The following is a 144,179-nucleotide window of genomic DNA, read 5'->3' on the forward strand; positions in this document are numbered from 1 at the left end:
GCTGGTAACCCCTTAATTGCTTTCTGTATCTGAGTCTCTGTTTTGCTACATACATTTGTGTTATTTTTCAGATTCTACATATAAGGAATATCATTCTTTTATGCCAAACTCACAGCTAACATCAAATGAAAAGCTGAAAGCCTTTCCTCTAAATTCAGGAACAAGACAAGGATGTCTGCTCTCACCATTTCTTTTCAACATAACATTGGAAGTCTTAGCCATAGAAATCAAACAAGGAAAAGAAATAAAAGGAATCCAAACTGGAAAGGAAGAGGTAAAACTATCACTATTTGCAAATGAAATGATACTTAATATATAGAAAATCCTAAAGTCCACCAAAAAACTATTAGAATTAATAAATAAATTCAGCAAAGTTGTGGTGTACAATATTAATATATAGTAAACTGCTACTTTTTTATACACTAATAATGAACTATCAAGGGCTTCTTTGGTGGCTCAGATGGTAAAGAATCTGCCTGCAGTGCAGGAGACCCGGGTTTGATCCCTGGGTCAGGAAGATCCCCTGGAGAAGGAAATGGCAGTCCACTCCAGTATTCTTGCCTGGAGAATTCCATGGACAGAGGAGTCTGGTGGGCTAAAGTCCATGGGGTCGCAGAGAGTTGGACATGACTGAGCAACTAACACTTTCACTTTCAATGAACTATGAGAAAGAGATGGGATAAAAGCAATCCTGTTTAAGATCACATCAAAAACAATAAAATACCTAGGAATTAATCTAACCAAGAAGGAGACAGACCTATACCCTGAAAGCTATAAAATGAAAGAAATTGAAGATACAAAGATATAGGAAGAAATCCAGTGCTCTTGGATTGGAAGAGTTAATATTGTTAATATGGTCATATTACCCAAAGCAATCTATAAGTTTTAATGCAATCCCTTCCAAAATACCCATGACAGTTTTCACAGAACTACAGCAAATAATCCTAAAATCATACAAAACCACAAAAGACCCTAAATTGCCAAAGCAATCTTGAGAAGAAAGAACAAGACCAGAGGTATCACCCTCCCAGACTTCACAATATAAAACAAAGCTACAGTAATCAAAACAGCAGCATGGTATGGGCACAAATGCTGACACTAGACCAACAGAACAGCATAGAGAGCCCATAAGTAAACCCACACACCTATCGTAAATTAATCTATGACAAAAGAGACAGGAATACACAATGCAGATTAGACAGTCTCTTTAATAAGGGTGCCAGGAAAATTGGACAGCTATATGTGAAAGAACGAGATTTTAACATGTCTTCACACCATATACAAATATAAAGACTAATGGACCCAAAGGTAAAACCTGAAACCATAAAACTCCTAGAAGAGAATACTCTTTGACATAAACAGTAGTAATATATTTTTGGGTCTGTCTCCTAAGGCAAAAGAAATAAAAGCAAAAACAAACAAGTGGAATCTAATTAAACTTAAAACCTTTTAGCACAGTAAAGGAAACCACCAACAAAATTAAAAGACAACTTACTGAATAGAAGAAACTATTCGCAAATATATGACCAACAATTGGTTAATATTGAAAACATATAAGTAGCTTATACAACACAATATCAAAAACAAACAAATCAATCAAAAAATGGTCAGAAGACCTGAATAGACATTTTTCCAATGGTATTGAGTTTCTAATTTCAGTTTCCACTTGTCATTGCTAGTATATAGGAAAGCAACTGAATTTTGTATGTTAATCTTATTTCCTACAACCTGACTAGAATCACTTTTTAATTCCATGTGTTTTTGGTCAATTATTTCAGAATTCTTTCAATTCTTTCTATATGGACAATCACATCATCTATGAACAAAGACAGGTTCATTTCCTTTGTCTCAATCAGTATATATTTTATTTTCTTTCTTTGTCTTATTGCATTAAGCTAGGACTTCGAATACAATGTTGAAAAAGGAACAGTGAGTGGGGACACGCTGCCTTCTTCCTGGTTTAGAGGGAAAGCTTTGAGTTTTCGATGATTAAGTATGAATTGTTTTGTAGATATTCTCTATCAAGTTGAAAAAATTCTCCTCTATTCATTGTTTACTGAGAGTTTTTACTATGAATAGATCACTTTTTATGTCACATTTTATTCAAGTGCTTTTCTGCACCTATTAATATTATCACATGATTTTTTTCCCTTTAGCCTGTTGATCTGATGGATCATATGAATTGATTTTTGAATGTCGAACCAGGTCTTCATACCTGAAATAAACCCTACTTGGTTGTGGTAAATAATTCTTTTTTACACATTGTTTGATTTGTTAACAATTTGTTAAGGACTTTTGCAACTACATTCATGAGAGATACTGGTGAGCAGTTTTCTTTTCTTTTTTTTTTTTTTTTAGCTTTTGTCCTCATTTATTCAATATCTTTGAAATAATCATTCACAAATTTAACCTATCTTTAAAAATAGGCACTACTTATTTCAGTATATTCCCATTTATGTGTAAAGCAAATCAACGGCAACCCACTCCAGTACTCTTGCCTGGGAAATCCCATGGATGGAGGAGCCTGGTAGGCTGCAGTCCATGGGGTTGTGAGGAGTCAGACATAACTGAGCGACTTCACTTTCACTTTACATACTCACACTTAGCTAAGTACACAGAAAAAAGCATGAAAGGATATATATTATTAAACATAAACACTGGTAACCTCTGGGAGGGTAAAATGAAGGAAAATCTTAACTCTTTATTCCATATATTTCTGTATGTTTTAAATTTCCACAACAAACATGTATTTATGGATTACTCACATAAATTAATTTTTAAAGACACAACAGGGCTTAGTTAAACCATATTTTCTATCCAGTCTGCATATTAATTAAAGCTTCTATTGTTTTAAGGTGCGCTAAAGGTTTGTTCAATCACTCTGATTGTTCTAAACTCTTTTCCTTACTTGCAGTATGAGTTAGTCCCAGTTCAGCACATTAGGCAGAGGTATAATTGAAAGTTATTTCACACTACAGGTATCTCACTGTTCAAGAAATTTGGATTTAAGCTTTTAGAACTCCAGCTACACACTATCCAAAACTCAGGGAGGGGAAAAAAAACAACAGTCAAACAGACTTAGATAATATCCTCTATACTCAAAACCTAAAAATGAATATAATTGGTACCAAGGGACACTTTGTATTAGTCAACAGTTTTCTTTCATCTGGTTTTAGTATCAGAGTAATGCTGGCCTCAGAATAACGTGGGAAGTATTAATATTTCTCTACTTTTGTCTTTTAAAAAAGATTGTAGAAAATTGGTATCATTTCTTCCTTCCGTGTTTGGTCGAATTCACCAGTGAAACCACCTAGGCCAAATACTTTCTGTTTGGGAAGGTTATTTATAATTTATTCAATTTATATAAAAGATACAGGCCTATTCAGATTATTTTTTCTTGTGTGCTTTTGGCAGATTGTGTCTTTCAAGGACACAATTTTCACCATTTTGTCTAGGCCATCAAGTTCGTAGGCATAAAGTTGCTCATAATATTCCCTTATTATCCTCTTAATTTCCATGGGATATAGTGATGCCCCTCTTTATTTCTGATATTAATAATTTCTGACCTCCTTTCTTTGTGGTTAGCTTAATTAGATGTTCATTGATTTTATTGATCTTATCAAGGAACCAGTTATTTTTTACTTTATTGATTTTCTTTTTCAATTGATTTCCTATTTTCAATTTCAATGATTTCTGTTCTAATTCTTTATTATCTCTTTTCTTCTTCTTACTTTGGATTTAATTTATTATTCTTTTTATAGTTTCCTAAGATGTTAACTTAGATGATTGGTTTTAGATCTGTCTTCTTTTCTAATGTATGCATTCGGTGCTATGTATTTCCTTCTAAATACTGCTTTCATGCTGCTGCTGCTAAGTCACATCAGTCGTGTCTGACTCTGTGCAGCCCCATAGACAGCAGCCCACCAGGCTCCCCTAGCCCTGGGATTCTCCAGGCAAGAACACTGGAGTGGGTTGCCATTTCCTTCTCCAATGCATGAAAGTGAAAAGTGAAAGTGAAGTTGCTCAGTCATGTCCAACTCTTCGCGACCCCATGGACTATAGCCTACCAGGCTCCTCCATCCATGGGATTTCCCAGGCAAGAGCACTGGAGTGGGTTGCTATTGCCTTCTCTGACTTCTTTCATAGCATCCCACAAATTTGATAAGTTGTATTTTTATTTAATTCAAAATATTTTTTTAATTATTCTTGAGATTTCTTCTTTGACCTATGTATTATTTAGAAGAGCATTTGCTGTCTAAGCTTCAAGTATTTAAGGATTTTCCAACTATCTTCTTGCTATTGATTTTTAGTTTACTGCCATTGTGTCTGAAAGCAGACATAAGCAGACACTGTATGATTTCTACTCTTCTAAATTTGTTAAGGTGTGTTTTATGGTCCAGAACGTGGTCTACTTTGTTGAATGTTCCAGCATGAGAGAAATTTGTATTCTGTTGTTATTGGTTGAAGTATTCTCAGATGTCAAGTATTTTTGTTGATGGATGGTACTGTTGCAGTCAGCTATATCCTTGCTGACTTCTGCCTCCTGGATCTGTCCATTTCTGATAGAGGACTACTGAAGTCTCCAGCTTTAACAGTGGATTCATCCATTTCTCCTTGCAGTTCTATCAGGTTCTGCCTCACATATTTTAATTCTGTTGTTAGTTCAGTTCATATACTTCAAGGATTGTTATGTCTTCTTGGGGAATTGACCCCTTTATCATTATGTAATGTCCCTTTTTACCCGTGGTAACTTTCTTCACTCTTTGAGTCTGGTCTGTCATGGATCTACTCTTTTTAAAAAAAGTATCATGGCCTGAGAAGCAAGACCTACTCTTGTCATTGTCACTTGAGTAGTGACATGCTGAGTCCCCTAATCATGAACAGGGACCAGGACTTGCACTGGCACATGTGCACACACACACACACATACACCTAGTATAACACAAAGAGTCAGCTTCAGTTTGTAAACCACAGCATGCGCCACATGATAAATACACAAAGACAGATCTGAGTATGTTAACTAATGTAGTCTATCCTCATCTGAGTGACTAGAGCAAGATTCTGTGTTCCTTCAACCCTTCTCCATCTTACTTTATGAAACAAGGCGGTCCCTCATGGCACAGTCCTTTAGCTCCTGCTAAGGACACAGGTGGAGTGGTTGATGTGCTTTGTCTAGGCACCAAGAATTCGGGATGCTGGACCCTTCCTTGGAGATGCTACATGAGTGAACAAATATGGACTCTGTTGTACCATGTTGTACAACTTTACACAAGCCTATGTTTTCTTATCCATAAAATGAGAGAGGACAGGAAATTAAGGAATACAAAAGCAAGCTTCACAGTTTGTAATGAGGATTAAACGCAACACATATTATAAAGTGTAATACCTAATACTTAGTAAATGCTTATAAAATGTCAGGAAAGTGTCTGAAATTGTTCACTAATTACAAAGAAGAAAATAGTAACTTAATGGAAAAACCTGAGAGATGCCACCTTAACCAAGTGATCAACGTTAGTATCACTGATAAGACAATCTGACACCAAGTGCCTCCTGATGTGATGCACTCTTATTAAATTCCTGCCAAAAATGCATAACAGTCTAATTATGAAGAAACATCAAATAAATCCAAACAGGGACATTCTACAAAATAACTGGCCTGTTCTCTTAAAAAATGTCAGTGCTTTAAAGGACAAAGGCTGAGGGACTGTCCCAGATTAAAGAACTAAAGAGACATGACAGCTAAATCCAAGGTGTGCTCCTGTGTTAAATCCTAGACCAGAGAAAACAATAGCTATAAAAGACATTATCGAACAGTTATGAAAAGTTGAATATGAGATGCAGTATATTGGATTATATATTACTGCAGGGTTAAATTTTCTGAATGTGGTTGCTATGCTGTGGTTATATAAAAGAATATCCTTGTCCTCAGGAAATCCATGCTGTATCACTCAGACGTAAAGGAGCATCATTTGCAGTTCACTATCTAGTGGATCAGGAAAAAATAATCATTTTATACAGGTGGGTAGACTGAAAAAGAGAGAAAGCCAATGTGGCAAAATGCTAACAACTGGTGAATCTGAGTGAAGCATATACACAGTTCTTTGTGCAATTTTCTGTTTTGTATATTGCAGCTTTTCTTTATGCCTGAAATTATTTCAAAACAAAAAGATATTAAATGGCAGTGAAGATAACTTTTCAGCGCTAATCGGAAAAAGAAGTCAAGGTGCACTGCCACACTATTGAAAAGGAAGAGGATCACTGAGGAAGAGCTCTCTAACCTCGGTGTAACCCTATTCACAGCATCTGAGCACTCCCACCCACAGCAACACTGAGATTTTTGCTGGTGAAGCACTTTCCTGAGGAGCAGTGGCCCTTCAGGCATGTGCACACATATACACATACAAACACCCACTAAGATACTCACACTCACAAATACACACACATAAACACAAACACACAGAGATAAATTGAATATAACTGGCAGTTGAAACTTAAGATCTCCCTCCTTCTTAAATTCCAGTTTATATGTTGCATCTCTAATGTGCAGCCTTATAATATCCTAACTGGGTTATCTTCATCTTTACCTCTTCCAATCTATTTTTTATACTATCTCCAGGGTACCAGTGAAACATAAACATGATCGCATCATTCACTTGTTAAAAAATAACCTACAATGTTCCCCAAATGCTGAATAAATCCCTTTTCCTTACTGTCATCAAGCTATCTTCAGCTCAAACATAAAGCAGTTGTATGTAAAAGAGTTCTCCTGAAAGACTGGAGGTAATTAGAGGGGCATTAAATTGCATCACAGCTAACCAAGTAAAATTAAAATCCATTATCAGTTATTTTTCTTGAAGCAGAATGATTCAGTTCTTTTCCCCATAACCAGAACTACCTTGGAGCTTCCTAATTCAGTGTTTCTGTCCCTTATGCAGTGATTGTCTCCCAGTTGTGCATATGAATGACCTGGGGGAGCTGGAACCACACCCCAAACCAGATTTGGAATCAGAATGTTGATGGATGGGGTCCCCTCCCACATCCCCACACCCAACTCCTATAAATGCAAGGAAAACAACATAAAAATACATCTTCATCCAGAGCAAGCACCCAAGGGTCATGGTGATTTTGTTTATTCCTCCTTTGGCCTACTAGCACCTGGAGAACCAGAGTTCTGTGATATCTGTCTTTGTTAGGAATCATGTTAGACTTTAGGAGACTTACAGCAAGACCTTGACAGGTAATATTAAGAGTTACTGTTTTTTAGAACAAAGCAGGAGGCATAACCCTCCTAGAGTTCAGATAATACTACAAAGCTACAGTAATCAAAACAGCATGGTATTGACACAAAAAACAAACATATGGATCAATGGAGCAGAATAAAGAGCCAAGAAATAAACCCACATACCTATGGTTAATTAAACTTCAACAAAGGAGGCAAGAATATACAATGGGGAAAAGACAGTCTCTTTACCAAGTAGTATTAGGAAAGTTGGACAACTGCATGTAAATCGATGAAATTAGAACACACCCTCACACCACACACAAAAATAAACTCAAAAGGGCTTACAGATCTAAATATAAGACAAGACATCATAAAACTCCTAGAATAGAACACAGGTAAAATATTCTCATTCTGAGACCAATATTTTCTTAGGTCAGTCTACCAAGGGCAATAGAAATGAAAACAAAAATAAGCAAATGGGACCTAATCAAACATATAAATTTTGCACAGCAAAAAAAATTAAAAAAAAAAAATTTTGCACAGCAAGGGGTATCATAAACAAAATGAAAAGACAAGTTACAGACTGGGAGAAAATGTTTGTAAATGATGCAACAAATAAGTGCTCAATTTCCAAAATTTACAAACAACTTACACAACTCAAAAATTACAAAAAAAAAAAAACTGAATAAAAAAATGGGCAGAAGACGTAAATAGACATTCCTTCAAAGAAGACACACAGATGAGCAACAAACACATGAAAAGATGCCCAGCATTGCTAATTATAAGAGAAATGCAAATCAAAACTATAATAAGGTACCACCTCACACCAGTTGGAATGGCCATCATTTAAAAGTTTACAAATAACAAATGCTGGAGAGGGTGTGGAGAAAAGGGAACCCTCTTACACTTGGTAGGAATGCAAATTGGTGCAGTTGCTATGGAAAACAGTATAGAGGTTCCTCAAAAAACTAAAAATAGAGTTGCCATTTGATCCAGTAATCCCACTCCGAGCATATACCCAGACAAAACTAGAATTTGAAAAGGTGCATGCACTCCTATGTTCATAGCAGCACTGTTTACAATAGCCAAGACATGGACACAACCTAAATGTCCATCAACAGATGAATGGATAAAGATGTGGTAAATATATATATTTCTGTATACAATGGAATATCAGTCATCAAAAAGAATGAAATAATGCCATTTGCTGCAACATGGATAGACCTAAAGATTATCATACTTAGGTAAATCAGAAAGGGAAAGACAAATACCATATGATATCACTTATACATGGAACCTAAAATATGACACAAATCAACATATCTATGAAACAAAAATAAACCCACCTATATATAGAGAAGAGACTTGTGATTGCCAAGAGGAAGGCAGGTTGAGGGAAGGAAGGATTGGGAGCTTTGGATTAGAGGCAAACTATTATATGTAGGACGGATAAACCACAGGTGCACAGGGAACTATATTCAATATTCTTTGACAAACCACAATAGAAAAGAATAAGAATAACTGAGTCACTGTTGTACAGGAGAAATTAACACAACATTGTAAATCAACAATACTTCAATAAAATTTTTTCAAAGAATTTTAAAGACTTTGTTTCAAGTACTACACATAGGCTAGACATTTTATGTTTTTTACCTTACTGCACAAATTATAACAATCCTTCAAGTTGTAAGTGACATGTGCCATGTTATAAGCTATTAAGTGGTGATGCCAACAGTTGAACTCAGATCCACTTAACTCCCAAATCTTTGCTACTTCTATTACCCTCTCCCATGATGTCTTATCTTTGTTTAGCAGACAGACTCAAAAAAGGCAAAACCTTTGATGCATCTTTTGTTATGTAGTTCCCAACCCTTTCAAGCAATGAACAAGTTCTGGTTGCCGTTTGCGTATTTCCTCAGAACTTTAACTCCAGAAACAATCCCTGTACTTGGACATTACTCTTTGTAACCCCAGTCACCAAGCCTGAGCATCCCAGGGCATCATCCCTGTCTAAACCTACATTTCATATGACTGAGTCAAAGACAGAGTCTGGGGCTGATTTCTTCTGAATGTCTAAATGAGTAGATTCCAAATAACTGGAGATGGCAAGTGTCCTAAAATGCCCAGTATCATATGGAAATTCATGAGATTTCACATAGAACTTATACGAGCTCCAAGTCTTACCTGTGAGCTGCAAAATAAGTAGGCCAAGTGATGGTGAAAGTAACCTGTTAACATTGGAAGCTGTGGTTTAAAAAAAAAAAATTCTTATTCTCGATGTGCTTCAGATGCTTATCTGTAAACATTTTATCACCTCAGAACTCAGGCAACACAAGGCCATGACTGATGCTCTGAAGGTTGCCGACTATCAGAATCTCATGAACACTAAATGTAAAACAGTAAAGCTGTCTAAAGATTAATTCACACCTGTGGCAAGGAATATCCTTGCACTAGGCAATAGCTTATGATTCTAAAAACACCAACATGGGGAGGAAAAATGGAACATTCCACTCCATTAAAGCCTCCCAACAACTGTTCTTCAATGAAGGTGAGCAAGTGTGCCCACATTAATGTTCTATTGCTGTGTGACAAATTACCCCAATATTTAGTGGTTCAAAAAAATAAAAACACACTTTTATTATATCGTAGTTTCTGTGAGTCAGGAATCCAGAAGAGGCTGAGCTGGGTCCCCTGGCTCAGGGTCTCACAGGCTGCAGTGATCTTGAGGCTCAGCTGGAGGAGGACTACTTCCAGGCTCACTCACATGGGTGCTGTCGGGATTTGGTTCCTTGAAGACTGTTGGACTGAGGGCCTTAGTTCCTGACTGACTGTTGACTGGAAGCTTCGTTACTTGCTTTGTGGGCCTCAGCAATGGGCAGCTCACAGCATGGCAGCTGGTTTCCCTGAGAGTGAACAAGCTAGAGAGCAAGAGACGGGGAGCGAGATGGAAGCCAGAGTCTTCTCGTAACCTGACCTCAGAAATGACAGATTTCTGTCTCTCTTGCTCAGCTATCATCATCTTATGAGTTAGAAGCAAGTCACTAAACCCAGCCCACACTCAAGGGGAGGAGATTACTGAAGGGCTTCAATGCCAGGAATTGGGGCTCATTGGGAGCCAATGTAGAAACTGCCTCACCCAATGTTACTGGACTTGGTACAACAGAAACATTCAGGTCAGGCGTTAGGATGAGCTACTTTTGCTCCACAGACAGTAGCTCCCACTCAGTCCTGGATGATGCATAGGTACTCTTGTGGACCTATTCCTGAGGAGATGGGCTTTTGTTTCTACTGGGTTAATTCCACTTTGTAATATTCCCCAATATTCTCTGCTTTATCCTAGTAGAGTAATTCTACAGAAAACATACATGCATTTGGAGCAAACAGACACACACACACACATGAGTTTTTTCTCAGTTTTTTTGTAGACTGAGGAACATCCCTAAAGAACGAACCTCGTGAAAGTAGTAAAAAATAAAAGACCCTTTAAACATCAGAAAAGAGATCTGAGTTTAAGTGTCACCTTCAACAGGAACTAATTGTATGATCTTTGACCCATTAGTTAACTTTCTCTTACCTACCAAAAAAAGGGGGAGGAGGGAATGATAATTCTAATCTAACTCCCTTCAAGGCCCGCATCCAGCTCCTTTCCAAGTAGAACTCTCACAACCCCTCCCCTAGGACCCAAGGCCAAAAGATGTCACGTGCCCTATTTTCACACTCTCCCAGGGCACCCTGGAACCCTGGTCAGCTGGTCACCTCTGTCAGTGCATTTAAATTCCCATAGTAGCCAAAGGATTTTTTCATTTACATGGATATAGTTTTAATTTTTTTTACAATGAAGCTGAAACACTGAGTGATTCAACACTTCATAGGACCATGCAGTAACAGAGGCCAGGCAACTGTAACCCCAAGAATTGTGCTATGAAGTGTCAAGCTTCTTGTAAAATGACAACATAATTGCAAATGTGAATATAGTGCAATCTCATTATCAATGAATACTCTGAAATGAAAGTTGTTTTCTAAAGAAGCTCCTTCTGTTTTCAAATTAATACATCATATATAATCAGCACCATACCATTTGGCTCATGTGTGACTTTGGATAAGATACTTAACTTTCCGAGGCTCAGTTTGTTCACAGTAAAATGTGGAAAAGAAATAACTCTCCGGCAATTTGTTGTGAATACTGAATCACATATGCTATCTAAAGTGCTCATCATAATACACAATTAAGACACTAAATCTATAATTATAATATGCTTTATAATTATAGTTTTATTATAGTTATTCATTCTCTTGACTGGCTCAAAAAAAACATCATGTAGTGTGTTTAAGGTGACGATATTAAAATTTGAGGGCATAATGAACAGGCTTTGAATATCTCTCTTCTCAAATGATCATCTAACTGTCCTTCTTTCAAGAATCAAAGAATTAATCTAGAAACACTTGAGGTTAGTTCCCAGGAGCTTCTAGGGCTAAGGAGCCTGAGACTTCATTAAGTACAGGAGCTCTTCAGAACCTGAATTGCCCTCCATTAGTATAGGTTACTTTCATAACCTTTATATTTCCAGTTCTTTACGTTCTTTCTTCATTCTTTTTGTTATCAAACTCCTAGGTACATACTTTATGTTTTCTCAGGCAGGTTGATAATTTCACTTAGCACTTAATAATTAATTTTTTTCTCATAATCTTTCTATGTAGTACCTTGGCAAAGTATCTCCAGGTCTTTCGTATTGTTTTTATTTTATGGCAAAGAATCTTCTGACAATGAATAAATGAAAGGTGCTTATATCAGTGACTGGCACAGTTTTCCATGAATGTTAGTGTTGCTGGACAAACAAGAGGTAGCTAATATTGAGAACTAACTCTATGCCAGGAACTGCTAGGCAATGACTTTGTTGTTGTTGCTGGGGCCAGATTATCCAGCATCAATGCCTTTACCAGGACATTTCTAAGCCACTTACTTGGTATTCAAACTGATTGTCTAGATTCTTTCTCACTCAAAAAAACAGATGCTGGCTGGTGCTCAGGATGCTAAGATGGTCCTGAGTGAGGGTGCACTTTGAAAAAGTTCTTGCGATCTCATCATTCCCAGCAGTCTCACACGTAAAATCCTTGATAGCTGACAATTTAACACACCCAACCAGAAACAAATCATTATCCTTAAGCATCACTGTCAGGTCATCTACTAAGCAGATTCATAAGGACTTCTGCTGTAATTACCTACAGAAGAGTTGCCAGCAGCTACTGCCCAGGGAAAAAACTCTAAACACACAAGTATTTTATATGATCTTCTATAATTCATCTGTGATCCGTGCCAGGAATCACAGGTACTTTAGCAGCAACATTAGCAATCTAACTATATGTAATAACCTCTTTGGTACCCTGAATTTCCAACCATCCTCTTCGTGATTACTCTTAAGTCCTAAAATTTCACTGCTCATCTTTGGCGGCAACTGTATTTCTGATTCATCAAAACTTGGAAGTGAATATTAAGTGGCCCCACCTCCCTGCCTCTATGGGTAGCACTCTCAGCAATTAAAAAACAAAAATAGAAATAAAATCCTTGCCCTTGTATTACCAGTGTATGTAGAATCCTTCATATCCATGCTGAAACCTTCAGTTCAGTTGCTCAGTCGTGTCTGACTCTTTGTGACCCCGTGGACATCGGCACACCAGGCTTCCCTGTCCATCACCAACTCCTGGAGCCTACTCAAACTCATGTCCATTGCATTGGTGATGCCATCCAACCATCTCATCCTCTGTAGTCCCCTTCTCCTCCTGCCCTCAATCTTTCCCAGCATCAGGGTCTTTTCCAATGAGTTGGTTCTTCACAAAAGTATTGGAGCTTCAGCTTCAGCATCAGTCCTTCCAATGAATATTCAGGACTGATTTCCTTTAGGATGGACTGGTTGGATCTCCTGGCAGTCCAAAGGACTCACAAGAATCTTCTCCAACAACACAGATCAAAAGCATGAATTCTTCAGTGCTCAGCTTTCTTTATAGTCCAACTCTCACATCCATACATGACCACTGGAAAAACCATAGGTTTGACTAGATGGACCTTTGTTGGCAAAGTAATGTCTCTGCTTTTTAATATGCTGTCTAGGTTGATCATAGTTTTTCTTCCAAGGAGTATGTGTCTTTTAATTTCATGGCTGCAGTCACCATTTGCAGTGATTTTGGAGCCCAAAAAAATAAAATCTCTCACTGTTTCCATTGTTTCCCCATCTATTTGCCATGAAGTGATGGGACCAGATGTCATGATCTTAGTTTTCTGAATGTTGAGCTTTAAGCCAACTTTTGCACTCTCTTCTTTCACTTTCATTAAGAGGCTCTTTAGTTCTTCACTTTCTGTCATAAGGGTGGTGTCATCTGCATATCTGAGGTTATTGATATTTCTCCTGGAAATCTTGATTCCAGCTTGTGCTTCTTCCAGCCCAGCATTTCTCGTGATGTACTCTGCATATAAGTTAAATAAGCAGGGTGACAATATACAGCATTGATGTACTCCCTTCCCAATTTGGAACCAGTCTGTTGTTCCATATCCAGTTCTAACTGTTGCTTCTTGACCTGTTTACAGATTTCTCAGGAGGCAGGTCAGGTGCTCTGGTATTCCCATCTCTTTCAGAATTTTCCACAGTTTGTTGTGATCCACACAGTCAAAGGCTTTGGTGTATTCAATAAAGCAAAAGTAGATGTCTTTCTGGAACTCTCTTGCTTTTTCGATGATCCAGCGGATGTTGGCAGTTTGATCTCTGGTTTCTCTGCCTTTTTTAAATCCAGCTTGGACATCTGGAAGTTCTTGGTTCATGTACTGTTGAAGCCTGGCTTGGAGAATTTTGAGCATTACTTTGCTAGCATGTGAGATGAGTGCAATTGTTTGGTAGTTTGAACATTCTTTGGCATTGCCTTTCTTTGGGATTGGAATGAAAACTGACCTTGTCTAGTCCTGTGGCCACTGCTGAGTTTTCCAGATTTGCTGGCATATTGAGTGCAGCACTTTCACAGCATCATCTTTTAGGATTTCAAATAGCTCAACTGGAATTCCATCACCTCCACTAGCTTTGTTCGTAATGATGCTTCCTAAGGCCCACTTGACTTCACATTCCAGGATGTCTGGCTCTAGGTGAGTGATCACACCATTGTGGTTATCTGGGTCATGAAGATCTTTTTTGTATAGTACTTCTGTGTATTCTTGCCACCACTTCTTAATATCTTCTGCTTCTGTTAGGTCCATATCATTTCTGTCCTTTATTGTGCTCATCTTTGCATAAAGTGTTCCCTTGGTATCTCTAATTTTCTTGAAGAGATCTCTAGTCTTTCCCATTGAAACCATGGAATGAGATAAATTACAGTAATATATCCAGTGGCAAGTAAACTCCTCTCAACACTGCCCACATTTCTCTCCCTCCCCTGACATGAACAGGGCCTCCTCTTTGCCCTAGTGACCCATAATTACTATCCTAGATTCAAATAAGAGTGTACATGTTCCTTTCAGACTCTTTTCAGCTCTATCCAGCTCTACTTTCCCGCTCTCTAGGCTGAATGAAGCCTTCTCTTTGTTCCCACCATATTCAAATCAGAAGAAGGGTTATTTGCATCCATCTGCCTCTCACCCTCACATCTTCTCCCCTTCCACTTCATCTCCTTAATTCAAAAGTACTTTTGTCCTTCACCACATCCTCTGAGGAAGACCACTGCTTTACCTTACTCAATCCAAGGACCCAGATGGAAGGATTCACATATTTCTCTTTCCTTAATCCATTTCCCCAGCTCTACTCATCTCCTCTTAAATCAGTTATTCCATCTTCTCCTCTTTCCCGTCACCATTGTGTTAATATACTGACCTTCAGAACTCTCCCCTGCTTCCTCGAGGACTTTCCAACCTTATTCTCATCCTCATGGCCAATATCCCCTTCCATCATCCTCAGAGACGGGAACACCACCCATGACCTTTAAACACCCATTGGCCTTCCCCCTCTCCTTCAAACATCTTCTTGCACTGTGTGGGCATGGACCTGTTTCACCTCCAAACATCACAGTTAGTGCTATTGCTCTGAAAGTCCCATCTGACTGCTACCTCTCCCCTATGGTCCCAGTCCCCTCTCTCACTAAGCCTGCTCTTTACCCTCACGTAAATATTCAGTCCTACTCTCTAATCAAATAATCCCCTCTTGTCTGGCTAACTCCAATCTCAACCACTAAACTCTGGTATCCCAGGATTCGGTTGTTCTTGAATTTCCAACTGTCTATCCACACACCTGGTGACCCCCCCCTTGGTAAGAGAATCTACACTGAAGTTTTGATGTTATCAGGCAACATTAGGCAAAAATCAGGTGGTCCAACCATAGCTGGGCCCTGACTAGGGGTGACATGTTGGGTTGCAGGGTTCTTCCCCACCCCTTTGCTGCACCCAATCAATTTCATTCTACTCATCGTTGGTCCCGCTCTCTTACTCTCAGAAGCTAATCTCAACTCCAATACCACTGAATAGAGCTACTTTTAAATTTTTTTTCAGTTTTATTGAGATATAACTGATATAACACCGGGCTAGTTTTAGGTGTACAATATGATGATTCAGTATATGCACAGTCAACATCCATCATTTCATACAGTTACAAAATTTTCTTATGAGAATTTTCAATATTTACTCTCTCAGCAACTTTAAAATACACAATACAGTATTATCAGCTAAGTCATCATGCTGTACATTACATCCCTAGAACTATTTACCTTATAACTGGAAGTTTGTACTTTTTGATCACCTTTACTCGTTTCCTCCAACCCCAAATCCCCGTCTCTGGCAACTACCAATCTGTTCTCTGTTTCTATGAGTTTTTTTTTTTTAGATTCTACACATAAGTGAAATCATGCAATATTTGTCTTTTTGTGACTATTTCGTTTAGCACGGTGCTCTTAATGTCCATGCATGTTGTCAAAAATGGCAAAATTTCCTTTTTCATAGTTGAATAATATTCCATTATATATGTGTGTGTGTGTGTGTGTGTGTGTGTATACATACATATATGGGGCTTCCCATGTAGTTCAGTGGTAAAGAATCCACCCACCAATACAGGAGCTGCAGACTTGGTCCCTGGGTAGGAAAGATTCCCTAAAGGAGGAAATGGCTGCAAAGAGTCGGACACAACTGAGTATGCTTGCATTCACACATCATGTATGTATACACACACACATACATGCATACACACCAAACTTCTTTATCCTTTCATTCATCAGTGGACACTTAGGTTGGTCCCGTGTACCATTGCAAGACATGGGATGTGAACAATGCTAATGTGAATAATGCTGTACGTGTATCTTTTCAAGTAATTTTATTTTCTTCATATACATATATATATACACACACCCACAGATGGGATTGCTGAATCTTATAGCAGTTCCATTTTTAGTTTTTTGAGGAACCACTATACCATTTTAGGCAATGCCAAAGAATGCTCAAATTACCACACAATTGCACTCATCTCACACACTAGTAAAGTAATGCTCAAAATTCTCCAAGCCAGCCTTCAGCAATATGTGAACCGTGAGCTTCCAGATGCTCAAGCTGGTTTTAGAAAAAGCAGAGGAACCGGAGATCAAATTGCCAACAACCACTGGATCATCGAAAAAGCAAAAGAGTTCCAGAAAAATATCTATTTCTGCTTTATTGACTATGCCAAAGCCTTTGACTGTGTGGATCACAACAAACTGTGGAAAATTCTGAAAGAGATGGGAATACCAGACCACCTGACCTGCCTCTTGAGAAACCTGTATGCAGGTCAGGAAGCAACAGTTAGAACTAGACATGGAACAATAGACTGGTTCCAAATAGGAAAAGGAGTATGTCAAGGCTGTATATTGCACCCTGTTTATTTAACTTATATGCAGAGTATGTCATGAGAAACGCTGGGCTGGACAAAGCACAAGCTGGAATCAAGATTGCCAGGAGAAATATAAATAACCTCAGATATGCAGATGATATCACCCTTATGGCAGAAAGTGAAGAACTAAAGAGCCTCTTGATGAAAGTGAAAGAGGAAAGTGCAAAAGTTGGCTTAAAGCTCAACATTCAGAAAACTAAGATCATGACATCCAGTCCCATCATTTCATGGCAAATAGATGGGGAAACAGTGGAAACAGTGAGAGACTTTATTTTGGGGGTCTCCCAAATCACTGCAGATGGTGATTGCAGCCATGAAATTAAAAGACATGTACTCCTTGGAAGAAAAGCTATGACCAACCTAGACAGCATATTAAAAAGCAGAGACATTACTTTGCCAACAAAGGTCTGTCTAGTCAAGGCTATGGTTTTTCCAGTGGTCATGTATGGATGTGAGGTTGGACTATAAAGAAAGCTGTGATGAGAGTTGGACTATAAAGAAAGCTGAGCACAGAAGAACTGATGCTTTTGAACTGTGGTGTTGGAGAAGACTCTTGAGAGTCCCTTGGACTGCAAGGAGATCCAACCAGTCCATCCTAAAGGAGATTAGTCCTGCGTGTTCATTGGAAGGATTGATGTTGAAGCTGAAACTCCAATACTTTAGCCACCTGATGTGAAGAACTGACTCACTGGAAAAGACCCTGATGCTGGGAAAGACTGAGGGCAGGAGGAGAAGGGGATGACAGAGGAGGAGATGGTTGGATGGCATCACCGACTCAATGGACATGAGTTTAGGTAAAGTCCGGGAGTTGGTGATGGACAGGGAGGCCTGGCCTTCTGCAGTTCATGGGGTCCCAAAGAGTTGGAAACAACTGAGCGACTGAACTGAACTGATACCATTTCCACAGTGGCTGCAAAACTTTTCCAACACTGCACAAGTATTCCCTTTTTTCCACATCCTTACCAACACTTGTTATTATTTATCTTTTTGACAATAGCCATTCTAGGTGTGAGGTAATATCGCACTGTGGTTTTGATTTGCACTTCCCTGGTGATCAGTGATGTTGAGCACCTTCTCATGCACCTGGTGGCCATCTGTATGTCTAAGCAAAGCTACTTTTAATTCCTCCTTCCATCCACCCCCATCTCCCTCCCTCCAACCACCACCTATGGAACTAGCTCCCCTACATGGTTTTTGCCCCAGACGACTGCACAGTTTGGACTTGGCCACTGCTTATGCACCTCCCCGACGCCAGCTGGTTGAGTTACCAAGGTCATTAGCAAGTGCCAAGGTCATTAGCGCAAAAGAAGGTGTCAGAGAGTGCAAGCTTCCAGGCAAAAAGTAAAGAGCCTCTCATACCCTTTTCATCTCTCCATACCCTTTCTCATCTCTCCATATGTGCCACTGATACTACACCAGGGTAGGTGTGTGCAGACCTACACACACCTTGGCAATTGGTGATAGATGTTTTTATGGTTGCTGGCCTTTCATTTGCCAGGGAGACATTCTGGGTTTACTATATAGCTTTTTAGCTTTTTTCTTTGTCACTGTTCTTGAGAATTTTGTTTGATTTGTGCTAGTTTAAATTGTCCTTCCCTTTACTCTTACTTTATTTTATATTATCTCTCCCTTTCAGTTTAAGCTTCTTTCTTTTCATTTCTTTTCAGAATATTTTTCTCTTAATCCTCTTTGTTAAAGTATTAGCACTTAAAGGAGCATTCTTAATTCCTTAATCTTGTACTTAAACTTCAAACCCATCTACTTCTATATTTTTAACTTTTTTTCCATAGGTTTTAGTCTGTTATCCTCTTAATCTTTTATCTCTTAAACTTTGATGTGTTTAACATTTTACCCTTTTTATTTGTGTTACTATATCTTTCACCTTAAATCTGATTTATTACCTTGAGACTACTTTTCAATTCTTAATTTTAATTTTCTTATTTTATTCATAGCTTGTTATTTTTATTTTTAACTCTAATCTGCTTTTCTCTTTATTTTTTTTAATTCCTCTCACTTTCTTTCAATGATTCCATTCTATTTCCTTTATCTTAAAGCCTTATTTATCCCTCATGATTACTTTAAGTCTTAACTTTTTATCTGTATTGGGCTTTTATCTTCCTATCGAAATATTTAGTCTACTCTTTTCCTTTCAACTTTCTCTTAGCAAGTCTCAATGCTTTCGTTTTAATGTTCTCTTAGCCTTCTACCCTGCTTTTATTATTTTACACTAAGTTTTCTCTCTTTCTTCTACTTTTCATCTACTTCATGACTTGGTTTAAAATCACCAGCAGCAACAGAAGAAAGTCCCACCTCCCTCAGGCAGAGATTGGTCATGTAACTCTCTCCAAGGCTAACATTCTTGGAGGGTTCAGGTGGGGCAGTGGCCACAATGGGTTTACTAAAAGTCATTGCTTCATAACATCTCATGTTATACCATGTATGTGGCTTTTAAAATCCATGTCTGCATTTGGGGCTGACCCAAGCCTCAGCCTACATGAAGCATTTTAAGAGAAACAGACCTATGGACTCAAATCCATGGGACCTCTGAAAATGAGGCTTTTTTTGAAGGTCTGTGATTGGGGCACTTTCCTGAGCTCAGCATTAGAAATTAAGAGTAGTGACACGGTTCCTCCTTCTCTCTCCCTCAAGTTGTGTTGGCTACTAGCCATCTTAATGCCAAACGTGTGACCAGCCCCAGACAAGTTCTCATCACTTCACCCTATGTTTCTCTCAGTTGCAATTCCCTAGCCTATTTATTTCATTCTGTTTTGTGGGGTTCTGTGTATTTTGAAGAATAATAAATCCTTTCAGAAACAAGGCCAGTTTGAGTTACTACCTGACTGACCTCAGGCAAGATAATTCACTGTTCTCTCCTACTTCCTGTTCCTCATCAGTGAGATGGAGCTGACAGAATCTACCCCCGGGTGACTGTGACCAGGTGTTCAACAAATTGTCACTAAAATCAAGAGAGGGGCCCTGAGAAAGAACTGAAGCCATCTAACAGGTGGAATAAAGAGCTGTGTGAGTGAGTTGCAAATGGCTGTTCTTTGCAAAGTTGGCAGTAATGATATTTTCTGTCCCAGCGGCTCTTCTGTGGTGTGAACTGGCTACTCCCCCACCACGAGGTGGAGCCTGTGTCCCCACCACCCTGAATCTGATCTGGCTATGCAATTGCTCAGACCAATAAACTTCAGCAGAGGCTACTGGGCCCTTCTAGGCATAGTCCTTAATGTTCCTGGCAGCTTCTGCTTCTCATCCTTAGGAGGCCAACCAACATTAAAAAGTAATATTACAGAGGAGAAATAGCATGTGGCATCCCTTGTGTGCAGGCTCTAAAAAGAAATGATACAGATGAACTTAAGAAATAGAAACAGACTCACAGACTTAAAGAATAAATTTATTGTTTCCAGGCTGGAGAGGGGCAGAATAGGGGGAACAGATAGTTAGGGAGTTTGGGATGTACATGTACAGACTGCTATGTTTAAAATGGAAAAACAACAATGATCTACTGTACAGCACATGGAACTCTGCTCAACGTTATATGGCAGCCTGGATAGGAGGAGAGTTTAGGGGAGAATTGATACATGCATACATATGGCTGAGTCCCTTTGCTATCCACCTGAAACTATCACAACACCATTAATCAGGTATGTGCGTGAGTGCTAAGTCATGTCTGACTCATGCGACCCCAATGACCATATGGACGGTAGCCTGCCAGGCTCCCTTGTCCATGGGATTCTCTAGGCTAGAATACTGGAGTGGGTTGCCATCTCCTTCTCTAGGGGATCTTCCCAACCCAGGGATCAAACCCTGGTCTCCTGCATTGCAGGCAGACTCTTTACCAACTGAGCTACAAGGGAAGCCCTAATCAGGTATACTGCAATACAAAACAAAAAGTTTTCTTTTTTTTTAATGCTGCTGCCTTGAGTCCAACACACTATGAGAATCCCAAGACATGCGGAGAGGCCTTGGAGGATGCAACCATGTGGAGAAAGAGAGACCACAGAGCCCCCGGGACACAGATATCTGAGTGAAGAAGCCATCTGGGGAATGGGTCCATCCAGAGCCAGTCACCCAGCTGACTCTCAGCCAAGTCCTCCCCCAAATTCCTGACCCACAGAATTGTGAGCAATATAAAATGGTTGTTTTAAGCCACTAAGTTTCGGGGTAATTTGTTATATGGCATTAGATAACTGAAATGGAAATTATAGTTTATTGCAAAATATATAAGCTCAATGGATCCTCAAACCAACTCTTAATAAGTCAGTAGAATCAAACAAACATATCATTTTGGCCATATCCCAAAAGTCAAGCTCCCCGCCAACAAAGACCACATCTGACACTGCTTTAAGCCACCTGGACAATTTCTAAATTCTTAGTAGGGCATTTTGTTATAAAGACTATATGTCCTGTTACTCAGGATATTTATTCATTCATTCAACAGATGTGTCCTGAATACTTACTATATGACCAACTCTGCTCCAAATGCCAGAGATATAGTGATGAATAGGTCAGATGAAGTCCCTGGCCTGGTGCAAATACCTCTCTGTGCTGCTTACTCTTTGTCCCACCCACCAGACCCATTCTCCTCCCCGCTCTGTATCCAGCAATTAACCTCTGTGGTCTGCATCACCTGAGCTCCTCAGCCTCTGGCTCCCTCAATAAACTGCAGTTGTTGTTGTTCAGTTGCCAAGTCATGTCTGACTCTTTGCAACCCCATGGACTGCAGCATGCAGTCCCTGTCCTTCACCATCTCCCAGAGTTTGCTCAAACTCATGTCCACTGAGTCAGTGATGCCACCCAACCATCTCATTCTCTGTCACCCCCTTCTCCTCTTGCCCTCAATCTTTCCCAGCATCAGGGTCTTTTCCAATGAGTTGGCTCTTCGCATCAGGTGGTCAAAGTACTAGAGCTTCAACCAGCCCTTCCAATGAATATTCAGGATTGATTTCCTTTAGAATTGACTGGTTTGATCTCCCTGTTGTACAAGGGACTCTCAAGAGTCTTCTCCAACACCACAATTCGAAAGCATCAATTCTTCAGCATTCAGCCTTCTTTATGGTTCAACTCTCACATCCATACATGACTACCGGAAAAACCATAGCTTTGACTACATGGACTTTTGTCAGCAAAGTGATGTCTCTGAGGCTCTCTAGGCTTGTCATGGCTTTTCTTCCCAGGAGTAAGCATCTTTTAATTTTATGGCTGCAGTCACCATCCACACCGATTTTGGAGCCCAAGAGAATAAAATTTGCAACTGTTTCCAATTTTTTCCCCATCTGTTTGCCATGAAGTGATGGGACTGGGTGTCATTATCTTAGTTTTTTGAATGTTGAGTTTCAAGTTGCAGAGTTAATTAAAGGGGCTATTCAGTAAACAGGGTTCGGTCACTAGAAGATGCCAAAAGATCAAGTGGCAGCAGTAAGGAAGGGTCAGGCTGTCTACTCCCCAGCCTCTTCCCTGCCTCATCTGCCTCAGTTGTGTCCCTCAGCCTAAGGCCACAGTTCCTACAGAGGGAGTCCCTCTTCCAGGTCCCCAGTTCTCCTCAGGATCCTGTAATTCTGTCCCTTCCACTGGCCCAGTCAGGCCAAGGAATGAGAAGAGCGTCTCCTTTTTGTTAGCTCCCGGATGCCTCACCATCCCTTTTTGGTTCCCCTGACCTGACCTGCCCTTTGTCAACAGCCCCTTCAGTAAATTCTCTGCTATTTCACCACCTTGGGGACACCATCTGTTATCAACCGGGCATTGCTGACATATTTTCATGGAACACATTTCTAATTTTAATTCTGAAAACTGTGGTCAGCATGGTCATTGTGGGCTTCCAGAAGTACTGACCACTCAGGTACCAACTTTACCACAGCTCTAAAACCCAACAGTGAGTCCCAATTGCTATTGATAACGCATAAAGACGATTAAAAAAAAAGAGGTTTAATTTCATGTGCTAACACCAATTAGTTAGAAGAGGTTGCCTAGAGCACTATATTGAGAATTGCAGAGCTATATCTGGGCTCTGTAGGAATGAGTTCTGTGATCAATTAGTAATGTCTGCAGTGAACACAGGACAGGAAGTGGCAACATATGAAACACACATACACCGTTTCAGGTCATGGTTTTAGTATCACTGCTGCATCACTATATGCCACTGGGGTCTTCCATAAATAACTTTTATAAACAAAAATTAATACATGAAAACCCACAGTAAGTAAATCCTGTACTTTGTATAATTCTATTTCCATGAGTCAGAGATATTTTTTTCTAGTCACTTAGAGAATTAAGGAACTGAGCTAAACTGAAGGCTATGACCTTGAACCCATCAATATAGAGCTCTGGCTGCATCAAACTAAACCTCAAATTGCAATGGCTTCATATACTCATAAAGCTGTATTTCTTTGACCATGGACCTAAAATTCCTTTAGCAATGGAATACTTCATTTAAATCAAATCTCACACAGAACCCTAGACAGATAAAAGCAGAGTTGCTCTGAATAAAGAGAGAAAAGCTAAAGGCTCCCTTGTCCTTGTCCTTGACCTTCACCTCAAAAAATTTTAGCAGATCTCTGAGACCAGGAGGGCACAGCTCGACCACCAAGAGGAAACCTCTTAGGTCCCAATAGTATAATATTTTCCGCAATAATATTAACCGCAATAGTATGATATTTTCATATATTAACCAATTCTTTCCATCTCTGTACTCCCAGTTACCTTGAGAGTTAACCCCATTCATGCATCCCGACACTGAGGCATCCACTGCCTCAAGGAGGGTTCATCCCATGGACCTGTAGAACCAAAGGGTCAGAAGCTTAGCTTTTGTTTTCAAAGGGCAAGGTCCAGGTCTGCCTAATTAACATTAGGCTACCCTACGGCACAAATTGAGCCAGAAATGTCAGCGACTTGGCAAAAGAAAACGTCCTTGGCTTGGGCCTTCTTCATCCATCTTTTAGCTGTGTCCTCTAGAACACATGACCTTGAAGGTAAGTGTAGCAGAGGAAGAAAGAGAAAGGAGAGCTCACATTCAGTTTTAAATTCCTCAGCCTGTATATTATTCTGCTCAGGTTGCCAAAACAAAATACCACAGACTGGGTGGCTCAAACAACAGAAATGAACTGCTCACAGTTTCTGGAGGCTAGGAGTCCAAAACCAAGGTGTCAGCAGGTTTGGTTTCTCCTGAGGCCTCTCTCTTAGGCTTGCCGATAGTCGCCTCCTATCCTCCTATGTCCTCACATGGCCTTTCCTCTGCATACACATCCCTGGTCTCTTCCTTCTCTCATAAGGACACATAATGGGTTAGGGCCCCACACTTTTGACCTAACCTTAATCACCTCTTTAAAGGCCCTCTCCTCAAATATAGTCACACTGGAGGCTGGGCTTCAACACATGAATTTGGGAAGACTGGAGGTGGGGAAGGGGACACAATCCACCTATAACGCCTGGAATCAAAAAATGCCACTTCCATTCACATTTTATTGACCAGAATAAGTCACATGGCCCATCTAATTACAAGAAAAACGAGAAAGTTTCATCTTCACATGTGCCCATGAAGAAAAGGAGAACCAGAGGTAGATGAGCACTAGCAATCTCTGCCTCACAAAGGCAACACGAAAAGATCTAGAAAAGTGTATGGTTGGGGCACAGTCTTCCCCACCCCTTGGGTGAGTGATGGCAAAGGAGGAGGAAAGGGTGATGAAAGAGACGTAATGGGGGATTCAACAAAGGGCCTCCCTTAGAGAGACCATGTGGACAGAAGCCCAGGGTGACCTCCACAGGTATGCCCCCGCTCCTGCTGTGGTCAAGCAACAGTCCCAGTACCTGGAAGACAAGTAGGAGCTGAGTCTGTGTTCACAGATGGCCCAGACTCCATTCCAAGTGAGTAAGCACTCTACACCCCGGAGCTGAGAAGCCATGCTAGTCATCATGCCCTCTGACATCTGGAGAGGGTCTTTTTGGCAACAGAAGCCAGCACATTGCCCAACAACCATCCAGAAAGACTGCTGCCCATGTGCCCCAGACTTAGCATCTGACTGCTCCATCACCTGACTGCTCCAGGGGACAACCCCCAACACACACACACACACACACACACACACACGCAACTTGCAGTTCTCAAAGATTCGGACGCTGAGGGCAGAGATGGTAATGGGTTGGTGGCACATGGGAGAGAACCTTCATCCACCATTCTCCTCACCTATGGGAATAAATGAAACAGCTCAAGATATTCCCAAGGGCCAGGGCAAAAGTGAATGAACTTCATACAGTAAGCGGCATCCAACTAATGTGTGTCAGATGGAGGAAAGCCATAGAGCCACCTACTGGTCACAAGTGAAAAGGGAAGTCATCTGAAAACAATCAACAGGGAAAAATAAAAATAATCAAATCCTACTCTAATAACTTCATTATAGAAATGTGATAGGACGTGTCATCTCATTCCCTTCAACGCAGGAAACTATAAGAGACACGGAAGTAAGATATGCCTTGAGTAAATGTATTTAGGGAATTAGAATTATAATGTAGTAGCAGGTCATCCAGCGCACAGCTCTAAGGTGCTTTTCAATTCTCTCAATTCTACATGCTCAGATTTTGTAAAAATAAGACGGGTTCCTTCTATGAAACCTGAAACCCCCACATTTAATTAGGGAATTTGTGATCCTGCGGCTTGGCTGACAAATGATACACTCCGCACCCTGCTATTAGGTGCTGTGCAGTGCACGGTCACAGCCGCCATAAGCCGGGAGATTGGCTCTCCTGAAACATCAGGACGGTTTTTATCAAAAAAAGAGAGAGAGAGAGAGAGCTCCAAAGATTCAGATTAGGGTGGGGGCAACAAAGGCCTCGGTCAAGTCGGTCCCACTTTAAAAGGCAATATCGAATTTAGAAATTGAGCTTTGTCAGCTAAAACGCACCAAGCAAACTTGCTGCTTAAAAGCCGATGAGTTATGGTCAACCCAACTCCCCCACCCTCACAGGCTCAGGATGTGACTCTAATGCAGTGTCTGCTTCCAAGCACAAAACCCAGAAAAGACTGCCCAGGCAGAGGCTGGGAAGAAACACCTCAGGGTCATTTTCACAGCCTGTGGGCATGATTCCAAAGCTCAGCCCAGGATGTGATCCAGGATACGGTGAAAGCTACATTTGAGCACAGAACGGCTGACCTTCCGTTTAGGGTCAGAAATTGGCTAATCTGTTTCTCAGACCTGCTCCCCAGAAACCGAGCAGATAGATCAAGTTTAACTAAAAGGATGCCAGACGCCATGCCTCCTCCAAACGGAAATCTTGGAAAGACGCTGAGCACCACGCGCCGAGTACACAGCGCCACCTACAGCACGACTGATGCAACTCATCACAGCCCTCTCCACAGGTGGCCTCGAAATGCAGAGCAGAAACAGTCTGGGAAGACCTTCAGGAATCTGTACAGGGCAGAAAAAATCCAACCCAGACGTCAAACTGGGCAAATATGATGTTTATTCGGGGATGGGGAAAATAGACATGTTCTATAACAGGGAGGAGGTTGGGCTGACTGGTTATAGGCTTGTCCATTTTCTTTCTGGCTGGCTTCAGGCTAACAGCGTTGAATTCTGACATGATTTTTTTTTCTAATATCTGTTGCAAGAGTTCACCAAGGAGGAAAATCAATCAAAAATAACCGTCAAGAGCAGCTGACATTGAAATCTGGTGTGAAACAGTTCAGTCAATCATATCTGCCGTCTCTCAAATTTAGAAAATAAAACTCAACAGAAGTCCTCAAATTTATAGAAGCTGGACTTGGATGTGATCAGAGCTGAGAGTTCTAAAAACGGATTGCTACCATCACCTTCCCACTAATTCCTGAAACGATGAGGACAGAGTGTACAGTGTCTCGAATGACAGGTAATAAGCTTGGGTTTTTTCCTGCTTCTTCAAAGTTGCCAGCTTGATCAAAAGATATGACAGCAGCCAAGCTAAAATTTTAGATTAATCTGGTGAATGTATAGGATGAATTTGAGGGGAAAGAAATTGGAGATTAAAGGAACAGTTACTTTAAAATAAACAATGATAGTGATGGTTACAATCATTGAATAAAATGGGAATATATAAGGCCTTAAAGATATAAATAAGTGAGCACAAGTATAAGATGAGCCTGGAACATCTTGTATCAGAAAGTAAGGAATCAATGCAATCCCTATCAAGATTGCAATGGCATTTTTTTTATAAAAGTAGAAAAAAACACTCCTAAATTTATATTTTAAATTTATATATATTTATATTTTAAATATTCCTAAATTTATATTTATATAAAAATTTATACTTAAATGGCTATTTAAATAGCCAGAGAAATCCTAAGAATGAAGAATAAACCAGGAGGAATCATACTTTCTGATTTCAAGTTACAGTATAAAGCTATTGTCATTAAAATTGGCATAAAACAGTTTATGGGATGGGCATAAAAACAGACAAATAGACCAATAGAACAGAATCAAAAGCCCAGAAATAAGCCCAAGCCAAATAAACCCAATAACCCAATACGGTTATCTAATATTTGTCAAGGGAGCCAAGAAAACTCAATGGAAAAAAATAGTCTCTTCAATAAATGGTTAATAATTGGGATAATTAGATGCTCACATGTAAAAGAATAAAACTAGACTTGTATCTTACACAATTCAAACATTAAGTCAAGCATATTAAAGACTTAAATATAAGACCTGAAACCCTAAAACTCCTAGAGTAAAATGCAGAAATAAAGCTCCTTGATATGGGCCTTGACAATGATTTTTTTTGGACATGACACCCAAAGCACAAGCAAGAAAATTGAAAATAAAATGGGACTCCATCAAATTAAGGCTCTGTACAGCTTTTGAAAACCATAACAAAATGAAAAACAACCTAAGCAATGGAAAAAAAATTTTCAAACCATATATCTGATAAGAGATTCATATTCAAAATATATTAAAAACTCATATAACTCAACAGCATAAAAGAACAAACAGCCCAGTAAAAAAATGGGCAAAGGACCCAAATAGAAATTTATCCAAAGAAGATACACAAAGGGCCTAAAGAGATGCTTAACATCACTAGTCACTGTTGTTGTTGTTAAGTAGCTAACTTATGTCTGATCACTAGTCATTAGGGAAATGAAAATTAAAACCACAATGAGATAACACTTCATGCCTGTTGGAAAAACCATCATCAAAAAGGCAAGACAGGGACTTCCCTGGTGATCCAGTGGTTAGCTCCGTGCTTCCACTGCAGGGCATGAGGATTCAATCCATGACCAGGAAACTAAGATCCCACATGCCTAACTGCTCAGCCAAGAAAAGGGTGGTGGTGGGGAAAGATAAGATATAACAAATGCTGACCTGGATGTGAAGAAAAAGGAATCCTAGTACACTACTGGTAGGAATGTAAGCTAATGAAGCCACTATGGAAAACAGTATAGAGTTTCCTCAAAAAAGTAAAAACAACTACCATAAGACCCAGCAGTCCACTCATGGGGATATATCCAAAGAAAGTAGAACAGTTATTCAAAAAGATATCTGCACCCCCATGCTCGTGGCAGCATTATTTACGATTAGCCAAGACATGGACACTTATCCATCAATGCTTGTATATTTCAATTAAATATTATTCAGCCATTTAAAAAAAAAAAAAAGGAAATTCTACCATTTGCAACAATATGCATAGACCTTGAAAGCACTATGCTAAGTTAGAGAGAGGAAGACAAATATTATATAATCTCACCTATATGCAGAATCTTTAAACACACACACACAGAAAGAGAGATCAGTCTTGTGGCTGTGAGAGGCAGAGGGTGAAGGGCAAGGGAACTGGAGGAAGATGGTCAAAAGGTGAAAACTACCAGATACAGGCATGCCTCGTTTTATTCCCCTTCACTTTACTGCACTTCACAGATACTATGTTTTTTATAAATTGAAGATTTGCGTCAACCCTGCAGCCAAACAAGTCTGTCATCATCATTTCTACAGCAGCATTTGCTCATGATATGTCTCAGTGTCACATTTTGATAATTCTCCAGGTATTTCAAACTTTTTCATTAGTATTTGTTACAGTGATCTGTGATGTGACTATCCTGTTTTCAGGCACCATGATTCTCCCCCACTTAAGATAACAAACTTAACTGATAAATGTGCATGCTGATTGTGGGTAAAATACTATCAAATATCATTGATATTGCATGCTAAAGAGAAATTGTTTCTGAAGGGAAGAGTCAATCAATGCAACAAACTTTATTATTGTCATATTTTAAGAAACTGCCACAGACAACCCAACCTCCAGCAACGACCACCCTGACCAGTCAGCAGCCATCAGCGTCCAGGCAGGACCTTCCACCAGCAAAAAAATGACAGTTCACTGAAGGCTCAGATGATGGTTAACGTTTTTCAGCAATGAAGTATTTTTTAACTAAGATATATACATTGTGCTTTTAGATGCAACACTATTGCACACTTAACTACAGTATAGTGTAAATAAAGCTTTTATATGAATAGGGAAACCAAAAACTTCCTCTGACTTGCTTTAGTTTATCATGGTGGTCTGGAACTCAATCTGCAATCTCTCTGAGGTTTGTCTGTATAAGATAAAGAGGTACTGGGGAAGTACAGCATTGATGTCTATAGCTAACATCGCAGGATGACACTGGGTTGGCCAAAAAGTTAGTTTGGATTTTCCTGTAACGTCTTATGGAAAAACTCAAATGAACTTTTTGGTCAATCCAGTATATAGGAAAGTTGTTAAGAATTCTCATCGCAAGGAGAAAAAAAAATTTTCCTTTTTCTTTTTTTTTCCTCTTTGTTACATCTATATGAGAAGATGGATGTTAGATGAAGCAGTTGTGGTGACTATTTCACAGTATAAAAATCACATCATCGTGCTATATACCTTAAATGTATGCAGTGATGTATGTCAATTATTTCTCAATAAAACTGGGTGGGGGAAAGAAACAGATTTGACCTTTAAAAAGAGTAAGACAGTGCTCAAAATTTAATGAAGACATGTCAAAAGAACTCAGAAATCAGCTTGAAGGGAGTTCCACGACCCAAACTTGGAAAATGTGAACTTTAAAGTAATAATGGGGTTTACAGTCCACTGAATAAAATGAAAATCCATGAAACCTCAAAGATGAAAGAAGAAAGAGAGAGAAAGAACAATGGAAACTCCCCCTTACAGTACATTGTCAATTAGTAAATGCAGCTGGCATGATGGAAATAGGAAATCACCATTTGGCAACCATCATGGAGGGTACAGGCTTCCCAGGTGGTGCAGTGGTAAAGAAACCAACTGCCAACGCAGGAGACGCAGGTTCAGCCCCAGGGCTGGGAAGACCCCCTGGAGGACGGCATGGCAACCCACTCCACTGTTCTTGCCTGCAGAATCCCATGGACAGAGGAGCCTGGTGGGTTACAGGCCATGGGGTCACAAAGAGACAGACACAATTAAGGCGACTTAGCACATACACACGCATGGTGGTTATCTAGGAAAGTGCTGTTTGGGGGAGAAAGATCCACTGTGCTATTTAGAGGCATCATATTCACTGCTTACTCTTAAGTAGTTCAGAAAAAAGAAGAAAAATCATGACTCTATACAAGGTTTTGTTTTCAGTTGCAATGAGATATGTGTAAAGCACCTGGTACATGGGAGATCCTTACTTCAAGTTAGTCGTCTCGCCTCAAGAAATTAGGAGGAAATACTAAGGCTGTTCTACACACTGTCTGAAATAAAAGACTGATATCACATAAACTCTCTTTAACATACAAGAGAAAGGCCCCCAGGAAGATGGCAGTGATAATAACTGGTATTTAGCAACATGCAGCATAATGATAGCTCTTCTTGGATTACAAAGCACTTTTGAGTTCATTATCTTATTTTATCCTCAGAGTACCCTGGAGAGATGGGCAATTATCCTTATTGTTGCTATTTTTTAGATTATTATTACAGTTTTTAGTATGAAGAAATGGCAGTTCAGAGGCCTCAGAGTGGGGCTAAATAAATAATATTTTCAATGATGGCTTCCCTTCTCAAGGAGAGAAGCCAGATTGTACTCATAACTTGTACACACACATACATAGCCACAAGCCTAATATTCCCTAGACTCTGCACCTCTCAGGACCCAAAAGAAAAGGTTATAATTGTGCACTCAGTAGGGAGCTGGCCCAACCCGACCTTATGTTCCTGAGAATGGGGTCAGTGACCCTCCATACCCAGCTGCATGTCTCTCTGGTTTCCCCCATGCCCTCCCTACACGGGCACCCTTCTCCAACACAGCACACTTGCTTTAGTTCTGGAGCTGAGGTTGGAAGAATGCATCAACAGAGACTAGAAGGGACACAGACAGAGGAATCAAGAAAACTAAGTCACAGACTATATAATATCACTTATACGTGGAACTCATAGAAACAGAGAATAGAATGGTGGTTAACAGGCACTGGTGGGTGGAGAAAAGACGGCATTGTCAAAGGGTAAAAACTTCCAATTAGAAGATGAATAAGTTCTGGAGATCTAATGTATGACATAATGACTATAGTCAATAACACACTATTACATAATTGAAAGTTGCTAACAGCGTAGATCTTAAATGTTCTCACCACAAAAAAAAAAAGTGGTAATTATGTGATGCAATAGGTTAGCTAACGCTCTGATGGTGATCATTTTGCAATGTATGAGTGTGTTAAATCAACACTTTGTACCACATTATATGTCAATGATATCTCAATAAAGCAGGAAATAGATGTCAATGTTACAAAAGACCAAAAAAGGCAATGGAAATGTTCCAGACTAATGAAAGCTAAAGAGACATGACAACTAAATGTATACCTGACACTAGGCTAGATTCTATATTAGAAGGTAGGAAGTGCTAGAAAAGATAGCTGGTAAAATTGGAATATGGACATGGATTAGATAAAATACTGTATCACTATAAATTTGTAAGGCTAATTGTATTGTGGTTACATAAGAGACTATTCCTATTGTAGTACACCCAAGTATTATATAGTTCAGTATTTAGTACACTGTGTTAATAGTATTTAGGGTAAAAAGCCATGATGCATGTAATTTACCTTTAAATTACTCAGGAAGAATATATACAATGAATATATACTATGTATACACATATGTATACACATATATAAATTTGTATATAAATATGTATGTACAAAGATTCCATATATTTAGAGAGCAAAAAGAAAGATAAAGACAGCGAATGATACAGTAAACAGGAGTAAAATGTTCCAACAGGTGAATCGGAGTAAAGGGTATACAGGTTCTATTTGCATTATTTTATGTTTGCAACCTTTTGTAAGTTTGAAATTATTTTCCAAAAAAATTGAAGGAAAGAAAAGGAGAGATATGGTAGTCCTGGCCCTCAGGGCAGGGTTTAAGAAGGTCTAATGATCAAGATATTTCCCAGGTGGTGCAGTGGTAAAAAATCCACCAGCCAATGCAGGAGACATGGGTTCAACCCCAGGGTCAGAAAGATCCCCTGGAGGAGGGCATGGCAATCCATTCCAGTATTCTTGCCTGGAAAATTCTATGGGCAGAGGAGACTGACAGGCTACAGTCCATGGGGTCACAAAGAGTCCAGAACCACTGAGAGACTGAGCTCACAGCACACACACAAACAAGCAAGAATTCAGGTCTATCTTTGGCCCTCACCAGATCCTTTACCCTAAACTTTTAACCTAAAGCCCCTTAGGCCAGTCCAACCTTTTATTTCACTCCCAGATGATGGGCATATGGTAGGCCCAGAGGATTCTGTGCTGATAGGCCAATTATCATACTCCCTTAATGGTAAAATGAGCTGTTTAGCTGAAACAGCTGAATGAGCTGAAAAGTTGTTTTGTAGGACCCCTTGTCAGTAAACAGGCACTCTTTGAACCCTCGGATGATACTATCAGAAGTACAGGAAAAGCCAATGAATATCTGGTAGGGTCAATTCCGAAAAAGATAAATCACTGTTCCGTACAGGGTGATAAAGGCCTGGGGGCATCAACTTGGCAACTAATGTCTGGCTGGACTTCTTAGAAGTGGTACCATATCAAGGGCTCATCTTTTGTCTCTGCCATTAACATATCGGGCATTCAGAAGTGACAAGAACTGGACCAGTTCTGGTAGGAGGGATCCCATGCAGAGCCTCCATCTCTGGTCCTCCATCCATCTGAGCACCGGGGCGACTGGAGCAGAGGCTGACAGACATCTACCAGACAAGTCCACCAGGAGTATCCTCTGCTGAGTGCTAATGGTCAACACAAAGATGTGCCCACTCCCGTAATTCAGTCACAGGCTTCTTCCCCAGACTCCTGCTCCACACACCTAACCAGATCATTCACCATTGCCCAAAAGTCCGTGGAAACAACCTCGGGCCACCTCTCCTTACAAGCAAAACAGACAAACAAGGGTACCACTGGCAGCTCTGCCCATTGGAAGTGTCCGCCTCACCACAGCCCTAAGGCAACGCTTGAATGGGGCAGCAGTGTGACAGCAGCCCATTTGAATCCCTGCTGGTAGACCCAAGCTCTTCTCCCAGTGCCGTAGGGAACCTCCACCCCACACCATGAAGCCATGATGAGAGATGGGGGAGACAGAGGTGCAGCAGAGGAGATGACATGGGGATGGGCACCACCCATTCATGTAACACAGATTTCCAGGCTTCAGCCCAAAGTGATCTAGACAGAATCCCCAGGCAGTCTTTAAAAAAAAAGAAGAAAGAAAAAAAAGCCACACACAGCTGATTGCAATGTACCACCAGGTTTGGGAACCACAGATACACAGTCACCTAACATCAAGACTCAACACAGTACACAGTAAGGCTTCATCGCATAAAGTAGATAGGTCTTTGCCCTCCAGAAGCCTAAAGTCTGGTTGGAGAAATCAGTGGATATAAACTTCCTTAATGAAGGGCTACAAATGATCACTTTAAATCGATTGACAATTAGACTAGAGTGGTTACTTGCAATCAGAAATGGCCTGGTGAAATGAGGCAATCAGAAATGGCCAGTACCAATATTCTCCCCTGTAAAGAATGAGTAATTTAGACATGTAGACCTCTCAATCAGACCGACAGTTAGGAGCAAGGAGAAACTGGGAGAGGGAAATAGAAAAAGAGGAAGACTGGTGCCTTTAGGTTATCTTACACAGAGAAGAACAGCTGCTCCAGCCTTTAATCCCAAGTGTCATCAATTATAACACTTGATGTATTATTGGTGTATGTCTTAGAGAATCCAGGACACGCCTGAGAGGGAGGTCCAGGTAAGTGTGTAGCTGGCACGCGTGGGCATGTGGTGTGGACTGCCAGCCGTAACTCACCAAGGCTTCTCGTGGCTTTACAGTTTCACCCCATATGTTATTGATAACATCCCAGACTGTACAAGACTCCTAAATTCAAAAATTCTGCCTCCTGTCACACCAGATGTAGCCTAATTCCCAATTTCAGAAATGTGTTCATCCTACCTACAGCCCCATATTCCCAGTGCTGTTCATTTCCTCAAATAAACACATACATACATGTATACATACGCACATATATGTGGTGTTTATGTGGGTTTTACATTTGTCAAAATACATGGGGTTTTTTTTTGGGGGGGTGGCCATTTCTTGTTTTTTTTTTAATTGGAGGATAATTGCTTTACAGGGTTGTGTTGGTTTCCGCCCTGTGTGCATGTATGCTTACTGTGTCCAGTTCTTCCAACCCATGAACTGCAGCCCACCATGGACAGAGATTAGTCTGGCAAGAATACTGGAGTGGGTTACCATTTCCTTCTCCAGGGAATCTTGCCAGACCAGGGATCGAAACCCCAGCTCCTGCGACTCTGGCATTAGCAGGAATCTTTACCGCTGAGCCACCTGGGAAGACCCTGGTTTCTACCTTACAATAATGCAAATATACATATACACACATACATGCATACATATATACGTATATAACCCCTTCCTCTCGCGCCGCTCCCCCCCCCCTCCTTCCCACCCCTCTAAGTCGTCACAGAGCACCAGGCTGAGCTCCCTGTATTATACAGCCGCTTCCCTCTAGCTATCTATTTCACACTTGGGAGTGTATATATGTCAGTCCTACTTTCTCAGATCCATGGGTTTTCCCCAAGGAAAAGGAAGACTCGTAGGACAATAAAGAAAAAGGAGGCGCGTCCTCTTGTGGCTCTGCCCTGACCTTGTTGCTTCCTAGTCACGTGCGCCGGGCAAGTTAGCGTCTCTAATTTAAGCCTCGGTCCTTCCTAAAACACAAGCAAAATGCCCTCCCTTATGGTAATCACGAAGATTAAGAAATTGGACGCAAAGCCCCTAGCCAGGTGTCTGCCTCAACATACTCAAATTACACCAATGAATAGTATTTTGGTTGTGACTGTAGTTACAATTGTGGCTGGGCCGACTCACCTCGCAGGAACGGCTAAGGAAAGGGAGCGCGGCGCCGTCGCCGCCGTCCCCGCGGTCTCTGTGCAGTGCGGGCCGCTGGGGAAAGTGGTTGGACAGGCGAGCAGACACTCCCAGAGACGCGGAGTTTTGGCTCCTCGACCCAGCGCTCACCGGGCCGCCAGCTAATCAGGTGCAGGTGGTAAGCGCACGCTGCTCGCCGTTACTTCAAACCTCGCGTTTCTAGGCCGCGTGCAGGTGCTGCAGGCGCTCCAGGTGCTCGGGGTCTCCGGGCGGGCGGCGCCCACAGCCGGGCTCTAGGACCTACCCAGGTGCGCGCTCCTCCTCCCCGCTCCCTCTCCAGGGGCCAGTGCTTCACTGGCTTCGTCTGTGCGCCCACTGCGAGATCCTGGGAAGCTTAAAGGACTCTAGTTGGCAGGTCTTGGCAGGAATCCCTCGTGTCAAAGGGCATCCTGGAGGAGATGCATTTCCCCTCTCTAGTTCGGAGGATGCTTCGCGAGTGCACAGAAGCACCTTCCTGAGAGCGCAGGCTCGGTTAGGGTCTAGGCTCCCCCGGGGGGCAAATGCATCTTACTCACCTGAAGACCCAGCAGTCGGCCAGAAAATGGGTGAACAAGTAGATTAATGTTGACAATGGAGAAGATAGGATGTGTCCACCTTCTTTTTCTTGTAGTAAAAAGAGGTTTTTAACCCCAGAATCTGTCTCATTGGAGAATCAACACCTCCACCCCCATTCTCAGCCCAAGTGGGTTCCTACAGGGCTGACCCAATCCTCTCCCCCCAAGAGTGGGCATGGTGATTGGTTCAATAAAAGTCACAAACTCAGCCTGGATCCTCAAATCCAAGATTTTTGCCATTTTAACAGTTAGAGGGTGTGTGGGCTCTACAGACCACATAAGCCTGCCCCTGCCCCACTTCGTCAGCCTATGAGGTGCTGTCCCTGAGGAAGAAACCAACACAAAGAAACACGGAGCCGGAACAAAACAAGAGAGGAAGAAATTGAGCCTCTGGATCCAGCCATGCCTGATCTCCTTCCCAGACTTCTAAGTACATAAGCCAATAAATTGCTGTTTTGCTACTTGGAAAATAAGAGAACTTGGACTAATACATTGCTCTTTTTTCTTTTACTCCTGAAAAGAAATACGACAGCACTGAACTAAGAGCAGCTTTTCAGAGTGACCCTAAGACACTGTGAGAACAGACCGAGATTCAAATTCCAGTTCTCTCTCGCATTTGCTATGTGGTCTTGAAAATCTTTCTGTGTTTTCTATAAACTATGAACACAGAGTTCCTAGTCACAAATAACAGCCCTTTCCTAGATTTCTAAATTGGATTCTAGGAGAGTTTCATTTTAACCACAACCATTCCAATTACTATGCTGTTTGTACAGTTATTGATGTTTAGGTACCTGCAGTATTGTATTTGCACATAAACCATAAGAAGGCATTCCTCATTTAGAAGACAACCAATCAGTAGTCAGATATGTGGTAGCTGAGATAAGGAAGAAATTTGCTGAGATAAGGAAGAAATAGGGTGGAAAGAGTTTCTTGCCACAGGCTTGTTAACTTTCAGGGGATGGTCCCCAGTCAACAATAGGGCATCTATTCTGTGAGGAGGAGCCCTGACTGACCACTGAGACAGTAAACATGTGGGGGCAGAGGTCAGCACTGTCCCCTTCTCCACATCCTCCCATTCCCCCTGTACAGCAATTAAGTGAGCTCTGCCCTTTTAATGGTGGTGCTAGTAGTAAAGAACCCACTTGCCAATGCAGGAGGAGTTCAATCCCTGGGTCAGGAAGATTCCCTGGAGGAGGGCAACCCATTCCAGTATTCTCGCCTGGAGAATCCCATAGACAGAGGAGCCTGGCAGGCTACAGTCCATAGGGTCACAGAGACATGACTGAAGTGACTTAGCATGCATGAATCAATATAGTTGGGAGATGGAAGAGAAGCTTAACCCTTTGGCAATGGCGGGCTTCTCGGTCTGTAGACACGAGACTTGCACAGGCTTGCAGGCACTCACCTGCATTGGTGGGACAAATGCTGAGATCAGCGGGGCCAATATCCCTGCAATTTCTGCAGTCCCTTGAAAACCAGAGTTCTTGTCCTTTATGCTTGTTTCCTCAGCTGCCCCTGGAGTTCTGCATGTACCAACTTCCCAATTTTCCAGGAGCTGGTAAACCTTTTCAGTAAAGAGCCAGCTAGTAAATATTTCAGACTTTGAGGCCCACATGCAGTCCCTGTCACAACTGCTCCCCTCTGCCACCATAGTGCAAAAGTAGCCCAAGACAATAGGGACGTGGAGGAGGATGGTTGTGTTCTAATAAAACTTTACTTATAAACATGGGCAGTGGGCTGAGTCTGGCTCACAGGTCATAGTTTGCAAATGTCTGCAATTTTTAATTCCTTTCTGCCTGCAGTATTTATATAGTGGTTTCTGTTCGCCTGACTGATACAGTCTCCCTAAATATTCATGAATTTTTCCCCTCCTGTCCTCCCTTGGTGCCTTAATTCAAGCCCTCACCATCCCTTGCTGAAGCTAGCTGGTCCTGGCCTTGGTCAGTCTGTCTGGAGTCTTCTCCTCAATCCATAGCTCACCCACGCTGCTACAGTCCCCTGTCATTCACATGTAAACTCCCTCAATAGCTCTGCATTCTTTTAGCTGATGTTGTGTCAGCTGTCTCAACAGGAAGCAGATGACAGGGCAAGTCAGGATAATTCACAATGAGCTTATGTACAAAGGTGAGCCAAGCCAGAGGAACTGCAGGCACAGTGCAGTCCCTCGGGATTCATAGCCAGGCAGCTGTTTCCACCCTTGTGCCTGCTGGGATGGGTACAGAGAGGGGGCATCAAACCCAAAAGGAAAGCGGGGCTTCTCCAGTCATCTGCTGAAACCAGATATGTGGGCTATGTTTTCATTTTGTTTGATTTTTTTAAAATCTAATTCTTCTCAGGCTAGTTCTTCTGTAAAATACAATAAAAGATTATTAGAAAAAAATAAAATTTGAAAACACATAAAATACAAGCCCCAATTTTTTATTATTAGATTCAACAGGTAACAGATATAAAATATCTCTGTCAAATTGCTATAAAAGTTTATAAACTCTCTCAATTTCTGTTCCTATCATAGGGCCGACACAGGCCCGCCAGGAGAGAGTCAGAGGAGTTAGTGCCCCGACCTCACTCCTTCTTCATCTCTCACTCCCACCACCTACCAACCCCCAATGGCCAAACTCAACCAGAAACCAGACAGCAGGGAAGCTCATTCACACTGCCTGCACTGGGCAGCCTCCCAGGGCAGAGAGCAGGATGCAGAATGCAAATGGTGGGCCGGAGGAACAAAAAGCAACATCAGAGATCCCAACCCAAGGTATCCCAGAATCCCATTTTCCACCCTGTCTTCTTCCTGCTGTCCAATATTCTTCCTGCCCAAACCAAATTACCCATATTCCCACAGCCCCCCACCCACATCCCTGTACTGTTCCCCATGCCTGGAAGTTTCTACTCCTCTGCTCCTGGCCACATCTTCCTCATGCCTCAGGACCTTAGAGGTGATCATGGACTACGGTACTCAGAACATTTGTCCGTCAGGCTCCTTCTTTAAGTAGCAAACCCCACTTCCCTACATATGAAGTAGGCACATGGCCAAAATTTAGTTGGTTCGTTCAGTTAACAAATACTTACTGAGAACTTAGTATGTGCTGTCCTGGGTCATAGTGTTCTAGGTACTGATAATACAGCACTGAACAAAAGAGCCCTCGTTCAGATAGGGAAACACTTGTTTACTGACTGGTGATCATAATTATGGGCTTCCCCAAAGGCTCAGCGGGTAAAGAATCCGCCTGCAATGCAGGAGCCACAGGATCAACCCCTAGGTGAGGAAGATCCCCTGGAGGGGGACATGGCAAACCACCCCAGTATTCTTGCCTGAAAAATCCCATGGACAGAGGAGCCTGGTGGGCTACAGTCCAAAGGATTGCAAAGAGTAGGACACGACTGAGCGACTAAGCACATAATCACAATCTGCCCCCAGAACTGGGCTATTGACATTTGCAAAGCCCTGTTCTTTGTTCCACTAGGGAGGCCAAGCCAGGAGGACATGCATGTCGCCCTCCTCCCTGGCCACAGTGAGAAAGCATATCGGTCACAGAGAGTGACTTGGAGGGGAAGAGAATTGAGATGAAAAGAGAGCACCTTGATTACCTTATGATGCCTAGATCTAGTCAAGCCTGAAGTCTACACCCGAGTTTCCCAGTTACATGAGCCAGTAAGTCCCCCTTTTTCTTTTAGGCCTATTTGACTTCGATTTGTGTCACTTGGAGCCGAATGAGACCTAGTTAATACAGGGACTCAACTCAAACTTTACCTTCTTCTCGGTACTTTTCCTGAATGCCTGGTGTAAGATGGCACAGTTTGAATGCTATGACCATATACAGATGGGACCTCTAGCTTGACGCTTCATGGAAAGAATCAAACAGAGCTCACACAGGATAAGGGCTTGGATTTCTGAATCCCCAGGGGCCTTGAGTGTATTAGATGTCCCCCAAATACTTGTGGAAGTAGCTGATAATAAATTCTTGCAGTCAGTGAAACCCTATAACAAATAGCATATATCTACCATATGTATTTATATACCTGGAGAGAGGAATTGACTGAGATTGAGATTGAAAACAGGGCGTTCTGTGATCCGAACTAACCAGGGGCCAAGAGCGTCTCTGTGACTTTCCCTGGGTCACACAGCCAATGGGAGGCAGATCAGGGATTCAAACCCAGATAGTCTTGGACCCAAAACACGTATTCTTACCCACTACCCCGCATGGGCTAGTCGATAATGCTGACAATTTCCCAACTCTGAAAGTCTGTCAAAACGAGGCACAGAGCTGTGGTGGTAACAAGTGACAGAATCCATCTTTCTTGTTAGAATAAGGATGTTGGAGAGCCCTGTCATGACCCCATTTCTCCGAGACAGGCAGGAATTTCTAGTCTAAGAGGAGGCTGTGTTTCTGAGCACTTCATTCAACTACTAGAGCCAATGACAACAATCATAGCTACAGTCTACGTGCCAAAAGCTATACCTCAACTCATTTAAAGCTTGCATTAGCTCTGTGAAGTAGGGATCACTAACCCACTCTACAGGTGACAAAGTGGTGATTAAAACATGCGAGAGGGATGCTATCAGCAGTCACTGGGAAAGCCAAGACCCAAATCCCAGTCTGTGGCTCCAAATCCTATGTTCCATCCAGCTGTGCCTCAAGAGATCTGAACCCAGTTTGTGCCAGAACAGCACCAGAGTTCCTGCCTGTCTGCACTTCTGGGGGCCTGGGTGTGGCCCCAAATGGTACCTGAGGGATGTAATTACAGGAGTTTTACTGCATGCAAACATGGAAAGTTTTAACTTCATTTAGGGTTGTTCACAGCATTCACTCCTCCAGGGAAGTCATTTTTCAAAAATCAATATTGGGGGAGAAAACTGTTCCATATGTCACCATCCATCTTTCTCAGCTGTGTCTTGCGACCTTTCTACCTGCTTCTTGCAAAGTATTGACCTTGACTTTCTCCAGCATAAAGACAAGCAATCTCCTTAACTACTTAGCAGTGAACCTACCCAGAGAGATCTGGTTTTCACTCATCTTTTCAGAAAGGCTTATCTCATCCAAACCATTGCTCTTGATCCTTCCCTCCCTGAAATGATCACAATGAGCTTATCTGAAATGAAAGCTTCATCTGTGGTCTTAGGACATAAAGGGGGACTTTTGCTTTAAAATCAGACTGGAGTTATCCTGTGCATGCAAACAATCAGAGGACCCACTCTTAAATGTTATATTACAAAGCCACCCTCCTCAAAAGAACAATATTCCATGTCTTTGATAATTCTACCTTCAGGATTGTTGGAGAATTATACATTTACATATATTTGTTACATTAATTAATTCTGTTTTCTCAGCCAGGATAAATGATCTGTGCACCTTGAGTAACTTACTCACCAATCTCCTCCTCCCTACAACCAACCACTGGGTCTTTAACACATATTAAGTGTAAAACACAGGTCACAAAACAGTACTTACAGTATGATCCTACTTGTTTTCAGGAACTTTATAAGTAACAGCAATTATTAGGACACTAGAGAAAAAGACACCAAGATGCTATTAGTTGTTACAACTGGGTCATGGATTTGAAGTGATTTCTATTCCTTTTATTGATCTCCATTCTCTGAATTCGTCTACAAAATTTAGAAATAAGAGGAAAAAACACTAAAAGTGTCTTTCAAACCAAAAAAAAGAATCTACCAAATCTGAAACCCTGTGTTCCCCCTGCTGACTTCAGTCTCACTTCCCTCCCTGGAGCTCAGCAGTCCCTAAGCTGCCATCCAGCTCTGTCTTCACTGTACCCTCAGCTCACCCAGGGGCTGACACCAGGGCAAAAATCGAAAGGGAAGAAGATCTGGGGCAAAGGGTGGCGGCAAGGGTGAGGGGCAACCCAAGAAGGGATTTCCCAGCCCTGTGTCACTTCTGGACTCTGGAGGCATCAGCAGGATGGGACCTGCAACCTCACCCACCCCAAGCACCACCTTTGGAGAAACCGCCAGCTACCCTGGTCTTACCCCTCCCCATTTACTGCTGCTGACTGGGAAAACTGAAGGCAGTCCCAGAGCAGGGCCTCTCCCTTGAGCAAGCCCACATTTGTGGTTAAGAAGATATGGTTTCAGAAGTCAAACTTTTCTGGAATTCACCACATTTCTGATCTTTCCCAAATCAGAGGAATGAAAGCTAGAGACCAATGTACTGGTCAGTAGTGGTTACTGCACTCCCCCAGCCTTGGCAGTCAATTCTGCCTAGCATAATGTGAACTGAAGCAACTTCCTGATGTTTGGAGGTTTATTCAGAATACACAATCATAAACAGACACAGGAGACTCCAGCTCACCCTGTGAGGGATTTCAAAGTGACTCACCCTGAAGCCTCAGCCATTCCCAGAAACACAGTTTCACTCTTTGAAAATGCATTTGTGTCCACATTTAGGGACGTTACTCCCAGGACTGTGTGGACCTTTCAGAGAAAGATCATTTTGGGTGAACAGCCCCCAGCTCTCCCTGACTCAGCTGCCCACCAGGAGCCAGGCTGCAGCCGGCTCAGGCAGGAGCTCTGTAAAGGCCCGGGGACTCAGAGCAGGACAGGAAACCCCCACCTCTGCCGTCCTCCAGCAGCACAGATGAGAAACAGCGCCTCCTACTGTAGCACTGCTCTCTTACTCTAGACCCCGGGTGAGGGTGGGAGGGTTGAGTGATCACTACAGTGGTCAATAAAATCTATTGTCCAAACGGGACATTTGGAAAGTGAATACTGGGGCAGGGGTGGGAGGAGCGGTGCTGGTAAAGCTATGCCAGAAAGAAAACCCCAGACAAACCAGAGTGTGGTCATCCAGAAAACATCTCCCACTTCTATTGCCAAATGAGAAGTCTGTTGCAAGGATAGTACTCCCTTTCCTCCTCAGAAACATGTGCTACTGAAGAAAATCTACTTTCCAAATCAAACCAAGGCCTTTTTGAGCAAGCTTCCCAGCATCCCAGGGAAAGGAGAGGCGACTGTCACAGGAACCACGAGGCTGTGGCAGGGCCCTTATCTGTCTGGATCACGACTGCATCTCCAGGGCCAAGGCAGTGTTTGGCAGCTCATAGGAGCTCAGTAAATCTTTGCTAAATTAATGAAAAAATGCCTGAGCAGAACTTCTAAAGCCATCCAGGAACTTCAGGAAACGAGAGAGACTTAGCAACCCTAAGTAACACTGTTCCTCAAACTGGGTAACAGTTTAGGTTTGAACTCTATTGCATAAACAGTTATGCACTGCCCTTTTGTGGAATTTATAAATAAATATGAAACATGCAAAGCTTTCAAATACCAGGTTGAACTGAAACCTGAAACTGTAAGCTTCCAAATAAACTAAATGGAGAAAAAATGATTTTGAAGCTGCTGCTGAACTTCAAGTCCACTGAAACTACTTCCTGCAGTGTTTCCAACATGATCTCATTCAAAATTTTCTTGGCCAAAACTGGTACTGAATCAACCCCACCCTCACTAAGTGTACATTCTCTGCAAAGCAGGGGCCATGAGAGAATTGGATTCCCAAGAGATTTAGTGGAGGAAATGTCTGTCAAGGCTAAAGGAGAAGGAACAGGAGAAGAAAAGGGAGGGCTTTCAGACCATGATGTGAGAGGGACACCTGTGAGAGGAAGGGAGAGGAAGAGGGGGAGGAAGGAAGGAGGGACGGGAAAGAGCCACCGCAGGCCTGATGCACTTCTAAGTCTGGCCTGATGCTCTGGCCAGACTGATGGGAAATTCTGGAGCCCAAGTTGCCGGTAGAGGACTTATGCGTCCTGTAGGAACAGGCCAACATGCGTGCTCCCTGCGTCAGTCACAGGCTGGGAGAACGTGGCCTCAGCATGAACAGAGCGGAGGAGCAGAGGGGCAGCGGCCAGTCCCCTGAGCCCCCACAGCACCAGCTCTAGCCACAGCCTTCACAGGCACTGTTTCAAATAACACTCTCCCTGGAAATAACTCTTGTTTCTATAAATCCAGACAGGCTCTGGTGAAATTATGCCAGCTTTCAGTCAAAAAGTCAAAGTAGGTAACAAGTGAACTATCCCGCCACCACCATCTTTTCCTCCCTACAGCTATAACTTTTCATACCACTAGTCAAGATCCAATTTTCTCATAGAATCTCAATCAGTGGGAGCTTTTATTTAAAAAATAGAAGTCTATTTTTTCATTTGAATGTTTCCAAATAATCTTGCCCTGAGCAGCCTGCATGGGAGCTGGCCGGAGGGACTGAGAAGGGAGGCATTTGGTCACTGTCATCCAGCAGTAAATTCTTTATGGGGTTGGGTTCTGAGTTCTTCATTCTGCTTTTGGTCAATCCATGGCTGTGATTCTGGTCCAGAAGCCGTCCAGGGAGAGCAAGGGCTGGGCCATCCTTAGCTCTTACCCAGATGGAACAACTTCCGCAGAAAGGCTGGTCCTCCCCAGTAGCCCCTGTAAGAAATGACACCGAATAGTTCTTTGCATCAGAAAAAAAGGGGGTGACTTCAGGCAGCAGGATGTTAAAAGGGAAGCCAGGCTGCTCACAGACAATGTTTCTCAGGGTATAAAGCAAGCTTGACAGCGAGGTAGAAAAAACCCAGGTCTAGGAGGGCACAACTGACTGTAACACTGACTTGCTCTGTGAGCCTGAACATACTGACTCAATTCAGCAAAGCTGTACGAAGCCTCTACTATGTGCAAACTGCAGTCCTCTCTACCTTGACCAGCTCATAAATTAAGTACAGGTCCGGGTTTCCAAACCTATTGGCATTTTGGACCATATACTTCTCAGGGGGCAGTCCTATTCAGCAGCATCCTTGGCCTCTGCTCACTAGATGCCCATAGCATCCCCTCCAGCTATGACAACAAAATATCTCCAGATATTGCCACATGTCCCCTGGGGAGCAGAATCATCCCTAGCTGAAAAACACTGGTGTCTACATTTTGACTTACTTTTCTCAAAGGGTTTGGGAGAGTCAAATGAGATTTTTTTTTTTTTTTTGCAACAAGGAAGAGGAATTATTAAGTTTGTCACTGTTTACTTATTGAATGCCTACAATGGATCTGTCTCTTTATGTATTGTCTCATTCATCCCATCCTGTGAGGAAGACAATGTTCCTTTCATTTTGCAAATAAGACACTTAAACACAGAGAGTTTAAGCAACTTGCCCTAGGATGCATAGCTGGTAGGTGGCAGACATGACTCAGACACAGGTCTCCAAAGCTTAGCTCTTAATTAGTATGCTTTCTTTTTCTTATAACAAAAACAAAATTAAGGTGGCAGATGATAAAGTACTTAACAGGTCAAAGTGATTCACTATGACTATGATGATGATGATTATTTATCCAGCATCAAGAGAGTACCAGAATATGAAAGACAGGAGAACTGGTCACTGCCGATTATAAAGAGAAGAGGCTGTGTCCCTGTGGGTGTGATAGCTCTGCTAGGGCTCCTTCTCTCACCCAGGGCAGCCTCTTGCCCATCATGTCTGGCTGAGACTTCAGAACCCTTCTCAGACTGCCATTACCAATCTGTGAGACATGACTTAGCAAGGTGGACCCCCTTCACCAGTCCTGCTCGGGGTCATATCTCCTGAAGCTGGAAGGCCTCCTTTAAACAACTCCCCTGTACCGGTTGTCGCAATCTGCTAACAGGTATGCCTCTCCCCCAGGTGATATACTTACCTCAGCATCAAATTCCAATACAGGAACGGCATCATGTCAGCCTTCATGAGGTACATGGAAAGTCTCTCTTTGCTCTGGTCAAAAGGGAAGGTCTCCAGGGGCTCAGAGTTGTAGTTAAACTCTGCGAGAATCACACGGTTGTAGCCAGTGACCAGCGGACACGACGTGTAGCCATCATACTGTGATGGAGACAGAGTTGAAAAGTGGCTTTTTTTCACGTGCTATCTAGACACCTTGGCTTCCCAGGTGGCTCAGACGGTAAAGAATCTGCCTGACAATGCAGGAGATTCAGGTTCAATCCCTGGGTGGGGAAGATCCCCTGGAGATGGAAATGGCAACCCACTCCAGTACTCTTGCCTGGGAAATCCCATGGACAGAGGAGCCTGACTGGCTACAGTCCATGGGGTTGCAAAGAGTCAGACACAACTTAGTGACCAAACAACCACCACCTAGACATCTTGGAACTTATTATTTACTCTGAGCAGTGGCAATGTTTTCCTTTTTTGTATATTCTACTCTTTTTACAATGAAAATATAGAAATTATATAACAAGGATATACTAAAAGCAAAGACTGAAGTTGCATAATAGAGAAACTAATTAATAAAGCAGCAAAATGGTGGGAAAACAGTTTTCATGCAGAATGGAAGATGGTAAGTTGAGACAGTGACTCTTACAAGGCATACAAACCTTCTTCACTGGTGTTTGATTCTTCATAATCAGGGAAATTGTTCTGTCAAGTACTCCTGACTGGGCAGCTATATAAGAAATGGAAAAGTCAGGGGAACAGAAGTATCTAGATTTTCCATGAAAACTAATTTGCAAATAATTTTAATGTGAAGAAGTTAAGAAGGCTCCGTATCCCATCCCTCTAGATTGTAACTAGAACACAACTCAACCCAGTGATGGACTCTAGCTTCACCAAGGACCGGACAAACTAACAGGACGGGCTCCTGAGGTGGCACAGTGGGAGGCACAAACGTACAACCCGGGTCTGATCATAGGAAACTACCAGACAATTCTAAATTGCAGTATTTTCTATGTAATAACCAACCAGCACTCTTCAAAAATGTCAATATCATGAAAGTAAAAAAAACAAATGTCAGAGGCTTGTTCTAGATTAAAGAAAACCAAAGAGACATAACAATCAGTGTACAGTGTGGCCCCTGACTGGCTCACAGATTTACAGGGAATTGCAGATGGTGGGGGAAAGAGTGGATAGGGAAAGCTAAAAAGGACATTTTTAGAAAAACTGAAGAAATTCACAATGGGTGGTATTAATGATTTCATAATGTAATGTTCAATTTCTTAGACATGAAAATGATCTTGTGGGTATAGGGGAGAAAGTCCTTTTTCTTAGGAGACAGAAGTTGAAGTATTTGAGGGTGAAGTATCATGATGTCAAAATTTACTTTCAGATGACTTTTAAAAAGGTACATAGCATGATCAAAGTATTCATTTATTGGTTAATTATTATATTGGTCACAAAATATGAATAATTGGTTAATACCTGAAAGGGTATATGGGTATTCATTGTACTTTCAAAGTTTTCATAGGTTCGAGATTTTTGAAATGAAAAGTTTGGGGAAAATGACTATAAATAATAAGAAGGACATTCAGTGTATTTCCTAGAAAGCCTTTCTTAGGTTGACATAGTCAACAAAAGTAACACATGTTCTGTGGGTATGCAATTCACATGAAACGCTCCCATACCCACCGGCAGGGAGGTTCGTGTTTTATAGCATCTAAAAAAGACAGTTCCTGTCTACAGAAAACAGAATCTAAAAGGCAATTCTCTCCATCACTGCTAGAGCAGAACATCAACGTGAAGAATTTAGTTGCCCAGGCTGAGGCCTTAATCGTGTACCAATCAGGGCACTCTCCACTGTATCTGTCTTAACACAGCAATTTTCTGCTCTGCAAGCTTTCATTGACTTGCATGTGTTTCCTGGGGAAACAAATGCTTCCCTAGTTTTACAGTGTTTCAGGCAGAAGAAAAACAGCCAACCTGCCTAGCATCAGGGATGTTCCAAAGAAGACCAGGGATGTGAGCATGATAGTATGAGAAGTTAACAGAATTCTAGAGAGCTGGAAAAGTGGTACCTCTCTCTCCAATGTCCCCCTCCCCTGAAAACCACCCTTCTGACCCAGAAAAGTCAGATGAGATCATGCTACTCTGGTACAAAGCATTCAACAGATACTTTCTTCTTTACACAACACTAGATTCATTGACAATTAAGTTCATTACACAACACTAGGTTCATTGGCAACACATCTGTTTTGGGAGGCCAAAGGCATTTTTAGGCACAAACATTTCTTCATTAATATAATTAGTATATAATGAAATGCCGCTGGTGTCCAACTTTTTTTTTATTATGATGATGCCTTAGCAGAAGGCACCCCTGCTTTGAGTGAGGAGGGAACACAGCTCAAGGCCTTACCTACGGCAGCAGCAGTCTTTGATGTCGGCAGGTTGGTACAGTCCCCGATCCCAAACACATTTGGGTACCGCTTGTGCTGCAGAGTGTCTCTGTCCACGTCCACCCAGCCGGCAGCATCAGCCACAGGACTCGTCTTGAGAACATCTGGTGGGCTCATGGGTGGTGTAACGTGAAGCATTTCATACTGAAAAAAGGAGAGCATCCAAATGTGTGTTTGTTCCATTATTCCCATAGCCCCACAGGCTCTGGCCCCAACTCCCTGACACACATGGACTGTGGCTGTACGGAGCATTGTACAGTTAGTGCTCGTACTGATCCACACGCTTGCCAAGATCATCCATGCTCCCATGCAAGGCAGTGATAAAATAACTGACGTGGTCTCCCCGTACAGAGTTCACGGGATCCCTCTGGCAGCTGGCATGGGGGAATGTGAAAGACTGGAGTGAACTTCACTAACATTTTGAAAGAACTCATTGATGCTTCTACTTATTACTGAAACGAAGCGGGTGATGTATCTCAGTTGCTGTCTTCCTGACCCTCATCTGATGACTTGTAAAGTCTGGTTACATCAGGTTTACTCTGCAAAGAGGTTCTCAGAGTGCCTAAAACTTGTAAAAACCCATGTTAGGAGCTAATAAGTGAGCACCATTCTCAAATATGAGTCAACTCTCAAAACACAAAAAGGCAACCATCAAAACACCAATTTAAGGTGAAATAATGGGAGTTGGTGATGGACAGGGAGACGGGGCGTGCTGCGATTCATGGGGTCGCAAAGAGTCGGACACAACTGAGGGACTGAACTGAACTGAACTGAAAGGCGGCAAGAATATTGACTAGCACTTTGAAGAAGGAGGGGTCTAATTCAGTCTTGGGTTTACTGAACTGTGTAGAAAGCAGGATGGATTTGTTTTCCCCATAAACCTTTATCAAGGCTACCCTTGGCAATTAGGCACTGACCCAACCTAATCAGTTTTGATGGCTCATGTAATTCTTTTGCTTATGTGATATGCTTTTTTGTTTGTTTACATAATATTTTGTAGTTTATTCTATTTACTTTTAACCAACTCCATCTAGCAATTTCAAATTAATTAAGTGTTCACAAAACAATTCATTACAGTGAAAACTTTAGCATCTTAGGACAATCCTAACCTTGTGATAGTCAACAGCCCCTGATTTTCATAACAAGTTCCGTATCATCACCAGGGCCTGGCAGTCATGATGGCGAGGGAGTTAGGGATGTGACTTGTATTTATTCCCACTCTCGGTTATGAGCTTAGTCAACCTTAAGGTGGAGGAAGTGGAGTGAATGTGCAGTGCTTTGCAAAGTACTCTAGTTGGCTCTTTAGTGGCCTGGGTCCCTGAGGCTGTGTCTGTTAATTTACATGCAAACTGAGCACATGTCTGCAGGACAGCAGATGGAATAATCAACAACCACCATCCACCAAATTATGAAGGCCATGTCTGTATTTCTAAAGGTAACCAGAACCGAGGGCCAAATCTTACTAGCATCATCTCTATCTATTAGAGCTAATATGTGCTTGAATTTCACAAATACACATGAATTTCATACATCTTTTCTAGAAGGGAAGTTAAATATTACTTGAGCAAAAGAACTACTAGGGTCATTTTATAGATTTGCTGGAAATTAATATTGGCATTAGGTTATAGATTGTTTTTTATCCATTATTTCCATAAATTGAATCTAGTAAATAACATGGTTCCCCTTCATTAACATAAATAACCTATTCAGAGTAGTGGTGTTCAAACTTTTATATTTATAAAGAAGATCTGTAGAAAATTCAGGTTCCTGGGCCCTACCACCCCAAGATCCCGATCCATTAGGTCTGGGAGAAGAACAGGAATGTGTACTTTAACAACCTCCACCCCAATGATTCTGAAACATGAAACCTGTAGATGACAGTATTAGAAACTCTGGCTTGAAGGAATAGGTTCATTTATAATGAAAAATGAAATGCTATTACTTAGTCACTTCACCTTTCCTTTCCTTTTCTATAAGGAAATGCACTGTACTAGATAATCTCCAAAATTTCTTCTAGTTCTAGGACGCCATGATGTAAAACAAGTTCAGATCTCCAAAAACTGGAGACTTGGGCCAGTTCACAAGCTCTCTATGAAGGATCAGAGACTAGAGGCTTTGGGTACATTTAATTCTTTACGGTAGCGGTGCTCAGTCCTGGTTACACATGAGAATCATTAGGGGAACTTTGGAAACTCCCAATCCTCAATCCAGACCCCAGACCAATTAATCAAAATCTCTGGGAGTTAGACTCAGGCATCAGCATGTTTTGAAAGTCCTCTGGGTGATTGAAATGTGCAGCCAGAGCTGAGAGTCACTGCTCTAAAGCCTTTTGGTAGATTTTTTGAAATTCATATTTTAAAGAGTAGAATTAGGTCTGAAGAGAAAATCTAATCTAAAAGCCTATACTTCAAAAGGGACACAAATAATCTTCTTTCTTTATAAACCCTTCAGAAGAACAATAACCCCAAGTCCCTATCTGCAAGCCTCAACTAGCCATGGCACAGCAGAGAACCAGAGTTAAAAGGACCTAATAACAAAATTAAGTTCGTGCACTCAAGCTCATACACTTTGCTCATAAAAATATGCTGTGGACCCTCACACACCACCCATTTGCTTTTACTTTACATAGAATTTAATGAGTTTGGCTATCTCATTTTCCAGCCAATAAAAAGATTAGAAGTAGCAGTTTTAAAATGCTGGATCTAGAAGGATCTCCCAGTCACAACTGCCTGACCGCCAGGAAGGAAGAAAACTAGAAAACTACAAAGAGGATGCACACAAAACCAAATAACAGAGTAGACTGAGGTCCTTTCATAAGAGGAAAATTAGCCCTAAACAGCCCAGTAGGCCCTAGATGCATAACTATATAAGAGTTACTCAAAATTATGACCCTGAACTGGGGCAAGGAGACAAGCCTGGGACATCCTGGGATACCAGAAAGCAAGGAAGTGCTGAAAAATGTAATGGGGACATGTCGCAAGGACATTAAGAGCCATTCTGAAAGGGTTCCTGCTGACCCAGTCTGGGACAACTTGAGCACCAAAGTACTTAAGGACAGAATGAATTATAAACTGTGAAATGAAAGATCTCCCGACATATCAATAAACAAGAAATGTCACAGCCATCAGCAATTTCTGGCCTCGAAATATGAATGAGGGCTCCCCAAACTGCAATCCAGCGGATGCTGCCACCCACCACGGTGATTGCCGAGGAGCTCGGGAAATGAAGCAGCAAGGTGAACAAGGAAACAGGATTGGCCCCAGATAGCTGAGGTGCTTATGAAAGGAATGAATTCAGTGAGCCCAGAGGCTTGCATCTTCCCATACATAGAATGCTGAATTCCTTAACTTGCTACCTGCTCTTTGATGTTCAGGCTGCCTGTTTCCTTTGTTGCAAACTTGTATACAGCCTGACTTCCCCTCCTGCATCCTTGGAGCAGTTTTCTCAGAGCTACTGAGATGCTGTCTGCCTGACTCAGAGTCCTAAATATTCCCATCAAATAAAATAACACTCTACTTTCAGGCTGTGACTATATTTTTCAGTTGACAAAACCAGTGGGGGGAAATACAGGCATTCGTAAGTTCATACCAATAATTAATTGGGAAGGGAGAGCTTTTGCTGACAGGATGCCAAGAATCTACCAGTACAGGTAGAGGGAATGCTGGACTGGACCATTTTGCAACCACCACAGTAAAGACTGGATTAGGCAAAAATCATCAATGGATGCTAAATCTATAGGGAAACTTTAATGAATAGTGAGTAGGGTGTTTGCATGGTTTTAAAGTGCCCCCCTCCTTACTAGTAGCAAAAAAGAAAAAGAATAATAATTCTCTACAGTGAAGAAATTGGACCATATCTGGACTTGTGATCAAAATGAACATCATCAAGGGGCAGATGAGCACTGTGCTTTCCAATGTGTTATCCTAGAAAGACTCATCACTTATGCCGTATTTCACACAAAATGCAGAGCCTGAAACTCATCACCAGGAAACACAAACTCAAAACGAGGAACACCCTATTAAAAAATACAAGTGGGGGAGGGAACTGTATTATTTCAAAATGCAGAGTCACAGAAGACAAAGAAAGGCTGTAGAAATGTTCCAGATTAAAGGAGGCTAAAAATACATGACAATTAAATGCAATACCTGCCTGTAGACCAACTTCTGGAGGACAGGGAGTACTATAATACTATTCACCAATCAACAAAACTTGAATACAAATCATAGATTAAAATATTGTATCCTTGCTAAATTTACTGAATTGATAACTGTACTGTGGTTATATAAGAGAATACTCCTAACTCTTAGGAAAATTATGGTGAAATATTTAGGGGTAAAGGGCCATGACCCATGACGTACATGAGCGTGTGCTAAGTTGCTTCAGTTGTGTCAAACTCTTTGCGACCCTATGAACTGTAGCCCACCAGCCTTCTCTGTCCATTGTATTTTCCAGGCAAGAAAACTGAAGAGGGTTCCTATGCCCTCCTCCAGGGAATCTTCCCAACCCAGGAATCAAACACTCATCTCTAGTGTCTCCTGCATTAGCAGGCAGGTTCTTTACCACTTTACCAGCCTGGTGGCTCAGATGGTAAAGAGTCGGCCTGCAGTGTGGGAGACCCGGGTTCAATCCCTGGGTCGGGAAGATCCCCTGGAGAAGCAAATGGCAACCCACTCCACTATTCTTGCCTGGAGAATCCCATGGATGGAGGAGCCTGTCAGAGTACAGTCTATGGGGTTGCAGGGAGTCAGACACCACTAAGCAACTTCACTTCTTTACCACTAGCGCCACCTGGGAAGCCTGTGATGTACATAACTCACCTTTAAATGCTTTAGGGAAAATATATTACATTACATACTATTTATATATGGAGAGAGAAACAGTGAAGCCAATGATAAAGCAAATGGGGTAAAACTCTGCAATAAATGAATCTAGGTAAAGGCTATATACAGCTTTCTTTGTACTATTTTTATTTTTGCAACTTCTCTAAGTTTATTTCCAAATGAAAGTTTTTTAAAATTATGACCTTGAGTCATTAACAGCATTTTAAATGATAGTCACTACATACCATTTAAGAATGGAAAGATGTATGCAATATATTTTAGAAAAAGCTCCCACTAAAAAGCTTAAACTGTGAAGTTCTGATGTTTAGAAAATTAATCTTTGGCTCACTTCAAAATTTCCATTTATGGAATCCTTCATTCCTCTAAAAAGGCTGAATGAATAAAATGTGACTGTGTACTGTTTCCTCATTGCTAACAGCTCTTGCCAAAATGATATAAACAAATGATGCTTCTCTGCATCTTCTCTGGATGCCTTTACATCTTGTTCTTAATGTACTATTCCCACTTCACAGAAGAAACAGATGCACAGAAGCCAAGCCCACATACAAAGACTAGATCTCTCCAAGCAGGATGTGGCTCTGCCAGATCTTTCAAGGATTTGTAAGCATTTCCTTTGATGCACAGGTATGAGATGTTTAAAGACACCCTCTTTCCCAGGTAAAAGATATCCATCATTCCTGAACTACCCACAAGCAGGCCTGGCTGTCACAAACCATAAATGGAGACAATCACTATATCCTGCATTTAAGAAGCCCTTCCTGAACTCTAGGCAACTAAAGTTGTGAAATGTTTCTGGCTGCCTCAAATGACTCAGTACCAAAAATACAGACACGAAACAGGATAAAAATTCACTCGGTACCAGTAGATGAGGGCTTCTCTGGTGATCCAGTGGTAAAGAATCTGCCTGCCAAGTAGGAGATGCGGGTTCAATCCCTGGGTCAGGAAGATCCACTGCAGAAGGAAATGACAACCCACTCCAGTATTCTTGCCCAGAAAATCCCATGGACTGAGGAGCCTGGTGAACTACAGTACATGGTGTCACAAACAGTCAGACATGACTAAGAGACTAAAGAGCAACAACAGTATATGAACCCTTCTCATCTCCCATGGACACAACCTCTTATCTCTTCCCTTCCCCATTTTGGTCCACATTCTCCCCATCACAACCCTAAGATGCTCATTGTAACCAGCCTCCCAAGCACACGACAACGATGGACAAAAAAGTGGGTCCCTCAGTGTTGCCTGCATCCATGGCACTGCTCAGCTGACAGTTTCGCCTCCACACTCACTGAAATCACTTGGGTCTCTCCAGGTTTGTCCAGATTCTCAAAAACAGCCTCTTGCTTATCAGCTCGGACTTCAGTGAGATTTTGCTTGTAGTTAACTGTAATGGTCCTCTCCTGGATAATCTTCTGTAGGGCATCTGCATACTTCTTGACCCCAAAAATGGCTCCAAGAGAAGTGTTGAAAATGATATTGGCCTTGGGTCGCTTTCCAGTCTGAAAAAAAGAAAAAAATAGAAACAATCAACATAAAAGCATTACTCCAGCCACCCTTTTTTTTTTTAACCTAGACAAGACTTAAAACCCTCCAAAGAGACCTCATCAGCTTTCTCCATCACTGTGCACTGGTGGGGTGAGGTGTGGATCACAGCCTCCTCCTTCTTTTATCTTCCGTCAGTAACACAACACCTCAGTCCAACTTGATTCAGGGGTTGAGGTAGACTCTGTTCAGTGAGATCCAGAGATGAAAGTCAGGTCCAAGGGAAGATAGACCTGAATTGTTTATTCATGTATTCATTTGTTGATTCACTCAGTAAACATTTAATGAGGTCCTAGAGTTGGCCAGGTACTGTTCTAAGTGCTCCACATTCACTGGATCATAGAAAAAACAAGAGAGTTCCAGAAAAACATCGACTTCTGCTTTACTGACTATGCCAAAGCCTTTGACTGTGTGGATCACAACAGACTGTGGAAAATTCTTCAAGAGATGGGAATACCGGACCACCTTACCTGCCTCCTGAGAAATCTGTATGCAGGTCAAAAAGCAACAGTTAGAACCAGACATGAAACAACGGACTGGTTCCAAATTGGGAAAGGAATACATCAAGGCTGTATATTGTCACCCTGCTTATTTAACTTATATGCAGAGTACATCAAGAGAAATGACGGCCTGGATGAAGCACAAGCTGGAATCAAGATTGCCGGGAGAAATATCAATAACCTCAGATATGCAGATGACACCACCCTTATAGAAGAAAGCAAAGAGGAACAGAAGAGCCTCTTGATGAAAGTGAAAGAGGAGAGTGAAAAAGCTGGCTTAAAACTCAACATTCAAAAAACTAAGATCATGGCACCCGATCCCATCACTTCATGGCAAATAGATGGGGAAACAGAGGAAACAGTGATAGACTTTATTTTCTTGGGCTCCAATCACTGCAGATGGTGACTGCAGTCATGAAATTAAAGGATGCTTGCTCCTTGGAAGAAAAACTATGACCAACCTAGACAGCATATTAAAAAGCAGAGACATTACTTTGCCAACAAAGGTCCATCTAGTCAAAGCTATGGTTTTCTAGTGGTCATGTATGGATATGAGAGGTGGACCATAAAGAAGGCTGAGTGTTGAAGAATTGATGCTTTTGAACTGTGGTGTTGGAGAAGACTCTTGAGAGTCCCTTGGACTGCAAGGAGATCTAACCAGTCAATCCTAAAGGAAATTAGTCCTGAATATTCATTGGTAGGACTGATGCTAAAGCTGAAGCTCCAATACTTTGGCCACCTGATGTGAAAAACTTGACTCATTGGAAAAGACCCTGATGCTGGGAAAAATTCAAGGCAGGAGGAGAAGGGGATGACAGAGGGTGAGTTGGTTGGATGGCATCACCGGCTCAGTGGATATGAGTTTGAGCAAGCTCCGGGAGTTGGTGATGGATAGGGAGGACTGGCATGCTGCAGGCCACGGGGAAGCAAAGAGTTGAACATGACTTAGCGACTGAACTGATAGTATGACTATACCATGTTAAAAAAATAGGGAAAACAATGGAAGTACATATCAAATTGATTAACAGTAGCTATACCAAAGCAATTGGATTATGAATGACATCTTTTTTCTATTTTGCAAACTTTCAGTTACATAATTTTGTACATGTGAAATAAAAAGTAAAAATTGATGCTTTTGAACTGTGGTGTTGGAGAAGACCTCTTGAGAGTCTCTTGGACAGCAGGGAGATCAAACCAGTCAATCTTAAAGGAAATCAACTCTGAAAATTCATTGGGAGGACCGAGGCTGACGCTGAAGCTCCAATACTTTGGAAAAGTGGGCAGCAGAGGGATAGATGGTCAGACAGCATCATCTACTCAATGGACATGAATCTGAGCAAACATCAGGAGACAGTGGAGGACAGGGAAGCCTGGTGTGCTGCAGTTCATGGGGTTGCAGAGTCGGACACAACTTAGGGACTGAACTACTAAATTTAGAAACAGAAACAATATTTTGACATGGATAAAAATGATATCCCTTCTGCCCTCCTTGCCCATCCCTGGAAAGGAAGCATACCTTCCTGAAATAGGCTTCTGATAAGTACATGATCTTCTGCGGGGCCCCAGCGCACTTCACCGGAGTGTTAGGGAAGGTAAAGATGGCGTTGCCTTCCTTGAAGTCCTGCAGAGCTTTCCATGTCTTCTCCACCGTCCTCACTGAGTAATTGGACCCTATTTTGGGATGGGCAAAACCTTCAGGGAGGCCTTTGATCTGCAACAAAGCACACAAAAAAATTATCATTTAACAAAAATGAAAATGGAATCTGTGTTTAGGATCCTTCTTCTCCATCATTTCTACCGCCTCGCATGTATTTCAGCACAATTTGGAGCCCCCTGGACTCACACACAGTGGAGCTAGCAGGTGAGTGAGGGCTCTGCTAAGCCCAGAGCTGTGGGGCTTGCAGTCATCTGCCAAAGTGGAGGACAGACGAGGCCGAGGGGAGACCCTGGGTCTCTGTGGCCAGGAGACCAGAATTTGGACCTCTCTTCCCACCATCAGAGTGAGGACAAGAAGCCAGCCTTACTTCCTTTTTGGAGAACAAGTTTTCTTATTGGGAAGGAGAAGAACAACAGGCAGAACCAAGAGCCACACTATCAGTAATAGCAAAATTAAATTACCCTGTAACAGGTTGGACCAGGCCAAGCACTTGATAAAAGCAGCAAAGGCAGGAAATGAAAAGCATGGACTTGAGAACCTACAGACTCCAGTTTGAGTCCTAGCTCTTCCACTTACAAGCATTGTGATCCCCAGTAAACGGCCCAATAAATCAGCTAGTGGGTCTCAAGTGTGGTCCCCAGAACAGCACCACCTGAGAACATGTTATAAATGCAGATTACCAGACCCTAGCTCAAGCTCACTGGATCAGAAACTCAGAGGCAAGCCCAGAAATCTGTTTTAACAGGCCCTCCAAGTAATTCTGATGCTCACTGAAACGCTTATGTTCATCATCTGTGAAATGCAGATAAAAGTAACTGCTCTGTAGGATTGCTGGCAGGAGTAAAGAGACCATGTTATAAGATGACTAGAAAGATGACACGTGTATGGTACAATGCTCTGTAAACGTCCATATATTCCTGTCAGGAAGATTAACTGGGTCCTTCTCTTAAATGTTAGAAGGCTCATATAACACAATGGAGATGGAAATGAGTGAGTTAAGAGACTCAAGGATGATCAGAGAACCATCAAAAACAGTCTCAAGATGAGCGGTCCTTCAAAACCTCTCCAGGCTGAAGGGCACCCACTCGTGACTCATGGAATCGCCCAACACCTATTCCTCAAGTCTCAAGGAAACAGAGTCCTCGGTCTCCTCCATCACATGTTAAGAGTGAGCATTCCTCTGATTGTTAACCATATCTTCTGCTACAGTTTAAGTAGCTGTAATATTAGCAGTCTCAACAACAGTTGAGACTTACTATTATAAAATCATTTACTATTATAAAATCACCCTGCATTTTAATGTTTCTGCCATCCTACATCTATGTTAATATTCACTCTACTCACTACACTCCCTCTGAGGGAGGGGGTGGAATATTACTGACCCACAGACAAAGATGAGGAAACTAAAGAGCAAGGTTGAGAGACCCACCTAGACTCTTACACAACTAGATACTGAGGCCCCTGCCCACTGCCTGCTGCCCTTACCACATGACCTCCATGCTTTCCAGTTCCCAAAGCAAAACTCAGGATCCAGGAGATAAATAAATAGCCAATGTGCCTTCATCATATTTCTCTAGTCTGAAGAAACTGTTATGGAAAACGGTGCCATAACGTAGTAACCAAGTTCTTTTTAAGGAGAGTTGTGCCTAAAGGGCAGTTTATGACACCACTGAATCCACGGTGCTTCCCTGGGAACCCGGAAGCAGAAGGAGCAGGAAAGTCTGAGAAAGAGATGAGAATCTGACCCCCACTCCGTGGGGAGCTGTGGACCATCCTACCACACTGAAAAGACCAGAGAGCAGGACAGGGCACTGCAGAGATTCACCAGGAGCTGGTGGGCGAAGAGCCAGAGGCAGCTGGGCAGAGAGAAGCTGCTCACGTTCATCAAAGCCCAGATCAGAGATCAGTCCTTCTAGAGGCCCAATGACATCCCACCCCCAAGATCCACACACTTTGGCATCCTCATCAAAGCCCAGATCAGAGATCAGTCCTTCTAGAGGCCCAGTGACATCCCACCCCCGAGATCCACACACTTTGGCATCCTCATCAAAGCCATCTCTCCTTTGTTTACACTAACCTGGGTAGTTTTCTAGTATCTCCAAGATTGCTAAGTAACACAGTAGCCCTGGAAACATTACTCACATCCTCTTAGCCTTGGTTTTCTCATCTATCAAGAGGAGACAAAAATATCTACCTCTCAAGCAGTCATGAAGAATCAGTATTAGATTCTTAGCATGGTCCCTGGCACATGGTAGAGACTCCATAGTAACAGCTACTTTTAAATATTATTGTTTCTTGTTTACTACAAGAGGGTGCAAGCACTCTCAGCACTGGTGTCTTCAGACAATTCTCCTCACGCGGCCTTAAGCCATCAGGGTGACATGACCATAGAGATAGGCTACCTTTGTTAAGTCAACTCTTGTGGGCCTTTTGAAGATGCATGGATTTCCCAGAAACTACCACTGGCACCTTTCTCGATAGAGTCCTCCATGGCTTATTAGTTATATGAGACTCATGACCCATGGCACCAAACTCATCGCTACCTCCACACTAATCCATGGCTTGTTTAAACCTTCACAGAACAGGTCCCAGGTCATTTCTTCTACCTCCTACATTGGGCATGTCACTATTCTGGTTTTTAACCCAGCTACACACATCAAACACCCAGCGGATGCAACTCAGATGAGGCCCTCGCCTAAACCACTTTCCTGAAATTTGTGACCTGGTTATCAAATGCCTTATGTGCTTCAACTACTTATTCATATTCCCCAAGAAGCTTCTGGAAATCATAATTACTAACTCACTCCATTATGCTTTAGGAAAATAAATTTGAATCTCACAAATTTTCAGAGGGCATCTGGCTCCCTAGCTCTCTGAAAAGGGAGGTCTAAGGAACTGCTGGGGCAGCATTTATATTGTGTCAGTCACTTTATACCAAAAACCCAGTCTCTATACAACAAAACTTAGACATCCCTTCAGTGCCTGATAAGCTAACTGCTGGTATTCTACCCTTAAAGTCTGCTTAAGAATTCACAATCTAAATCTTACTTTCAAAGGAAATACAACCAACTCGGTCCTACAGAGAAAGGTAGTTTTCTTGTAAGTGTGGGAAAGGCTGCTGTTTTGTAAGAATTACCATCAGGCCCTGGACATGCTGAGCTCTGATTAGAGCCTGAAGCTAGAACAAACGATGATCACTGACAGAATCTTAGAGAAGACTTTCTTAAAACCATAAAAAGGCTGCTGAGAAAACTGAAAGAGGATTTCTTAATACTCTTTCTTGGCAAAATGAGTATAAAACAACTAAATACAGTTTTGATCATAGCATAAGTAGGCCAGTATAACATACTTATGTATGCATGCTCAGTTGTGTCTGACTCTTTGTGACCCCCATGGACTGTAGCCCACCAGTTTCCTCTGTCCATATCATTTTCTGGGCAAGAATACTGGAGCTGGTTGCCATTTCCTACTCCAGGGGATCTTCCCAACCCAGGAATCAAACCCATATCTCATGCATCTTCTGCATTGGCAGTGGATTCTTTACCATTGAGCCACCTGGGAAGCCCATGACATAGTAATAGAAGTAGCTTAAAACAGTACCTTCTCAGACTTCCCTGGTGGCGCAGTAGAAGGGAATCCACCTGCCAACGCAGGAGACATGGTTCGATCCCTGGTTCGGGAAGATTCCACATGCCACAGAGCAACTATGCCCATGCACCACAACCATTGAGCCTGTGCTCTAGAGTCTGTGATCTACAACTACTGAAACCTATGCACCCTAGAACCCATGTTCCACAATAAGAGAAGCCACTGCAATGAGAGAGTAGCCTCTGCTTGCCACAACTAGAGAAAGCCTGTGCAAAAGCAACAAAGACCCAGGAGAGCCAAAAATAAATTTAAAAAAAAAATTTTTTTAGGTACCTTCTCATAGTCCAGCTGGATTCCAAGAGCAATGATAAGATACTTGTAGGAGATCTGAAACACAAAAAAATGACATTTTAGACCAAGACCCAAAAAGTGGCAGCCCCAGAACTGACTCAGACCCCAGACATGAGTAGCCCCACTGTGTCCCCATCTTGTAACACGACGACGTGGGGCTGCAGCTGGTGGGCAGGCCAGCAGGCAGGGATGAGCACTCCAGGGTGCCATCATGCCCACCTCTCTGCTGCCTCCCATGTCACTGCTTCACAAATATACAACAGGCCTGGCTTCTGGGAGCTTGAGATGCCTGCGCTTTTACACAGTGGAGCACAACAGAAAAGGGACCACAGTTATTTGGGTTAACACTGTTTCATGCTATCACTGACTCAATGGACATGAGTTTGACCAAGCTCTGGGAGTTGGTGATGGACAGGGAAGCCTGGAGTGCTACAGTCCATGGGGTCACAAAGAGTCAGACATGACTGAGCGACTGAACTGACTGTTTCATGTTGAAGGCTGGGAGGATGACTTTCTAATCTTAAAACAATCAACTTTCTTTAAAAGTTAACCTGTAAATCCCACCTACGGGGTAATGTGTGAATCTCAGGCTAATCTGTCCTGTCGTAGAGACTGGATCAACAGCGTAACTGAGAAACTGCTCTTTTGAGGGACACTGAAAAAGATGTGATAGAACCTACCTGATCCTACTGAACAAGCTGTTCGGAATTTAAAACTCCTCTATTTAAATATGGGCATTGTGCTCATCCATGCTGAGGGCAAAAGTATCCATACTTATTATGATGGAAATGTGGGTTCAGGATCAGGAGGAAGACAAGCTGAAGTACAAGAGCGTAAGCAAAAAGGATATAAAGTAAAGAGACTTGCCTACAAAACTGGAGAACGACAGCAGTGAACGTGGGGGCCCAGCCTGGCCACAGGTGGTGACTGCCTCAGCCTTGGAGAGAAGGCTGGATAGGTGGAGAGGTGGATGGTTGGTTTCAGGTGCTTGTGAAAAACACAAATAGAGAAGCAGAGCAGCCAGCTGGGCAGATCACAGTGGAAGAGAGGGGCCTCCGAGACCTGAAAGAGCTTGACTTGGGCTGGGGAGCCAAGGGGAGCAAGTCGCTGAAGAGGTCCTGACCTAGGAGACTCGGCTCCAAGGTCACCTCCACCGTGAGACCTGCCTATGACTCAGTCCCCTCCCTGCTGGTCCCTCCCAGCAGCTCCCTCAGCACAGTGGACTTAATGCTTTTTAGCACTTGTGTTATTCAGCAGCAATGTCCTCCTCACTACACTGAACACTCCTAGAGGATAAAGGTTATGTCTTATTCCTTATAGTCCTAGAATCTAACACAAGACACTAAACTGAGGACGTCTGCAACATTTGTTGGATGAATGGATAGGTAGATGGTTGATTTCGGCTGCTTGTGAAAAATACAATCTGTCAAAGTAGACAGATAAATAGATACACCTTCAACTGTATGATTTGCCTACCCATAGAGACTGAGTGCCCTTAAACTCCTTATTCTGTAGGAAAGTGTACCAGGATCGTTAAATGGCTGAGTGACTCTTCAGGATGTAAGATCAAAGATGGCATAGGATCTGGGGGTCCCGACCCACATATAAGACATATGAGCACTGTAAAGAAAAGCCTTTGGTTTGTGCATGCCTTGATGGTTCTATTAGAGCATAATATTGAATGTTTTTATGGACTAATAATATACAAGCTTAAGACTATGAAAAAAATAAGGGAGAATAAATCCTAAAGTAGCAAAGAACACAAGTACACTTCATGTCTTTTGAATGAGTTCAAGCTTCCAGGGCAGATGATCTAAACTCTAAGGAATTACAAAAACTTGTAGACAAAACTTCTGAACAGTTTCAGAGAACAGTGCAGACCTTGCCAAAAGGCTAAATATGGACAAGTATTTTGTAATTTTATATGGGGGGAGGGTGGGAGAGGTAAATTATGACTAACAATTTAGTAAACAAGATGTTTATCCATTTCAAAATTCCAGGCTCATCTAATAAAAAGATGTCTCATAATAATTTGGAAAAAGAAGGGCATCAGCAAGTGTTTGCACACTGCAAACCTGCTTCCCATCAGTCGGCAGTCAAGAACTCTCAGCAGAGTGGCTACTCAATAAATATTTCCTTTTCCTTCTTTTTCCCATATACTCTTTTTCCCTTCCTTTTTTTTTTTTTTTTACTTTTTGGTTGCACCACACAGCATGTGAGATCTTAGTTTCCTGATTAAAGATCAAACCCACACCCCCTACAGTGGATGCATAGAGTCTTAACCACTGGACCATCAGGGAAGTCCCTCATGTATTCTTTAAAAAGTAATAACAGCAACATTTCTTAAGCATTCACTTTGTTCAAGGCACTGTCCTGAATATTTTACATGTTTTAATTCATTTAATCCTCACAACAACCCAGTGAAGTCAGTTATTAGTACCATTTTATGGATGAAGAAATTGAGGCACAACTTGATCACAAAGATTGACTGAAAACCTTCTATGTGACAGATATTATGCTAAGTCCTGGAGATACAACACCAAACAAGAAAGACCCAGTTCCTACTCCTCCAGGAATTCAGTCTAGTGGGCAAGACAGACGTGAACAGAGAGCCACACAGACAATTACTAAACCACAGCGTGCTGGGATGGCAAGTCTAGGGGGAAACCTGACTACTCCGGTAGGTCAGGGAGGCCATGTCTCAGATAAAGATAAGCTAGGAGTTCGCGAGGGGAAGAGGTGGAAGCAGCCTGTGCACAGGTACCAGGGAAGGGGCGGCTGAGGTGTCTGAGGAGAGGAGAGGCCAGCATGCTGGAGCAGGAACAAGGAATAGAACCAGGTTAAGTCTGGAGAAGGAGCAAGGATCCATCTACACACTGGGCCTATGGAACACACTCCAAACAGACAGATCCCTCGGTCAGGGAAGAGTCACAGACACAGTGAGTCTGGACTTCAGCAGTGCCCTCACATTGTGGACAGGACAGGGAAGTGTAAACAAATGATGGAAACGATTATGTAAATTGTTTAATATTTTCAAAAGAATACTGATTGATTCATGTATGCTAGGAAGAAAGTTCTCTAGGGACAGGTTTAACCCGTCCTTGAATTAAAACCTTGAATTAAAACCTTGAACTTAAATGAACCCATCATGGATAAAGGCAAGGAAAAACTGCTAACTGGATGACAGAATCACAAATGTAAAAGATCCAGGCAAGCTGGGAGGATGAACCAAAAGCAAGATGAGACATGATATGCAGATTTCTGATACTTGGCTATGGAATAGAAAGTGAAAAGTGAAAGCTGCTCAGTCATGCCTGACTCTCTGCAACCCCATGGACTATACAGTCCATGAAATTCTCTAGGCCAGAATACTGGAGTGGGTAGTCTTTCCCTTCTCCAGGGGATTTTCCCAACCCAGGGACTGAACCCAGATCTCCCGCATTGCAGGCAGATTCTTTACCAGCTGAGCCACAAGGGAAGCCCTGGCTATGGAATACTTTTGCTTAAAAAATCCTGGACAAAAGTCTCACCAGTTTATATACCACCTTATTCCTTAGCCCTAACAAGGCACTACAATTCTCCCAAGGGTCTAGACCTTAGAGTCTAAGCAGGTTTCAGAAGTGAGGGTGCCTCCCAGTACCTCTCATTCTCAAGAGGTGAGACAAGTTTATGTTCCTTAAGACACACACAAAGCCAATCAGAAAGGTACTGAGCTACTCCTGCAGTGCAGAGGGTCTGACTAGGAGGCAGGCACTGCTGTACTGAAGGGTGACGTGTCTTCAAAGATACAGGTCTGCTGGTCCCTTAACTGGAAGCAGACTGGTGAGAAAAAGAAGCCCCAAAGCTCAATACGGTGAACTGAGAACAATCTTGTGTTTAATTCAGTCTGTTCTCCTGGAGATATTGGGGAAAATAAGGAAGTTTATCAACATGGGAAAAACAATATATAAAGAAGATATAAATTTTTAAATTTAATGTAAATAAATGTATATTTATTTGTGTAAACATATATATATATAAATATGTATATATTTTAGGATGGGGGATGCCTGACTCGACAGTAGATCATGTGAAAAAAAGGCCCATGGTTTGAACGGACATCTAGTCCAGCATGAATCAGCACTGTGAGAACTGTCATTGGCAAATGCTAGCTTGGACTCTAGCCAGTTGTGGGAGAGAATGGTCCCACACTATTCTGGGCTGTTCTGTAGCATTGGTTACTCTCCCAGACACCTACTGGGGCCATGGATCACGGGGTACTAACAAGCCAGATGATGTCCAGTGCAGGCTAAAGAGGGTAGGGAGGGGATTGGAGCCCATGAGATCTGAGGAAGTGGGGACAGGAGGAGAAGACGACAGATTCAAATAGCTGGACGGTTTCTCCACTGAAAAGAGAGAAGACCTTCTCTCCCACACTACAGGAAGAATAAGGAACAAGAAAAGTATTATGGCCACTAACACCTTAGAGGCCAAAGACAAAACAGAAAAGAGATTACAGGAAGGTGGGTTCTGACTCATTAAAGGAAGAACTTTCATATTACCTGTTTGCCTAAAAAAAATGAAGAGCGCTAACTTTCAGAGAAGTGCAACATGTAAATACTAACCCACTTTAAATTCAAGCCCCTAACCCCTGTGCCCAAGTCCAAGTAACTCGGCTCTATTTTTTAATTAACATTCATCAAAATTCTCCAAGCCAGGCTTCAGCAATACATGAACCGAGAACTTCCAGATGTTCAAGCTGGTTTTAGAAAAGGCAGAGGAACCAGAGATCAAATTGCCAATATCCGCTGGATCATCGAAAAAGCAAGAGAGTTCCAGAAAAACATCTATTTCTGCTTTATTGACTATGCCAAAGCCTTCAACTGTGCAGATCACAATAAACTGTAGAAAATTCTGAAAGAGATGGGAATACCAGACCACCTAACCTGCCTCTTGAGAAACCTGTATGCAGGTCAGGAAGCAACAGTTAGAACTGGACATGGAACAACACACTGGTTCCAAATAGGAAAAGGAGTACATCAAGGCTGTGTATTGTCACCCTGCTTATTTAACTTATATGCAGAGTACATCATGAGAAACGCTGGGCTGGAAGAAGCACAAGCTGGAATCAAGATTGCCGGGAGAAATATCAATAACCTCAGATATGCAGATGACCCACCCTTTATGGCAGAGAGTGAAGAGGAACTAAAAAGCCTCTTGATGAAAGTGAAAGAGGAGAGTGAAAAAGTTGGCTTAAAGCTCAACATTCAGAAAATTAAGATCATGGCATCTGGTCCCATCAGTTCATGGAAATAGATGGGGAAACAGTGGAAACAGTGTCAGACTTTATTTTTGGGGGCTCCAAAATCACTGCAGATGGTGACTGCAGCCATGAAATTAAAAGACGCTTACTCCTTGGAAGGAAAGTTAAGACCAACCTAGATAGCATATTAAAAAGCAGAGACATTACTTTGCCAACAAAGGTCCGTCTAGTCAAGGCTATGGTTTTCCAGTGGTCATGTATGGATGTGAGAGTTGGACTGTGAAGAAAGCTGAGCACCGAAAAATTGATGCTTTTGAACTGTGGTGTTGGAGAAGACTCTTGAGAGTCCCTTGGACTGCAAGGAGATCAACCAGTCCATCCTAAAGGAGATCAGTCCTGGGTGTTCATTGGAAGGACTGATGCTGAAGCTGAAACTCCAATACTTTGGCCACCTCATGCGAAGAGTGACTCATTGGAAAAGACCCTGATGCTGGGAGGGATTGGGGGCAGGAGGAGAAGAGGACGACAGACGATGAGATGGCTGGATGGCACCACCGACTCGATGGGCATGAGTTTGAGCAGGCTCCAGGAGTTGGTGATGGACAGGGAGGCCTGGCGTGCTGCGGTTCATGGGGTCGCAAAGAGTCGGACACGACTGAGCTACTGAACTGACTGAACTGACATCACCTTCTAACACACTATATAACTTACTTATTATGTTTATTGTTTATTGTATGTCCTCCTCCACTAGAATATAAAATCCTGAACAATAAAGATATTTGTCCTTTTTGGTTCACTCGTATATCCTTAAAACTGTATACACAGGTTATAATAATGCTTAATATAAATACTGAGGGAGGAAGGAAGGAAGAGCAGAAACTAGGCAGGTAATCTTGATCAGGGTTCAGGGAAAGGAGACAAAAAAATCTCTGTACTCCTTGAAATTAAATGCAAAATTAGGCACATATATGCATTCTGTAGAGCAGGCTAAGGTCCTGCTTAGAAAGATCCATGACCTAAGGAAAGGTTGAGAATGCCTGCAGCCAATGGTCCCTGCTTAGAGCAAGAGGTTAGAGCTGAAAGATTTCCACCAACTCTGATTCTACAGTTCTGTGAAAATGCTGGCGTGCCCAGTTTGGAGGGATATGGGTCAGGGTATAAGGCCAGTAACACCCTTAAGGCCCAAGAGCCACCAGACCCTGGGAGAGCATGGCAGCTGTCCCAGGCTCAGCAGCAGATGAGGGGACAGGATGGCTTCTGAGCCTGTCTTCTCACCATCCTGCCCTCATCCCCTCAGTCAAACCCAGGGGCTGCAGCTGCTGAAAAGTTGGGATCCAAGTGTGGTGGGGGTGGGAGGAGATGTCTGTGGTGCTGAGCAATTGTGACCTTCAAGCTGCAGCAGCAGCAATTCTTAGTCCTAACACCAACCACAGTCACACGGCAGAGCACCCACTAGGGTGAGAGATGGATACTTTCCAACGTCCCCTTCCTCTGCAGGGCCATCTGTCAAGTGGAGAGGCCCACTGCTTCAAAGGAAAAAGGAGGGAGGTACCTGGTATTTTAACACAGAGCAGTAGTGTCTGTTCAATAAGAATTCAGGTACATGATACTGTAGTAAGCAACAGGGCAAACAGTGGTTTTCAACAAATGCTTGTCTTCATTGTTCATTTATTAATTCAGCATCACTCAGTCCTTCCATCTATCCCGTCCTCCTTTTCCCACACCTGTCTCATCTCACACAGTATTCAGCACACACACATGCACACACACACACACAGATACCCCACCCTCTCACCACGAAGCTGTCCATTCTGATACAATGTGCATTCAGTATAAACCCTCAGGTGAACAAAAGCCAAAGGACCCCAGTGGTTACCTTCTTGTCATCATCTGTGTGGATGCAGTTCTTGTCTGGATCCAGATCAACCACCCTAGCTTTGATCCACTCCACACCAGATGGAATCACATTTGCTGTGGGACGGCCAGATGAGGATAATGGTTTGGCACCAGCACCCACCAGGGTCCAGATGGGCTGGTAGAAATGTGTCTAAAAAACAAAGTATTTGGAGATTCATTACAATGTGAGGCTGATCAAAAGAGTCATAGCTAAAGATACATGAGCTAGACTCTCCCAATTCCTCCCTCCCGACCCTTGAAGCATCACAGAGAAGTCTCCAAAAGGTTAGTCTTCCCCCACCAACTCCACTGCTATTTCCTACTATGTTAAATTCTGAAGGGCAGTTACCTTAAATCCACTTTAAGCAATAGATAACACAGTGGTCACTAAAGATAGTTTATGACTTTCTTTGCTGATCTTGGCTGAATTCTTTTGTAGGTAAGGTAGCTCAGATAGTAAAGAATCTGTCTGCAATGCAGACAGATTAGATCCCTGGGTCAGGAAGATCCCCTGAAGAAGGGAAAGGCAACCCACTCCAGTATTCTTACCTAGAGAATTCCATGGACAGACCATGGTGTCACAAAGAGTCGGACACGACTGAACGTCTAACACAAAGTAGATCTGGTGTTTAACATGTACATGCTATATTTGTTGTTGTGTTAGTCACTAAGTCACATCCAAATCTTTTGCAACCCCATGGACTGTAGCCCGCCAGGCTCCTCTATCCATGGAATTCTTCAGGCAAGAATACTGGAATGGGTTGCCATTTCCTTCTTCACTGGATCTTCCCAACCCAGGGATCAAAGCTGCGTCTTCTGCATTGGCAGGTGTATTCTTTACCGCTGAGCCACCTGGAAAGCCCACATGCTATATAAACAAGCATACATACATACACGGGCTTCCCAGGCGGCACTAGTGGTAAAGCACCTGCCTGCCAGTGCAGGAGACATAAGGGTTCGATCCCTGGGTTGGGACGATCGCCTGGAGGAGGGCGTGGCAACCCACTCCAGTATTCTTGCCTGGAGAATCCCATGGACAGAGGAGCATGGCAGGCTTCAGTCCATGGGGTCACACAGGGTCAGACTCAACTGAAGTGACTTAGCACATAGCACATACACACACATATTATCAGTCCATTTCATGTATACAGATATAAAGAAAAATTAAATCCAGAAGGCTAAATATGGTTACTCAGAAGTTTGTGAGGTGAGTCTGAAAAGTTTTCTGCCACTTTGGGGATGCTCAGAACTTCATTAACTTCCCCCTGTGTTTCCCAAGCCCCTGGGGAGGACAGCAGATATCCCCAGTCAGCCCTCAGAGGTCCTCTTCTCCTTTCTCAGAGGTTTTTACACCCAAAGCCAGGAGGCATCAGATCCTACCCCCTGATACCCAAACTTTCAGTATTTTCTGGAGTTCTCTTGCTTTAGATGGTCAACTCTTGATCTCAGTTAGTTGTGGAAGTCCTACACTCAGGGTCAAAGGGCAGATTGGTTTAATGGCCTCTGATAATTCCCACGTATCCATGGAGTAGACTGGAGGACCAAGAGATCTCAACATTATCAAAATGCCTCAAAGTGGCCAGACAGAATTGCCAACAGCCCCAGACAGTGAAGAGGACATAGGAACAACTTTGCAGTCTCCCTACAGCCATAATGCATGGGATCAAACGGGGGCAGAAGTCACCAGCTATGAGAGCTCAATGATGTCAAGTCCATCTTGAACAGAAAAGGGAATGAAAATACAAGCTCGGATCATTTTTTTAGAGTGCCAACAAGCATGCGCTCCAGCAATCCCTAAACCAGACACAGGAAGGAAAGTAGCAAACACCTGAGCCACTGGCAGCTCCTCCGAGAAGCCCTGTTATGCCTGTCCTCATGGAGCAAGGCAGACTCCATCCCGGCCTCCTGAATTGTGTCTAGTTCCTCAGAGGAGCCTGTTGCATTACAAAGAGTAGCCCCACGGGAGACCCTCTGTGGGATAACTACAATCCACCAGAGGCCAGCTAATACAGCTCTCAGACCACTGTCATTTAAAATGTTGTCCCTGAATTAAAGTCACTTTAAAAAGGAAATTGGGGCTTCCCTGGTGGCTCAGTGGTAAAGAATCCACCTGCCAATATAGGATACACAGGTTGGATCCCTAATCCAGGAAGATCCCACATGCCTCAGAGCAACTAAGCCTATGAGCCATAACTATTGAGTCCACGTGCCACAACTACTGAAGCCTGAGCTCCCTAGAGCCTGTGCTCTGCAATAAGAGAAGTCACGGCAGTGAGAAGACCTTGCAGTGCAACTAGAGAGTAGCCCCACTCACTGCAACTAGAGAAAGCCAGTGTGCAGCAACAAAGACCCAGCTCAGCCAAAAACAAATAAATAAAATTTTTTAAATAGTTTTTTTAAAAGGTGGGGAGAGCTAAACTTAAACTTAGCTCTTCTATTTAAAAAAGGGGGAAATTGACAGACAGCACCCTACCATCTCCCCGCAGATCACAGCATACCAATCAGAGAATATAGCAAAGCCCTGGGCAGCCTCATTTGGTTCAGGGAAGACTTGCTGAAAAGAAGTGTGCCTGTCTTGCCCTACCCTCTCCACTAAATAGGCATCAGGCCCATTTTGATTTTTCCTCCCAAAGATACAACTCCCCACTGGTGCATGTCTGGTTCCTTAGGAAATATTAGGCAAACTGTCAAAAATCTTGACTATTCTTCTGAAGCTCTGGACAACCTTAAAATGTTTTTCATGAAATAGTGCCTTATAAACACTTCCCAACTTCCCTTTTGGTGTCTGCTATCTTTTTCTGTTTCATAATCTGTTTATAATCCCTTGCATTTAAATTTCTCAAACTTACTGACACCTTTTCAGAGGCCTCCTCACCCATCAACTCTTCATCTTTTCTCCAGACTGGAACAGGGAAAGGAAAGTGCAATGACCACTGATTTTCCTCTAGACACGAGATTGAAGGTGGAGGGTAATGTGAGTTGAACTGTCTCTCTTCAAAATATATGCTGACGTCCAAACCCTGAGACCTGTGATCATGACCTTATTTGGAAATAGGGTCTTTACAGATGTAATCAATTTAAGATGAGGTCATACTGGATTAGGGCATGCCCAGGTGGCCCTAGTGGTAAAGAACCTGCCTGCCAGGAGATGTAAGAGATACAGGTTCAATCCCTGGATCCAGAAGATCCCCTGGAGGACAGCACAGCAACCCACTCCAGTATTCTTGCCTGGCAAGACCCATGGACAGAGGAGCCTGGTAGGCTACAGTCCATAGGGTCACAAAGAGTCAGACACGACTGAAATGACTTAGCACACATGCATACTGGATTAGAGTGTCCTCAACTCTCTAATGTTTATCCATTGGATTGTCTCTAAAATCTAATCCAATGACTGGTGTCCTTGTAGAAAGGTCTTGTGCCGACACTAGTGGCACACACAGAGAAGGCCTTGTGAAGACAGAGGCAGGGATTGGAGTGATGCACAACCAGCCAAGGAACACCAAGGGCTGTCCACAACCACAGAAGCTAGGAGAGAGGCGTGGGACAGCCTCCCCTTGCCCAGAACAGCCTTAGGGGAACCATGGCCCTGCTAACACCTTGGTTTTGCACTTTCAGCCTCCAGAACTGTGAGAGGATAAATTATCTGTTTTAAGCCATGCGGTTTATGGTCATTTGTTATGGTACTTCTAAGAAACTAACACAGAGGAGATCATAAGAAGCCAAGAGATTTGTCCTTGCTCTCTCCCTCCCCCCACCTCCTCCCAATCCTTTTGGATGACCAGCTTTTTATGCCCAGAAAGAGAAGCATGAACCTGGGGACATGGAGGCCCAGGGCATGACAGTCATCCCCACCTCAGCCCCTAACCCACACGTGCATGTGCACAACACACACAACACACACTCATAAGGGGAAGACTTACCTCGCTGGGCTCAACGATGGCCACGTTCTCTGCGCCCACTTTCCTCTTCATGCGGGCGGCCATGGTGATCCCACCACTGCCCCCACCCAGCACCAGCACCTCATAGTGGCTCTTGGCTGCGAGGCTGGCCCCCGTGTGCAGCTGCAGGGGGCTGGCCTGCTGAGAGCCCAGCCTGAGGAAGCAGGCGAAGAGCCGGGCACGGGAGCTAGACACCACAGAGGCCAGGGAGGTCATCTTCAGGCCGGATCAGGCTACAAAGGAACAGATAAGACTCCAAATAAGGAAAGAGCCACTATGGGACCAAAGCATTTTCTTTTAGGGCAGAAGGGGAGACTGGCATCTGGCCGGTTCCAGCTGGCCTATTTCAAGACCACCCTCCCACCTGGCCATGATCAAGAGCTTCTTGGGAATGCTCCACTGATGGCTAACAACTGGCTAAGCTTTCCATTTCTCCCTCTCCTTCTTCCTTTGGGACATCGCAGGCTTTGTGTGAACCAGGTAAACCTCACCTTTTAAGTTCTCTCTCATAACGTGCCTGTCCCCATCCTTGTCCATCCCTAAAGCGAGGGCATCATCTAGCATAACCCACTGTCACCCTCTTCTCCTCTCTGGCACATTCTTCAACTCTTTCTTTGGCTTTTCGGTCCATCAGAGATGTATGAGTCTACAATTCCTTGCCACCTGAGACCTTTCTTAAAACAGAGAGTTCCGCAAGAAACCCACCTTCTACAGCTCAGGGTTCAGGTCACAGAAATCAGAGCCTCGGTCCCACTCTGAAGTACCTGGATCTGCTGTCCCAGGGACATGCAATTTAATCAGATCACTGGCTACAGACACATGAGCAAAGGCCCTCCACACCTTTGGCAATTTCAACCAGATGATTAAAAAGCCATAAAAGGAGTCCTTCCCTAGCATCATAAAGCTATATTTTATGTAAAGAATCTGCATATCCTGCTGACAAGTCTTTTATTATATCCAATTCAGTAAATAATCTCCCCTTGATAGGTTTTCCAAGAGATGTACTTTACCTTTAAGAAAAGGTGTTTCTGCTCTAGCAGTTGGTGCTTTGACAGTGAGGAAATGAAGCCTACTCAGAAACTGGCCTTAACTTCATCCCATCCTCAGAACGGGCTTTATATCTTGGATGTGATCTATCATGTAAGTTGAGGGGCCCAGCCCAAAATATCTCCCTCCTTGTGTATTACAGAGCCCCAAATTTCATCATCTAGCACCATCCTGTGGGTTCCTATGCTCCAGGAACACTTTATAAAACGTACCCAGCTGGGGGATAACATTTCTAGCTTCTAAGATCACTAAGTTCTAAATGGGAACAATATAATTATATGACTTCCCACCGGTGGAGAAGAGGAAGGCTACACAAGGGAATTAGAGAAAGCTGGGATGGGGAAAGGCTATGAAAGGAAGAAGAAAGGGCCCTGGAGGAGTGAGCAGGAGGAGCCAGAGTGATGATTTTAATTAGGATTAACTCTGTTCCAGTGTTTTGGCACCCATGACAATTTCCTCAGTATTTCAGATCTGACAGGCAACCCGGATCTGGGGGAGGGTACATGGAGTTATAGAAACTGAGGCAGGCTCATTCACGGTTGCTGCAAGTTTAAGTCAGTATGATTCTTATCAAAAACATTTCTCCTCCTTTGACTCTGCTCTCCCATTTCTGGGACTCAGGTCTAAGGAAATAACCTCTAATACTTAAGAAGACAAGATTCTACAAAGATATATCTCACATATTCATTCATAATACAGTCAAATCTGAGTTAACTGGCTTATGGATTGGATCTGATTTCATCCTGGTTACCGAAAAAACAACTGCAGGCTCTAGACTGGAAGGGAAGGCTCAGGTTCCAGACTGTTCTAACCAAGGCTAATTTATGATTGCTTCTATTTAAAACGGGTAGGGGGAACAGAGATAACCATCCACATGTCAAACTTTGAGGAAAGGTTACATAAAATACTGTTACACAAGAAGACCTATGTAGTCTTTTCAAATTATGTTTACAAAGAGCATATAAAATGCTTATGTTGTGATCAGAATATAAATTGGAAATACAAGTTCAACTATGTAAGAGAAACATGCATTTTATTTATTTATTTATTTTTTGAAAACTGCATTTAAAAAAAATAAGAAGATTTTAACACGGGCAGTTTTCTCTGGGTTTTAGAATAATGGGTGATTTTGATTTCTTCTGCTCTTCTGTATCTTATAAAATCTCTACTATATGCATACATTAATATTATAATAATAAACTATTTTGATGACAATAACAAACATGTTCTAAGTCCTTTACACAAACATTTTACCTGTGAGCTGACTATCATCATCACTATTTTACAGATGATAAAATTGAGGCAGAGCTCACATGTGGATTATGATTTGAACCTGGACACTTAAGTGCCAGGGTGTTTGCTTTAAACCACTATATCTACTATGTCTATCAACAATAAACAGTGCTAACATGAAACTCTTGAATGAAAAAATCCAGATATTTTCCATACTTTCCACAACAGGGAAACCATTTTTTCATGGTATTGACACCTAAAATAGTAGCAATGTTTTGATATAGCTATAATTTACTTTTTCCCTTTTCTTTGCATGTGCTTTTCCCACATTTTCTTTAATAAGCTTTAAATTTTAAAAATCACTCAATTTGGTTTTGTTTGAGTTTTCTGTTTGTTTTTTGTTTCTTAATGATTGAGGAGTGGGGGAAATCACCAAGTAGAATGTTACTCTCTGGTTGGGAAGAAGATATTTTATGATGAATAGACAGTCCTCATATTCTGCCTTTCTATATGACAGCAAATCTCCTCACTCGACTTTTAGGAAAACCACTTTTTCATGGTCCTGACACAACATCTTGTTTTGGTTTTTTTTGGCCACATGACTTGTGGGATCTTAGTTCCCCGATCAAGGACTGAACAGTGGAAGTCTTAATCACTGGACCACCAGGCAATTCCCCTGACACAGAACCTTTACTCCATGGAGTTACAAAATAATGACCTGAAAGGAAGCCTGGCAAAGTTTCTGATTTCAAGCCACACAATCTGAGGCCCTTCAACCTCCTAATTCCCTTCCAGCCTAGTATCCCATGGTTCTCCTCTTGAAAGAGGAAAAGTTTATGCAAATACTTCCCTCATTCAGCCAAGAAGGCAAGTTCTATTTTACTTCAGCAGTTCCCCATAGCTTATTTCTGGATTCTGTAGTAATAAACACAAAGTCCTCTGAACTAATTCTATCAACTTCATTAATAATCGTCATCAAGCAGAATGTCCGGGCCTTTGCAGTCAAATTTCAACATAAACAAAAATTTCACAAACATAAAATAACATGTTAGAGGAAATGTTCCAAGTTTCAAAACACTTGAAAATCTCAGTAACACACTCATTCTAACAATATAATGTCATCCTAACTTTCAGATCAGAAAAACCAGAACTACAATCTAACACTATCAGTAGAGAAGGTAGTCAAAGTCAAAGTCAAAGACCAGAAAGAAGCCAGAACAATAATGCAAAATCATAATTTAGATCCCACTTTGGAATGTGGGAACATTGACCTAAGCCAAGACTGGAGAAACAATCAAAAAACCAGACAATTGAAGGAAGCAAGTCACATAATCTGAACCAGAATGAAAAAAAAAAAAAGCCAAAAAAAAAGACCAAACTTGACCCTGGAGTCAACAGCAAAGAAATTTTAAAAAAATCTGTCAACAAAATAACTAAGGAGCATAAATCTAAGTCTCTGAGTCTCCCTAGAAGGTAACCTGAAACACATGTACCTGAAGTTAAGAAATAAGAATTACCAACTAACAATGCAGGAAACACAGCCGCTTTCGCTCTACACTCTTACAAAGTGAAACACACACTCTTTTTGAAAGAATCAATAAGGCAAAGTTAACTTTCTTTTAACAAGTGCCACATTTATTTAACTGAAATAAATGTATTTCATTTATCAAATACATGTTCTAATTAAATAATGTCATACTTTTAAGTTAGATAAAAATTCCTCAATTAATCCTAAATCAATCGAGTGCTTCCTTCAAAGAATCAAAATAAATGCTCTACTATATCTGTAGTCTGACTGAAGAAGTAAAACCCCTGCTAACTGAAAGATAAGATGGCCTCCTACTTACATTGCTGGCTGCTGATCTGGGGTCCTGGTCCAGACAAATCTTTGGAATTCCACACCTTTCTACAGCCAGCCCTTCAGGGAAAATCAGTGCAGATTGCCAGAGCCGAGAGCTCCCTAATCCCGGGCCGTGTGACATGCCACTCACTGGGTGTCAGCTAGGACACTTGACTGAGTTCAAACAGAGCTGAACTCTGAACAAGGATTATTCAGAGCATCTTAACGAAAGATCCATCAGGCCAATAGGACTTACAGTCAATCTTTCAGTTATTTTTGCTCTTGAGGAAACTGAGGGTTCTTTGTATGGGTCACTATTATTTTATCTCAAGCCCACACCAGGCTGGGCCCTCTTTGCTTTGGGTTTCAATAACCACAAGGCCATCTTTTTAACATATCACCTTCATATAAACTTTCAAAACCAACGAGAAAAACAGACAACAGGCAGCCTCCAGCTTTTGTCACCTTCCCCGTTTCTCCTACCTGCCCTCTGGGCCTCCAGCTTCCCTATCAAGCTTACACAGAGCTGTGAAGTCCTGAAGTTCTGGATCTCTTTGGGCCCCAGTGTCTGAGACACAAGTGAACCTCATCTACACACAACATGAGTTGGGCTTACACCTAGTGCGCAGGTGGCAAAATGCCTAGAAGGCGCCTCCTCCTTCATTAGCTCCTCCCCCTTGGGCTTTCTGGGCCTTTTAACTAAGGCCATCATCGGTTATTTATCTCTCTCCACCAAATTACTTCCAGAAGACAGGATTCAATAAGAAAAAGCAGGGAGAGACTGTCATAACAGGAACAGCTAACACTTACCGAGTGTTTTAGTTGTACTTACGCTATCTCAGAGACAGACTCCTTACAATAACTTTGTAAAGAATGTGTTAGTATCCCCATTTTACAGACAAGAAAATTGAAGTTTAGTGTAAAGTGGAGTACCTGCTTAAGGTCACATCACTAATTGAAGAGGAGAGTTTAATTCAAACTGACTCCTCGGTTGAGGAGTCTCACAGCATTAGACTTAAGAGATAACTCAAGGAAAATGCCTACCAGCTGAATATTATTTACATTCAGATATAACGTAGATTACGCCCCATGGAGTGAGATGGGAGGGAAAATATGATATTAAATTTTATCTTACTAAGCAAATTGGAAGAAAAAATGTTAAGTTTTGGGGGGAGTGAGTCAGGTAGAATAATAGTATTGATATTAATATAATTTTAAGGGCTCTTAAAATTTAAAAACACATACTGATATTCTTACAGTTGAAATCATTTGGATTTGCTTGACAATATTACAAGTGACAAGTAGGTAGGAGTGTAGATGACACAAGATTGGCCATGAGTTGATATTTTTTAAATTTTAACTTTTTATTGAAGTATAATTGATTTACATTTCAAGTATATAGCAAAGTGATTCAGATATATATGTATGTGTGTATGTATGTGTACATACTTTTTTAGATTATTTTCCATTATAGGTTATTATAAGATATTGAATATAGTTCCCTGTGCTATACAGTCGTAGGTCCTTGCTGTTTATCTATTTTATATGGATCTGTATCTGTTAATCCCAAATTCCAGATTTATCCCTGCCCCTCCTTTCCCCTTTGGTAGCCATAGTTTGTTTTCTATGTGAGTCTATTTCTGTTTTTTAAATAAATTCATTTGTACCATTTTTTCAGATTCTACATATAAGTGACATCACATGATATTTGTCTCTGTCTGACTTACTTCACTTAGTATAATAATCTGTAGGTCCATCCATGTTGCTACAAATGGCATTATTTCAGAGTTGATAATAATTTGAAGCCAATTTATGGATTTATATGGGCATTCCTTGTGGCAATCTGTGATTTTTTTTGTATATTCTGGAAAGTTTCCACAATAAAAAAAAATTAGAATGAAACAGCAAAAAACAGTGTGCCAGGATGGACATTAGCTTTGCTCTTTAGTCACTGAAATGCTACGGCTATGCATATTCCAAGTAATAGCAAGATGATAGAAATACAAGTAGCAACACAATTATAATCATACTTCCCTCCCATGTGCCTAGAACTTTACAATTCACAAGGCCCATACCTGAGCCTACACTGGAGGTATTGATAGCACTTTACAAATAGGAAAACTGAGGCTCAGACACCCAAGGTGATCTCCCAAAGGCCACTTGAATCTGCAGCGAGACCAGAGCCACAATGAGTTCTTTCTGTATAAAGCAATTTTTCCTGAATGCCCTTAGGAGCAGCAATGCAGGCATTAGAAGGAGCCAGCAATTCAGAGGTGGTAAGCTCCCAGTCTGGACCTCCTCCAGCTCTAGATCTCAGGACGACCTCTTTGCTGGGCTCTCACATGCCATGCCCCAGAAGGGCAGCCTCATAAGCAGATCCAAGTTTTATGGGTAGGGAAGCCTATACAACTTGGGGACCAAACTTATAGATACAAAATTAGATAATATTGAATGAGAAAATAAGTCACAATAAATGTCTGGATCCTTGGTGATTCAGGATTCTTCTGAGATCTCTGTTACTCGTCGGAGTGTCAGCATTTTTGTTCTATTCAGACCTTCAGCTAATTGTATGACACCACCCACAGTGGGGAGGGCAACCTTCTTTACCCTGTCTACTGATTCCTCCAGAAACACTCTCATAGACACACCCAGAAAAATGTTTAACCAAATGTCTGGGCACCCTATGGCCCAGTCAAGTTGATACATAACAGTAGCCATCACACCCTCTGACTTAAACTTTCAAAGGGAAATTGTCGCCATGACTGGATTGCCACGAAAGTGACACACACTGCCCCTCAAAATGCTGTGGTTCCTTAATGTGATCACATCTCAATCTGAAGCACATGCAAGTCAAGTCTGTAGGCATATCTGCAGCATTTATCAGTGGCACTGGATAAGACACTTCCTGAAACCTTCCTGGAGATATTCTGAATCCTACTGTATTAATCACATTTTTAATTTCTGTATTTTATGATTGTTTGACATCTGGGGGTTTTGTTAGTCTTAAAGAAACATTGTTTCTAGGACTAGCCAACTTCTAAAAATGTAAACACCTCAGCCTGGAAGCACACCTTTGGTAATTATACCAGCCAAACCAGAGCCCAAACTTGAACCACTTCCTCTGTCTGGCTTTTACATTCCAGAAGGCAATATTACTCGCCCCTAATCATCCCCGGGCCAGACATCAAGACAACAAGGGCAGCCCCTACAGTCCAGAGCCCACTAAAATTATTCAAATTAGCCAGCAGAAAACCTGGTCAGTCTGCTCCCCCTGCCTCATGAAAATCAGACCATAGGTTTTGCCCACGAAAAGTGAAAGTGTTAGTCACTCAGTCATGGCCAAGTCTTTGCAACCCCATAGACCATAGCCCGCCAGGCTCCTCTGTCCATGGGATTCTCCAGGTAGGAACACTGGAGTGGGTAGCCATTCCCATCTGCAGGGGATCTTCCCAACCCAGGGATCAAACCCAGGTCTTGATTCTTTACCATCTGAGCCACCAGGGAAACCCAGGTTTTGTCCATGCTTTCCCCTTAATTTGCCTGCCTCCTGACCAATCTGGGGGCTCCCCCATGTGACCCAACGTGGTGGAGCAGGCCTCCTGTTCCTAGGGAACTGGGAGTCAAAGTTTCGTCTTTCATGGCAGTCATCTCCTGATGGGCTGGTCTCACCATGCCTGTTTGAAACCAAATCTCAGGTACATTTTAATATACTTACACCAAAATGCATTCACTACGATTCAGTCAGATGAAAGATTTTACATGTTTAACAAATTTTGCTCTGCTCCTCCTTGCAAATCCGCTCAACTGTCAGGTGGCATTTAGAAAGCAATTTAATTATGTGTTACTGTTGAATGCTATAATTATGTGAATGAGTGGGCCAAATTTTACAATTAAATAACACAGTTATGGTATGATTTTTTTAATGCAATAATTACTCCTGAAGATTACAGCATGGGGCCTTCCTTTCTTTTGTCACACTCTTTCACCTGCGGTATCGAAACAAGATATCTTCCCCACCAAGGAAAGTTCTCACGTCTTTTTTACCCATTTAACCTTGATAAAAAGGGAAGTGTCATCAATCAGAAGTGCTCAAAAAACATTGTCTAAGCTATATTTTTATTTACAGATTTGTCTCCTACACAAAAGGTATTCAGATTAAATTACATTTAGCAACACTAAATGTGCAAGTATATCTTTATGAAAAGAACGAGTCACATGAAATTTGCATCATCACAATTCTGCTATAGCTAAGAGTGTTTCCACAAGTATGCGTTACATACTTACTACACACAAGGACCTGTGCTGACACATAGCAATTTCCCTATCCGCCCTGGTCCCACTCCCAGCCTAGTAGCTTTAAATGCTAATGCAAGAACAGCAGAGCTTGCCAGCTGCTGATAATGCAGGCCAAGAACAAGGTGAGCCAAATTTCAGGGGAAAGTTTTGTTTTTTTAATGTTAGAAAGTCGAATTTAAATATTGGAAAATTAAAGGTAATGAGATGTGTGCACATCTTTTTTTTTTTTCTAGCTTGAAAGTGTTTATGTTTTCCTCTACACCCAATACAGTTTTTCTGAATCAAGTTCTGCTTTCATTCATCATGTATACCTCTGACATGTAAAGGTAGTAAATAAATCCAGCCATCTGTTAATTCACTCTATGGCCCGAACATTTGTGTCCCAAAAAAAGTCCAGATGTTGAAATGTTAACTCCCAAAGGTTATGGTGTTAATCAGGAGGTGGGGCCTCTGGGGTTGATTAGGTCCTGAGGGTGGAGCCCTCATGAATAGTATTAGTGCCCTTATAAAAGAGGGTACAGAAAGATTCCTCACCCCTTTTACTATGTGAGGACACAAAGAAACGACATCGGCCCTGACCCAATCATGCCAGTACCTTGATCTTGGACTTGGCTCTAGAATTACAAGAACTAAATTTCTGTTGTATATAAGCCAGCTAGTCTTTGGTAGAGGTTTCCTAGGTGGCTCAATGGTAGAATCCACCTGCCAATGCAGGAGACACCAGTTTGATCCGTGGGTCTGAAAGATGCCCTGGAGAAGGAAATGGCAGCCCACTCCAGTACTCTTGCCTGAGAGGAACCTGGCAAGCTATAGCCCATGGGGTCGCAAAAGAGTCAGAGATGACTTAGCAACTAAACAGCAGCATATGTCTGTGGTACCACAGTCCCCTTATTCACAGTTTTGCTTTCCATGGTTTCAGTTATCTACAGTGAATGGTAGTCCACAAATATTAAATGGAACATTTCAGAAATAAACAATTCACAAAGTCTAACCTGCACGCTACTCTGAGTGATGAAATTTCACACCATCCTGCTGCATCCCACCTGGGACATGACATCCCTTCGTCCAGCTTTTTCCGCCAGTCAGTCACCTAGTGGCCACCTCAGCTATCAGATCAACTGTATTGCAGTGCTTGTGTTCAAGTTACCCTTCTTCTACTTAATAAAGGTCCCAAAACACAAGAGTAATGATTCTGACAATTTGAATAAGGCCAAAAAAAAAGCTGTAAAGTACTTCCTTTAAATTAGAAGGTGAAAGTTTTCAATAAAGGAAAAAAAAAAACCTTATGCTGAGATTGGTAAGTGGTATGGTAAGAACAAACCTATCATGAGACTGTGAAGAAGAAAAAGAAATTCATGCTAGTTTGCTGTCGTACCTCAGACTGTAAAAGTTACAACCCCAGAGTGATACGTGCTTAGCTGGGATGGAAAATTAAATTCATATTAAATTCATAAATAAGATATTTTGAGAGATGATATTCACACAACTTTCATTATACTACACTGTTCTAATTGTTCTAGTTTATTCTTATTGTTAATCTCTTATGGTACCTAATTTATAAGTTAAACATTTTCACAGATGTGTAGGTAGAAGGAAAAACAGTATATACAGGGTTCGGTACTATGCATGCTTTCAGGCATTCACTGAAGGGGTCTTGGGACATATTCCCCCACCAATAAGAGGGGGCTACTATATTTGTTATAGGGGCCCAAGAGGACTAAGGCAGTGACTGAGATCTTATCCCTCATTATGACAGAAGCTGTACTGGATGCTGGGAATAGAACAGCAAACACGTCACACCAGGTCCTTGTGCTGACAGAGCTTGCATTCTAGGGGAATGGAGAACATATTAGTCGCTCACCCTCCACTATAACACCTTCCTGAAATGCTCCCTCCTGCCGTTTCTTCATCTTAGCCATGGCCCAAAGTCCAGCCCAAGTCCCAGCTTCTGTAGTGCCTCCAGCCAGGCTGGTCTACAAACGGTAGTACCTATCCTGCTCTTCTTAGAACTTTCTTGTGGTCATCGTTTATTTGTTGGCATTTTGACGCATCTGTTTTCCCAGAGAGTCTGAAATTGCCTGATGGTTTGAGACTCTGGTTCAATGGTTCAAGACTCTGGTCCCATCTATCTTCACAACACTTACGGAGTATCTGAGTTCTTGTCATCCCTTGGGTCCAGACAGTTGGGGGCAGCAGGCAGAAAACCTCTGTACCCTACCAAGAGTGTAGCACTCTCTAACCACCTTCTCAAGAACAGCTGCCAAAAAATGAGGCTCCTGTATTTTTCACCACCTACATCATCTCCGGATCGGGGTGGGGAGGAAAGTTGGGGTTGGCTTCCAAAACTCTGGGTTTATATCCCAGTTCTTAGACTTAACTTGAAGGAGCAAAATGCAATGTAATCAGTAGGAGCTAAACACCCCTGGTGTTTTGAGGAGAGAAGAAACAACCAATGAAAGTTTGGTGAAACAGACATGATCTGAGCAAGAGATAAAAGACTGGCAGTATTTGGACAAGTGGAGATGCTATGCAAGGGTACGTCAATGGGATGGAACAGCATAAGTAAGTAAAAGAGTGGGCTACCACCCTCTAGGCCTCCCCCCAGCCTTCTCTGCTCTCTCCAAGCCCTGAGAGCTGACCTGTGAGATGGGCATCAGTTGGCCTCCCTGGTCCTCGGGCTTCCAGTTGGATTCAGCCAATGGGTGGCACCAGTAGATTAGAGGATGGGAAAAGAATGAAATTATGATATTTGTTGTCCAGACCTTCCCAACCAAGCTTTCGCTCAGCAAAACTGGATTCCTCCAGCCAAAAGCCTTGGCTCTTGTGGGGTGGCCCTCTCCTCAGCTACAGCTTTTTCTCAAGGTGCCAGTAATCACTCCCTCTGCTTGCTTCTTCAGGCCCCAAATCAAATACATTTGCTTCACTACCCTTGCTGGTTCCCTCTAACCCTGCCCACACCTTTGTAAACAGTTGTTTCATTAAACCCTCTTAACAGCCTTGAGCATGCCAAGTGTTTCCCAAGACCGTGACTAATAAGCTGGGAAGGCCAACCAGAATTGACCGACATTGAGAGGAGTAGATAATAAAGAAACATCACAGTCCAATTATAAAGGGCCATGCTAGGGAATTGAGGCTTTATACTGAAAAACAAAAAAAGTTTTAAGAAGTGATAGAACAGAGGAGGCAGCTTTGAGAAAATGAATCTAGTGTCAGGGAGAAATTAAATCGAAGGAGAGGCAAAACCAGTTCTGGAAATCAGGAGACTAGTGCAGAGGTCCAGGTGTAATGATAAGGGCCTGATACAGTGTTAGCATTAGAAATACAAATAAAAATTTAGATAGGAAAGAGAATGATTGAATGAGAGGTAGGAAGGGCCCCTGCAGGAGAACAAAACAAAACAAAAGCCAAGTTGACATCTAGGCAACTGAAGAGAGAGGAATTGTTTGGGCAGAAACAGGGAAGTCTAGGCAAGGGCCTGTCTGGGCTAGTCTGGGACAGTTAAGAGATTTAGGAAACAGAATCACCTAGAATGAGCATGGCACAACTGTGGGCAAGGAGGAAGGGAGTCTAAGCCAGAGTCCACTGGGAAGAGGGAGAAAGAAGACTGGGTGGGCATACGTAAGTAAAGCTTGGGGTTGGAAGCTTAATCCTAGACAATAGTCATCTAATCTAAGGGTCACAAAGAAGCAACCTGCAGGCCCAATGCAGACCAGAGCTGTGTTTGACTCACAAATTCTGCCTAAATTCTGAATTAGTACCAACATTAAAAATTTTGAATATGCCAGGTGGCGCTACTGGTAAAGAACCCACCTGCCAATGCAGGAGACATAAAAGACACAGGTTCAGTCCCTGTGTTGGGAAGATCCCCTGGAAGAGGGCATGGCAACCCACTCCAGTATTCCTGCCTGGAGAATCCCATGGACAGAGGAGCCTGGAGGGCTACAGTCCATGGGGCTGCAAAGAGTCAGACGGGACTGAAGGGAGCGCACACACACCTTCAACATTCCAGGTCGTTGGCTTCTCTGACAACCCTAAGGTCACATTCTCCCCTGCTAGCTCTCGGCTGGAACTGCCCGTCTACACCCTGGACAAAGTTAAAGCTCACCCAGCCCCACAGAGCCAAGATTCGTATTTGTTACCGCTCAGCCCTGGCTGCGTGTGAGCTGTGGTCCCTGCTAAAGGCAATGAGAGCCCTTGGAAGCTCTTAAGGAAACTGAAGAAGACCCCCGTGGGGGAGTTGAGAGGATGACTTAGAGGAATTCAGTTGAATTCAGCATTTTTGAGTGTTTACTATGTGCCAGGCACTGTGCTAAGCACTGAGGAGCCCGGGATGAGGAAGAAGACCAGGGATGTCAAGGTCATTCAGTGGCTGATTCAGAAATTTAGGAACCAGCAAGGGTTTGGAATAGACATGAGAACAGAGATGAAGGTGTGAATGCAAAACCGATGTTGAAGCAATTTTTGTGACAAATTAGCCACAGGGGCTAAAGAAGGAAGGATGTGAAATGGGACCTTGCTCTGGGTGGCTATATGGAAGAGAGGGTATAAGTCACGGGGTTGGATTACTCAAAGTGCAGCAAAGGTCCAAAGCACCAGGGGAGAGAAGGAAACCACACCCTCTGGGAACCCTGAGAACCAAAGGAGTGGAGCCCACCGAGGGATTACACAGGCAGCAACCTTCCTCTTGGCTCACCTCCCCTTGAGTAATGGCCTCGCCTGTGTATTCAGGAACTGTTAACAAATTAAGAAAATGGAGCAACCTTCATTTAGGCCTGCAGGGCCATGTCAGAACTCTACCTCTAGAGCTGTTGCAATGCCAAATGTTTGTTTAAATATTAAGCTGTGAGACTAGTGCTCTAGGAGTGGACCAGGAGCAAATAGATCCAGGAAACAATTCCACACAGCTCCTTGATGATTCAGGGCTTAGAGTCACATTGGGGTTCTTTAGTTCCCTAACTCTTTGGGAGGAAACTGTAGGAATTTTCTTTAAAGAATTGCTGATTAAAGGTTACTAATGAGGATGCAGCAATGAAACACTGGCTCCCTTTGCTGCTGAGAAATTTCCGACAAGTTTTCCTAGCCTATATACATTTCGGAGTCAGAAAGCCTCATAATAGGGAAGGACTGATGATTTCATTACATACATTAACCATACATTAACTAAGCAGAAAACCGAAACTCTGTTCATGGAAGGGAAATTAGCTCACATTACAGCTCCAGAAAAGGGGAAAATGTCAGTCAATTGGATTATTGCAACTGAAAAATTTCAGGTTTTGACTGAATTATATGGGGGGAAGTGCCTTGTTTCCTCGCTTGCTTTAGCCAATGAGAGCTCGACCGCTCATGTTCTAGTGCATAAAACATCACAATTTAGCTCCCCTTTTACCCCACCATTCACTGTTGGCCTTCAGGTCAAGTAAGTATACTGAAGGTTTCAACATTTGCATAAGCCTGTGCATGTCCATCCTGAGACTGTAGAACAAGGCACACAGGGGAGGGGGAGCCTAACATAGAATTAATTTGCTTCCAGTCACACAGAAAGGACCCAGCTTTGCCTTGGTCTCCTGAACCCACTCAATGATCACAATAAAAGCATGCATCAGCCTCAGGAGCACTGTGATTCCCACTCAGAGTTTCACATACAAGAAGACTCTGAGGAATGGAGTTTCATTATAAACAGGGACTGGCCAATTTGTCAGGCACATTGTTGCCTGGAATCCAGCGTGTGAGGTCTTAACACAATGAGAAGAGACTCTTTAATTATAAGTTATACAAGTGTTCTTTGAATGTGATTGAAGAGATGCCGAATTCAATCCTTTAATGGTTAGGACAGAATGAGGGGGTACCAGGTAACGGGTGTGCCAGGTTCCTAAAACTCATGTCTTTCCTACATCTAGATAAATGGCACAGTTCCCCATTACTGCATAAACCTCGTATGAGGATATGTCAGCAGTCAGAGACCCAAATCCATATTCCAGGTAGTGCCAGGCAGGGCTTGTCCTTAACTATTCTGAGTCATGTTTTCTTCAACAATGGAATAAAGGATTGAATTGCATAGGTTCAAAGGTCCCATCCTTCTCTAAACATTGTGATCCTCTAAATGAGGGGGAAAGGGAAACAGGTTCACAAGCAGATACTCAAATGGGAATACTTGTTCTACCAGCTCTTTAAATTGATTGGGCTCTGAGTTATTGCAGCAAAGAATGACAAGGGTTTGTAACCAGGCCTTGAACATAATCAGAATGGAAACCATATCTCCCTTTCTGTTCCCCCAAGTCTGACCATGATCCACTGGGAGCCGCTGTGCACTATCCCAGATACAAGAAAAACACCAGAAAAATAAATCACTGAGGGTTTTCTATGTGACAGCACAGGCTATGTTCTTCACATAATTTCTCACAACAACCTGAGAGGTTGGTATTATTATCCCTGTTTTATAAGTAATAAAACAGACATTGTGGAGCCATGGGCAAGTCACAACCACTTTGAGTCCATTTCCAGAAGTGTAAAATAAGTCACTTCGTCCAGCTGATTTTAAGGGCCCCTCCTTCTCTGTGACTCAAAACAAGCTTAGATTTGACTACCTAGACCTTGAAAGACTCATGATTACCGTGCAAACCCAGTTGGCCAGAAAATAGAATATCTAGTCCCCCACCTCAGGCACCATTCACAGGCTCACAGAAACACAAAACCACATCTACTAAACCCAGAACCTCCTTGGGATGCCGTCACATTCTGTACTGTAAGCAAGGTGATTATTAAAACCCATTATTTTCCTACGAAGACATCATGGGCTGCCTTAAAGCAAACTGCCAAAGAAAAAAAGCATGTAGGGTGAAATCACCATTGGCCCCAGAAGTCAGAGACTGGTCCCAGGATAAAGACAGAGGTATCTCCTCTCTATCACTGTAGATAGGGCTGGAGCTGCTGCATGGAATGAAAGCTCCCTGAGGACCAAGCTAGGGTCAAAACTTGGAAAATCATTATGATTAGAAAGGAATTACCCCTTGGTCCTTAAGAATCACTACCAGCACCATCAACCCATCACCCACCATGCAATTATAAAGCATCTGCTCTGTCCATGGCTCAGCAGCTAGGCTGGTCATTTGCTTAAGATGTCAAGTTCTGTTTTTTCCTAAAAAACAGATCACAAAGGGGAAGAAGGCCTTAACAACCTCAGACAGGATCCAAGGGACAATACAGAGTATCTCTAGAAAGAGCATATGAGATTCTCTTAGGTAGGTAAGGGAGAGGGGTCCTAAGAGAAAGTGAAGGACCTGCTGGGATCACGACTTAGAATAGAGTGCCCAGATCTATTTACTTGCTGCTACTGCTGCTAAGTCGCTTCAGTCGTGTCCAACCCTGTGCGACCCCATAGACGACAGTCTACCAGGCTCCCCTGTCCCTGGGATTCTCCAGGCAAGAATACTGGACTGGGTTGCCATTTACTTGCTAGGCTGCGCTTAAAAACAAAACCAAACAAGGGAAAAAAAAAAAAAAAAACAGGCTAAACGACAGAAATTTATGTTCTAACAGTTCTGGAGGCTGGAAGTTCAAGATCAGGGGCCCTTGAGGCCCTGTGTAATGACAGCAGTATAATATTGCTATATTAACCAACTCTTTTCACTTTGATATTCCTAGTTACCCTGGGAGTCAACCCCACTCAGGCAACCAGACAATTGGCATGGAGGGTTCATCCCACGGATCTGCAAAACCAAAGGGTCAGATGCTTAAGCTTTTGTTTTCAAAGGGCAAAGTCCAGATTTAATTAGTCTGCCTCATTAACACAAGGCTACCCTACAGCAAAAATTGAACCAGTAATGTCAGTGGCTCCGCAAAAAAAAAAAAAAACTTATTTGAGTTGAGCCTTCCTCCTCCATCTTTTAGCAGCATCATTTGGAACACATAGTCTTGAAGGTCAGTGTAACAAAGGAAGAAAGAGAATGAAGAGCTCACATTCCATCTAACATTCCTCAGCCTGTATAGTATTCTGCTCAGGCTTTCATAACAAGATACCACAAACTGGATTGCTCAAACAGCAGAGATTTATTTCTCACTATTCTAGAGGCTGGAAGTCCAAAATCGAGGTGTCAGCATGTATAGTTTCTCCTGAGGCCTCTCTCCTAGGCCTGGGCCTCTTTACATCCTCCTGTGGTCTTGTCTCTACTTGCACCCCTGGTATCTTTTCCTTTTTTTGATAAAGACACTAGTCATAATGGATTAGGGTCCTACCCTTATGATCTCATTTAACTTTAATTCCCTTTTTAAAGGCCCTCTCTCTGAACAGTCAGATTCTAAGGTATGGGGATTAGGATTTCAACATACGAATTTTTGAGGGGATGCAATTCAGTCTGTAATACCAGTATTTGCCCCTTCCAAAGCTGCGGCCATAGCCCCAGTGTGCTCTAAATTTACTGTTCTTTACAAAGCTCTCTCCCCATCTTCCCACCCCAACTTAGCAATTTTACAAAGTAAATCACAGGGGTCACTGGCTGAGTCTGACTTTCTTCTTCCTATTAACATCCACATTTATTGGATTACATAGACTTTTAAGGCTGGGCATTAAGAAGCAGCTAGCTGGCTTTAGATCTAATCTGGCCAGCCTGTAGCAACTTCTATCTACTGCTCCTATTTACCAAATCTTCAAGGGTAATGTGCAATGGGGCAGGGGAAGGTGAAAAGAAAAGAGGAAAGAGAAATGTGCCACTGGGCGCAGAAATGCCTCATCATGGATCAGTCTCCACTCCCTAAAAGACAACTTCCTGTGTTACATCACATCAAATTAACGAGCCTAGATACGGGTAAAATGGAGGAGAAACTGTTCTCCAAAGGAGTTCTAGTTTCCTATCAACACGAAATTTCATTTTCTCTGGCAGAACACTAGTCACAAAGACCCACACACATAGACCCAAGGGCCCTGGCTGACATTTCAAGCATTCCAGCTCCAGATGTGTTCAGCCACCAGGAAAAAGAAACCCAAATTATTTTAAGCAGAGTCATTTCACAAACCACCAGCTGTCCCCTAGATAAATTCTGAGTTTTTTAGTTGTAGTTACAAGCAATAATTTCCAATGTACTTATTCATTCAAAAAATATTTATTGACTAATTTCTGGAGAAGGAAATGGCTACCGACTCCAGTAATCTTGCCTGGGAAACCCCATGGACAGAAGAGCATGGAGGGCTACATTCCATAGGATGGCAAGAGTTGGACTCGACTCAGCGACTGAACCACCACCACATTCTATGTACCAGGATTGGGGACATAATGGCAATGGCTTGGGGTCCAGAGAGGGCCACAAGTTCTAATAACCAGTACTTATTTCACTCCTTTGTGCCAGGTATAGACTGGACACCTTAAACCCAGGGGAAAGTATGATTGTCTCCACGGTACAATGAAGAAGTCAAGGTGAAAAGAAGTCCCAAAGACAAGCTCATGCTGCTAGTCAGTGGAAGCATCAAGATCAGAAGTCATGTGACCTGACTTCCTGGGCAGTACCTTCCACTTAACCAGGAACTTGGGTAGAAAATAAACATTTATATCTTCATTTTCACTCATTACTAACTGAAATTTAGCACTTCCTTCAATTTTATATAGTGGCTCAGATGGTAAAGAATCTACCTGCAATGCAGAAGACCGGGGTTCAATCCCTGGGTGGGGATGATCCCCTGGAGAAGGGAATAGCTACCTACTCCATCATTCTTGCCTGGAGAATCCCATGGACAGAGGAGCCTGGCAGGCTACAGTCCATGGGGTCCCAAAGAATCTAACACAGCTGAGTAACAAACACTTCATTCATCTCAGGCAACAAACCCCAGCAGATACAAGCAGTACCTATGACTTTATCACCAATAGAAATCACAGATATTTTCTTATATTACAGGCATTACCCAAATCTGGAAAATTATTTATGTTCATTACTATCTCAAAATTATTATAGCTATTAGATCCTGCTAGATGATGTTACTTAACACATTATTTTTAAAAGGCATATATACTACTATATCATCAATTCTCTTAATATTTGGACAAGTGATTTGGAATAGGATCCCTTTAAAACACTCTGCTTTTTATTTACACCTTCAAAAGCACTGAACCTAAAAGTGGTGCTTAGTCTCCCCAAAACTGCCAAACTGGTATATGGCACAAAAATGGGTCAGAACCCTACACCACAGCAATGGGCAGCCCAGGCAAATCCAAAGCTCGGCTCCCTGTGTCTCTGAGTAAGAGGCTAGGTTGGGATTTTTATTTTTAAACGAGAGAAACGAAGAGAAAGGAAAGCACCCCAATTTCACCAGAGGACCCTTTCCACCAGTTCCTGTTTAGCACGGGCCCTAACTGCTCTCCAAGGCTGGTTCCGGCCATAGCTGAAGGATACTTCTTGAGCCCCCTCCCCTCCGTCCCACAGGCTGTGTGGATAAACGCGCCCCACTGTGGGCAGACCAGCAGACGTCACCTCCTACCCCCGGGGGCTGAGAACCCTTTGGGCGCTGGGACCACGCTGGGGTTACACGGTCAACAAGTGGAAGATGCCAGAAATTCCTACACACCAGGGCACCAAGAAATTCCCATACACAAGACCACGGATACATTGGTTTTTAACCTCCCCTCGCAGGGCAGCAGCTCCACGACCCCAGGGCTTCGCAAAACCCGGGTTCCTGCAGGGGCTGCAAGAGCTGTGGATGCCGCCGGTGGAGAAGAAAAGTGTGAAGCGGAATGGAACGCGATGCACAGGGGCCGCGCTGTCCCAGATGCGGGACAGAGCTGGGTTAACCATCGGCCTTAGGGGTAACCTCTCCCTCCGCCGGGTCCCTTTTCCCTGGCCAAGTGCCTGATATCGGCCGCGGGATGCCTCTTACCCAGAGGTGCGCGGAGCCTCCGGCCACAGCGTTGGCGCAGCAAAAGCTGCCGCTCCCTGCGAGGGCTCGCCGCCTCTGCTGGGGCCCGTCCGGCCCCCGGGCGGAGGCTGGAGGCGGGGAGAGCGAGCCTCCCCCCGACGAAAGTTCCGGAAAGGTCCCGCCGCTGCCCTGCCCGGCGCCACAGCCCGGGGAGCCAAGGCCAAGTGCAGGCTACACCCGGGCTTCCAGCGCGCCCGGGGGACAGCCTGGGGCGCGGGGCAAGCGGGTCAGGGGCACCGCCGGCAGGGCAGACTCGCCGCTACCCGCCAGCGCACCGTGCGTGCAGCCGGGACCCCTGGGTGCCTCCCAGGAGGGCACGGAGGCCACCTGTCGCGCCCCCCCACCCCCCATCCCGTGTGCCCGCACTGTTGCGTAACTGGGAGGGACAAAGGTGAAGGCGGGTCTGTGGGTAGAGGCCCTGGCGGTTTGTGTCGGTCCTCCAGTGAGCCCTGTGCTTCTCATCTGGTCCCCATGTCTGTCTGTCCCGCGCTTCTTTCACACGTAAAAGGCAACCGCGGCTGAGAGAAGCCTCCAAACTTGCAGCGCTCTCAACCCCAGGATGGAGGTCACGGTGAGCAGGTTTCCAGACACTAATCTCCACGCCACGTTGGGTCCAACTTTCATGAATTTTCAACTGGCTGTTCTTTCTAAGTAGGTGTGAAGCGCAGGTTAGTAGTTCTCCACTACGTCAGATCTAGAACGCCTTCTTATAACATATATAGGATGTCCAGAAGTCTTACTGCAATTTTAAGCTTTAATAATTTCAGATGTGAGTTAACAAACTTTCCTTTAAAAAGGGCCTTGAAAGTTTATTTCTTTTACATTTATTTCATTCTGTGAATTTTGAATAATCTTTTTTTGAATTTTTTGTTTCAGTCAACTTTTTAAGGTGAAATCCTCGCAAACCAAAAATTGAGGCAATCACAGAGAAGTAGGAGCCTAATAAAGGTGAACTTCTGAGCTCCTCCCTCTGGTTTTGTCTTGTTGGGTTTATCTATCGAGGTAAGGCTGGTTTATATTATGTGTTTCAGTTCTATCTCTGTATACCCTACAGCACCCTTACCACCAAAAATTGTTTCCATCTGTCTAACTTTTTAATCCATCCTACATTCTGTGTCTTTCAATGTGTGAGTTCAATCCATTTACATTTAGGATGATTATTGATAAATGAGGACTTAATATTGCCATTTTATCCTTTATTTGCTCTGTATCGCCATTGTTCCTTTTCCTTTTGTTTCTGTCTGCTATTTTAGTTTGGTGGTTTTCTGTGATATTTTTGTCAATTTCCTCTTTTCTTTCTTTTTTTTTTTTTTAATGTTTCATGTCTCTGCTCTAGATTTTTGTTTTGTGGTCACCATGAGGTTTGTATAAAATGTCTCATAGGTAAAATAATCCTTCTGCTGGTAGTATCTTATCTTCATTTACCTATATAGGCTTCTTCCTTTTCCTTTCCCCTCTTTTTGTTTCCGTTGTCTCACATTATCTCTTTACATTGTTACAAAGTTGAAGTATACACTAGTTTGTTTTCTTTTCTGCTCTCCTCCTTAACCTTTATGCTATAATAGTATTTAAAATCTAATCTTATTGAGAGTTGCAATTTTCTGGTTCTATGTATCACCTCGCTCAAAGTTTTATGTATTTTGCCTTTCTGTTTTCTGGTAGAAGAGCCCCTTACAAGACTTCTTATAAGGAAGTATAGTAGTGATGAGCTCCCTCAGTTTTTGTTTGCCTGGGAAAGTGTTTATTTCTCCTTTATATATGAATGATAATTTTGCTGGATAGAGTATTCTTGGGCAACAGTTTTTAATCTCTCAATATTTTAAGAATGTCATTCCACTTCCTTCTGGCCTGCAGGGTTTCTGCTGAGAAATCTGCTGAAAGCCTAATGGGGGTTCCTTTGTATGTTACCATCCTTTTTTCCCTAGTTGCCTTTAAAATTCATTCTTTTTTAAAAATAATTTTATTTATTTTTGGCTGTGCTGGGTCTTCGTTGCTGCCACTGTGCTTTCTCTAGTTGCAGGGGCTACTCTCCACCGTGGTGCATGGGCTTCTCATCGCAGTTGTGTTTTTTTGTTTTTTTGTTTTTTAGTTGTTTTTTTGTGGTGGAACACAGGCTCTGGACCACCAGGCTTTAGTAGTTGTAGTGCACAGGATTTGTTGATCCATGTGGGATCTTCCTGGACCAGGGATCAAACCTGTGTCTCCTGCATTGGCAGGTGGATTCTTTATCAGTGAGCCACCAGGGAAACCTCTAAAATTCATTCTTTGTCATTGACTTTTGACAGTCTTAATGTGTCTTGAAGAAGGTCTTTTGGCATGTGTCTGGGATGCTCTCTTAGCTTCACAGACTTGTATATCCAGTTCCTTCCCCAGGTTTGGGAAATTCTCAGGTATTTAAATTCTCTGCTCCCTTCTCAAGCTTTTCTTTCTGAGACAGTCATTACCCTAATGTCACACTTCCTAAAAGAGTCAAATAACGCTCACGGAATTTCCTCATTTTTAAATATCTCATTTCTCTTTCCTCTTCTAGTTGTATCCTTTCTAGATTTCTGTCCTCAAGCTCACTAATTCTCTTTCATATAGTCTGCTCTATTTCCAATGCTTGCTCTAATACATTCTTTATCTCATTTATTGAGTTATTCAGCTCCAGAATTTGATTGGTTCTTTTTTTTAAAGCTTCAATATCTATGGTGAAATACTCCTTCTGTTCATTAATTTTATTAGTAAGCTCGTTGAACTGCCTAAGTTTTCTTTTAGCTCACTGAGTTTCTTCACAAGAGCTACTTTGAATTCTCTACCAGTGTGATTGCAATATTCTATGATGTTAAGTTTGGTTTCTGGAGAACTGTCATTTTCAATTTGTAATATGTTGTTACTGTGGTTCTTCATGGTGCTTGATGCATAGTTCTTCTGCCAGTGCATTTGAAGTAGCCCAGTGGTCCCCAACCTTTTTGGCATCAGGGACCAGTTCCATAGGTCATTTTCCATTGACCAGGGGTCGGGGAATGGTTTCAGGATGATTCAAGCACATTATATTTACTGTGCACTTTGTGTGTGTGCTCAGTCATGTCCAGCTCCACAACCCTGTGGGCTGTAGCCTGCTGGGCTCCACTGTCTGTGTAATCTTCCAGGCAAGAATACTGGAGTGGGATTCCATTTCCTACTCCGAGGGATCTTCCTGACCCAGAGGTCAAACCCGAATCTCTTGCATTGGCAGGCAGACTCTTTATACCACTTTGCCACCTTTTATTTCTATTATTACATTGTGATGTATAATGAAATAATTATACAGCTCACCATAATGCAGAATCGGTGAACTTGTTTTCCTGCAGCTGTAAATACAGATGAAGCCTTACTCACTTGCCCACTGCTCACATCCACTGCTCACCTCCTAAGAGGCTATGGACCAGTACTGGAGGTTGGGAATTCCTGAAGTAGCCAACATTTCTGCCCCATTCTAATTCAAAAATTTAGAAAGATGGTAACGATAACCCTATATGCAAAACAGAAAAAGAGACACAGAAGTACAGAACAGACTTTTGAATTCTGTGGGAGAAGGTGAGGGTGGGATGTTGCGAAAGAACAGCATGTATATTATCTATGGTGAAACAGATCACCAGCCCAGGTGGGATGCATGAGACAAGTGCTCGGGCCTGGTGCACTGGGAAGACCCAGAGGAATCGGGTGGAGAGGGAGGTGGGAGGGGGGATCGGGATGGGGAATATGTGTAAATCTATGGCTGATTCATATCAATGTATGACAAAACCCACTGAAATGTTGTTGAAGTAATTAGCCTCCAACTAATAAAAAATAAAAAATAAAATAAATAAAATAAAATAAAAATGCATCCATATATACAAAAGAAAAAACAAAAAAAACAAAAGATTAGAAATTAAAGGCCTTTCTTTTGTTTTCCTGTAGGTGGCACTGCAGCACAAGTTTTTGGTTTCTCTTCCATGCACTGCTTCTGATAAATTATATTCAAGAATCAGTACTTTGCACTCTTTACCACGACTGTCAGAGATGTGACCCTATGCCCTCCTTATCACATCTGTTCCTCTGGGGTCAGTGTTGCAGGTGTGGCTGCCTTATGCACCGGGATGCTTTCATCCCTGTTTCATCCAGGATCCCCTGAATCTCAGGCTGCATCAACACTGAGAGGCGGACAGTGGGAGCAGGCTGGGGATGGGCGGGTGCGTCTGCCATGTGGTGTTGTCAGGTTCGCAGGTGGTAGACCAGGGGGCTGGAGCCACAGGCATCTCAGCAGCTAGTGGGCCAGCGTCCCATGTACAACTGCCACTGCAGCCCAGCTTCTTGTGCTGCGGGCACTGCCGTGGCCAAGGAAGCCCAAGTCATGTGTCTGCCTCCACTGCCACTAGTGGGTTCTCTGGGGCTGCAGTCTTAGCTGCCATGGTTGGAAGGCCAGGATTACAGGCACCAACTCCACTGGTACCTCGGTTCTGCCTTTTCTCTGTGTTACACTCAAACCACTTTTTTTTCCTTTTCCATACTTAATGTTAGGGCAAGAGGGAACACCAGAAATCATGCAGGACAATTAACTGTGTGTGGAACTATCCACATAGCACAGGAGACTGGCATTCCTGGCTCCTACTCTCTAAATGCCAATAGATTATTTCCCAGTCATCTTGACAAAAAATGTCCTTGAGTGTTTCCAAAATGCCCTACCTCACCTCCTAGTCTCACCATTTGAATGACATTAGAACATTCTCTAACACCATACACAAAAATAAACTCAAAATGGATTAAAGACCTCAGTGTAAGGCCAGATAACTATAAAGCTCTTAAGAGAAAAACATAAGCAGAACACTCTGACATAAATTGCAGTAGTATCTTTTTGGATCCACCTTCTAACGAAAATAAAAACAGAAATAAGCAAATGAGACTTAATTAAACTTAAAAGCTTTTGCACAGTAAAGGAAACCATAAACAACAACCCACAGAATGGGAGAAAATATTTGCAAATGATACAACTGACAAAGGATCAATCACTAAAAATACAAACAGCTCATGCAGCTCTTCTAAAAACACAGTATTTTTAAAAAATGTACAGAAGATCTAAGTAGATGTTTCTCCAAAGAAGATATACAGATGGCCAACAGGAACATAAAAAGATGCTCAACACTGCCAATTATTAGAGAAATGCAAATCAAAACTACAGTGAGGTTATCACCTCACACTGGTCAGAATGGCTGTCATTAAAAAATCTAGAAACAATAAATGCTGGAGAGGGTGTGGAAAAGGAAACCCTCTGATAGTGTTGGTGAGAATGTAAATTGGTATAACCACTATGCAGAACAGTATGGAGACTCCTTAAAAAACTAAAAATGGAACTGCCATAAGATCCAGCAATCCCAGTCCTGGACATATATCCAGGGAAGACTATAATTCAAAGAGATACTTGCACCCCAGTGTTCACTGCAGCACTATTTATAACAGGCAGGACATGGAAGCAATCTAAATGTCCATCAACAGAGGAATGGATAAAGAAGATGTGGTACATATATATTAAACGGAATATTACTCAGCCATAAAAAGCATGAAATAATGCCATTTGCAGCAACATTGATGGACCTGGAGATTATCATACTAAGAGAAGTCAGAGAAAGAAACATATCATATGATATCATATGTGGAATCTAAAAAATAAATGATACAGATGAACTTACTTACAAAACAGACTTACAGACTATGGAAACAAATTTATGACTACCAAAGTAGAAACATGGGAAGGAGGGATAAATCAGGAGTTTGGAATTGGTAAACAGACACTAATATGTATAAGCTAGTCAACACAGACCTATGGTATAGCGCAGGGAACGCTACTCGGTATTCTGAGTTTCAGAAAGGAATCTGGGGGAAAAGAGGGGGTATATGTATGACTAAATCACTCAGCTGTTGTCTGAAACGAACACAACATTGTAATTCAGCTATGTGCATGTTCAGTCCCTCAGTTATGTCAACTCTTTGTGACCCAATGGACTGTAGCCTGCCAGGCTCCTCTGTCTGTGCAATTTTCCAGGCCAGAATACTGAAGTGGGTTACCATTTCCTACTCCAGAAATCAACTATATTCCAATATAAAATTTAAAAATTAAATTTTAAAAAGAAAAGGAGCAGCAGCCCTGGTTTGAACCATAAAAAAGCAGACTTGGTTTAGATGGGAAGGATGCAGATGAGAAAGAACCACAAGAGATGTGCTGTTTGTGCATGGTTTGAGGTTGCTGGGTGTGGAGTCAAATTCAGACTTTAAAAAGGGGTCCTGAGCAGATCCCACATGCTGGAGACTTCTACCTATATTTATCCTATTATCTTGCCCAAGACCTCTCTTTATCCTTTGAAGAGCCAGGACTAGAACACCAGACAGCCAGGAAGGGGGCTGAGACTTCACTCACTCACTCAGTTATTCTTTGACTGGATGAACGATACCACAAGCAAGCCCTGCGCCTGCTGCCTGGCCACACACTGTTGAGAAACTGAGACTCGGTTCCTACCCCTGTGGGACTTGGGAAGTAGTGAGAGTGCACGTTGGAAGCTGGGAAACTAGGAGACACACTGTGGGAGGGCGGGAAGAGGAAGTGATGGGCGGCGACAGCTGGGGCTGGCACTAAGAGGGACACACCCCAATTCAAGAACATCCAGGAGGAGGAGTAAGCTGACGGGGCTCTGGGAAGACACACAGGCTCTTGAGCAGGAAGGGCCGCCAACAGGAATGGATGGGCGGGCAAGGGGAATAGAACAGAGACGTGCACTCCCTGGAGAACAGGAAAGGGAAGGCTCAGGAGGAAAAGCATTGTGAAGGGGCTGTTTCTGCAGGCATGCAGCTTAAAATAGTACCCTCTGCTTTGCTGGATCCACAAGCCCCATCTCAGCCCTTCCGGGTAGCAAATTCTCCCCTTGGCGAGTAGCTAGAGAAGCAGCTTCAGGCCTTGTGCCCAGCAAACCCTCCCTAGCTCCCTAGCTGAGAGAGCAGCCCAGCTGACAGGGAACAGTCATGTGGGAATGGGAGCTGGGGGTGAGTTCCTAGAGTAGGGACCCAGAGTGTTCATCCTGCCAGACCACTGCATTCCCAGAACTGGAGCGGGGTGGGCAGACACAGAGCGTGATGACTGTGTACCATACCCGGCTTTTCTTTTTTAAGGCAGACCAACTCCTCCCAAATGTACCATTGTCCTCACAGCCATGCTGCATGTCAAATAAGAACTAAAACTGTTATCCGGCTACAGGGTGACTAGAGTTTCCTTATCTGTTACAGAGAAGATGAAGTTGTTTTTCAGACTAGACGCACTAGTGCACATGGAGGTGCTTGCCAAGCTACAAAGGACTCTTCATCAGCACTCTTGGCTGTAGGCAAGAAACAGCTCTGGGTAACTTATGCAGAAAGGGGATGTATAAAGGCTCTCAGGGGTTCACAGAACTATCAAAATGACAAAGTAATGGTGGCAGGAAATGTGCACAGGAATCACTGAAGCTCTACAAAATCAAAAAGCAGAAAACAATGCCATCTTTCATCAGGAACAGCCTGGCTGCCCCTTGAATACTCACTCCCACTCCCACTGCCTTCACAAATCACTCTAGAGCCAGTGACACAAATATAAAGGGAATGAGAATTCAAGTCCTCATGGGAGTGTCCACTGACCAAATTTATATCATAGGCCAGCTGTCAGAGGAAGGAAAGAGCATATGTGGCCCTTCTGACTTCCATCTGGACTCTTATGATGAGTATCTCCCCCAGACTGGAAAAGGGACTGAAAACTAGGTGGCCAAAAGGAAAAAAGGAAGATGTCAACTCTAGGCCCTGTAAATATTAGATCTCATTACAAATGGTTTTCTACTTACATAAGCAAGGTGGTGTGATAGTAAAAACACTCTGCCCTAGAGCAACAAAGACTTCTGCCAAATACCCGCACATTAGAGTGCTAGAGAAGGAAGGCGCGGCTTGGGCAGGCTCAGACTCTCCATCCAAAGGGGTCTCTGAGGACAGAAGAGAAAGACTGGACCTGGGAATCAAGCCTTTCTCAGAAACTTAGCCTCAAACTCAGTTACGGAAAATTCCTTTTCCCTGAATTTCCTCATCTATATGATAGGAATAAATCTGTCCTCCTACCTCAGGGATATGCTGGCGGAATAAACATTATGTCTTTTGGGCCACAAAACCCTCAGAGTATGTGGAACTATGAAGACCAGAGGTTATCTTTGGGTTCATACACCATCACTCTCAGAATGAGTTGGTGTGCCTGTATCAGTAAAATGGGTTTTTTTATGAGTACCTACCTCATAGTATCCTTATGAAAATTGAGTTAATATATAGAAAGTGATTGGTACCATACCTGGCATAGAATAAGTATTCAGTAAGGAAATCAACCCTGAATATTCACTGGAAGGACTGATGCTGAAGCTTCAATACTTTGACTCCCTGATGCAAAGAGCCGACTCACTGCAAAAAAACCTGATGCTGGGAAAGACTGAGGGTAAGAGGAGGAGGAGGCAACAGAGGGTGAGATGGTTGGATAGTATCATCCACTCAATGGACATGAGTTTGAGCAAACTCCAGGAGAGAGTGAAGGACAGGGAAGCCTAGTGTACTGCAGTCCATGGGGTCGCAAAGAATTGGACATGACTTAGCAACTAAACAACAACAAATGGTAGTCACCAAAATAACTAAAGCTTTATAGGTATTACTGTTATCCAGAGTTCAGATAGGCATCATATGAGGAGCCGAAGAGAAAGTAGTTCAACAGGCCTGCTCTAAGACAAACGAAATAGTATGAGTACTGGGCCTAGTATAAGAATAGTAGTAGTAATAGTGTTAGTCACTCAATTGTGTCCAACTCTTTGCGACCCCACGGACTGTAGCCCACCAGGTTCCTCTGCCCATGGGATTTCCCAGGCAAGAAAACTGGAGTGGGTTGCCATTTCCTTCTCCACTGGATCTTCCTGACCCAGAAGTTGAACCTGGGTCTCCTGCATTGCAGGCAAATTCTTTACCATCTGAGCTATAGGGAAGTCCTTTAGTATCAGGATAGTAGACGTCATTTCTCAAAGATGAGAATGATCAGAGATGTAGAAAAGCTATTTACAGTATAGTTACTGTAACTAGTAACTATAGTTACTATAGTAACTGCAAAGTGCCCCTTAGACATAAAATTGAATCTGAGAGTGCAATTGATATTCCCAAGTGATGAAGCAGAGTGGAGGAGGTCTCAATCTATCATCCAGGGCAAATAAATGCTTATGGGAGTTCCTTCTGCCTCAAAATCAAGAGTCCCTCCTACTCACCTTCCACTGGCTCCGTCAGTGACCGTTCCTTCAGGACATCCCTTCCCAAAGCTGCCTTCACGGCAGCAATGAGCCCCATGGCTCCCGGTTCTGTTCCTTTGGTACTTGGTGTCACGGTTAATTATCACCCTCTTTAGCAGAGTTATGCGTAGTGACACACTGTGTCTCTCCAGGAAAAACATGAAGCCCCTGAGGGCAGGAACTGCGTCTGCGACATCCGTTTGTCCCCAGGACTTAGCAGTGTCTTCTTCCCAACAAAAGTGTGTTGGGTTCCACGGAATGGTTCCCAGGTAAGAGTCCAAGTGCCAAAAGAAGCCAAAACAAGCTGCCTCAAAGGACTCTCAGAAATCTAGTAAACTTCCAGCTCACATTTGATAAGCACCTGGAAAATAGTATTCAGTGAAAAACTCAGGTGTCGCAGAGACAGTGAGGATCTGAGGCCTTCCTGACCCCAGGAGCAGGTAGCAACTCTTCCACCACTTCATCTGTGTCTTTTCTCTGCATGTTTGAACAGGACAGGAGAGTTCATCTAATGAGGGAGCACTGGGAGACCATGAAGTTGCACAGTGAGGTTCTGGGCAGCTAGCACTTCCCTGGAGGGGCTGGGAAATAGGTCTCCTGTCCAGCAGTCACCCTGTGTCATATAGACATATAGACATATAGTCATATAGACATATAGACATAGTCACCCTGTCCTCACAGGTGCGGGGAGCAACTCCCCATGGACCTGTGGGCTTTCCTTCCTTGAGGGGTAACTATTTGGATAAATTACTGTCCTCTGAGAGGACAGAGTTGATCCCAAGGCCACATTTCTCTCACCATCTCCCCTTCCTGCCCTCCACTATCCACTCTACAACCCCCTTCACCCTCAGCGCTCATCTTGGCAGGTCCTGGTGTCTTACCTGGTGGTGTGACCCAAACCTTTACTCCTGAGGGGTCTGAACACTTGATAATCAAACCCTCCTCAGGCTGGGTGGCTGCACATGTCTATTCACACAGTTAAACTGGGGCAAGTTCAGGAGGTGCCCACCTGAACCCTAGTCTCACACACATTCCTCCTCACTCCCCTTGTGTGAAAGCAGCCTTCCTCCTCCTGATGACCAGGGTCCGTCAGGCCTGCCGGCACGGCAACTCCTCTCTTACCTGTTACTCCCTGGACACAGGAATTTCCAAGTGTCCTGTCAGTAGCTTTACCATATAGATTACTGGGACGTTTATGGTGCCCCTGGCAAGTCTGTTCTCTTTGAGGACCAGAAACTACAATTATTTAGAGCCGAGTTGCAGGGGAAAGCAGCACAAAACTCCACAGTGGGTCCTTCGGAATGACAGTAACCAAGCCCGTCCCTGCTTCCACCTCTTGGTTTCCAGACCCTTGATTTCTTCCTGTTGAGGACACAGCACCACACGGAGGTCTCCGATTTAATACACTAAAGAACAGCACTCCATCCTCTCAGAGTGCTTTCTCAGAGCTGGCACTTCAGTTGAGAAGGCCCTCTCTCAAAATCCACAGGGCCAGTTTCCTCTGGGTGGTGCAGTACGTGACACAACCAGAGGGCCCCTGGTTCCACACCAGCTGCATCTGAAGTACAGCCCCTGCTTGGATGCTCTGCTGTATAGCATTCCGTTCCTATGGATCAGACATTTGGTAAGCCTCCAGATAGAAGGGCTGGTGGAGGATCTGTAGGCAGGATAAAGACAATATTCACTGACAGCCTGCCTCAGGGTTATGCTAACTCTCCCACCTTCTTTCACACCATAGACTGAGAACTGAGTGCTGACATCCAAGAGAATATCACACCGATCCATTACACCAATGACCTCCCTGTCGGGACAGGACAAGGGGAGGAAGCTAGAATGCTCCAGGTCTTAGTAAGATACTAGTGCTTCAGATGGGAAATAAACCTTATGGACAGACAGAAACAGGCCACTTCAATGATGTTTTTAGAAGTCTAGTGGTCAAGGGTATTCCGGGACAGCCCCTTTTAAAGCAGAAGACAAATCACTGCATCTGACAGTCATGTCTCAAAGAAGGAAGTACCCTGCCTCTTTGTGTTCCCCAGGGATATTTCTCTGGCCCACATACTGAGTGACACAGAGGCTGCCAGCACTGAGTGGGGTTGCAGCAGGAAATGGTGTTGCAACAGGTCCAATGGACCCAGTGTAGGTAGGCCTGTTAGCTGACCCCGATGGTGTTGGAGGGGTCAGTGGTGGGAGAAGATAGGGTAACCACTGCATGAATCTGTAGATGTGGGCCCACTCTTAAGCTGGACTTTATACAGGACCTCATTCCTCACCTAGTCCTCAAAGGCCCCCCAATCCAACAGGATGGCCAGGATGCACCTTTTGGGTCTGTAGGTACTGGCATCAACTCCAAACCTTTGTCCAATAGTACTAGTGTATAGTCATGTAACTAAATGGCCATGAGTAGATTATTTTGAGGAAAGTCTGGAAGAATTGCCACAGTATATACTTGCAATAGTGTTGCAGCGCCCCTCCTCCTGCTACTTCCATAGTCAATGGGTTTCAGATCTGAAAACTGACTCAAGTCTGGGAACTGAGCATGAGATCATGATTTTTTATTAAAGTGACTGCTCTCAGCCTCTTAATCCAATTTTAGTTTTAGGTTTTTTCTTAATAGGTAAAAAGATTAGCAAATACAGCTCTACTGGCTAAATCCAGACAACCACTTGTTCTTGTAAATAAAGTTTTATTGAAAGACAGCTTTACAATTGTTTTACATATTAAGGCTGCTTTTGTGCTACAACAGCTGAGTTGAGCAGCTGTGACAGAGCAGGTGACCGGCAAAGCCTAAAATACTACCTGGACCTTTAAAGTTTGCTCATTCCATTAAGAGATGCTAAGCAGCATCCCTGTCAACCATGCTGCCTCTAGGTGCAAATCTTCACTGCACCCCATTAACCTTCTCCATAACCCTCTGCAGATAAAGCCCACTGACTGCCCTCCGACCTTACCTTTTGAAGAGTGAGGTAATTATGGCCTCCTGGCTTCTGGCAGGTGCGTGCCACCTCCTGGCCTGTATCACTCCTGCAGATGCTAACAAGCCCAGTTTGTAACCATTTCTCCTTCCTTCATCCCCAGCCTGCACAACTTCTTAGTGATGCTGCTGTCCCTCTCATCAGTGCATTTCAGTGGTCTGGGGACTGGTATATCCTTTTGTGGGATGTGTTCTCTAGTTGGTCTTTTGGCTTACATAAATAGAGCCGTTCCAGCATGTCCACTTTCCTCAACCACTTTATTCATTCCTGGACTGTCTTCTGAAGTGAAGGAGAGAAGGTTGGGGGAAGCATCCTAAACTACTGAGCTTCACCCAAGCCAATGTGGAGTCCCTGAGCCAAAGGTGACATCAGAGATGCCCCATGTCTCCCAGGAGTGGACACTGGCTGGAAGCAGCCTGTAGGAAACATGCCTCAGTACAAATGTCGGTGGGCCTCAGAACACTGTGGCTGGAGCCCTTGGTCAGCTACGGTCCCCCTAGTTAGAGGTGTGTGAGATGTAGTCTCATGGTCACGACAGGGGCCCAGAATGAAGGTTACGGTGCGTGTGACAAAACCCACTTTAAATGCCAGTCTGCATCTTTAGTAAGAGGTCTGACTTTTAAGGGGGCACAAGCTGTCAACCAGAATGACACCTCTCTTAGAAGAGGAGACTGATCAACAGAGTAAGTGGCTCCAGGACAGACTGTAAAGGCAGGGTGACTCACATGTGTCTCTCCTCCTCTCCCCTCGCCATTATTCTTGCAATCCAGACAGAAAAGGATCCTCTGCCTTCATTCAGAAGTGATCTCGTCCCAGCTCCCTCATTGTGCGAGGTAACAGACCTTAGGATTCTTCTGAGCCCAGGCTGAGGTAGTTAAAGGCTACAAACGTCTCATCCGAGATGAATGCTTTTCCCTGATGCTGCCACTGCACCAAGCAGATGGACCGATACCATCATCAAGTGAAAACAACAGCCCACAAGCCTACGTTCACTGACTGCCATGGGATACAAGGTGTCTCATGATGTGAACGCTGGAAGAGTGAGGGATCCTATCTGCATGTTTACCCCTGACAGGAAATGAACTGCTTGGAAGCTTCCAGTGAGAGAACCTGGCTTCTCATCCTGTGTTCTTTCCCCAAAGACAAAGATGCACAAAGAAATGAAACTGGGCAATAGGTTGAAGACCCAGCAATGCAGGCCCAGCAAGGCAACATCCATGATAGCTTTCCCAAGGTGGTGGTGGTAGTGAAATGCTCACTCCTCCCAGCAGCTCTGCCTTTCTTCTGTTGACTCCAGCAGCACCAGCATCTGAAAGGAAGGTTCCTGAGCCACATCTCAGCCAGGTCCAGTCTCACTGTTGCTCGCTTATTGAGTAAATGTGGAGCTTTACAGTCAGTGTAGAATTAAAACAGCCTTGCAGGAAAACCAAAGAAGAGTTCCGTGCATTCTTCCCACTAGGCTCTCTCCTCACAAGGAAACCCGTGCCTCCTCCATTTCTTCCAATATTATCAGACTGGATTAAACAAATTAGCAGATGAAATGGTGGGTCCACATGATTCCCTATCATGGGAATAGTTTTATCAGAAGGTTTAAAGTAAAACTCCTAAGCCTATTTCTATCTCTGTTCCTAGGGTCTCTGGCCCAGGAAAACTCCCCAGCAATGTGATAGCTTTGGCTTTTTCCCAGAATCAAATCTAACTCCACCAACTGTGGTTGTGTGATCTGGGCAGTCACTCAGATTCAGTGTGTCTCAGCTGTCCTCAACTGCAAAATGTCCTCATTGATAAAACGCTGGTAAACATATGGTGCTGGAGGTTGCTATTACAAGATGACGTGTATAAAGCACCTGGCATGTGACAGATGCTCAACAGATCTGGGGCTCTGAACTTCAGGATTGGGAATGAGCTGGAAGCAACTGTGGGATTATGGATCTAGCCAGAGATGAGAATTCTCTAAGAAATTGGACAAAACAAGAAAAAAACGCTAGCAAGCAATGAGAACAAGTATGGGCTAGTGGCAGGACTCATCTGGGTGCTGGTCAGTGTTGCCTTCTGCCTTGAATGCCTGGATTAGCAGGCATGAAAACACATAATCTCCTAAATAGCATCCTTGTTTTTAAATTAGATCATGCGTGTGTGTGCTCAGTCATGTCCAACTCTTTGCAACCCCGTGGACTGTAGCCCGTCAGGTTCCTATATCCATGGAATTTTCCAGGCAAGAATACTGGAGTGGGTTGCCATTTCCTTCTCCAGGGATTCTTCCTGACCCAGGGATCGAACCCAAATCTCTTGCGTCTCCTGCATTGGCAGGTGGATTCTTTACCACTGCGCCACCTGGGAAGCCAGAGTTCCTTATTAAACTAGACAATGTATATTAAAACATTTTGAAAAATAGAATATGCTATAGCAACCCAGGAGACAATGACAATGTTAGATGCTTAAAGTTGTAATAAACAGAGAACTGTTAAGGTTGTCTCATAAATAAGCGAAGTAGGAAACGGAAGGGTGGTACTGTAAAATATCTGTGGAAAATAGCAATCTTAGTCCAGTAATCAAAGCCCATAGGAAGCTAAGAAAAACCGAGAACCCAGGTTGCACAAAGCCTTTACAGGAAAACAGCTCTCAGGATCCAAGACATTTTGAGGGGCCTAGGACCTTGTCCCATTTCAGAAGCAGAAATTCATGGATCCCTACTCCTCCCCCCACCCCCGTAACACTCAGCTGTTCTGTTTCCATGTGTCTTCTCATTTCTCCTTCAAGTACTGTGAGTGAGTACTCTTATCTACATACTCCCAAGACAGTAACTGACTAAGCCAAAGAGATTACCTATGTCCCCATCTAGGCAGAGCTTTTACTGCCAGACTAATTTTTCCACTACTGAGCCCATGGGTTGGTTGCCCTTGGGCCAGGTGCTCACCCCTGATCCTATCAACAAAGGGCCAAGGGGAAGAGTCAGGTGAATCAAAGCACAGAACTCTTGGGACCTTTGCCCACAACCAGATCTATTTTTGGCCTAGAATGCTTTTCTTAGAACAGGATTCCAAGCATGGTGGATGATGACAGATTATATGATTGGAGAAGGAAAAAAAAAAAAGAAAGAAACTTCAAGCCTAACATCAAACTAAAAGATTCAAAAAGTTAGAAAAATTTAATTTTAAACCTTATGAAATATTTCATAGATCACTTTCAAACATCTCACTGCTTAAACAAAAGTTCAGATCATACAGAAAATCTTGCCTTACAAAAAAACTAGAGTTGAAAATGCTTAGGCCAAACGTCATCAAACTAGTTGAAACAATACAGAATTCGTAGACTAGAGGAGCAGAGTACCACAAGATGGCAGCATCGTCCCTTCTGTGTTTCATCAGGTTTTAAGTCTACGGTGTTCATCTGTTGAGTCTTTTCTAAGAAAACTATTCACCTCTTCCTTGAAGCCATTTTTAAGAAAACTGAACAGAGCCCTAGTTAATACAGAAGGAATAAAGCTACAATAGATGTGGCATCTATTCTTCTACAGTCCAGTACACACATTATCTCTGAGCTCATTTTATTCCCAAGATCTTGGGACTGCCTATCTTTTTAAATCTAATTGAGTATGTAATCAGGAATAGAAGCAATGGCTTGGATTATCCAAGGATTACCGGCTCCTAAGCCATGTTACAATTTCAGGAACTTAATCTTTTTAATATTCCCTATTTGGCATTTATGTAATACAGGTTTTTATTATAGCCATTTTAAATATCTGTTTATCTCTATTAGATTCAATTCAGTCGCAACTGTGATGGCTAATTTTACATGGTAAGTTGGCTCAATCATGTCTGACTCTTTGCAACCCCATGGACTGTAGCGTACCAGGCTCCTCTGTCCACAGGATTTTCCAGGCAAGGGTACTACAGTGGGTTGCCATTTCCTTCTCCAGGGGATCTTCCCAACCCAGGGATCGAACCCAGGTCTCTCACATTGCAGGCAGATGCTTTACCGTCTGAGCCACCAGGAAAGCCCGGGTAACTTGGCTAGATCATGTTATATAGTTATTTGGACAAATACCAGTCTAGATGTTGCTGTGAAGGTATTTTCTAGATGAGACTAAAATATAAATCAGCAGATTTTAAGATTTTATTTTTACTCCCTTGTACCTAGTTCAATATGCCTTTTGACTCTCCTTTTCAAAGTCCTAATAAAAGTCAAACCTGGAATGGAAGTGAGCAGCACCTATGCACACTTACCCAGATTTGAGCCTTGCAGGCCTCCTGAAGCACTTTGGGAATATGCATGATCTACACCAGAATGAACAGCTAGCTACAACCTTTTCTTCAGTTTAAGATGAAGGGATAGGAGGGGGAGATGTTAACCTAAAACAGGTGAGTATTATTATTATTCTTCACATGCCTATAAGCCTCCCTTATTTCAGGGTACACAAAATATACATCACTGTTCCCTTCTATTTCAGTCTTAGCCTTTCTTTCTCTCTTACTCAACTACCATACTCAACCCACTCCAAATTTTACTTCTCTTTGACTGCCCTGCCTTCACACTGTATTTCTTTGGAATTTTTGCTTTAAGTGCTTTTTAAACTAGTCATTAGAACCGTCTCCCTTGACTGCTCCCTTAAACTCTCTTAGTGGCTCTGAAAACAAACCTACTGAATAGTTTCACTCAAATGTTGACCTGAAGACTAGATGGGACCTGGCCTCATACATACTAGCAGAGCTAAACTAGAACAAATCTTGAATGTCTAAGTCACCTGTACAAGCATAATTTCTGAACAAATATATAAAACAGGAACCATCTTCCTTCAAAAGGAAAGCCTAGAGACTAACTTTTAAAAATATGTGCACAGTGAGGTCTGGATGTTAATGATTAAAAATCACTGCTTTAGAGGAAACTATATATATACGTGTGTGTATATATATAATTTATTTATAAAAGAATCTAATGAAATCTGTAGACTCAATCCTGAGAAACTCTTATATACAAATCTCTTTGAGAAATTTATAAGCGTTCATGTCTCTTTCAAAAGTCCCTCCTCCAGAGACCCAAGGACTACCAGCTTAAAAAAATAAAAAACTTGACCTAAAATATTCTATTATAGTTGGAGTTTCCATAGGCTATGTATGGTCCTCATGAAGCACTTTTTACCAAACCACTGAAAGTATAACTATTATTCTCAAATAGTGAAGAATTTTATAAAGTTGGGTTATTTCAGCTAGAATCTTTTCATAACACTTGCCATCACCTTTTCGAAAAGGATCTCATGAGCAGACCAGTCATTCTGTGACACACCTACAGAAAACACTAAGAGGAAGATGACAGGAGAGGAAAGCAAAGGAATAGAATGTCTGAATAAAGTACATAAAGGAAAGTGTAAAGTGCTGTGTGCACACCAATGCTTGATAGATGATACTGGATAATTCACAGACCTTTTTTTTCTTTATTAAATGTGTAAAAACGAGTTCTCATTTTTACAAGCTCAAAATCAGACAAGTATATGAGGGTATATAATTGGCATGTATAAACTGTACCCACCAAAAAGCTCACTGCGGACACAATCCATACTACATTCAACGTCTGCATATTTACATGATATTTCCTGCAAAGTAAATACAAAATTAATTCCCATCACTTTAGTACGTATGTGGTATACATACTGAAACATACACAAACATAATCAAAACAAAGGCAGTTTTTTCAAACAAAATACCAAAGGCAATTTTTTTCAACTCAAGTACCAATTCATTATTTTGTACAAAAAACAGCAAGACTAATTTAAGGGTTCTGCTCAGTTTTAGTCAGCAAGATATGTGTGTATGCTACTGAAATACAGCTAAAGTTTTAGATTTTAATTACCAAGGTAACAGTACTTCTATTTTACAAATGACCTAAAAATAGTGGTGTGTGCTCAGTCGCTCCGTAGTGTCAGACTCTTTAAAACCCCATGGACTGGGACTCACCGGGTTCCTCTGTCCATGGAATTTTCCAAGCAAGAATACCAGAGTGGGTTGCCATTTCCTTTTCCAGGGAATCTTCCCAAACCAGGAATCAAACCCAAGTCTCTTACAGAAGTCTCCTGCACTGGCAGGCAGATTCTTTACTGCTGCATCACCTGGGAAGCCTCAAAAATAGTGGATGCCAATACGTATTCTCGACATTTTAAGAAATCTTCAAAATGTAAATACATTTCTAAAAATACATGTACCTTGCCATTCATTCAATAAACATGATCTGTTTTAAAATAGATCACAAAAATTCAATTTACCAGAATTCTATACCTATTTCCTGACTATTTATTTCAGTCTTAAATCTGACTTTGTATCAAAAGCAGTAGTTTAAGAATTTATTCATAAGATTAATCCCAAGAGTTACTGGGTAGCTTTCACATTATTTTATTCCTTATAAATCTAAATCACTACAAAGTCTCAACCAGTGACTTGAATCAGTCCTTAAATCAGACTTATATCTAGGAGGGTCCTTAAAATGTGCATGGGCCCTATCTAAGAACTAATGAGTAAAAATCTTTCAGAAACATTTTTTTTTAGTTTCCAGGTGATAATATGCAGCCTAGAGTGGAAGACTCTGACCTGGATCACCAGACCAGTGGTTCTCAACTTACAAAGTACATCTGAGTCACTTGACAAAACTTTTTTAAAAAAACAGGAAAAAAAAAAGAAAAACAGATTTGCTTCAGTAGTTTGAGAGTGGTGTCCAAGAACCAGCATTTCAAATAATCTTTGCAGTTGGACCACAAACCACTCTTAAGAAACAATGCACAGATTTTGTCAGGCTGTGAATGAGTACATTCAGCAGTTTAGGTGACGCTGTCCTGCCAGTACTCATGATCCTGCCACCCCTCGTGATCCTACCACCCCAGTAGTTTTAACTAATGTTTTGAGGGTAACACACAGCCTTTAAAAATAAAATATATTTCTACTCTTACACATAAGGTCAAAGTCAAGTGAACTGTGAGATCATAATTCACTCACTAAAGAAGGAAAAAGCTCAAACAAATTTTAAAAATCTTTAAACAGACTTGTTCTAAGCACTCAACGTAAATCTAAATGCCTTCCCCAGCCTGGGATGTGATCAGAGGTAGTGCTTCCAGCTCACCAAATGTGATGTAGTTTATGAGAGACAAACATTCTAATCATAATCTGTAACCTAACCTACTCTGTAGAGCCTCTGTGTAACAGAGATTGGACATCAGCTGGATATTAAATAATACTAAAACAGTGAATAATACACTCTTAATTTAAAATAATGAAACTTCATAATATTTCCCTCACATAATAAATTTCTACATTTAATACTGGGGGGGCGGGGAACCTAGAAAACACCAAGGGTATCATGCTACCTCCTTTGTGAAGAAGCTATTTACTAGTTTTCTACCATTTTTGTCATTATCTGTAAAATGGATAGTTGCCATGTATAACTCTACTTCAAGAATTTTTTTTAAAAGCACAGAAAAGTAACCACACGTAAGGCCACACAGCAAATCAGAGGCTAGCTGGAAATAGCAACACTTTCCACTTGGGAAGTCAAGTTCATTATCTTATCAACTTCACAACTGTTTCTCACAGAGTGTGATGACTAAAAATTATGAATATTTAAGTGCATTTGTGTGCAAGCTACACCACCCTCACCCAACTTTAGGAATAGATATAATCTACTTTGAACCCAAGAACTGCGTAAGAACTAAACAGCAGCAACAAAGCTAGGAAGCAGCTAAAAGTCTATGGTCAGGGGAACCTCTATGGCATCTTGTTCACCCATCCTATATCTAAGATGCTAATATTTCCCGTGTACATACTTCTCTATCACATTCTTCACAAAGGCTTATACCACCTCTTTTCCAGGGGCATATGTGATTAAACAGTTGGCATTTCTTAACCAAACAATGAAAAGGCAACTGCCAAAACCTAGTATTGTATTGTCAGAAAGGCAAATCATTTCATAAAATAAGAAACTGAAACTTTCAAATCCACAGTTTTTAAGAAGCTAAACAATGCATAATGAATTTTAACCACTTAAAGAGTCTAGACTATTAAAACAATCAAACCATTTTTCAGTTTATAAATGACCTAAGGTCAAAATAATGAATTTAAAAATTAAGCAAAACAAAGTTGAAAAATTATACAAATATCCAAACCAAGTGACATGTCTTCTACTTAGAAAAAAAAGCTTCTTGAATGGCTGAAATGAAGAGAGAGAGACAGCACTCCTGGAAAAGGATTTCGAAACAGAACACAGTGGCATAAGGCACTACCTTAACATTAAGTCTACACTGGATCATCTTAAATCCAGAACATGAACAGGAAAAGGAAGGATACAAACATCTGACTTCTCACGTCCTTTTAGCTGGTTTGGCAGTTAACTGCTTTTCTCTTTCAAGTTCCTTCTCTCGTTGCTGCTCCCTTTCCAACTCTTCTTTTTGTCTCTTCTGCTGCAGTTTAAGTGCTCTTTTCTAAGTCAAAAAAAAAAAATTAAAAGCCAAGAGAACAAAAGGCTTATAGGTTATGGCCTAGTTTAAAAGCAGTAGTGCTAGTGGTTATGGGGAGATGCAACTGGGAGGTACAAACTACTGGGTGTAAGACAGGCTCAAAGATGTGCTATACAACAGGGGGAATATAGCCAATATTTAGTAATAACTGTAAATGGAAAATAACCTTTACAAATTAAAAAAATAATTTAAGTAATGGTGCTTTTACATAGTAATAAATTTCATATTTAACTTTTAAATTTGTCCTGGGCAATTTTTTTACTGACGAATAGTTGCTGTACAATGTAAATTATAGGTATAAAATATAGTTATTCACAATTTTTAATGTTCTGGGTAATTTAAAGTCTCCTTAATACAAAAAGTTTGTTACTCAAAACTCCTATTAAATGACAATTACAGTGACATATTCAGAGACTGTGAGCCCACTAGCCCAGTTATTAGTAGAAAAGCCCAGTGGGGTTCATAAGAATGTGTATTAAAAGAAACTAATGTACCATGAATTAAGTATGTGATTGTATATGAATATATAAAAAGTCAGAAAATGAATTCTGAAGAAAAAGAGACAATCCTCTACTTCTGTAAAGATCGTAAAAGAATTTTCAACTCACTTTCAACTTTGATGTCTTTTCATGAAGCATCAACATCTCTTTTCTTATATTCACCAACTTGGCATGATAGTGTTTAGCTTCAGTGAACTTAAGATGGAAAAGTAAAATGAAAAGTCAGCTTAGACTGAAATATGAAAATGGATAAATAAACCAATATCTAAGTGATAGTTCATTCTTCCTAAATTAGTCAAAACTTTTGAAGCTTTAATTAACTCCACATTTTAATTCCAAAAGTTCAAATTTAATTTAAACCACTAGTAGGGCTTTTGAGAATACTGAATTCAGTTCAGATTGATTAAAAAAGTTACTAAACATAGACATTTATATTCTGTACAAATAACATTTTGCCTTAAAAACATGCAGTATAATCCTGAAATTTTAGTAAAACTATCCAACAATGGTACCAGTTTCATTCAAGAAAAGTAAAGCACTCTGTACTGCCTCTACAAGGGAGAGGCCGAGCAGGGTACACAGGACAGTTGAGTCTGCCCATCTGGAAAAACCAAGCTGTGGCCAGGGAGCCCTAAGAAGGCTGTGGACAAGTTTGGTGATGTTCTTTGGGCTTCTGAAGTCAGACCAAGGAGAACAATCTCTGTAAGGAGCTTTTCTTCCCAATGAATGTTAAGTACAGACTTTCCATTTCAGCCAGAGATAGGAGAGAAGGAAAAAAGCACTTCTTTCTCAGGAAGCAAGGTTAACAGAGAGAGAAGATGAGGTAACAAAAATGAAAGGTGTCAGTAGTGAGCTCAGCAGCCTTAATGTAGCTACAAGTAAAGTCAGAGTCTGATGAGCTCGCGAGCTTACAGACCCTCTTTCTCTGGCCTTCTATTGATCAATTCTTACATGACAATCAAAACCACTCTTGGGCTGAGAGAAGGAAAAAGAGGAAGACTTAGCTTCTACCCCTTCAGATGGAAGCAAGAGTATTACATCTGCTTGGTTCTTTCATTTATCCTTAATTCATTCAACAAATATATGCTCTGCTGCTATATGAACTCAGTGGGAAAGACAAAAGTTGGTGGGTTTTGCCCACTTCCTTCACAAATCAAGGACTACTGACTAGAAGACTTTGTATTTACGACCTAACACTAGAGAAGGTGGACTTGGTTTCTGATTGTTATAAAAGGAAAACATTAACCCACAACATTTTCCAATGAAAAGTCCATTTTTTGACATATGTATGAAATCCCACAAAATCATGCAAACTACACTATTTCTAATGTTCAGGGTAAAGAGAAAGGTAGCCACAAGTTCCTTATTTCTGTTAATTCTCCATTTCTTAAAATAAAGTGTATCAGTTCCTCTCATCAAAAACCAAAAAACCAAGAAAAAAAAAAAAGCTAAAAACCTTCTGGTGAAATTCAACTGTTGTCACTTACATTGAAAGATATAAAGAGTCTGTCAAGGACCATCAAACAGTCTCTTTCAGCATTAATTTGTTACGGCGTTACAAAAATGCCATACAATGAAATAAATGCTAATTTTAAAAACCATGTACTTGATAAACAGAGATGGTCTTCCTTAAGGGGAAAAACAGCACCCCAAAAATTCCTTACATTTACTTTTATTAGTTTTTACTTATGAGAAGATCTATTCCAGATTTTCATATACAAGTTCAATTTCCTATCACAAGTTTAACATTTGAAAGTTAACAATTCAAAACAATAGAAGATCTATTAAAGTAAATCAAGGTTTTCTGTTAGACAACACATTCTAAATTTTAAAAATTAGAGAAAAAAAATCTCAAACATACATAAGTACAAAATTGGGAGGATAAAACTATTTCTAAATAGTTGTCTGTAAGCTGTCTCTAAGCTATTGTCAACTAAATCATACTTGGGAGTAAGTGCTGACTCTTTGCGATCCCATGGACTGTAACCCATCAAGGTCCTCTTATCCACAGGATTATCCAGGCAAGAATTCTGGAGTGGGTTGCCAATTCCTCCTCCAATGGATCCTCCCGACACAGGGATTGAACCCACATCTCCTGTGGCTCCTGCATCGGCAGGTGATTCTTTGCCACTGAGCCACCTGGGAAACCCCCAAATCATACTTACCAAAGCATTAATGTCCAACATAGAATGACATTCTTTAAATTTTGAAATTTCTTGCTCCAATGTGTCTAATAGTACAACTTGGTTCTGTCTGAAACAAAAGCATACAGCCAAAATAAACTCTATATACTCTAAGTGATGGTTCAGTAAAAGGAATCACATTCATCTTGGTTAATGTTAAAAGTAGATTAAGTTGGAAATTTATTGACTTTCCAATGCTTATTTAGTTTAGCATAATCTTTTTCAAAATAATATTTCAAAGCCACATTCTGATAACTAAATATGTCTTTTATTCTGGCCTCAATTTCAGATTCCAGTAACATCAAACCATTTTTAATTATTTTATTACTTATTTCTAGCAACTCTCTGTACTATCCCTGAAAAAGTTTTTTATACTATCTTGCACAAGAAATCTGATGTTTTATATATATTAAAATTGTAACATTACCATAAAGGAAAAGAAGTCATGAATTTTTAGATTAGAGCTGGGAAAAATGCAGTATCAAGGGATAATAACCAGTTGTGTGATCTTGGAAATTTCGTTTTTCTGGACCTAAATTCATTTACAAAGTAAGAAGGTCATACCAGGTGATTTCTAAGATTTCTCATTAAAATCTGATTCAAAACTTTCTATTGAAGAAGAGAAACCAACTTCTCTGATATTCTTCTCCAGATCAACCAATGCTAGTATCACAGGAATAAGTGACACTGGGGGCGGTGGCGGCGGGGGGGGGGGCATCCATTTAATTAAATACTGCGAAGAATAATATAGACAAACAAAAGTATGACATGATGTGCTTGCAAAATTATGTCAAACAGAGAACAATGATGACAAAAAGAAATAGCAAAGAAGAGACTGAAGCGCAGTTATAACATCTCATTCAGCACACAAATCCCATAGGTCATAAGTGTCCCTTCAGCTCTGAATGTAGACAACGGAGGGTGAAACACTGAATGGATGAGAGGAGAACTCAGCAAGTCAATGATCCAAGACAAGTAGGACAGCAAAAACACCGTGTTAAAACTGGAAAACATAAAAACAAAAAGAAACTAAAAGTGGGTTCTTCCAAAAAGATTGATAAAATTGACAACCTTCTAGCTAGACTAACAAAGAAAAAGAGAAAGACACAAATCACTAACATAATTTATGGAAAGGGAGTCACCACTACTTATTCCATAGATGTTAAAAAGGATAATAAAGGAATACTTCAGATAGCTCTATGCCCACAAATTTGATAACTTAGAATGGAAATGACTAATTCCTTGAAAGACGCAAACTACCAAAACTCACACAAGGAGAAACAGACCATCTAAGTAGCCCTATACTTAAAATTAGCAACTTTCCAAAAATGAAAGAACCAGGAAAGATGACTTCACTGATGGTTTCTACCAAACATTTAAGGAGGAAATTATACCAATTTTCCACCCTCTCCTTTAGAAATGGAAGCAAAGGGGGCACTTTCCAATTCATTCCATGAGGCCAGCATTATCCTTAAGTCAAAATCAGATAAAGACATTACAAGAAAGGAAAACTATAGACCATTATCTTTCACAAACATAGATGCAAAAATCCTCAACAAAATATCAACAAATCAAATCCAGCAATGTATAAAAAAGAGTTATATACCACAACCAAGTGGGATTTATTCCAAATACACAAAGCTGGTTCAGCATTTGAAAATCAATCAGTGAAACCAACCACATCAACTGGTTAAAGAAGAAAAATCATATGGTCTTTTTTTTTGTTTTGTTTTTTGTTTTGTTTTTTTTTTTTTTTGGCATATGGTCTTATCAGATGCAGAAAAAATATTTGACAAAGTCAAACACACATTCATGATTAAAAACATTCTCATCAAACTAGGAAGAGAGGAACTTCCTCAACTTGATAAAGAATATCTTTAAAAAAAAAAAAAAAAAGCCACATCATCTACTAAGAAACTAGAAAGTTTCCACCTAAAGATCAGGAGCAAAAGGATATCTACTCTCAGTAATCCTAGGCAACATTGTATTGGAAGTCCTAATGCAGTAAGACAAGAAAAGGAAATAAAAAGTATACAATTAGAAAGGAAGAAATAACACTGTCTTTATTCACAGAAAACATGATTGCCTATGTGGAAAATCCCAAAGAATCAACAACAGCAAAAGAAAACCAGGAAAGAAAATATGAATACAGCAAGGTTTCAGAATACAAAGTTAATATACAAAAGTCAGCTGCTTTCATACCTACCAGCAATGCATAATTAGAATAAAAAATCAATACCACTGACAATAATCCCTGTCCCATAAAATAAACTTTGGTATAAATCTAACAAAACATATATAGGCTCTATATGCAAAAACTATTAAGTTCTAATGAAAGAAATAAATGAGATCTAAATATGGAAGAGATATTCTAAGTACATGGAATAAAAAATTCAACATGCTAAGATAGCAAGTCTTCCCAACTTGATCCATAGGGTCAATGCAATCTCAATCTAAATCCCAGCAAGTTATTTTGTAGATGTCAACAAACTAATTCTAAAATTCACATGGAAAGCCAAAGACCCAGACAAGCCAAGACATACAGAAGAAAAATAAAACTGGAAGATTTATATTACTTACATTACTAAATTTCAAATTTCATTATGGAAACTACAAAAATCAAGATAGCATGGTATTACTGAAAGAACAGAAACACTGATCAATGGGACAGTCTAGAAAGCTCTTAACTTGACCCATATATTTCTTTTTTCTTTCTCTGAAGTTTGCTTCAGCTCAGTTCAGGTCAGTTCAGTAGCTAAGTCGTGTACAACTCTTTGAGACTCCAAGGACTGCAGCAGCACAGGATTCCCTGTCCATCACCAACTCCTAGAGGTTACCCAAACTCATGTCCATCAAGTCGGTGATGCCATCCAACCATCTCATCCTCTGTTGTGCCCTTCTCCTCCCACCTTCAATCTTTCCCAGCATCAGGGTCTTTTCCAATGAGTTAGTTCCTCACATCAAGTGGCCAAAGTATTGGAGTTTCAGCTTCAACATCAGTTTCCAATGAATATTCCAATAAATATTTAGGACTGATTTCCTTTTGGATGGACTGTTTGGATCTCCTTGCAGTCCAAGGGACTCTCAAGAGTCTTCTCCAACACCACAGTTCAAAAGCACCAATTCTTTGGTGCTCAGCTTTCTTTATAATTCAACTCTCACATCTATACATGACTACTGGAAAACCCATAGCTTTGACTAGATGGACCTTTGTTGGCAAAGTAATTTCTCTGCTTTTAATATGCTGTGTAGGTTGGTCATAGTTTTTCTTCCAAGGAGCAAGCGTCTTTTAATTCCATGGCTGCAGTTATCATCTGCAGTGATTTTGAAGCCCCAAAAAATAAAGTCTCTCACTGTTTCCACCATTTCCCCATCTATTTGCCATGAAGTGATGGGACCAGATGCCATGATCTTAGTTTTCTGAATGCTGAGTTTTAAGCCAGCTTTTTCACTCTCCTCTTTCACTTTCATCAAGAGGTTCTTTAGTTCTTCGCTTTCTGCCATAAGTGTGATGTCATCTGCATATCTGAGGTTATTGATATTTCTCCCAGCAATCTTGATTCCAGCTTGATTCATCCAGCCCAGCATTTCTCATGATGTACTCTGCATATAAGTTGAATAAGCAGGGTGACAATATACAGCCTTGACGTACTCCTTTCCCAATTCAGAATCAGTCTGTTGTTCCGTGTCCAGTTTTAACCATTGCTTCTTGACCTGCATACACATTTCTCAGGAGGCAGGTCAGGTGGCCTGGTATTCCCATCTCTTGAAGAATTTTCCAGTTTGTTGTGATCTACACAGTCCAAGGCTTTGGCGTAGCCAATGAAGCAGAAGTAGATGTTTTTCTGGATCTCTCTTGCTTTTTCGATGACCCAGCGGATGTTGGCAGTTTGATCTCTGGTTTCTCTGCCTTTTCTAAATCCAGTTTGAACATGCGCAAGTTCACGGTTCACGTACCACTGAAGCCTGGCTTGGAGAATTTTGAGCATTACTTTGTTAGCGTGTGAGATGAGTGCAAATGTACAGTAGTTTGAGCATTCTTTGGCACTGCCTTTCTTTGGGATTGGAATGAAAACTGACCTTTTTCCAAATTTGCTGGCATATTGAGGGCTTATCTTTCCTTAACACTTAAGAAGTTTACTATTTATTTATCATATTCAATTGTTATAAATAGTAGCTGAAATTACTATCATCCTCATCATCATTGTCTAGATGCCTAAGAAGATAAATGGGGCTATTCAAACACTAAATTTCAGCCAATGTCCTCACCAATTACTTTCCATTTACTTGATTCCCAGCTTTTTATACATAAAGTGTTACCTAGATGTGCTTTGCTTGCAGAGTTGCTTACCCTCCTTCAGTCTATCATACATCACCCAAACTCACTCACAAAATCTGTATGACTTTTCTGCCACAAGCACTGACTGGTGTTAAAATACAAGACATAACACACACTAGGAGTAAAAAAATATCTCACTCAGAACTAGCAGAAAACTAGGACTATTACAAACTCCCTTAACTGCAGTAGGGTACCACATGTAACAGAACACAGTATCATCTTTGTACTCATTTATCATCTTCAAGCCCAAGGATTGTAACATTGGTTACTAATATTTACAAAATGGACACAGTTGTTGATTACTCCTCTCCTTTTGCCCTAATAAAGGCTTGTAAGATCAGTTTTCAAAGAGTAAGCTTTGGAGCAGCAGCTGTTCATAGCGAGTTTAAAGTTGACCACCACAAAAAAGAAATAATAGGCCAGTGGGGGCAATCCAGAGAGGTCCTAACCCAAGAGAAACTCAGATATTTGTTTCTGGATGGGAACTGATAAAGTCAGAGTGTAATTTCTGCATATTGATCTCACTCTGGGTTCACTCTCTGATCACACACTATGGGTTCCATTCTCCCTTATCCAGTTCCTGTCTTAGCTTATTCCCCAATCTTTTAGTTAGCTAGTGGAGCTCCATTCCATTAACTAGGACTGAAATGGGTCATCTCAAAAACAGGTAATTAGAAATTTCTGGCATCTCATGTGAACCAACAATAGAAAACAAATGTGACCCTCATGGAGACAGTTTTGCAACTCTACTCAGAAATAGGTATAACCCATTTGCAACATTCCCAAGAGACAGTACTTTCCTAAAATAGTGGTGAGAAACCAAAACTAACCAGCATCTAGATAAGATTTAGGCATACTTCTTGGAAGAGACCAAATACTCTAGGAGCATTCATCTCACTTTTCACATTTAAATTACAGTATAGTATATGTGTAATTTAATTACTCCATGTCCATTTGCTGTCACAAAAGATAAAGAAATACTCTATTGTATTATATGTTACAAAACATTATCCCTAATACAGTATATACTTTACTTATGACTATGCCAGAGGAGAGATGAGGGAATCAGTGGTTTTTATCAGCTCACGTGAGTTCCTGGAGAGCTTGTTTTGATCTCTGCAGATCTGGCAAGTAGTGAGAAAGCAAGCCTTCTGCCAGTTGCTCCACAGCTTTGTCTTCTATGGTCAAGTCCTCTATTAACCCTTCATCTGGAGAAGTGTCACTTAAACCTGTCCCTGAGCAAAAAATCAAATTTAGGAAGCTTTTAAAATGACACAGGGATAAGAGAGTAGTAGGGATGGGGGGAAGGAGGCTGGCGGCGGAGCTCAGAGTACACACACAGGATACTGTAAGTATCTTCTTTTTTTTAATTTTTACCTTCTGAGAAGCCTCTAAAAATTAAGCTATGAGCACTCAAAAAGTATTTTTAAGTTACTAGCACAAGGTTAGGTCTAGATTAAAAGAACATTAACACATGCAATTTCCACATTTATGTATTTTTCAGGGTAGAGGATTTAGGGTTTTCAATGAATTATTAAAGGAGTCTGAGGCCTGAAAGGAAGGAATAATCACTGAATGGAAGCAAGAAATTCTTCTTTTCCAAATTATACATATTTTAAATGCAATGCCTAAAAATATTTTTTTTTTTCAATTTGATGGATTGAAATGGATGAGCATTTATTTTGCAGACAGCCTGATATATTAAGTGTTAAGTGTTAGTCGCTCAGTCGTGCCCGACTCTGCGACCCCATGGACTGCAGCCCACCAGGCTCCTCTGTCCATGAGATTTTCCAGGCAAGGATACTGCAGTGGGTTGCCATTTCCTTCTCCAGGGGATGTTCCCAACCCAGGGATCGAACCTGGGTCTCCTGCACTGCAGGCAGATTCTTTACCAACTAAGCTACAAGGGAAGGGCCTGATATATTACTTACATGTAAAAGGACAGTTGTTTTGTCAGCTGTCAGAGAGCAGGAGAGAGATTTTCTAAGAATTTCTCCTCTCTTGAGATTCAGTAACTAATTTATCATAGAAAATAGTGTATAGCAATCATCGCTGTGTAAATATAGACATGATGCCAGGAAATATTTTATTCATATTCTTCCTTTTAATAATAACAGTGTAAGCACTGTGCAAGGCATTAAAAAAAGTCTAAATGAATACCCATCAATCACTACTCGTACCAAGAAAAATACAAAACATTTTCTAAATAAGGTTCAATGAATTGTAAGATTTTAGAATCACTGGTCTAGAATAAAAAAAAAAAGTGAATGGTCACATTATCAAAACTGTAGTCCACAGCATTTTAAAACTAATATTAAACTCTGAAATACCTCTCTTTAACCATAATCTGGTAATAACCTGTAATATCAAATTAGGTCATTATACAGAATATGTTTACCACAATAGACTGTCTATAGCTCTTTTCCAAGTATACTTTTTACCACATATTTAAATTTTGGCAAAAAACAACATGCTGAGAAAAACAACATGCTATCATATATTCAAAATTAGCTTTTAGAGATCAAAGTAAAATAGCATGGCTTTTATTTGGATCCTGAGAAACACATGAACAAACTGGATTCCCCTAGGTTGCAAGGCAATATTAAAACAAGAGCTAGCTAGAAACTGAAGCACTCCACAAATGAAATAAAAATGTAATGCGAAAAGCAAAGTATGTACAGAATTGCCATTGTTGTACCATCAGATGGGAACCTAATAAAATATATCTGATAATTCATGCCACTGCTAAAGGCTTCTTTACAAAATTGTGCAAACAGCAGCAACTCTCTTTAAAAATATATAGAAAACAAAAGTATCACAGATAAGCAGAAACAAATAAAAATATTTCAACCGTAAGGAAAAACAACCAATACACCTTTCTTATGCCATATAAACATTTTAATTCACAGACACTACCCTCCCCCCCACCCCAGACTTCTGATTAGTATTTGGAAGAGTCTAAGCTACTCGTCTTTTTACACACATTTATTCCCTAAGTTCAAGGTACTTTATTGTCGGAGACAAGAAACTTTTGCTGCATGTATTGTATGCACTAGTTTTTGAGGTTACAATAAATTAGGTAAGTCCCCTTCCCTGAAAGGGCTCAATACAGGGGAATCAGAGAATGTGAGAGGTGCCCTTGGATGAGAGAAAGATTACTTTCACCAGGGATATTGGGCAACAATTCTAAAGGAATTGTGGGCATTTGAGCTAAAGCTTGAAGAATGGGATAGAATTTTCATTTCTTTCTTTTTAAATGTTACTCATTGTAAAAAACTTAAAATACAATAGAAGAGGGCATAACCTGAAAAGTAAAAATATGCCTTCTCGCTCTCTTACTCCAGACAGAGTCACACTGAAGTTTTCTTAAATAGCCTTCAAAAATTGTCTCTGAAAACTCATGCTTAAACCCTGTTTTTATCACAAATGAAATATTGCTTATACCACAACTTTTCTCATAAATATCTATCTCAGGTATCATCTGTATCAACATATATGAATTTACTCCATTGTTTTTAACATAATACAACTCTACCATATTTTGTTTAACCATTTCCCTGCTGTTATGGACTGAATGTTTGTGAGCTCCCCCAAAATGTATACACTGACGTCCTAACCTCCACTGTAAAGGCATTTGGAGGTGGGAGTCTTTGGGAAATAATTAAGTTTAGATGGGGTATGAGTGTAGGGCCCCCATAATGGGATTACTGGCCTTAAAATAAGAGGAAGAGAGACCAGTACTCTCTCCTTCCACCCTGTGAGGGCAGAGTGGAAGGCAGCCATCTGCAAGATATGAAGAGGGTCTTCACCAGGAATGTATTTTGCTCACACCTACACCTTGGACTTCACAGCCTCCAGAACTTCCAGGAATAAATGTCTGTTGTTTAAGTCACCCAGTTCATGTTATTTTGTTATAGCAGCCCAAGTAGACTAAGACACCTAGAGAAAATAAGACATCTATTTCACTTTGTGCTATTTCAAACAATGTTGCAGTGAGCTGTGCTTATCTTTGCATATCATGTCACTGTTTCTGTAGAATAAATTCTTAGAACTAGGTTAATGGGACAAGGGGTTTATGCATTTGTTAACAGACATTGGAAAACGACCTTCCTAAGAGAGGGCACTAATTTACACTTCCACCAACAACCTACAAAGGGCTATCTCCAAATGGGGAAGAATTCTAAGACTGGAGAAAAAGGGATGCAACATGAGTAAAGGAAGAAGCATGGGATTGCTCTGGAAAGAGAGGTTCGTTTGGGGTGTCTGGAGCATGAGACATATTTAGTAGTGAGCTCTAAGACTATGCCGCCGGCAATGACGACCCCTGAGTGCCAAGCTAATGTGTTTGGCCCTTAATTTAGTAAGGAGCCATTTATGGTTTCCAAGCAAGTAAATGACACGATGGGCCCTGTATCTTGGGGCAGTGATGTGGCAGTGTGATAGATGGGATAGAAGAATAAGAGACTGGAGGTGGACTGGCCTTACAACTGTGATTGTTAAAGGGTGAAAATACAAAGGGGAGAAGGAACTTGTAGGGTAGAATCCCCTGGAATAGACAGGGGTGGGAGCAAAGAGTTAAGAATAATGTCAGAGTTTCAAGAGCTCATGACTTGGCACCATTAATAGGATCAGACATCTACTTTTATTTAAGTACATGCTGCAGGGTAAGATTAGGGCAAAATGACCATGTTAAAGTATGCAGAAAGCAGATGTAGGAGCAAGCAGCAGAGAGACCCGATCTGCATTTACATACAAGGAAGTCATATTTACAGAAGCAACTTCTAAAGGTGTGAAGAGGGAGATCACGGAGGAAAAGCATGACCAAGAAAGACCTGAGCACTATTTCGGGGTAAGGTCTATATTTCTGGAACAGGAAGTACAAGTAAAGGCACGTCCAAAGTCCTGCAGCCTTTCTTATCTAGGGTTCCTCATCTGAACCACAGAACACAGCAACTGTTTCTCAATTCTCCCAAGGATGGTACATACACGTACATAGTACCATTATGGATGCAGAACAAGTCGATTCATTACATTCAATAGATGCCTTAGGCCATTCAGGTTTAAATCTTTCCTTGAATTCGGGTTGAGAAAGACTGCTGGAGAAACAGGGATGCAATAAGGTCAACAAGCAAGACAAGCATTTCATGAGTGAGTGGTCAATAATACCGGATACCTCAACTCTCTGAATAACAAACCAATCATCCTGGCAAATCCATCTTCAACCACTAACTTGTAACAAATAGCCAACAGTGTGCTGGAGTCATTAAGCAAATTCAGAATGGCTTCACTTTCAAACCCCACCAACAGCACCCCAAACGCCGTTTTTTCCCACCCCGCCTCCACCCCCAAGATCTCGTTTTCCGCCCCGTCTTCTGGGTAGGAAGGCCAACAGGGCAAGGTTCCCTTATTCCGCGCCGTGGCCAGAGTCTCGGGTCAGCAGCTGCTGAAAGCAACTTACTCCCGCCGGGCAGCACGGAGACCCACCCACTTGGGTCAGACCGCCCGCCCCGCCCAATAGCACTTACCCGGCGTCAGGTCCCCGGCCTCCAGGCCTTCGGGTGGCCCTGCCAGGACCCCGTCCGGGGAAGACGGCCCAGGAACACTCATGTCCCTCCCGCTGGGAACAGGGAAGGGGCAGTTGCACAGACTGTCAGACGCAGTGAGGAAGCATGGAGTGCGTCCAGAGCCCACCCGGACAGAAGCGACGGTCGCACCCGGAAGTGACGAAAGCGGAAGATGGCAGGCTCTGGGCACGTGACCGCGGGCCTTCCCCCACCCACACACCTTTTTATCCTCCCCCACCCCCGGCGCTTCTAGGAGTTCGAGCTGAAGTGCTAACCGGGTGGGGACTGGGAGTCAGATGAGTCAGCAGCCGCGGGCCTCGCGTCCCCGACTCTGGTGGTCGGGGGGCGGGATGAAAGAGGCGGTGTCGAAGGGGCTAGATTGGTCTCCAAGACCAGCGAGCTGTATGTTGAGCCTGGGCTAGCAGTCGGACTTTGATCAGTAGGCCAGTCGCAGCTTCTCCGTTTTGTGTCCTTATTAAGGAAATACCTTAAGGACTGCAATTTGAACGCATTAAAAATTCACGTTTAGCTCTCTTCAGCCTTGCTAACTAGGAGTTTGTCAAGATTTATCTCTCCTTGTTGATTGTAGGTGAACGATGTAAGGCCTGGCTGGCAGCATCTACTGAACAAATTACCGTAAACTGCACTTACTGAGATCCTATGGGATGATGTCATGAATTTTTATGAAAAACAGTTAGAAATGGGCAAAAGCTGCCTCAGACCAATAAAATGATTACCTCCTTACTTTTGACCCTCTCACTTAAACTGTAATAGTGGCCTGCTAGTGTTGCACCCCCAAATCGCCTGTCCAGTTTTCTATTCAACAGGCAAATCTGTTTTCAAAAAAAAATGAGACTGTCAAGCCTCAGAAACTTGCTCCCCAATTACCTTATCAGTGCATTCACACAGCTTCCTCTTTTGGCCTTCTCTCCTCTCAGGATTAGGTGCTCCTTACTACCTGTGGTAAGCAGAACATGCCCTCACCAAAGATGTCCACAGATTTCATCCCCAGAACCTGTGAATATGTTGTTTCACTAGGAAAGAGTAATTAAGGTTGCTAGTCCCAGAGACTGTAAAATGGATTACCGGAGGTTATTGAGTGGATCTGAGGTATCACAGGGGCCTTCAATCCTGGAAAAGAGAGGCAGAAGAGAGTTAGAAAGGAGATGTGACTATGAAGAATGACTAGAGAGCTGCAACGTTGGCTTCGAAAGTAAAGGATGAGGGTTACTGACCAGAACTGCGGTGACCTCTAGAAGCTGGAAAATACAAGGAAGTGGATTCACCACTAGAGCCTCTAGAATGGAACTCAGCCATGTCTCAGTTTTACCCCAGTGAGATCTGTATTGGACTGCTCACCTACAGAACTCTAAGATAATACATAAATTTGTATTGCCTTAAGTTTGTGGTTGTTTGTTAATAATAACATTTGGAAAGTAATAGGAATAATAAAGTAATGCACTATCTTTCAAACGTCCTTTGTTTCATCTGAGCATACTCCCCAAAACTATGCCCTTTCATGCATGGAATATTCTATTATTTTCAAAGTCTTACTCATCTTTCAAGGCTTGGCCAAAATAATAACTACTGTAAAATCATTCACAATTCCTCCTCCCCTTTCAACTCACTTTCAGGAATTACACTAATAACCTTTTCCTAACTACAAAGCATCCTCATGCTCTTTAGCACTTAATCCATTCTTGTATTAGTTGCATCTGTTGACTTCCTGTATCAGATTGCAAACTCCAAACAGAAACTTATTCACAGAGCACCAAACAGGTTCTAAATGAATATTTACTGAATGAAGTATTGATTCTCCAGCCCCAGATTTCAAGTATCTATAATCTCCAAAGTCTGAATTACATGAATGGCACTTCATAAATCCTGGTAACCTTAGCTGATTGTCAGTATTATCTCCTAACCAGATACTAAAACCTTTTGGAATAGACCCTTGTTCAATGAGTTGTCTATAAACTCTTTATCTCTTATCACAGTATTAAGCATATTACTTGGGTTTTTAAATACTGGATATTTAAGTTTAATAGATGAAATTAATTAAACATTAAAATGTTTTTTAAAAAGAACATTTAAAAGAATTAATGTTCTTTTAAAGCATTTTAACTTTACTTAGTGTGACAAAAATGACACGGAGGACTTTCTGCCAGACCCACGTTGCTTTTCTCTTTCTCCTTTTTTTCTTTATCCCCACAGGTTTCAACTCAATGCATGTAGTTCTTGTTGAGGACACTCTGTGTTCCAGCCTCCATTAATCAAATACTGTGCACTTAGTACTGCATGTAGCATAAGCTCAAAACCAAAAGGCTGGAATTTGATACCACGGAAGTAAACAGTTCATTGAGTTATATACATCTTTTGAAGTACCTTTAATATCGCCAGTGGTAGTGGCCATTCTCTTTTATGCACCGAAGTTATAATCCATTTAAAATAACCGAGTACCTGAGATTAAATTAGGCACTGTAGGGTGTTATTTAAAAAAAAAAAAAGGGGGGGGGGGGACTCTTTTGCCCCCTTATGATGCCTATGTCAGAAGCTTTCTCTATCTCCTTTATACTTTAATAAAACTTTATTACACAAAAGCTCTGAGCGATCCAGCCTCGTCTCTGGCCCCGGATTGAATTCGTCTCCTCCGGAGGCCAAGAATCCCACGTCTTATCTTATCGTTCAGCAACAACCTTTCATCTTGGGGGCTCGTCCGGGATCCTTCAGGACAAAATGGGCCTGATAATCTATGTGAGCCTACTTCTGCTGACTCCAAAAATCCTGAGTCTGCCGTTTGATCCTCAAGACAATGCCTTCCTCTCCTGGGCTCACTCCTATGCTGCATTCCACAATTGGTCTAACTGCTGGGTCTGCGGAGCACTCCCCACTTCATCGGTGGAAGGCTTCCCGTGGTGGACATCTCCACTTCAAGGAAAAGACTTTCTCCAAGTCTGCGAATACCTTCGACAACAATCACATGTGATGCCTCTTCTTAAACTGATGACATCTAACAACCTTAAGATGGACTGATGTAACTATGGACATAATGTGACTTTTCATTTTGATTTTAACTTGGTTTAATGACTATTTTGCCTTACATCTGTAACTGTATAGTGGGGTTTTCTAACCGTCTAAAAGCTTTTAATTTACAAATAGTTGTCCGAGCTCCTTTGAGTGCCACAGCCTCCTCCAACTATTACTTGGAGCCCCTGGATCAGACATCCTCACTATGAGGATTAGGAGAATATGTTGCCTCACCAATTTAGGGACAATGCCCCTTGTCAGCTCGGAAGCAGTTATGGAATGAGAATGACGCCCCTTTTCCCTAGGCAACATAATTCTCCTAAAAGAAAAGGGGGGAATGAGAGAGTCATTTCCTAGGCAAGTTGATAAGAAGTCTAGGGGTCCCCAAGGAGAGAGAGGTCTGGGATATTCAAGGAGGAAAAAAGGACAAACTTTTTTACTTTTTTTCCTCTACATTCCTTAGGATTATATAACAATAATGTATCCTGCCTGAGGACAGTCTAAACCCTCTGGCTAATTCTGTTATCTTAAAACATAAATTATGGGAGTAGGTCTGGTCTTTACAAGGATGTATCCTGCCTGAGAACAATCTTTGGATTAAACCTTCTGGCCAACTCTGTTATTTTAAAATGTAAATTATGGGAGTGGGTCTGGTGAGGTCTTTACAACCTCCAGATATTCTTTGGATTCATTGGAGAGTATATAACTCCATTGCTAACACTAGCAAAGGGGGTACTCTTTTGCCCCCTTCTGATGCCTATGTCAGAAGCTTTTTCTACCTCCTTTATACTTTAATAAAACTTTATTACACACAAAAAAAATAAAATAAAATAATAAATTTTAAAAAAAAGGCAAAAATTCTTGTTGCTGTCCTCCAGGAATTTATATTCTAGCATTTACATAGTAAAATTAGAGAGCATGATGGGAAAGTACTAAATTATGTGGACAGACCTAGAAGAATATAAAATACATCATGATGTCATGTTGGTTTCCTATTGCTCTTGTAACAAATTAACACAGATTTGGTAGCTTAACACAAATTTATTACCTTAAAATTCTGGAGGTCAAATGTCCAAAATAAGCCTTTGGGGGCTAAAAATCAAGGTTTTGGCAGGGCTACTTACTTCTACTTCTGGAGGCTCTGAGAAAGAATCCTCTCTCTTACCTTTTTTAGCTTTTGGAGGGTAGCCACATTGCTTGGCTCATGACCCCATCTCACACTGCCTTTTCTCCCTCCACTGCCATTGTTGCATCGTCTCCTCCTCTATTCTGATCCTCTGGTCCTCATGAGGACCCATAAGGACTTATGATCACATTGAACTTGCCTGCATAATTCAGGATAGTCTCCCCATCTCATCATGGTTCTTTTTAAACACATCAGCAAAGTTCCTGTTGCCATGTAAGGTAATATTCACAGATTCTGGGGAATTGAAAGTGAACATATTTGTGGGGGAGGGGAAGGCATTATTCAGCCAGCCACAGGTGTGCAGTTGTGTAGCACATGAATGGAAGATAACTAGAGAAAATTTTAAAATTTAATAGAGGAAATTAAGATATATCTTGAAGGACAGGTCAATGTAATATGCAGAGCAAATATTACTTAAACCTTCTAACAGGAAAAACAAAAACACCATAAGTAATAAGAATATACTTAAGACTCAAAGACCTCAAGATGCTGACTTTTGGGGAAAACAAGAATAACATAGAATAAATGGTTAGTAAAAGAACCTAATGGAGAAAGGTGTTGTATAATCCTTTAGATCAAAAGAACTTACAAAGACAAAAAATAAGACAAAATGTGGTCATATTGCTCTGGAGAAGTTAGTCCAAAGAAATGACATCCAAAAAGAGCTAAATGCTGTATGTATTCACAGCAAAAGGAAAAGAAAGCCATTGGATTTCAAGAAGCTTGAACTCCAAAAGAGGGAAAGCAAACCCACTGCAATAAATAGACAAAATCTTTTTTCTATTTTTCAGTTTTGCCATTTTCCTTAAATTTTCCTACATCATTTTTGCTAACGTAAGGGGAGTAGCTAGATAGCAGAGTCAAGTAAAAAAATGTTAATGACATGAATATTTTCTATTCCTTTTATTGATCAGGGTGTCCTATATTTAGGATATGCTGATTCGATTTTTTTTTTTTAACTGTCCTAATTTGACCTAATTCTCTCACAGGATTTGCTTGTCCCTTCCCTTCATCTCTCCCCATTCTTTTCTAAAAATGAAGGAAATAATGGAGGTGGGAGGACAAAAAGATTCAAGTGAGAAAAATGCAGGGACCAGGGGCTGCAGAAGAAAAGGGATGGAAAGGAAGATATATAGGAGAAAGGTGTTACAGCGCATGACCTTTCCTTCTAGTGGATTAAAGTGCTGAAAATTTGAAAACATTCATATAGGGTGCTGTGCTTGCAAAATAATAAAAAGGAAAGAAGGGAATTGGAGGTAGAAAATCAGAGAAGTTGGGACATTACAGCAAAACAGTTTACCGTTTTGTCTATGGTGAACCAACCTGAAGAGGTATCTTAAGAAGTTTTAACCACTTTTCTTTTATTTACATGAGAAATATTCTTTCATATCCATAAAGTACTAAAATTCTTCCACCCATGGTAACTCTGCTACACTCCCATCACTCCTTTCTTGCCTTATCCAAAAAACATACTCTTCCATGGATTATTTCACCAACCCATTCTTCTAACCTTGCCGCCAGAAAGTTTGTAAAATATATGCATAGGTCAAAAGCAATGGCTTCTGATATTTTAAAATAGACTCACAAAAATTTTTTGTTTAATTTTTGGCTACACTGGGCCTTCACTGTTGCTCAGAGGCTTTCTCTGGTTGTAACGAGCAGGAGCTACTCTGTAGTTGCGGTGCGAAGGCTTTTCATTGCGGTGACTTCTCTTGCTGTGGCTCACGACTTGCAGCATGGAGTAGTTGTGGCACACGGGCTTAGATGCCCTGTGGCATGTGGAATCTTCCCAGACCAGGGATCAAACCTGTGTTTCCTGCAATGATAGATCGACTCTTAAACACTGAACCACCAGTCCAAAATAGATTTTTTTTTAACAGAAGTTTTAGGTTCACAGTAAAATTAAGAGGAAGGTACAGATATCTTCTACTCCTTCACATACATTATCAACATCCCTCACTAGAGTGCTGCATTCATTATGACTGATGAACGTACATTAACATATCATTATCATACATGTACATGTATGGTTGAGTCCTGTCATTGATCACCTGAAACTATCACAACATTGTTAATAGGCTACACCCCAATGCAAAATCAAAGAAGGAAATGGCAACCCACTCCAGTACCCTTGCCAGTGAAAATCCCACTTTTCACTTTCATGCATTGGAGAAGGAAATGGCAACCCACTCCAGTACCCTTGCCAGTGAAAATCCCACTTTTCACTTTCATGCATTGGAGAAGGAAATGGCAACCCACTCCAGTACCCTTGCCAGTGAAAATCCCACTTTTCACTTTCATGCATTGGAGAAGGAAATGGCAACCCACTCCAGTACCCTTGCCAGTGAAAATCCCACTTTTCACTTTCATGCATTGGAGAAGGAAATGGCAACCCACTCCAGTGTTCTTGCCTGGAGAATCCCAGGGCCGGGGGAGCCTGGTGGGCTGCCGTCTATGGGGTCGCACAGAGTCGGACACGACTGAAGCGACTTAGCAGCAGCAGCAGCAGCAGTGCAAAATAAAAATTTTTTAAAAAGAACCTATCATTATCACCCAAAGTTGGTAGTCTACATTAGGAGCCACTCTTCATGTTGTATATTCCTTGAAACTGGACAAGTAAAATAACGTATCCATGATCTGCAGAGGATCATGCAGAATGGTTTCACTGTCCCGAAAGTCCTCTGTGCACTGCCTATTTATTTCTCCCTCCCTTCTAATCCCTGGCAACTACTAATCTTTTTACTTCATACTTTTGCCTTTTCCAAAATGTCATATGTTTGGGCTCATATAGTATGTAGCCTTTTCAGATTGGTTTCTTTCACTCAGCAATATGCATTTAAGGTTCCTCCAAGTCTTTCTGTGGATTGATGGCTGATTTCTTATTGGCACAGAGTAAGAATCCATTGTCCAGACGTACCACAGTTTACTCATTCTTTCACCACTGTAGGACATCATTGTTACTTCCAATATCTGGCAATTATGTATAAAGCTGCTGTATACATCCAGGTGCAGATTTTTGTGCATGCATACATTTTCAACTCCTTTGGGTAAATACCAAGGAGCAAGATTGCTGCATCATATGGTAAAAGTATGTTTAGTTTTGGAAGAAACTGCCAAACTATCTTCCAAACTGGCTGTACCATTTGCATTCCCATCAGCAATGAAAGAGAGTTCCTCTTGCTCCATATCCTTGCAAGCATATGGAGTTGTCAGTATTCTGAATTTTGGCCTTCTTATAAGTGTGTAGTAGTATTCTTTAGTTGCTCTAATTTGTATTTCCTGATGACATATGATGTAGAACATCTTTTTATATGCTTATTTTCCATTTGTATATCTTCCTTGGTGAAACATCTGATCTCTTGCTCATTTCTAAATCAGATTGCTTGTTTTCTTGTTGTTTAGCTCTTTGTATACATTGGATAACAGTCCTTTATCAGATATGTCTTTTGCAAATATTTCCTTGCAGTCTGTGGTTTGTCTTCTCATTCTCTTAGTAGAATTTTTTAAATGAAAACTTGAAAGGAGCCCAGGGCAGAACGTCTTCACGTAAAGAGGGCAGATTCTAAAATCTCCCACAAAAGCAGCCTATCAGTTTTGATATTTATAGATAGGAACATCTTTCTGAAGTATGCAGCAGTGGAATTAACAAAGGATTTAAAGTCTAAAGACATGGTTCAATCATAACTAAAACATTTATTAGGTGAATTAGTTAGCAGTTTTTTGGCTTCAAGTGAAAAAGTCCAAACCTGCTTAAGAAAAACAAGGAACATAGTGACTCAAAGAACTTAAAAACCAGGAGTTAATCCAGCTTCAGAGAGAGCTATATTCATTTCTTTATATAAAATCAAGAATTTCTTTCTCTCTCTCTCTCTCTCTCTCTGGTTCTCCATTTGGCTGTCCTCTGTATTGGCTTCCCTCTAGCAGCTTTCTCTAGACAATAGCTCTAGGTTTTCATGGTCCTTACAGCTCCCAAGTGAAGCCAACTCATTCCTAGAATTCATTTATTTCTCTCTTTTCTAAAAAAACCTCAAATTACTTGGACCATATGCCAACCTGTACCTCAGTCTCTGCATTCAGTCGGATATAGTGGGATCTGATAGGCTAGTGTGGGTCATATGTAACAGAGATAGTCAAAGTCCCTTGATTGGCAGTCCTGCTAGGGGTTACAGAAAGACACAGCAATAGTCCTTAAAGGAAAACCAGAGTCATATTACCAAAATGAGAAAGTAAACTGACCCAACAAAAGCAACAGATATCAACTATATCAGTTGTGAGGTTTTAGTCAAGTCACTTAGTCTCTGGTTTTCTTTTTTTCATCAGTAAAAAAGACAGGGAGGTAATAATACCAGACCCCACTACTGGACATAGTTCTTGTGAGAAACAAACACTCAATAAAACATATGAAAGGATCTGTAAGCTGTGAAGCACTATTGAAAATAACAGGAGTCCCTAACTACATATTATTTGTCAGAAAAAACAGTATTATTTCTGTAATTAGTACCTCATTTATGTCAAATGACAAAACTAAAACAATTTAGTAACAAGTTTGATGTCCTTTATTCAAGAGAAGATAATCATGGATTGGGGGGAGTTCAGATCCTTTTGTGTACTGAGGGATTAAGAGCAAGTTTTACAGAACATTAGTAGAGGCAACACTGCACAGCAAAGGAAACTATAAACAAAACAAAAAGACAATCCACAAAGTGGGAGAAAATATCTGCAATGATGCAACCAACAAGGGCTTAATTTCCAAAATATGCAAATAGCTCATACAACTCAATAACAATAACAAATAAAAACAATAAATAATGCCCAGAGGACCTAAATAAATATTTCTCTAAAGAAGACACACAGATGGCCAACAGGTACATGCGAAGATGCTCAGCATCACTAATTATTAGAGAAATGCAGGTCAAAACTACAATGAGGTACCACCTCAAGCCAGTCAGAATGGCCATCATCAAAACATCTACAAATATTAAATGTTGAAGAGGGTGTGGAAAAAAAGGAACCTTCCTGCACTGTTGGTGGGAATGGAAATTGATACAGTCACTGTGGAGAACAGTATGGAGGTTCCTTAAAAAGCTAAAAATAGAGCTACCAAATGATCCAGCAATACCACTCCTGGGCATATATACAGAGAAAACCATAATTTGAAGAGATACTTTCACTTCAGTGTTCACTGCAGCACTATCTAAAATAGTCAGAACGTGGAAGCAACCTAAAGTCCATTGACTGAGGAATGGATAAAGAAGATGTCGTACATATATATGATGGAATATTACTCAGCCATTAAAAAGGAACAAAATAATGCCATCTGCAGCAACATGGATGAGCCTAGAGATTATCATACTAAGTGAAGTAAGTTGGACAGAAAAAGCCAAATATGTGATATCACTAATATATGAAATCTAAAAAGCAGAACAAATGAACTTATGTACAGAACAGAAATAAAATTTATATACATAGAAAACAAACTTGGTTTGTTACCAAAGGGAATGGGTGGTTACCAAAGGGAATGGGTGGCAGGGATGAATTGGGAGTATGGAATAAACAGATACACAACACCATATATAAAATAGATAAGCCTTGTCCTCCCCTCCCGCACCAGTAGAAGCAGAATACTGACAGTGGTATTGATAGTAAAGGATAATGGAAAAAAAATCCAAGATAAAAGAATATAGATATAGATACACCATATATAGTTCCGTTATAGAACTATAATGGAAAAAATATGGAAAATATAATGGAAAAATATCTATATAATGTGTGTGTGTGTGTGTGTGTGTGTGTATATATATATATATATATATATATATACACACTCATGTATGAAATACCAACAACAAACTACCAAGACTTTCTTTACTCTCAATACCACTGTCAGTATTCTGCTTCTATTGGTGTGAAAGGGGAGGACAAAGTGTCTTATTTTCTTCTTCTTTTTAGCATTATGATGTCTGGTTCATGGTCTTATTCATGAGTAAAGGAATATTCATAATATTTAGTGGAAATCACTTAAAATATCATCAGTGTTTTTGGACTATTAGTAAAACTAGTGGTAAAAATTTCATTCATTCAAGAGCTTTACATCTTAAAATTCTCTTTTAATATGCTTATATTGATTCAAAAGGCAATAATTCTTCCACTTTAGAGTTTTTGCAAAATTTATTTATCTTAGTATGTATATATCAAAGTGGCCACCAACCATATTCTCTTTCTATATAATGGATAAAGTGAAATTTCAATGACTATAGGCAACATAACTTATTCCAGAACTTAGTTTTCTTTTTAGGATAGATTTATTTAAATTAGCTAAGATAATATTAATCATGCTTTATTCAAAATTACTAAAAGTAATACATGCAGTAGCATTCCAAAACAGTTCTTGTTATTTTAAATATTCTCTTCAAAGTATTTCTGTTGCTAGATATAAATAATTTCCAAAGAGTCTTCAGCCCAGATGGTGAAATGATATACAAAAATTCAGTTTCTTGTAAAAAAAAAAATTCAGTTTCTTGTAATATGATGAGGTCAGTCATACAGAAAGTTCAGAGTCTCCAATTCCTTTTTCAATTTAAAAATTCCAGTGGATCACCTTAGTTTTAAATTATTGCTCTAGTCTTTGGCCTTCTTATAAATTTCTTGTCAGTGTCTTTTGAACTACTTTATGAAAGTGCTGTCTTTAATTATTCACTTACTTTCATCTTCATCTAGTATTTTTTTCTGAACTGCTTACCTGATTTCCTAAATGAAAGAGCACATTTAAAAGCATTATTTTTTAAATAATTTTTATTTATTTACTTTGTGCTGGGTCTTCATTGCAGCACAGGCTGTTCAGTTGCAGCTGCGCGGGCTTCTCACTGCAGCGGCTTCTTTTGTTGCACAGCCTGGCCGGTAGAGCGCACCGGCTTCAGCAGTTGCAGCACGTGGTCTCGGTAGCTGCAGCTCCCGGGCTCAGAGCACAGGCTCAATAGTTGTGGTCAAGGGCTGAGTTGCTCCGTGGCATGTGGGATATTCCAGGGCCAGGGATCGAGCCTGTGTCTCCTGCACTGGCACTCAGATTCTTTACCACTGAGCCACCAGGTAAACCCTAAAAGCATTACTTCTAAAGATTTCAAAGCTAAAGATTTCAAAAGATTTTAAAATGTCATTTTTCTTTTTAAGATTTCATAAAAGTCTTAATTATGTGTTCCCAGGAGAAAAATACATTCATTTAATTTACTCAGATAAATAAAATCTGTCCATATTTCATCACTAGCCTAGTAAAACTAATTCCTTAATGTCAGTGACTGTGAAGGACTTTTCCAGCCCCAGTGGCCCTCAGATCCACTCCCTACCTTTCCTTTTTCTGCTCTGTATCGCAGGCTCCTGTGTTCCTGGCCCCTGTGCCAACTGACTTCCAGTTGGGTTTGGCCAGTTGGGGGCACTGGTAGAGACTGGAGGCTGGGAGATTGAAAGGAGAGAGTAGCGAAGTCCCAGGCTTTGTCCCTCTCTGCCTTGGGAGGCAAGTGGAGCAACAACTGGCTCTCCTGTCTGGTCCTAGCTCCCCACTGCAGAATCCTATCAGGATTTCAGCTCTGTCAGTCAGGGTCCACTCAGAAGAGAAAATCCATGCAGTAATGTGAATGAAGAAGGCTTAATATAAAGAATTATTCACTATAATAGACACAGGAGTAAGGCAGGATTGGCCAATAAGAAATGAAGAGAAATCTAAAGAACACGAGAATAGCAAGTATAGGACTCCTCTGGTGGTCCAGTTGAGAATCCACCTGCCAATGCAGGGGACAGGGGTTGGATCCCTAGTCCGGGAAGATCCCACGTGCTGTGAGGCAAATAAGCTTGTGTGCCACAACTACTGAGCCCACATTCTAAAGCTTGCAAGCCACAACTACTGAGCCTACATGCCGTAACTACTGAAGCCCATGGGCCCTAGAGCCTGTGCTTCACAAGAGAAGCCACTGTAATAAGAAGCCTGCACGCCACGAGTAGCCCCTGCTCACCATCACTAGAGAAAGCCCGAGGGCGGCAACAAAGACCCAGCACAGCCAAAAACAAATATTAAAAAAAAATAATAATAAAGGATAGCAAAGATAAGGAGTAGTTACAACTCTAGTGCTTAGAGAGCAAGTACCATCCTTCCCTACCTCCCCAAAACTAAGAGCCAGATCGCGGTGGAAACAATTACCATGGCTGACTGAATGGTGAGCTTCCCCGGTGGCTCAGAGGGTAAAGCGTCCGCCCGCAATGTGGGAGACCTGGGTTCGATGCCTAGGTGGGGAAGATCCCCTGGAGAAGGAAATGGCAACCCACTCCAGTATTCTTGCCTGGAAAACCCCATGGACGGAGAAGCCTGGTGGGCTACAGTCCATGGAGTCGCAAACAGGACACGACTGAACGATTTTACTTTCACTTTCTTTCTTTCGCTGAGTGGTGGAGACGTTTGCTATGGTATCACACCCGCAGAACTTGCCGAGGGAAACCAGCCCCTACCTCATAACTGCAAGGCCACCCTGGAGGATGCTGGAGGAAGCTGCCCTCAGGGAAGTACTGTGAGTTACTGGCACACAGTAGCAGATGCTGCAGAAGCTGCAAGCACTGCCGAGCCGGGCACTGCAGACGCGGTACAGACTTTAGGAGCACCAGTGGGAAAAGCACCCAGGAGCTGAAAGAGAGGAGAAAAACCCTCCTCCCGCAATGTCCCTCCAGCACCTCCTACTGACAAAGCTTACTATCATGCCAACTGACAAAGGTTTTAGAAACATTTGGAGGGAGAAACTAATCTAGAAACAAGGCCTGGTTTAGTTTGCTCTATCTGCATAATGTATTACCATGAATTTAGTAATTTAAACAACACACATGTATTATCTCACAGCTTCTGCAAGCTAGGAGTCTGGCATATTTTGTCTAGGTTCTCTGCTCAGGGTCTCACAAGGCTGAAATCAAAGTGTCAGCTGGCAGCATCCTCATCTGGAGGCTTATGGAACAAGCAGTCATTCAGAGTGTTCACATAATTCAGTTCCTTCCAGGTGTAGGACTGATGTCTCTGTTTTTTTGTTGACCGCTAAGGACCACTCTCAACAAATAGAGGCTGCTTTTGCAATGTCTCCCCCTCCATAGGCTCTCTTAAATAATGCTTCTTTCTCTTACAGTTTTATTGCAATATAATTGACACATAACGCTGTGTAAGTTTAAGATGTGCAGCATGAATGTGCAGTATGAAATGATTATCACAATAAATGTAAACACCATCATCTCACATAGGTATGACATTAAATATATTTTTTCCTAGTGATGAAAACTCCTAGGATTTACTCTTAACTGCTTTCATATATAACATACAGTAGTGTTGTACCTTACAATCCTGGTACTTATTTATCTTATAACTGAAAGTTTGTACCTTTTGACAGCCTTCATCCAGTTCCCCCAACCACCGCCTCTGGTAACCACATATCTGATCTCTTTTCCTATGAGTTTATTTTATTTATTTATTTATTTATTTTTTGCTTTTGAGGTATTTTTGATCTACAATACTACAATAGTTCCTGTCATACAACACAGTGATATTACTGTACATTTCAAAATTATCACCACCATAAGTCTAGTTACCATGTCATCATACAAAAATATTACACAATTATTGACTATATTCCACACACTACATTTCATACTGTGACTCATTTATTCTGATCTATAAGTCTGTACCTCTGATCTTTCTCACCTATTTCTATCCTCCAACTACCCCCTCCCCTTTGGCAACCACCATTTGTTCTGTGTCTATAACTGTTGCTGAATCTCCTTTTCAATACAGAAATCTTTCATTACAGTCAATCTCTTTTTGAATAGCTTTCGGTGATGAAAAACATTATTTCACTAAATGGCCTATTATTTTGAGGATTTACAATTGTTAGGAGGTTCTTCACTGTGATGAACTGAAATCTATTTTTTAATTAATTGAGGTATTTTTGAGGGGGCCCCTCCCCCTACACAGCATAGCATGTGGGATCTTAGTTCCCTGACCAGGGACTGAACCCATGCCCCCTGCATTGGAAGCAAAGAGTCTTAATCACTAAATTACCAGGGAAGTCCCAAGACATAGTTAATTAAAAATTATATCAGTTTCAGATGTGCAACATAATGACTCAAAACTTTTATAGATTATACTCAATTTAAAGTTATAATAAAATATTGGCTGTATTCCCTGTGCTGTATAATATATCCTTATAGCTTGTTTATTTTATGTTTTAAGCTATATCCTTATATCTTATTTTATTTATAGTAGTCTCTGCCTCTTAATCCCCTATCACAATTTTGCCCCTCCCCACTTCCCTCTCTCCATTAATAACCACTAATTAAGCCACTATATAAAAGCCAAATTTTAAAAGAAATGGGGTGTGCCGGTCAGTTCTATAAGTCAACCTGGCTAGACATAGTCCCCACTTATTTAATCAAACCCTAATTCAGGTGTTACAGTGAAGATATTTTGTACATGTGAATTAAATCTGTAATCAGTTGAAGATTCTCCTAGATAATCTGGTGGGCCTGATTCAGTCAGTTAAAAGGGTTGTTTTGTTTTTTGGGTTTTTTTTTAGTTAAAAGGTTTTTAAGAACAGAACTGAGGTTTCTCAGAAGAAGAAATTCCTCTGTGGATAACAGTTTTAACTGATGCCCAGGAGTCCCATTCTGCCCTTCCTGATGGTCCACCCTACCAGTGTCCCCTCGCAGACACCATAGTTATATAAGCCAACTCTATGCAATGCATTTCTAAATTTATCTCCTGTTGGTTCTGCTTCTCTGGCTGAACTCTGACTGAGGACTGGGGGCTGGGCAGAAAGAGGGCAGAGGCCTGCACAGAGGAATAAAGGAGGAGGAGCAGGCAGCAAAAGGGAATGCTGACAGGGGCGTTGATTTGACAGTTCTGCCCAAGGAAGTCTTTGTTTGGGAAAAGAAAAGAAAGGACAGAAAACTCTCAGAGGGCACTGAGAGTTCAAACGAAAGAAAGGTAGAAAAGGTGGGGCAACCACACCACAAACTCACTCTTCTTCAGCAGCTTTAGTTATTGGCAGCGGTGGGAGTAGAGAGGGACCATTGACTTTCTAATGGGACCAAGGTATCTGCCAATACCATGAAAGCTCTTTCTCATAACAGCACAAGCTCACTTTAGCCTTTTTGTACATTTCTCTTCTTTCATGTAACCAGAGAGGCAAATGCATATTTTCGCAACTAATGCTTCCAGACTCATCTGCAAAGATGCACCTGAAAAAAAGAAAAAGAGCAGGGAAGGAATTGGGTTCCTTCTACATCTAGAGGGTTTCCCCAAATATCACAAATTATACTAGCAAATTTTCTAGAAATCAGTAGGCCTCCTAAACTAAGAATGTATTTGAATAACTCAAGAGGAAAAATAAAATCTAAGTTGGAAAAAATAAAATATTTGGATAAATACATACTTAAATAAGCAAGTTAGTAAAAAGATGTCAATATGAACATTGAAAGGAAGAAAAAATGGTATCGCCTTCAAGGGACTCTAAGAAGGAAACTACACAGGCATGATTAAAAAAAAAAAAACAGGAATAAATGAAAAGTTAGAGACTCAAAACTGAACAGACTTAAAACTGTACCAAAATTAAATGATGAGAAATGTAAAAAATTAGCTAGTAGTCTAGAATTTTTCACACAGAAATTACATGAAAAAGAAAGAAGTTGAAATAAATTAGAAAATCTTCATAATAAAAATTTCTTCTAAAAGAAACAAACGACTGACACAAATAATAACATGGGTGTGTTGTGGAATCCAGAGATGCAAAACACACCTTGGAGGACACTCAAGACAGTGGAGTACAGTTTATTATGCCAGCGGGTCTAAGGGCAATCAGTTCCCAACAATGACCCTGATGTTTCTGAGAGGCCCAATTTTATACCCCCAACTATGTGATTGGTTACGTGTCGGCAACCTCTTTGTTGTATATGATTGAGTTTTACAACAAGTAGTTGCTTGGAGAGCAAACATTTAAGGTTAAAGGAGGGGAGCAAAGATTATACATCAAGGGGGGATGTCTCCATGGTTAATCTAACAGGGGCAGCCTCACCTCAACTACAATCTCCAGTTGTCTTCTGTAGGGAAGGGAAGTCTCCAGGAGACCTGGCTTTCACTAGCAACAGTTTCCTCGTTCATGGGCAGAGATCAGGCCCAGTTCACATCCTGTCTTTAAGATGGATGACAGGCTTCAAGATGGAGTCTCTCCTGCTTTCCTCACACTGACCCCAACATTCCCCCCTCTTGATGCTCATCTTATCTTTAACATTGGGCATCAGTCGTGGGTAAGTACAGCACACAGGGACTAAGTAACTGCAGCAGGGTTGTCAGTCTGGAGGTTACACATCGAGTTATACACTGGAGAATAGAAGGCCCCAAAATTAATAATATAATGATTAACAAAATAATTACAAAAAAATTTTCTACCAATCACCTTTGATCCAAGAAAATACCGACATCTGAAAATACCGACATTATCATTAGACATAGCTTTTACCTGGTTTTTCATGTTGTCTAGAGTGGCTGATATGTTGCCAGATAAATCAGGGATATATACACAACATTCTATTTTAATTATAGCACGGATCCCTCCTTGGGTGACCATAAGTATGTCTAAAGCCATTTGATTTTGAATCACTGCCTTTCTCATTTGTATCTGTTCTTCATTTAAAGCTTGGATTGCCTTTGCGTTGTCCAAGAGGGCCTGTTTTGTGAAGTTAGCCAGAGCTTTTAATCATCACAGACCTCGCCCACTGTGCATGTAAATAAGGCAAATTTACTGGGGCTTGTTGTAAGGATGGCTTAATACTTCCACGAGCAAAGGCAAATCCTAATGTACAGCAGCTGACCCAACCGACTGGAAGCCAAGGCCATAAATTTGATCCACACAGTCATTGGGTGCCATTAGGGGCCACCCATCAGACCCCAGGGTTGTACTTCCAGTCTGAGCCAGGCCAGCAAGCTGGTAAATTTGGGCAATAAGTAACCTTCAATATTTGTTCACATTCCTCAGAAGACAAGTATCCCACATATTTTAGTTCTTTTCGATCTATGGGATGATCACCAAATCCAACTTCTTGCTCTCTTTGTTCCCAACAGATAGGCAGGGACAATAGGTTGGCCTTTTTCTGGGGTCATCCAAAAATATTCATCCCATAGCTTGTAAAATTAATCAAATTACCTGATGGATTGGCCCTTCTTACTGGTCACTGAGTTCTCATTCCTTTTATTTTTCAAGTAAAAGGTATAGGCTTTGGTCATTTTACCTCACATGTTATCCCATGGCCTTGATCAATCTGGCTAAAGTCCAGGTTATACCAAGTAAGAAGTGACAGGTTGTGAGTTACCGAGGAAGCAAACACCTCTCATTGCTGTCTCAAAAATGAACAGAGGGAGCTGAAGTCCCCTCTGCATAGGGGAGACACCCACCAAGAGAGTACATCCATCACTGACAAAGGCATGGCCCCACAAACCTAACAGTTAGAAGTACTGTGGAAGTTTGTATACGCGTGGGCCCAGGACAGAAACACATTATCCTAAGCTTGCACTCCCGGTAGGATCATCATGCTGATCAGGAACAGCAGAATTATCTGCAGCGGCTCCATCCTGAATCTGTAGTCGCTGATGGAAGACAAATCAGGTCTTCAGTGGTTCCTCCAGGTTAGGATGGGCAGTCCAAGGCCCCTTTTCTTCTTGGTGAATCTAGGGAGTAACATCTGCAACTTTAACTGCAGTGGGAGTGGTTAGTACAATTGTGTATGGCCCTTTCCAGGTGGGCGGGGACAGCGTCTGTTGCTTCCAATCCTTTACCCATACTAAATCTCCTGGTGAGTATGGGTATACAGTAGTGTCTAGAGAAAATGGTATTTTTTTTAATATAAAGGGTGATGTCACAGATCACCTTTCCCAACTGTTCCAGTTGCTGCAACACCTCCATCCCTTCTCTTTGTAATAAATTTCGCTTTACTTCCCAAATAAGTGGGGGAGGCCTCCCGAACATTATCTCATAGGGGGAACACCCGGGTGACCAGGGGGTCATTCTGATCCTCATTAACACTAATGACTGCACGTCCATCCAGGGGGGCACCACCTGGATGTTTCTTGCACCCATTTTGCCAAAGTCACCTTCATGGTCCAGTTCATTCTCAACCATTCTTGAGCTTTGTGGCCTATATGCTGTATGTAGTTTCCATTGAATATTTACTGCTTTGCAGACCAGTTGGAATATTTCAGCCACAAATGCAGGCCCATTATCTGATTCTATACTCAGAGGGAACCCAAACCTAGAAATAATGTCTCTCAGCAGGAATTGGGCCACTTCCTTCGCTTTTTCAGTCATGGTGGGGTAGAAGTCAAGCTTCTACCCATCCGGTAAAAGTACATACCATCACCAGCAAATATTTGTATCCATGGCATGGCTTTACCTAAGTGAAGTCCACTTCAAGATGTTTAAATGAAGCTGTCCCCTTTAATTGTATTCTGGGAGGCCCATTCTCCTTGGGAGATGGGTTATCCTTGGCACAGGTTAGGCATCGGAGGCTTACATCTGCACACAAGGCTATTACATATGGTATGACAAAATAGCAAGCTAAAATCTCACTCAGTTCGTGCCCAGGTGGTTTTTTTTTCCTTGTTTTAGACTGGGGCCGCTTGGGCGGTTAGTAGCTAGACTCCACAGGCGTCACCATAAGTTTGGTTGCTATATTGTTCGGGGCGGCTGCTTGTTTTGCTGCTCAGTTGGCCAGACAGTTCCCTTTCGTCTGAGGTGTGTCCAACCACTGGTGGTCCCTACAAGTGCACTAGTGTCACTGCAGCGGGTTCCCACACTGCTTCCAACAGCAGCAGAATTTTATCTTTATTTTTTATCTCTTTGTCAGTTGCAGTTAATAGCCCCCTTTCGTTATACATGGAGAACGACTGGTAGTAAAGAGCAGTGGGGCCAGGATGAATATGCCGGTCTGCAGTGCCACCTGGACTTTCCTAAAGGCATCTGCAAAACCTCTCTCTCTTGAGGTTTCTTTGCAGACCTCAGACGCCTGGGAGTCCCTGTTGTGTTCCCCAGTATGGGGGAGGAAGTGGGCGCTCCTCTTCCTCTGGATCATTATATATATTTTTTCAGCTTTTCTTGCCTGGGTTCTGCCTGAGCCAGTAAAATCTCGCTTTCTCTTTTTTGAAGGTAACATACCCAGGCCCAAGGGAGTGGGTTTTGCACAATTAGTAGCCATGAGTCAATATACAGAAACTGATCTGGGTGGCCTGGCTGCCTGGTTATCACAGAGTACACAGCCTGAACTTTGTCCAATTTTAGGGTTGCCTCTGAAGGTCATCCTACCCCAAAGGATGATCAGTCTATCCACAAAAGGTTTTAAGCTTGTTTGGGGTTAACTTTATGCCATAGTCTCCTCCAAAGCCCTTTCTGAAGTTTTTAATCATGCATTCAAAAATGGTCGGCTTGGATTCTCCACCACCCATCCTGCTTTTACTTTCCTTT

The 144,179-nt window shown here is 41.8% G+C and overlaps 2 protein-coding genes across 3 annotated transcripts; both read right to left on the reverse strand.

The window, feature by feature from the left end:
• Positions 1-44,165: 44,165 nt before the first annotated feature.
• SQOR (sulfide quinone oxidoreductase) lies at positions 44,166-91,173 on the reverse strand. Of its 2 annotated transcripts, none has more exons than XM_043472084.1 (10): positions 91,032-91,173; positions 71,740-71,990; positions 67,800-67,970; positions 60,664-60,717; positions 56,602-56,796; positions 54,333-54,542; positions 48,163-48,346; positions 46,412-46,479; positions 45,724-45,902; positions 44,166-44,490 (listed from the first exon to the last, which is right to left on the reverse strand). In XM_043472084.1, the coding sequence occupies exons 2-10, from the start codon at positions 71,971-71,973 to the stop codon at positions 44,433-44,435; spliced, it is 1,353 nt and encodes a 450-aa protein (XP_043328019.1). In that variant the 5' UTR covers positions 71,974-71,990; positions 91,032-91,173; the 3' UTR covers positions 44,166-44,432. The 2 variants fall into 2 exon arrangements, with proteins under 2 accessions (XP_043328019.1, XP_043328020.1); XM_043472085.1 differs by lacking the exon at positions 91,032-91,173 and adding an exon at positions 82,813-82,970.
• A 17,600-nt stretch (positions 91,174-108,773) lies between these two features.
• On the reverse strand, positions 108,774-124,607 carry BLOC1S6 (biogenesis of lysosomal organelles complex 1 subunit 6). Its single transcript, XM_043472086.1, has 5 exons — positions 124,404-124,607; positions 119,966-120,113; positions 114,522-114,609; positions 112,465-112,551; positions 108,774-111,820 (listed from the first exon to the last, which is right to left on the reverse strand). The coding sequence occupies exons 1-5, from the start codon at positions 124,483-124,485 to the stop codon at positions 111,701-111,703; spliced, it is 525 nt and encodes a 174-aa protein (XP_043328021.1). The 5' UTR covers positions 124,486-124,607; the 3' UTR covers positions 108,774-111,700.
• Positions 124,608-144,179: the final 19,572 nt, after the last annotated feature.

This window comes from Cervus canadensis, chromosome 6, assembly GCF_019320065.1.
Source record: "Cervus canadensis isolate Bull #8, Minnesota chromosome 6, ASM1932006v1, whole genome shotgun sequence".
NCBI lineage: Eukaryota > Metazoa > Chordata > Mammalia > Artiodactyla > Cervidae > Cervus > Cervus canadensis.

Excerpts from the sequence above, each read along its gene's own strand:
- SQOR (XM_043472084.1), bottom strand. The coding sequence starts at position 71,973 with ATGACCTCCCTGGCCTCTGTGGTGTCTAGCTCCCGTGCCCGGCTCTTC. Across the intron at positions 56,797-60,663 it reads TCCAGCTGGACTATGAGAAG|ATCAAAGGCCTCCCTGAAGG; the intron begins GTACCTAAAAAA and ends GCTTTGTTGCAG. Across the intron at positions 44,491-45,723 it reads TATTGGAATTTGATGCTGAG|GGGCTACTGGGGAGGACCAG; the intron begins GTAAGTATATCA and ends CATTTCTTACAG.
- BLOC1S6 (XM_043472086.1), bottom strand. The coding sequence starts at position 124,485 with ATGAGTGTTCCTGGGCCGTCTTCCCCGGACGGGGTCCTGGCAGGGCCA. Across the intron at positions 112,552-114,521 it reads TGTTGGACATTAATGCTTTG|TTCACTGAAGCTAAACACTA; the intron begins GTAAGTATGATT and ends TTCCATCTTAAG. Across the intron at positions 111,821-112,464 it reads AAAAGACATCAAAGTTGAAA|AAAAGAGCACTTAAACTGCA; the intron begins GTGAGTTGAAAA and ends TTTTTGACTTAG.